At 42.6% G+C, this 106,188-nt stretch overlaps 6 protein-coding genes across 9 annotated transcripts; 2 read left to right on the forward strand and 4 right to left on the reverse strand.

Moving 5' to 3' along the window:
- The first annotated feature begins 348 nt into the window (after nucleotides 1-348).
- Nucleotides 349-53,653, forward strand: CPAMD8 (C3 and PZP like alpha-2-macroglobulin domain containing 8). Of its 3 annotated transcripts, none has more exons than XM_032203722.1 (43): nucleotides 349-546; nucleotides 2,841-2,992; nucleotides 4,248-4,270; nucleotides 5,110-5,275; nucleotides 5,432-5,484; nucleotides 5,940-5,957; nucleotides 6,992-7,046; nucleotides 7,190-7,303; nucleotides 7,932-8,016; nucleotides 8,312-8,420; nucleotides 8,877-9,104; nucleotides 9,273-9,443; nucleotides 9,804-9,932; nucleotides 12,164-12,353; nucleotides 12,916-13,088; nucleotides 13,198-13,347; nucleotides 13,462-13,623; nucleotides 15,780-15,922; nucleotides 16,883-16,948; nucleotides 19,344-19,575; nucleotides 20,160-20,313; nucleotides 20,853-20,995; nucleotides 21,452-21,503; nucleotides 22,196-22,494; nucleotides 22,910-23,135; nucleotides 23,700-23,876; nucleotides 26,870-26,951; nucleotides 28,431-28,587; nucleotides 28,758-28,832; nucleotides 30,698-30,863; nucleotides 31,416-31,502; nucleotides 32,295-32,431; nucleotides 32,793-32,948; nucleotides 33,353-33,415; nucleotides 33,825-34,063; nucleotides 36,622-36,709; nucleotides 42,410-42,484; nucleotides 42,834-42,939; nucleotides 43,030-43,140; nucleotides 43,861-44,073; nucleotides 44,533-44,607; nucleotides 49,411-49,576; nucleotides 49,861-53,653. In XM_032203722.1, coding segments are annotated over exons 1-43 (5,550 nt in total). In that variant the 5' UTR covers nucleotides 349-463; the 3' UTR covers nucleotides 49,862-53,653. The 3 variants fall into 3 exon arrangements, with proteins under 3 accessions (XP_032059613.1, XP_032059616.1, XP_032059615.1); XM_032203725.1 differs by having other exon boundaries at nucleotides 49,414-49,576; XM_032203724.1 differs by having other exon boundaries at nucleotides 16,886-16,948.
- Nucleotides 53,654-54,702: 1,049 nt separating this feature from the next.
- On the reverse strand, nucleotides 54,703-56,401 carry F2RL3 (F2R like thrombin or trypsin receptor 3). The gene is made up of 2 exons (XM_032203895.1): nucleotides 56,311-56,401; nucleotides 54,703-55,778 (listed from the first exon to the last, which is right to left on the reverse strand). Exons 1-2 carry the CDS (start codon nucleotides 56,399-56,401, stop codon nucleotides 54,703-54,705), a joined length of 1,167 nt encoding a protein of 388 aa, XP_032059786.1.
- Nucleotides 56,402-61,082: 4,681 nt separating this feature from the next.
- Nucleotides 61,083-75,467, reverse strand: SIN3B (SIN3 transcription regulator family member B). Its single transcript, XM_032203547.1, has 19 exons — nucleotides 75,403-75,467; nucleotides 74,774-74,880; nucleotides 73,930-74,083; nucleotides 72,661-72,924; nucleotides 72,130-72,273; nucleotides 71,783-71,905; nucleotides 71,183-71,272; nucleotides 70,630-70,748; nucleotides 69,698-69,905; nucleotides 68,883-68,999; nucleotides 68,281-68,519; nucleotides 67,387-67,570; nucleotides 66,570-67,164; nucleotides 65,909-66,078; nucleotides 65,222-65,395; nucleotides 64,850-64,942; nucleotides 64,467-64,561; nucleotides 64,112-64,316; nucleotides 61,083-63,776 (listed from the first exon to the last, which is right to left on the reverse strand). Exons 2-19 carry the CDS (start codon nucleotides 74,794-74,796, stop codon nucleotides 63,546-63,548), a joined length of 3,228 nt encoding a protein of 1,075 aa, XP_032059438.1. The 5' UTR covers nucleotides 74,797-74,880; nucleotides 75,403-75,467; the 3' UTR covers nucleotides 61,083-63,545.
- A 1,086-nt stretch (nucleotides 75,468-76,553) lies between these two features.
- Nucleotides 76,554-87,044, reverse strand: NWD1 (NACHT and WD repeat domain containing 1). The gene is given in 17 exon segments (XM_032203929.1): nucleotides 76,554-76,843; nucleotides 77,493-77,601; nucleotides 78,339-78,895; nucleotides 79,227-79,500; nucleotides 80,188-80,397; nucleotides 80,488-80,541; nucleotides 81,351-81,623; nucleotides 81,753-81,949; nucleotides 82,107-82,229; nucleotides 82,675-82,874; nucleotides 82,959-83,047; nucleotides 83,520-83,603; nucleotides 83,605-83,680; nucleotides 83,873-84,064; nucleotides 84,495-84,577; nucleotides 86,221-86,337; nucleotides 86,961-87,044. Coding segments are annotated over 17 exon segments (3,012 nt in total).
- Nucleotides 87,045-96,745: 9,701 nt separating this feature from the next.
- On the reverse strand, nucleotides 96,746-101,918 carry TMEM38A (transmembrane protein 38A). Of its 2 annotated transcripts, XM_032203708.1 has the most exons (7): nucleotides 101,558-101,615; nucleotides 99,869-99,948; nucleotides 99,329-99,485; nucleotides 98,564-98,748; nucleotides 97,795-97,882; nucleotides 97,562-97,679; nucleotides 96,746-96,966 (listed from the first exon to the last, which is right to left on the reverse strand). In XM_032203708.1, the coding sequence occupies exons 3-7, from the start codon at nucleotides 99,472-99,474 to the stop codon at nucleotides 96,751-96,753; spliced, it is 753 nt and encodes a 250-aa protein (XP_032059599.1). In that variant the 5' UTR covers nucleotides 99,475-99,485; nucleotides 99,869-99,948; nucleotides 101,558-101,615; the 3' UTR covers nucleotides 96,746-96,750. The 2 variants fall into 2 exon arrangements, with proteins under 2 accessions (XP_032059599.1, XP_032059598.1); XM_032203707.1 differs by lacking the exon at nucleotides 99,869-99,948 and having other exon boundaries at nucleotides 101,558-101,918.
- Nucleotides 101,919-101,979: 61 nt separating this feature from the next.
- Nucleotides 101,980-105,800, forward strand: SMIM7 (small integral membrane protein 7). Its single transcript, XM_032203709.1, has 5 exons — nucleotides 101,980-102,058; nucleotides 102,154-102,195; nucleotides 102,346-102,398; nucleotides 103,114-103,204; nucleotides 103,767-105,800. Exons 1-5 carry the CDS (start codon nucleotides 102,033-102,035, stop codon nucleotides 103,780-103,782), a joined length of 228 nt encoding a protein of 75 aa, XP_032059600.1. The 5' UTR covers nucleotides 101,980-102,032; the 3' UTR covers nucleotides 103,783-105,800.
- The last annotated feature ends 388 nt before the right edge of the window (nucleotides 105,801-106,188 follow it).

Genomic DNA, 106,188 nt, shown 5'->3' on the forward strand with positions numbered 1-106,188 from the left:
GAAGAGGAGCTGGGGCAGGTGGCCTTCCTCTCCTCCTCCTCCTCCTCCTTCTCCTGCCTGGGCTCGGCCGCAGGGGGGAGCCGATGCCGCAGCAGCCCCCTGAGGGGAAGAGCGCGGCCGGGGAGGGGGGGAGGCGAGGACCGGGAGCCCACCGGGGCCGGGCCCTGACGCACCTGGGGCCGGGGGCGGGCGGAGGTGCGGGGCCGGCCCCTTCCCCCGGTGCACGCCGCCGGGGAGCCGCAGACAAAGAACCGGGGGCCGGAGCCGGAGCGGGCACCGGGGCCGGGAGGGGGCGGCCCGGGGGCGGGGACGCGGCCGGGGGCGGCGGCCAGAGGCACCGGGGAGCCGAGCCCGGCGGCGGGGCGGCCGGGAGGCGAGGGCTGCGCTCGCCGGGGAACAAAAGGCTCCTGCCCGCCCAGCGGCGCCGTGCCCAGGGGGCTCCCGAGCCCCTTCCCCGAAAGCCATGGCCCGCAAGGAGCCCGGCTGCGCCTGGGGGGTCCTGCTGACCCTCTGCAGCCTGGGCGCAGCCCAGCCCCGGCAGAGGCAGTAAGTACCGTACCGTACCTGCGGGGGTCCCGGCGGCTCTGCAGGTAAAAGGGGCGGTGGGGAGGAAGGAGCGAGCCCCTCTGCTCCTCCCGGGGTTCCTCAGCAGCCGCTAACAAAGCCTCCCGGAGCCCCCCTCCAGGGGTTGGGGTCGGGGAGGCGAGCTGCGGCGCTTCCCCCGGCGGAGCTGCACGTTTGTACTCGCCGGCGCAAAAGCGCATAGCGAGAGAAGGGGAGGGGGGATTAAAAAAAAAAAAAGGCAAGGGCTCCTTAGAAATACCTGTCTCTAGCTCCTCCAGCGCGGGGCTGCGAAGCTTTTATCTGCGAACAATTATTTAAGGAATCCGGGGTGTTGCGCTGAGCCTGGGGTGGCTGAAGGTAACGTTGGTTGTGCCCGAAGAGCACGCGAAACATTCCTGTGGGGAAAAGCAAGCGGGGAGAAAACGTTTCACTTCTGAGAGTTTTCTGCCTTTTAGAAATTGAATCCGCGGTTCGTTCCAGTGTGTTTAGGTTAACTTTGATTAAAGTTTGCTTTGTTCTTTATCCCTAGTGCATTATAGCCCGTCAACATCGTGAATAGCTGCATTAACTGAGTGCCATGGAGAACTTATTTTCACTTGCTTACTAGAAAATATTTCTTGTCCTGCCAAGTTTTGGTGTAACCTGACAGAGCCGTTAGTCAAATATGCTTAAAGGATCTGTCCAGTCACTGTCAAGTTAACTGTTTCGTTGCCAAGTTAAATATTTAATACTCAAATGCTACTTAATAAGTGACTTAAATAACTGTATCAACAAGCTGATACTTCGGGAAAAGTTGCTGCAGTTTAGAACAATGTGAATACATGTGTTTCACATATGGCACTGTAGTGCTGTGCTTATGTGACAGTTTGAATCTAATCATTTCATACCGGAGGCAGATGGTACTCTTTTCTCCCTCTCCAAATAGATCAGCTCTGCTTTTCTTACCAAGAATGCAGATTTAAAGCTAACTTTTTATTGTTATTTATTGGTGTTCTGATGAATTTTCAAACCTGGTGACCATAAGGTTTTGAATCTGTACCCCATGCAATTCAACTCGAATGCCATGAAGATCTGAACTTCCTTTGGGGGTAATGGGATCTCCATGGCAATGAGGCCTGCTGAGAGAGAGACATGGGGTTGGAATTTGATAAAAAATGACTTTGGGGGCTGTAGAATGCCATCATCCTCATCCCCAAGTGGTAATTAATCATGAAGTAAAGCAACCTGGTTTGTGGCACAGTAGAAAGGCATGGGCTGAGAAACTGTGCTTAAACAGTCATGAGGAATTGCCTTGTTTAAAAAAAAAAATCTTTTTGCATAGAAAACAAACAAAACAAAAAACCAAAAAGGTGTGTCAAGTCATGAAGAGAATATAAATACATTGCTTACAGCCCAGCACATCAAAGAGTTCAGAGTTTGTAATGCTTTTAGTTGACAAGTTCGTGGCGTGGTGCCATTCAGCACAGAGGAATGGAATGAATTCCATTCAGAAACACGAAGATTGTATTATATATGGGATGTCTTCTACAGTGGCTTTAAAACTGTCTATGCCTGCTAAAATAATTCCTCTTTGCCAGAGTTTTTAAACTTGCAGTATATAATTATTTGAACAAAAATATGGTAACAGAACTGAGAAATTGAGCCCAGTCTTGTAATTGCTCTTTCTGAGTTGTTCTCTATAAACTGGAGATTTAGGTACACCACATTTATATTTTTACACCACTGACATCTAGAAAGTCCTGAGTATCAGCACTGGGAGTCATTTCTTTGTGCATCAAGTTGGCCTGTGAAAATGGAGGCATGAGAAATAATTGAGGCAAAAATGTTAGAAGCATTTAAATTGTAGATCATGCCTTGTTTTGAAACAACACTTTACTGGAGATTCAGCTGCATCCTTACTCTTTCATGAAATTCAGTCTCTTTATGATTAGCTAATTGTATATTTAGTTTGTTAAAGATGCAATAAACATTTATATCATTATATAAATCAATAATCAGTGTATCAAAATGCTAAGAGTTAAATCCTGTAAGCCATTTAGGCTCTGTTCATTTCTATGTGCATTCTGCATGCATTTTATGGAAATTAGATACAGGCTTACAATGCTGGTGGTCACAGGTCTGAGCCTAAAGGGGTAAATTGTGGGAACCTGTATTACAGAATTGTCTGTTCTTTACTTTGTGTTTGTACATTAAGTGGCTTACAAATAAGCTTTTTGTAAATATCACACTCCTGTTACTATTCTTGATGACCGTCTACTTCCAATCTTGCTCCTTAGGGGCTATTTGATTGCGGCACCTTCTGTTTTCCGATCTGGTGTTGAGGAAGCTATAAGTGTGACCATTTTTAACTCTGTCAAGGAGACAACAGTCCAGATTCAGCTAGTTGTGAAAGGAGAAACTGTGTCAAGAGGCCATGGAACAATTCTGGGTGAGTTCCTGTTATTCTGAACTTGAGAATTAAGTTGAGGTGCTGTGGGAGCACATCAATATCTCCTAAAGAAGTGCTTTGGGTGATAATGAAGGTGGAACTAAACTAATATTTAACTCATTGGTTACTGCTGAATGTTCTCAGTTGTGATTGTGCTAATGTGGTTTTGATGTATGGGATCTCAAGCTTCCACAGATGATAATTTTGGAACAGCAGGATATGCTGTCAGAGACTCTGAGTAAAAATATCACATTGATGTTCAGGAGTATTATGGTGAATGTCTTTCCTTTTGAAAACTGAATGCCTGACACTGGGAAGCTGTATAACAAATAAGAGAAATTGAGTATGAAGAAAAATGCAAAGTCTATAACAACATAGTTTTCTACCCTCGTGTTAAAATGAATGCTGGAAATGCAGTCTCTCCATCATTGGGACTGAGTATTGCTGAGAGAGGTGGCAATATCCGTGTATATCTGATACTGGATATCTTTAAAATATGTGACACATCTGCCTGTCCCATGTAGAGAAACAAAAAGGTTTTTGATTATACCCAGCTTAATTCTGAAGGAATTTACATTGGTGAAATGAAGTCCAGTAGCACTGTTCTACCACTGCTAGTAGTGGTGGCAATTCAGGCAATCCCATTCTTTAACCATAATGTTTAACCCTTCTTTGTGCACAAATTGGGAGTTATATAAAAACCATTTCCGTTCCTGGAACAGATTCTCTGTTTTTATCCTCTCCTTGTTCTCTTTGAAATTGGCTGACAATTGCTAACTAAATCAAGGAGAACGATGCTTACACATGTGGACAACATATGTTATCTTAGGTATGGCCGTATCCAGCAATCGAAATAGATTCTATTAGTGTTTGTTTTGAGCGATTCAAGTTCCAAAAAAACTTGGTCCTTTCTATAGCAAAACAATTCTGTAATTATAGAATGCCCTCTGATGAAACCTCAGCCTTGGTGGACCTCTAACTGTAGAACACCATGTAGTGCACCTTAGGAAAAAAAAAAAGTGAATAAATGTGGACCAAGTTTATGTTGGAGAATTCTGCTAGGTCTGACTTGCTCACCCTGCTGATTGTTTGATGCAATGTGGGAATATTACTGCAGGTTAAATAATAATGAAGGGGTATTTCAGTTAAGAGTTCAGTTTTACAATACTGAGTCTCCTTTCAGCCAACTGCAGTTGTCTAAAACATTATTACCTTAGCTTGAGAAGAATAACTCTCTCTCTCTCTTTCATTTTAGATAAAGGAACAATCAAGTTGAAGGTAAGTGTCTGGTACTTTAAGACCTTTTTGATAAGAATGTGAGGGACTTGCGTTCAATCACAGCAGGCATTGATCTGTGAGCATTTGAGGCACAAGTACAAGTCACGTTCTGCTGCATCCACTAAGGAGGAAGTAGCCTTTGTGAGAGGACAAGCAGAGAGTGAAAAGAATAAAGATTATTTGTCTGTCAAGCTCTTACACCACTGAAGAAAATTACAACCCATGCAGTGATTATTTTTATAGATGTGACAGTACCTTGATGTATAAGTGACATGGAACAGATCACAGAAATTCACGGAAGGGACAGATTACCAAGCAACTGGATTTAGGTCCATTCACCATGACTCTTTGGGCCTGGCCACCCAGCCAGATTTTAATCCAACAAAGCGTACGCTCATCCAAGCCTTGAGCAGCCAGCTTCTTCAGGAAGCCTTACTGAAGTCTAGTAGACCACATCCACAGCCTTCTCCTAGTCCACTGAGTGTGTCACGTTGTCATGACCTAGAGCCGTGTCTTCCATAACATGGTTGATTTTCCCATGTAATGTGCCATATTCAGTGGAAGCTGAACATGTAGATCAGATATCACTATGAGTGATGAAGATAAGGTAGAAGAGAATTTCCTGCCATGTTTTTAGCATGACTTTGCCTCCTTTGAAGTTTTTATGTTGTAAAAGATCTAGCCGTTCTTCATTTTCTTTTTATTACCAACACACAGTCACACTGAAATGCAGCAGGTGGCTGCTCATTGCTCACTTCAGCGACAATTATTCTAGGGTAGTAACTGTACTTTCCCAGGAAGTTCAAAGGCTTTTCTATTTCTGTCTCACTGTTTTCTAGGTGCCTTCAGGACTTCGTGGACAAGGACATCTAAAAGTTTGGGGCAATCGACATATAGCAGAGGAAGGCTACATTTTTCACAACTATACCACAGTAACTATTGATAGCAAAGGATCATCAGTGTTCATCCAGACTGATAAGCCTGTCTATAAACCCAAACAGAAAGGTAAGGTGGCCTTGGAGAACTTGTCAGATGCTAGCTAGGGCTGCTTTCAGGCAAAAAAAAAAAAAAACAAAAAAAAACCAAGGATATATTCTAGGATGGAGCCTTCTGCTCAGTGTCAGCTGATGAACAATTAATTTCCTCTCTTCCTTCTTTTAGTGTTGATAAACCTGTTTATGGTTACTTCTGACTTGAGACCAACCAATGACAAGGTAAGGGAAATTGTTTTATTTCACACTGTAAAGTGTGGTGAGATACTTGGCAACCTGTATTTTACTCTGACATATTTATGCAGAAACACAGTTGATTTCTTCATCTATTTTGGCATCTCACGTGAATGCTTGTTGTTATTTGCAATTTAGTTGTTTTAATTTGATCACACTGGTGTTGAAGGAGAATACAGTCTTGTACTGCTATCAGATAAACATAACTATACCAAAGCAGTTAGAAGAATAATAATTTTTCAGAGCCTTGCACTCCATTCAGGTGTTGCACAGATACATAAAGCATTGCTTTTCCAGTCAGATGCTTGAATGAAACATTTCTTTCTGAGGCTTCTCTTAATGAAGAAGAGATGCTTAAACTTTGCTCCCTTGTGTGCCATAACACGCTCAGCAGTTTGTCAGCTCTTGTTTCATACAATCTTTTTATTATTTTTTTCTTTCAGATTGAAGCCTATGTAGTGGTGAGTATCTGCCAATCATCTAGCATGTATTCTGTAGAGGCACAAGATCCTCATAGCCTTAAGAGGAACAAGTCACAAGTTTGTACCTTTCCAAGTCCATTATGGCTATTCCCAACTGTAACCTATGCCATTGTCTCTACCTCTGTGTCTTTAACAGATTTGTGTCTTGGTTGTGTTGTTTTTTTGTTTGTTTTTTTGTTTGTTGTTTTTTTATCATCAACAAATATACTTGTTTTCTACTTCAGTGTCAGAAATCCATTCCCATTTTTCTACCTGAGAAGAACTGGTAGATTCACTGGGGTTTATAAATGTAATAGTCCCACTCAATTTCTCCCTTCTTTTCAATGCAGACCTACTCCTATCCTTCATCTGGCTGGGCTGATATAGCAGGGCCAATCTCATCTCTGCACCCAAACATTATGATAGTGGAAAATAGAAATTCATGGCAAGGAAAGGGTGCTCCTGTCTTCTTCCTTATGAGGTGAATGAGAGGTTCCTTCCGTGTCTAGTCTTTTTTTTTTTTACTTTTCTTTTTTTAAGCCATATGTTTTCTTTTGCTGTCAGCAAGTAGAAGAATTCACCCTCTTCCTTTGTTTGCATTCTGTCACAGATTTAATGCTGACAAAAACAAGATTAATTTCATCTGGCTTTGTCGTCTAAAATTTGTCTTGTTAGTTGTACTACTCCCTCTGTGAATGGAAAGAAAGCATCTTCAAAGGCCTGTTCATCCCATCCAAAATAGTTACCCTAAGACAGGTGGAAGATCTGCCCCTTGACAGTGCTTACCCGTGTGTGTTGGCTGTAGAAGCAGCATCCTTAAATGAGCACTGAATCTTAGAAAGCAAATACCCTCCAGTAAAGTAACTTCAGAAATTTTGGACAGATGCTAATTACATATGAGCTGTTAGTGAAGTGTGTGTGTGTATGTGCATGTGTGTGTGTATATATAATGTTCTTTGTTGCAAACTGAATTAAACATTATTAGTGATACTCGCTTTCACTGTGATGTCTCTCATTCCTAAAATATTATTCAGGATCCTCGGGGGTCTCGTATGATAGAGTGGAGCAATTTGAAGCCATTTTGTTGTGGTAAGTTCCAGATTGTTTTAGCTCAATGTGTTATTTACCTTTGCTAGCTGCCTCTAGCTTCTGCTTATACTGAATTGTGTTCAATAAGCCTTTACAAGGATTAATAACTGGGAGAGTTCACAGCGTGTTGTTTTCTTCCTCAGGCATTGTAAATATGAGCTTTCCGTTGTCTGATCAGCCAGTGTTTGGAGAATGGCTCATCTTTGCTGAAATGCAGGGGCACACATACAACAAATCCTTTGAAGTTCAGAAATATGGTGAGTTATCCACCTTGTGTTTGACTGTAACCCAAGAGCAAAACATTATGAAATGTTTTTGCTTAAGATGAAACACCTGAGAAATAATGCATTAAAATGTCATCAGGAAAAAATCCTTACAGGTTATGTATTTCAGGGATATAGACACTTGAATTTTAACCAAGCCTTTGTTCATGTCCTCCACACTACAAAAATGACCTGAAATGGAGTGTCATATTGCACAATCCATTCATGTAACAAAGATTTAATGTGGCTTTGGAAAGCTGTAAAGATGCTTTAGTTCTGTCAATGCTTTCCTTTCTTTCCCAGAGCCCTATTTGGAATTCTCAGTTCCTTTTTTGCTAGCCCTTTTTTGGTCTCAAAGTCTCCCTGTATGATGAAGGGTGGGCATTGTTCCACCCAGCACACCATCTATATTTTATGACCTGATCACCCAAGCTTTGTCAGACACTGACTTGCTTTGCCGTTCTTGTTGATCTATTCTCCACTCAATGCTGTCCTGCCCGTGTTGCGTTAGCTACACCGCCCTCATCCGACCATCAGCAGGGATCTTGTCAGAGTTGTGTATGTCTTTGCTATAATCTGGAGAGTAATATCTTGAAAAGACTTGTATTTCCTTCTGTTGTAGTGTTACCCAAGTTTGAGTTGCTGATTGATCCGCCTCGCTACATTCGTGACCTTTCCAAATGTGAAAAAGGAACTGTCCATGCCAGGTAGGAATGTATTCCAAGTAAAGCTCCATTACTATAGCTTGTAGTACACGCACAGCATGGTGCAGTCACTGGAGCTCAGAACTCCTCTGCTGCAGACTTCACAGATGATTTCTGGTTGTCATCAGAAGCTTTCCTATGTAAGAGCCTTCGTAAAACATGTTAAAAATGACAAATTGGAAAACTTTGTGATGTTTTTTCTGTTTTCTAGATGTGCAAGTCACATGGTACTAGCCTTAATATAATCAGGGAAACAGAAAACAGCTGGAAGTTATTCATTATCTTCTTTCCATTTCAGATATACATTTGGAAAACCAGTGACAGGAAAGTTAATTGTCAATATGACTATAAATGGTGTAGGGTATTACAGGCATGAAGTGGGACACCCTGTCCTCAAGACCACCCAGGTGAGGGAGACCATTGAGTCAGCTGCAATAAAATGCCTGATCTGTACTCTTTGAAGTTAATACTATGGCTCTATTTTATGTCACTGATGGGAGACCAGAAAATAAATGCAATAGTTGGGTCCAGCATAGTAAAAATATTACGTGCTTTTACACTATATGTTATTATTTGGGGGAAAGAGAACTTGTTGGTGTAGTATTAATCTTGTTTTAGAGTATATGGGGCTGAGGGAGAACATGACAGAGAAGACTGGGACAGAGGTAGCTCAGATAATGGATGAGGGAGGAAAATAAAAACTTGCTTTTTTTTCTCCTGCCCCCATTAGTTCCCTCCACCTCACATCCTTTAAAAATACTGCTGCAAATTCCTGTCAAGTGTCTACGCTTTAGACTTGGCTTCTAGACCCTGTTTGAATGTATATGCAAACTTATGTTTCCCTTCCCCAACACGCTTGGTAGATTGATGGCTCTGCTGTTTTCGATGTGTGTGTGAAAGACATGATGCCAGCTGACGTTCCGGAACATTTTCGAGGCACAGTCAATATCTGGGCAACAGTGACCAGCTCAGATGGGAGCAAGCAGGTTACATTTGATGACTCGACACCTGTTCAGAAACAGCTGATTGATATCAAGTACTCCAAGGATACTAGAAAACAGTTCAAACCTGGACTGCCTTACAAAGGAAAGGTAAGATTAAAAATAGAGATACTGACATGTAGTTGATGTAAGGTTATACAGACCTGATCTTGGAGTGTTACACCATGTCCTGGTGTGTTTTTTCCACCTGCTGTTTTTATCATTGACCAGAATTGCCAATAATATAAAACATTGTTTTCTACATGAAACACTGTGTAGGTAGAAGTCACTTACCCTGATGGAAGTCCAGCTGACAGAGTCACTATTCGAATTAAAGCCGAACTCACACCAAAGGACAATGTTTATACAAGTGAACTGGTATCAAGAAATGGCCTCGTGGAGTTTGAAATCCCCTCCATTCCGACAGCTGCCCAGTATGTCTGGCTGGAGGTAGGTGAAAGCTCTTTATAGGATTAGTAGGCTTTAATGTAGCTAATCTTGTCAAACCCGCACTTTATAAGTCATTGCTACAAACAGGAAATTGATGCCTTTTACCTTCAACTTATTTATCTAAGTGTGGCAACACTTGCTTCTTTTTTTCTTACTGCTAATTGAACCGATGTTTATAACCATCGTGAAAACCTACTTCTCCATAGTTCAAGCGTCCAATATTTTGAGAGTACTGTTGCCATGTGAAGATGACAATAGAGATGAAGAGAGAAAATATGGGAGGTGGGAATACGGGGTAAGAAGAGAGTAGGAATTGAGCTTGCTATCCATGAATAACATTCAGATATAATTTTTGTTAAGACCAAAGTGACAGCGATTGATGGGAAACCATCTGGAGATCAGTATCTGCCAAACTACTTGTCCATCAGTAGCTGGTACTCACCCAGCAAGTGTCACATCCAGCTCCAAGCACCAGATAAACCTTTCCAGGTATGTTGGCTTCATATTCCTTCATGGCAACAACTGCAATGTTTGGCTTTATGCACTTTGGTCTAATTAAATCTTTCCAGCCTTTTCTGTTTCCTGGGGTCGTGGACTGTTACTGTTTCCACTACGAAAGTGCAGTTGTAGCTGCACTTCCCACACCAAATAATTGCTCAATGTGGGCTGCACATGGTTCCAAGCGAAGTTCTTGTGATGTTTTGTACAGTTTCTCATTTTCTTTCATGTTGTGGGAACAGGGGAGACAGTTTGATATGAGATCAGGCATTTATTTTTTTTTTGTATTTGAATGTACATTATTCTGTTCACCTCCAGTAATGTTCACGTGAATTGTTTGTGCAAATGGCATGCTTTAGTTCAAGTCACCAAATGCTGAAAGTTTGGAAGTGAAATCAGAGGGATTAAGTAGCTTTATTTGTAAAGATCCAAATTAGGCTATGTAGCTTCTCTAGAACTTCCAGTTTAAATCTCTGCTGAATAAGTTTAGCCTTCAGTTCTCAAGCTATGCATAGTTACCTTGTTTTCTTATGTAGTTTTTGTAGGAGCCTCTCTAAAATGTGGTCCTTCTGTATAGAAACTGTCATGATCCTTGTCCAGTGAAAGATCTGATTTAGCCATGATTTCTGTTGCATTCTGTTTTACAAAGAGTTGTTTAGGGTTTGCTCTCTGCCAGGGAAGAGGCATGTCTCTAAGGGACAGCATATTGCTTTGTGAAAAAATTGTGGGTTTTGGCAATACTTGTGCATAGTTTTCTATTATCAGCAGATCTGTCAGGTTGGTTTCAGACTCATGGTATCCAAAAAAGAGCATTTTTTTATCACTGCATTTCATGGTAGTTTAATGGCTAATTAATCTTTTACAAGTTTCCTGAGGTATGGAAAGGAGATTATACACTGCTAATCTGAACACATTGTTCTTATTATAACCTGATTAGAACTAATTCTTCTGTGGGAAAGCTAGGAGTTGGATGACCAGCTGATGTGGGAACTGTTTCCCTGCTTTGCCAGCTCTTACTGGGTGTTCCAATTAGCTACATTCATTTTTTAATGAATTGTTTCATCATTTCCACTGGGGAATTCTTAATACTTCAAATATTTAATGTCACGAGGTACTTGGACTCTGTGACATTCTGACTGTATTTAACCATTGCCAGCTCCTTGTATTCAAGTCCTTGCCAGTTTGGTTTGTACCATATGTATAATCTGGCAAAATAACACTGTTAGTGCTGAAGAAAGAGTTTTCAAAACATGTCATTGGAATTTAACATTTCTGTTTAGTCTTAATAGTCTTAGGTGGCCATTGTTATGCTTTAAATGGCAGGAAGGTCAGGAGTGGAAGTTGATGAAGAAATCCTGTTTAACACAAGTCTTCATAACCCAGAAGTAAGAAGTTTGTGTTTCTAGGAAAGTCGGCTGCTTATTGCTCAGACATTACCCATTCCTTATACCCTGACAGAGCACTGACATCTATTCTGTTGGGATTGCCATTATTTTGGATTTTATCTCCAGGAGATTCAGTACTAAGCACTTCTGGGTATTGGACTTCAGTGCAGAAAAAGGGCAGGATGTTGGTTTGCTGCTCTGAAGCCTTTTGCAAGCATCAAATGTGTTTACCCACAAAAAAGAAGCTTGCTTTCTTGTTTATTTGTATGTTTGACAGCTCCCTGAGTGCCAGACTCAAATTAATATCAAGACTTGTGTAATTTGAAAGCATTTTCCCTCAGATCTATTCCCAGTAATTTTAGGCCACACTGGCTTTGTTTGAATTAGTATTTGCCATGTGAAAGTAATCACCATGTATAATCTCAATTAAACAGCAAAGACTCTCAAACACATCTCTTCCCACCCCCAACACATCTCTTTCTGTTTTGGGCTAGACAACTGAAGGGGTGTCTAAAATTCAACCAATTCTGACAGCTGCTCTGTGCCAAAAGGCTTAACTTTCAGGATTCCAGAGATTCCTTTATTGTTTTCATTAATGCATGCAACCCCCCAGCCCGTTCTCCTGTTAGACTTGTAGGGAGTGAAGAGCTGAACACAGGCCCCTTTTTATTGTGAAGAAAGTCCATGGAAACAGTACTAATGTAATATTCTTTTCAATGCATACATTTCTTAGAAGAGGGGTCACGTCTCTTTTGGACTGGAAACCCAAATAGATTTCCATAAATTGCAAATGAAAAGCATGCCTTGTAACAGACCAGATCTTCTCTCTGACTGCAGGTAGGAGAGGAGGCTTGGATTGCTGTGAAGTCCACATGTCCTTGCAACTTCACTCTACATTATGAAGTGGCATCGCGAGGCAACATTGTCCTTTCAGGGTTGCAGCCCAGCAACGTCACCCAGCAGAGGAGCAAGAGAGACACCTTTCCCTTTGAGAAGAACATTGACGTTGCACATTTCCCAGGAACAGGTAGTTAGCATCAGAAATGCAAACTCTCTTCTATTTTTAGGGAAAAAGCACCTTTTTGCAAACCTAAGTATGATCTTTTTTTTTGAATTTGCTCCTTAAGGGCATAGAGTAACTGTGCAAAAGAAGTAATGATATCCATTGCACAAATAGTCATATAGAAAAGAGAGAAATTTCTCCAAGAGGGAAAACTCTTGTATTTTCTATACTCGTTCTGTAGTCTTTCTCTGTTTTAAACAAAAAAGTACAGGTATTACAGACTTTCTTAATGTGCTCAGCTTGGAATCCACTGAGTGGTAGGGATGTATATGATGGGATTGAGGGAATTTACTAAACTAGTTGAGCTTAATCCAGGAAAAGGGCATTAATATATGTGGATGTATATAATGTGGATTAGGCTAAAGGAGATGATGATGATGATGATGACTGCTGTTAGCAAAATGATACTCCATAAACTGTGTAATCCTTTTTCAAACCCATTTATACTTTCTCTTACCAGTGTTCTGTGTCAATAAAGGCCTTCTTTTATTTATTTTAAATTGATTTATTACAATTTATATTTTAGTACCTACTGGTACCCCTGCAGCAGAGGTTGAAGTCTGCATGACATTCCTCCGTTTCTCAGTAACTCATAACATGGCTCCCTTGGGCCGTCTTCTGGTGTATTACGTCAGGGAGAATGGAGAAGGGGTCACAGACAGTCTGCAGTTCCCTGTGAAGTCCTCCTTTGAAAATCAGGTATTGGTAACATAGCTGACGGAGAGGAAGGGATGGTGTCTTGTTGTTCTTTGTAGTTTTGTCTGTTGAACAGGAATTGAGATGATGGGGTTTATTATTAAATTTCTAGGTTGCAGTGACTCTTTCAGCAAATGAGACCAGACCTGGTGACGTTGTGAACATCAGGGTTAGAGCTGCAAAATCAAGCTGTGTTTGCATTGCCACGGTGGATAAGAGTGTCTACTTGCTGAAGACAGGCTTTCAGCTGACAGCCAGTCAGGTAAAAAGAAGGTTAAGGCATTGACGCTTTCTCTCTTAGTGCTGGTATCTGCACTCTACCTTTAATAAGTAGCCTTTATACCTAAGGACAGCAGACTCTTCCGTTTCTTTACAGGTGTTTCAAGAACTTGCAGAGTATGATGTATCTGATGCTTTTGGAGCTCCAAAGGAGGAAGGGCACTTCTGGTGGCCAGGCATGTCCTCACGTAGACGTCGTAGATCTTCTGTCTTTCCCTGGCACTGGGACATCACCAAGGATGCTCGCTTCGCATTTACAGTAGGAAGAATCAGCCTCACATCTCTCTGGAGTGTCTTATTATTTTCATGTTTGCAGCATAATTTTGCATGATATTTTTTAGCTTCATAGCTAATTTCTTAGTTCTATTCTTTTTTCACATCAGAAGTGGTTTCTCCGAGGGGGTAGTCTTAAAAGTAATTTCCAAGAACAAAGAGTAAATTGTTCCAGAAAAGATATTGGAGAAATGTGCTTTGATTTTTGGCCAATCTTGAGGAGAGGGCCAGATGTCCTGTTTGGTGTAAAAAATCAGTTTTGGGGCTCTGGAAAATGAGACGGGGTCCAGAAAATTTCTCCACTTATAGGTGAACTTACAGGTCTCTTTGCAGTTACTTTGATGGAAGTGAAGGTAGAACATGAGTCTCTCCTTCTAGCCTTTCTCCTTTTAGCCTATCTTTTAAAAATCCTTTTAGCTTCCTTTCTGCCCCAGTTCTGGCAGATGCTGTGGCTGTCTGTGTGAAAGATTAGTTGCATTTTCTTTGTATTCTTGATCAGATTGCTACTCAAAGGGCATATACTTATTTCTGTTAGTTTGGTGTATTTCAACAGTTAAATTTGACCAGATCTTAAAAATCTTATTTCCCTTAATCTGTGCTGTGTATTTGCTTTGACTTGTAAGTTGGGCATTTAAAATGAGTTAATTAGTTCTCCTTTTGTTTAATGTATTCATGCACTAATTCATTGCTTCATTGCTAACAATGCAGTCCTTTAAGCTAAAACCAGTTCAGTCTTCTGAAGGTTTTCAAAGGCATGTTATTATGTTTCCATTAGCGTCTTGCTTTATTTTTTATTAAAATTATCATTAGCTGTGGGTGATCTATTTGAAAAGTTCTGTGTTGGCTTGTCTCCTACCTTCCTGCAGTTGCACAGTAGAGTCCATCTACCCTTTCAGACTCTGCTGATGTCCTGCCTCTTTGCTTTATGTACGCTGCAGCATGTAATCTCTTTTCTCTGACTGCCAGAAACTGTGAGGATGTCATGTGGAAAGCCATGCTGTACTGGCTATTTGTTTTATATTCTCTATATAGGCTTTCCGTAGTGACCATTCTTAAAGACAGACTGGCCTCTAAGAAAAACAGTGTTACAGGTCTCGTGTTTTATGCTCTTTCCATTTTTAATTCATGCAACTTCTAATAATAATGATTTTTGTTTCCTTTGGATCCATTCTTTCCACTCCCTTTGTTCTTTCTGCATTTTTAGCTAAACTGCTTTATTGTGTTGTCTTAAACCCCATAGTCTCCCATGTATTCCCCTAGTGTCTCAATTGCCTAATCATAAACTCTAAATCCTCGTTTAATACCCACTGCTGCAGGAGTTGCTGCTTTTTCTCCTCTCCCTGATCTGTTAGGGGTTTTGTTCTGATGTGTTTTTTTCTTACTGAGTGGCATAAACTCCTGGGAAAAGAGCCATATGTTAATAGCTGCTGTTTATGCATTGCTGTATACCTGATTTGTAAGAGCTGGATGTGTACGTGAAAGATAACAAAGCCCATACTCCCTTTGGTGTCTGGGAGCTGCTGTCTCTTATGAATAAGTGCATTTAGGGAACAGAACTGGCAGACAGCTTTCTTGTGAATTCTGTATTTTTACTGTGAAGCTGTGCAGACAATTTCCATTTTGCTTGGCATTTCTTGTAGAGCAGAATTGGGGATGTCTGACGCGCAGGCTGCCTGCTAGCTACAGCAGAACACACTGGAAACTTTTAAGAAGAGCAAAAAGCTGTAGAGTAATATTCAAGGGGGAAAATGTGTAATAATTTTTTTACCTGTAGTTGTCTGACATTTAGACACATGCCCAGTAATGTTAGATATTGGTGAAATTCATTTTCCAAGCAAATGAGCTTTCTTGCAAAATAAATAAATAAATAAATAATCCTACCTACAAAGTACCTACATGTTTTCTCATTAACAGTAATTTTTATTTTCCATAAGTTTTTTTTTTTTGTTTTTTTTTTGTTTGTTTGTTTGTTTTTTTTTTAAATCCTCATGTTTCAATTGAACATTACCCTGTAGATATCAGATTAGGGTTGGGGGGGATTTCCTTTTCTGAAAAGCTTTTATTGGTACATGCTTAATTCTCTTTCTCTCTCTCTCTTTTTTTTTTTCTTTTTTCTTTGCGGTCTTCATTTTTATTATCTAGGAAACTGGCTTGGTTGTAATGACTGATATAGTCAGCTTAAACCACAGACAGAATGGAGGCATGTATACAGATGAAGCTGTCCCAGCTTTTCAGCCACATACTGGGACACTGGTGGCTACAATGCATTCTAGAGTGGCACCAAGGTAATGTATGTTTATTTGTTTGTTGTAATGCATATTGTCTATGATACCTCTTACCTTTTTTTTTTCCCCCTCCCTATATTCTCAGCCGTTTCATACTCCTATGCCTCCAGAAAATAGCATAGTTTCCTCAAGGTGGTGGTGGGAAGGGGAAACCATCTTCAGTTGTCTTGATAGACCTAACAAAAGCTTTGTTAAATTTAACTTTGCATTTTTCCAGAATTAATTTAAATTTAACAAAGTAATATTCTTTGAAACTCTTTGTGCATCTTCGTTTTCTACGAATCTGTTGCTGCTTTTCTATAAGTTAGCTGCTGCTTGTCACTATTTGCATGCTAGCCCTCATTTCAGAGTTGTGTGCTACTCAGGTGGTGCTCAAAATAAATGAGGGACTGCATGAAGGAAAAGTCATGAGATACTACAGCTAATGCTGCAAACTGAGGATATGCTTTGCCTTTGTATTTTGAACCAACTGGTGGCTTTTCTTAAGTAGCATTTAAAGATCATTTAAGAAACAGATAATGAGGCATCTTGGGTAGAAAAATAGAACAAATTCTGAAAATATTAGAGATCAAAATAATTCCAAGTTAAAGAAATGGAGGGGAATATAAAGCAGTGATTGTAGTAACTGCTATTAGTAAGGCCAGATGATGATGTCATGGGAAGTCACATGCTGTACCTGTTCTCTTTGATTTTGCTTGGTGAAAGAATTTGGATCACAACTTTTAGATTTTTTAGGTTACTTATGGCTTCAGACTGATGTGTGTGTACACAATGAGAGGAATTGGAAAGACCATGTAACTTGTGTTATGAATGATGCACCGCTTCATTATGAAACTATGCTAGCTGGAGTTTTGGTTGGTATGGGAGCTGCACTCAGTTGGTAGCACTGATTCTTCATTTAATGTTAAAACTAACTGTCTTTTTAAGAATTCACTGTCAAAGGCTTATTTATTCTTCTAGCAGAGCAGAGAAGAGGAAAAGAACCTTCTTTCCTGAAACATGGATATGGCACTGTCTTAATGTCAGGTATGGACAGGGAATTCCCTTACTTATATCCTGGGGGTTGTATCCTCTTCAGCTGCAGAAAATGGAGCTCTTTAAAACCTACAGGAGCTACATTGGCAGTTTCTGATCTTTGTTGTTGTTGCTTTTCTTCATTACCGCTTTAATCAATGATCTTTCTTCGTAACATTTCATCTGGTCTTGAAGTGTACTCACTTCAAATTGTAGTCGTGACAGAGGTATATTGTACCCCGTCTATCCAATTCGCCATGATGCCTCCAGTGGAGGAGCATCTTGAGCGAAGAAAAGGAGCAGTAAACTTCACTCTCAGTAAATGATTAGAAATTAAATTTGACAAGAACTTGTAGCAAGTGTATTCAAATCTGTTCAATTGAGCATGAAATATGCTTTGTAGAAATACACAGAGAATTCCAGAAGTGCCTTTTTGGGCCTCAGCAAGCTTGGGCAGTCAATTATAAATGGGAGAGTGTGGAATAAAAAGTTGCAGATTACATTTTCTCCACTTTATTGAAACAACTGAGCTAAGCATTGTTTGATTTCCACTGTCTTGAAAAGATTCGTTTTTTGTTTCTACCATTTATAATTATAATATACAATCCTCAAAATAGAAACAAAAGCCTAATGTCAACTTCCCAAACCAATTCTAAAAATTCCTAGAGCCTGGCTGGAGGGTCTAATGGCTGGAAATCTGTGTGTACTTTGGCCCCCCGCCCAGAAGAGTAAGTGCCCTCATGTGTGAAAATAATGTTAATGCTGGTTATGGGCTGAAATCCCAGTGGAAAGAACATCAGCTGCAACAAATTGTCCAGTTAAACAGACTGGAATGCTGCCAGTTCTGGAGCTAGAACACCCTTCTGCTTTCTCTTCAGGGCTGAAGATTCTTGCAAGTACTGGCTACCTAACTCTGGTTAGGATGAGGACCTAAATATTAAGAAACTGGTGTGCTTAAGAGAAGTTCAAGTAACTTGTTGCTGTCAAGCCACATGCATTTCATAGGCTCTTCCTCTGTAGTAGGGAGCTATGTCCATTGCCAGAGTGTTTGGAGATTGACCAAACCTACTATCTCTGTTCAAAGGCATAGTGATCTCTAGTTTGTTAGTCAAAGTACTTGTTTTTATTAATTTTTTTCTGTTGTAATATGAATACAAAGACCAGTATGTGATATGCTGCCAACTTACTAATAGTTGCAGTAGCTTAGGCCCATTGAAAGTTACAAACAGTTGACTTAGATGATAAAAGTAAAGATACCTCATTGGTGCCTAAAATTTGAATAGCCTTCAGAGTTGAAAAGCAGCAAAAACTACAATTCTTCAGTTTGTTCTGGATGTGAATCAGCAGGTATTGCAGCAATGAGAAGCAGTATGTTATGCTTTAGAGCTTAGTCTGAAGATCTTGCTTTCTTACTTTCCATGCCAACTACAATGCATGTACCTTGCAAAAGATTATGAAGCTAGCAGCATGTGTATCGAGCTCAGGGGAATAAATAAGGACTTGAGAGAAAACAACCTTAGGGTGTACTCATAACTACACCAATCATCCTGCCAGTTGAGGCATGAAATAGCTTTTGTTCTTGCTTTAGATGAAATGTTTTCTGTTCCAAGCAAGGCCAAAGTTTCTTTGCAGGAGAAAAATTGCGAAGTTTGCAGAACTAAGCTGAATTTCTGTATTATGAAGCATGGAATAGTGTACCAGTTTATGGTATCCTGTTGTGGTACACACAGTAGAGCTGAATACTCAAAATAGAAATTTGATTTTTAATAATTAGTTTCAGTCCTCACTAGAAAAAAATTATATTTTTGGAAATTTTCTGAGTCAGACATTCCAAAAACGAACAACTAAGATGTTTCTGAATCAAAATATGCTCCTCTAGACAAGCAGTTGCTGAACTTAGTGCCTACATTTTTTTTTTTACTTGCCTTTATGTTCAAGTACAGGCTGTAATGTGGCAGTGTATACAAAGAGAGTGGGTTCCAACAAAAATTACTTTTATTTCACTAAATGTGAAATAAATCATTACTGAATTGTTTTTATCTAGGATTCTTTCTTTATTTTTTCTTTACTGCAGATATTTACGTGTAAGAAAAGTGACCCTCTGTAATGGGGTGTAAATGCCTGTAAAGCTTTTCATCCAGTAAGAATTTGTTAGACTTTGTTATGCAGAAACCACTAGTTACTATTCTGCTCCTTATAAATGTGCATAGTTCTCAAAAATCCTGATTCTTAGCAAGAAAACTTTGAACCTTTAATAAGCTGTTGTTCGAAGCAGATACTGATGCTATGCTGTAAGTTTGGATCTGGAGGGAAATCCCCAAAATATTTGGCTCTGTGTGCTTTGTCTTTGTTCAAACACATTTCATTAACCTGATCAACCCATGTTATTCCATGTTTTCTTTGGCAGTAATACATCAGGAGAAGCAGAGCTGCGTGTGGAAGTGCCAGACTCTATCACTACATGGATAACTGAAGCTGTGGGTCTGTCTGAAGAGAAGGGGTTGGGCATTGCAAGTCAAACAGAACTGAAGACATTTAAACCTTTCTTCATCGATTTTACGCTGCCGTACCATGTCATCCGGGGAGAACAGACGAAAATCCCATTGACTGTCTATAATTACTTAACTGTCTGCGTAGAGGTAACAGCCCTCTTTGTTCTGGTTGCTAAGATACTAAATTGTAGTTTCTTATCAAGTTTTCCTAAGCGATCTACAAATTACAGTAGAAAAGATACAAGGATAACAGAATGATAAGTTCAGCACAAATGCTTTGAAGATTAATATTGCTTTTCATCGCTAATAAAAGTCATTGCTTTATTTACTTTAGCTTGAAAAATCTGTAGTAGTCTTGCAATGCTTCAGAATTCAGTATATTGATAAATGTAGGGAAGACAATTAGAAAGCTCATGTTGAACCACAGAGTTGCTTCATAGTTGGCTGCTGAAAGCAGTTTGCTTTGAAATAACTTTTTTTCAATAAATGCTCTCTCCCCAGATGGTTTCTTCTCAAACACATTATCTGCTTAGCTCAGGTAGTATCTGAACCACTTGTAGAATTGCTGGGCTGAAAGTAATGCTGCCAGTCAAATATAACACCAGAAGGTTTGAAGAATAATTTGTGCATACCATGTTTTTTATTACAGTTTTCATAGTTTTCAGATTTTTCACACATCTGTTGGTTTTGCAGATGACGTTTGCAATAAACGGCATTCAAATTTTTCACAGGTTCACGTGAAGATTTCAGTTCCGAAAGGCATAAAGTTTGTTGGGCATCCTGGGAAACATCATCTGACGAGAAAGAAGTGCGTTGCCCCCGGGGAAGCTAAACCCACCTCTATTGTTTTGTCCTTCAACGAGCTTGGACTGAGCAACATCACTGGTAGTACACAGATAAAAATAGCTTGCTGCTTGAAGGAGTTTTACAAGTGTTTCTTCTTACTCCTCTTTCAGAAGAGCATTCTTCTTTCCCTAGTACCTGAAAGTGAAATCATTATTTCGCTTACTGCCAACTTAGCTTTTCAACCTCATTTATTTCTTACAAACTAGTTCTGTAACTGTTATGTAGTGAAGGATCTGTATGAGCAAACTTCAGAAGATTCCAAGATCTTCAGAGATCAGTGTAAATTTTTGAATAAAGAATAACAAATCCTGTACATATTTAAAGGAAATAATCCTAAATCGTAAAACTTGTACAGCATGGGAAGCTAGGGAAGAGTTTCTCTGTTGCCTGTGACTGTCCAAGTATTTATGCAATGTTGGATGTGACTGTCCAGATATCTATCAAATAGAGCTGTAATTACAAAACGTTTCATGTGTTGCTAGTCAACTGTATCTAATTAATTTAGATCGATGCTTTGGACTCTTGTAGATCAAGATCATATCCTGAAATCTCTGCTTCTTTTCCTTTCTCTTTCTTAGCAAAAGCTTTTGCTTATGGTGGAACTAATTGCTGTCAAGATGGGATGCAAACTTTAAAGAATGGCAAGCACTCAGAGGACAGTTACGTGGACAAACGGACCCCAGTTGGAGTGGATTATGTTCGCAGTAGCGTTATTATTGAGGTAAGAAAAATAGGAATTTGTAATAACTCTGAAAAAAGTGATAAATGTTTGGGCAAATCATTAAAGTTTTTAGGTATGATATCAAACAAGAGTAGGTTTACAAGAATCGTAAGGTGTATGTTTACATGATTGGAAATAATTTTTGTGGTACAAGTACAAGAAGGGCCCATTTAGTTCTGAGTTCATGCTGGTGAATCTTCAATACTGCTCAGAACAAAAAGGGATAGAAATTGTATTGGGTATGCTTGCTCTTTTAGTCTAAGAAATATGCTGTGATGCAAGATTAAATACTAGTGGTTAGCATATATGCAGCTAACAGCATACAGTGTAATACTTTTTCTCTAAAGGATACAAAATGCTGTACAGCATATTATGTGTTTTGTAAGTAAAACTGAATAGCTGTTGCTGCAAATCCAAGGACTGTATTTTTAAATATGGATTTCTGTCTTTATATAGCCAGAGGGACTGTCCAGAGAGTACACCTATAGTGTGTTCTTCTGCCCAAATGGTAAGTTCATGATTTAAATGAGATAAAATTAAGTTTGTTGAATTTAGTTACATATAGAAACATGTGGCTTCATCCCATGGAAGAAAAAAAAATCTTTGTTGCCATTTGTCTATGATTGATGAATTATGGTGTGTAGGAAGAACTTCTGAATAAAGAGTCTTTCTTACCTGGCTGGCTAATTATGAATTTGCTCTAACTGCCCAAGTGATTTCTGGAAATGGCAATTAAATTCCTTTACTTTATGAAACAGTTTAAGTATTCAGCACTGTGGACAGTAACTGTGGCTGTACTATATTTTCAGTTGATGTTTTAAACTTCAGTTCTGGAATCAGTATGTCCTTTCTGTCGGAAATTTGGATAGCTCAAAGTTGGCTCTGCAAGCTAAACAGAGATGCTTTTGACCACTAGATTAGAACTGAAAAATCACTTGCAAACTTCACAAGAAATCAGCTGAGCAGTTTCGACTGAAGAAGCTTCTATAGTGCAAGTGGATAGAAGTAGAGGATAGGAAGAAAAATCCACATTTATTTTTAATAGTTTAAGAGAAGTGGTGGGGGAAAGAATGAGTACTTAAGATAGGCCTGTTTGTTTAAATTTTAGTAATTAGCTATGGGTTGTTTGTTTGTTTGTTTGTTTTTAAATACGTGAGCTGAACTCTAATTCTTAAAACATTCCATTATTTTTCTGACTAGAGAAAATTCACATTTCTACACCTAACAAATATGAGTACCAGTATATGCAGAAACCTGCCCAGATGACGCACTTTGATATTGCTGTGAAAGCTCACAATGATGCTCACCTGGCCCTGTCCTCTGGTCCACATGACATGGCAGAGATGACGGAGATTGTTATTGGTGGACATCAAAATACTAAAACATGGATTTCCATCAGCAAAATGGGTGAGCCAGTGGTCAGCAGAGACACAGCTGGTATCCTGTCCTGGGATGAATTCCGCAGCTTCTGGATCAGCTGGAAAAATGGAATTGTTCAGGTACTGGATTTATCTATGTCTGGAAGTTTTTTGCTTCCTTAACTAGAGTTGGAGCACACATGGCAGTTTTTCATTAGGTACGTTGTAGAAGGAGAAAGCCTCATTCCTTTTGCTTTTTCTGTATTAAGTCTTGATCAGACTGTTTTAATCAGAACATGTTTGCTTGCCACTTCATGCCCTTGGAACCTCGGTCTTCACTGTTTTCAGTGTTAAGTCTGATGAAAGGTTTGGAGGTTAAGCCTGTGGAGTTATCTCATTAAATTTCTTTGAACTGTTTTGTGAGTGGGAAAGAGAAAGGTAGCAGTCCACTTACAATGTTCTCTAATGCACACATAGGTTACTGGGTCCACAGCAGGCTGACTTTACATGCATGGGTCCTTGGAACTGTATGGATTTTTTTTTTTGTTCCTTTCAGGTTGGCCACGGTACTCGAGTGCTAAATGAATCTATTATTGTGGAGTGGACAGTCCCCAAACAGTTCGAGGTGAAGTACATTGGCTTTTCCACAGGCTGGGGGTCAATGGGAGAGTTTAAAATTTGGAGAAAAGAAGAGACTGATGAAAATCACAATGAAGCATTTACTCTTGGAGTTCCCCACAACATAATTCCAGGATCAGAAAGAGCTACGGCTTCAATAATAGGTATCAATTATGAGGAGGTATCATTAGGTACCAGTTATCAAATACAAAGAGATACTTCCAGCTGTTACTTGCTTCTGACTCAGTATTTGAGTAATATGGGCCAGATAAAGTAGTCTTAGGCAGTTTACAAAGGTATACGCTGCTGAAATCTGAGACAGGGAATTATTTTCCTCAGTCATTTGACTGTTTTCGATGATGTTGACATAAAGTTGATACCATCAAAGGGCTTTGCAGATGTCCTGTCTATTATAATTCATAGTATTCATTTCATAATCATCATAACCACACATTGTACTAACTGCATTCTAATCTAGTCTAAATCATGTAGTCACAGATAATGGTCAAACTCTGAAATGTGAAATTTCTTCTTTATTCCAGCAAGAGGTTGAAGGGATAAGACAAAACATTTGAAGGACTTTCAATTTATGCTACAGTTTGTTTAAACTTTGTGTAGCTGGCAGAAATCAGTGTAGTCAGGTGGTTTTTAATCATAAGGCATCAAAAAGAAGTAAAGCATAATTCATAATTCCTTGATAATGAAACTATCAACTCTTTTTCAAACAGGAGATGTGATGGGTCCTACATTAAACAACTTGGACAATCTTTTGCGATTACCATTTGGATGTGGAGAGCAGAACATGATCCATTTTGCTCCTAATGTTTTTGTCCTGAAATATCTGCAGAAAACCAAGCAACTCAGTCATGAGGTGGAGAGTGAAGCTACTGATTACCTTGTTCAAGGTAACTCATTAAACTTAAGGTTTATAGAAGGAGGAAAAGCTTACAAGTTAGAAGAGAGTTTTGTTACTATCACATTGTTCTTTTTAATGAAGACTATCCCAAGTAATGGCAATTCATCATTTCTTGCAGGACAATCTCACAGATTAACAGATTTTGATGGCAAGATGGTTTTCTTGATATGCAGCCTGTATTTCCTTTCAATAACTCATGGTTTACATGTTTGTTGTGTGTTTTGTTTTTTTTTTTTTTAATTTATACATGCGTATATTTAGGTAACTTTTTTCTGTATTCACAAATTTCAGAAATTAACAGAAAACTAAACTTTTTCAAAATCTAGGAAAAAAGCAAAAAGAACTAAATATATAAATTGTCTTTCTAGTTCTTTAATTACCACAGATTTTATCTAAACTTTCTCCAGTTTATCATATTTTCTCAGTAACAGTATACCCAGAATCAAGAGTTAGTATGCAAAGTAGTTATCGTAGAGGCATACAATGAAGGCTTTTTTCTGTCCTTTCAGTTCCCTGTCCTCTCTCTCTAAGCATCTCAAAGCAATCTATCTTCTTATGCACTGTTTTTCTCAGCATTTGTTTGGGAAGCTCCACTTGCAAAATAATCTGTAAGTAAATATGGTTCTTAAGACAAGTAAGAATTTGGAGATCATTAATGAAAACAAGAATGACCCAAAGGGACATAGCTGTCTTGCAAGTGAGTCAGACAATAGTCATGTCATGAAATCAGAGGTGACAGGGTTAGGCAGTTCTCCTATGAAATTATAAATATAAAATGTAATATGTAATTTATTTTTTGTTTTCAGCAGTAAAAGTCTAGTGCTGCTTCCTTTGCCTGGCTACAATTGTTTTCATTTATTATTTGTTGTGCTCACTGATAGCAAAAGTAATACAAAGGGATTTTTTTAATAGTTTGTGTCAACTTTTCCTTTTAAATATTATTTGGTTTTGTTTCTTTTTATGAGTCTGCAAACCTCACAGGTTTTTGGCTCCAAACTCTGCCCATTAATTAGCCCTGACAGCAGAAATCCTCAAGAGTTTTAAACCTTTCTACGCTTATTGGAGCCCGGCCAAGTATAAGGTTTAGATGGGAGAGTCTTTTTGCTCACTCTAGAAGGCTTTTATAATGTACCAAGACAGAACTTTTTCATCACTTTGTCATCCATCACAGAATGTGCTGATACCCAACGATTCCCACATATCCCCTAATTTTTAACAGCGGCCTGAGCTAAGCTAGTCAGTAATTTTTCCTGCTTTCCCATAATGTGGTTCCACAAAAGCAGGTGAACAGGTGAAAACTAGAAAGGTGAACCTCTCCAGTGAGTCCAAGCATCTAGAGGAGTGTTTAGAAAATAGAAGACTTCAGATGAGCAAGCAAAGTCTGTGCCAGTCAACCTAGCAAGCAAAGAATAATAAATGTAAGAACAATGAAGCATAACTCAACACAAAGTGAACATTAGAATAACAGAACAGAGAAAATCGTATTATAGAATACTAATATTTTATTTGCCCATCTAACATACTGGAAGTGAATGCTTAAGAAAACTTTGAGGAAAAGCTTTATTTCAGTAGTAAATTGTATCTGCAGACTGTGTAGATGAAAAGCAATCTAATTTAATACAACAGCTATTTGGAAAAACAACAAAAAAATGTTAATTGTGCTTTCTGCCCCATGCTTGTATACATTCCCCATCCCCTAGACAAAGAAGTTTTTACTGCCAGAGCATCATTAATATCTAGGGTTTTGTTCCTCCTTTTGCCCATTTTTCAAACCATTCTATCTGTGTTCCCTATGAACATCAAAAGGCTACAGAGCAACAGAAAAAGGCGTAGGAGTCATGAGCAGCCCTTATTCAGAGACTGTGGAACTGCCTGTATCTGGAGAGGTCAACAAAGAAACTTTGTCTCTGGAAATGAAAAAGTAATCCATTCCCATAAAAATGTCATGCAGTGTGAAAGAAAAAGTCTATTCACGTATCAGAGAATTAAACAAGCACTAAATTTCTCTGACCCAGTCTTCTTGCAGGTTTGACATATCTTCTTATCAGAAACACCCATTTTGAAGGGTTTGATTGCATCTGGCTTTGACAAATTGTGTATCGAGTATTCTTCGATATAGAGACTTGCTGTGTTTTATTAGCATACTAATAACAGGTCATGGTTACTAGACAAGTAGGTTTGAGAAGCAAATTATTTTACTGATGGGAAGAGCATTTTGACTATTTTTATTTTCAGTCTTGAAAGACTTTCAGGTAGAATCTTCAGCGTTCAACTGTTTTGCTGAACTTGTCTAAAACAGGCCTTGCAACACAGGCCTAGTAGTGTATGTACACAGTAAGATCATCCATCACATCTCACACATGGTTCAAGAAAGATATGTAAGAGTTCCTATGCCTTCATCTCCTTTGGAGTTTTGGCACTGAGCACTCAGCTGTTGCTGTCATGTTACCTTAAGTTGTCCCAAGCACCAGCTTTGGAGAAAAATCTGAATCAAGTTGTATTGTTAAGGCAAAAAGCTCCTCATTTCCATGGTGCTCTCAGTAAAAAGGAAGGAAGGTGGCTGTATGCTTAAGTAAAAATCATTATTTTAATTTTGCATCTTACAGAGGGGTATCAAATGTTTGACATTTCTGGTGTCTGAAATGTAGGAGTTGATTTTTAATATTGAGTGTTTTAGAAACATTCTTTTTTTAACAGATGTGCGGCTCAGTAAGAGACTAAGAGCTAGAGAAATAACATTCCATTCATTTATCTTCAAGAGGTATATGTAACCTTACAGATGCTAGCCTGAACAGATTTCTGAATAAGCTGCAGTGTACGTACACAGAGCTGGCTCTATCAAACACAGCAAAATAAGAGGTTGCCTCGGGCAGCAGAATCCCTTATGCTAGTGCCAGATGGTCTGAGTCTTCATTCACTTTAAATACTTGTTTTTTTCTGTGTGAGGATTTTGGACTCCCACAATTCTTTTTTGACTTCCAGGCTACCAGCGCCAGCTGACCTACAAGAGACAAGATGGTTCATACAGCGCTTTTGGCGAGAGGGATTCCTCAGGGAGTATGTGGTGAGTTGCTATTTAAAACAGAGTTAGAAAATTCAGTGTTTGCTAAACAGGAAAAATACACAATTGGCAAGGAAAAAAGAGTAGTTTTCCAGCTCCCATCATGGTATTGTACAGGGAAGAATAGAAATAATACTCAATGACTATAGGCTTACTGTTTCAGTGCTGCTGTGTTCATACTACACTAGTAGGTGTACTGTTATTGCTTCAAGACTCATGGGAGGTTAAGATAGTCACATCTACTAATGAGTCTGGGCTTCAGGCTCTGAAGCTATAGTTGTGGATCATGTCTGGTCTACAGGAAATGCAGTAGCACTTAAAGCATCTATTTCCATTAGAGAATGGAGCTTGTCTCGAAGCATGTATGGAGAAACTTGCTAGCTAGAAGTATTGGAGACTTCTACCAGGGTAGAGGGGAGAAGGAAAAAAAAAAAAAAAAAAAAAAAAGAAATCATTCTTTTAAGTGTTTTATATCCCCTCATGGATGAAATGGAATGGTATGGATTTGTGCCCCGAGAATTGGAAGTGCAGGGTCTTTCAGAGAGAAACAATACAAGAACCAGAAATTGTGCAACTGGGAGATCAGCTCATCTCACTAATGTCCCCCTTAGGAAACTATGGCCTTTAAGGTTGTGTGTTTCCACACGTCAGGATGGTTGTTGACTACAGTATCTCAGATCTAGTAGATTTTTGTCTTCATTCATTTGTTTCTCCTGTTATTTGGCTTCTCCATCTGTTCTGTATTTTGCTTCAAACTGATTTTCTTTGTGAACTCATCTGAGGGGAAGTACCAGGTCTGTGATGCTGTTGCCTCACTGTTTTGAAGATAGTAAACTTTTATCTCAGACCTGGCATCTCCTAGTCCCTAGATATAAAATACGGTGACACAGAATTACTTAACACTTGAAAAATCCTCTGCCAGGCAGCATGCCTTCTACCCTCCCATTCCTCAGAGGCTTGTAAAATGAATGATTCAATCTCCCAGAGCTGGCCAGAGTTCGCACTAGTTGCATGTCAGAGGTTTAGAATTCCAAAAACACTTCTATTGCTTTCCTAAGTCTTAATTCTGTATAAAATCTAACACCGCCTCAGACTTTAGCAGTGGGTCTGGATTTCTTTTTTTATTTTATTTTATTTTTCTTAATTAAGACTGTAACAGAGTTGGAAATTTTATTCTTTTCTTTACAAATACTTCCATATTTATAAAGATATCGTCTCTTAACTTTAAAGTTTTAATTAGTAGGCTAGCAGCTGAGCACCTATAAAAAGTAACTGTATTTGAGTGTAACATAACTTTGACAAGCATATCTTCCACTTACACTTTTTAATTTAATTTAATTTTAATTTAATATTTTTTTAAACAATATTTAGTGTTTTCCCTCCCAAGATTTTCAAAATTTGTGCTTTCTAGGAATGTTATTTTCCTGGTAATGTGTTATTCAAAATGTTTTCTTAACAAAAATGGTAAATGTGTATTTACAGGCTAACAGCTTTTGTCCTCAAGTCCTTTGCACAGTCTCGTGGGTTTATTTTCATTGACCCAAAGGAGCTAACAGCTGCCAAAGACTGGATCATCCAGCACCAGAAAGAAGATGGCTCTTTTCCTGCTATGGGCAGGATACTGAATAAGGACATTCAGGTAAAAACTATACAGACACAAAATTATGCAATAGTTGTGTTTTTAGAGATCTTATCAAAGCAGGAAGGGATGAAGTTCCCTTGTATGAATATTGGACTATGAATATCTGTCTTGCTTCAAGAGTCTTTTCTCCAGTTTTCATCTAGTGGTTTTGTCTTTTTGTTCTCCAGGGTGGAATCCATGGTAAGATCTCTCTGACGGCTTATGTGGTTGCATCTCTTTTGGAAACGGGTGTAACTTCTGAGGTAACAGAAACTCAGTTGAAACAGATCTTGTGTTCTATCTCTTTTTTAAAATTTTTTTTTGTTTGTTTTGTTTTGTTTTGTTTTTTTTGTGGCTGTTCACTTTCAGAGGTTCTTTGCTCATTTAGAGTGGTAGCATTCAGGTAACTGAGGCTGTTTGAAAGCCTTGAGATTCTTCCAAAGTAAGGAGCATATTCCAAAGTTGTTTAAGGTGATCTCCTAGCTTTCAGACATCAGCTCAGGGTTTATTCTACCACAGCAAAGCTCTTTCCTACAACACCATGTCCCAACCTGCCTGGAAATGGCTGCAAATACTACTTTCAGCCTTGTAATTTCAAGGTGTGACTGAAGTCTGTGTAGATACTAGTCGCTTAAATAGATATACTGAAGAGAACTTGTAACTAGCTAGCTTTGTGTGCATATGAGCTTAACTAGAGCTGCTGGCTTAGGGGATCCAGAAAACTTTTCCAGTCTGCCTTTGGTGCAGAGGCCAAACTGCTACTGCTATTAGATTACAGGAGTGCAGCTCTCCAAAGATACTGTAATCTGCAGTTTTGGGAGAAATTATGCATTTCTCTGGAGAAAAATGTTTCTCTGTAATCAGGGAGAACAGGAATACTACAGAAAAAATAATTGCTACATAGGAATGTGCAATTACACTGCATAATTTTTGAAATAAGGAGAAAAATCACTTCCAGTACCACTGGCTTTTTACAAATTCTTTCTTAAAACTCCTGGTAAAAACAGTGCTGCTTTCCTCTATTGTATTTCTGCCTGCTTGGAAATTCTATATACTTGGGTATTCTCAGATAATAATTTACTTCAACATTCCTACTGACTATGACTGCAAGAATGTCCTCCTGGAGATCCACTGAACAGGTCATGAATACAGTTGTCCCCTTGCTCTTCAACCTTATTAAAAATTAAAACTAAAAATCCTTAAATGGCCATAGAATAACTTTCTGCCTCCCTGTCAGCAGTGTCCCCCTCTGAGAAGTGATGTGATATTCTCTGTGGGCTGCTGTGCATCAGGACAGCCCTAGCGTTTTTATTTGCTGGAAGTGCAGTTTATGTGGATCTAATAGTTTTCCTAGAGGAGATTTGCAAGTGGTACTAATGATCTTAGCTAGGAAATGAGGAAGGAGAAGGTTAGTGCCACAGGGAAATCAAAGGAAACCAAATTACATCAAGTCCAATTAAATTGTTTCTATAAATTATCAGAGCCACGTTCCTACATGGTGAGGTCATTGAGGGAGTTAATAAAACATGTTTGTTGGCTGCAGGGACCCCTGGGAACCTTGGCCTTTATTATCCTCTGGCGTCTGCTAGACGCTCCGGAGTGTCAGGAACACAATCAAACATACAGTGGAGAGCTTGCTTCTGCTCTGTTCATCTGCTGCCTCACAGAGGCTTGAAATTTTCTCAGCTTTAAGGGGAATAAATTCAGCTCAGTGTTTGTCTTGGTTATTCTTGTTGTGCTACTTGCTTCTAGTTTTAAATTTGTGATGCGTGGCTTTTCTAAGGGACAGTGTTAGTGTCATTCTACACAGAGCAAAATGCTTCTTCCCTAGTTGTTTTTTAATGGACACACAGTCATGAGAAACACAGTGATTCTAACTAATCTGCCTGCCAATGGCAAGTAGTGAATAAATTCCTTATTTTGCTTTGCTTGTGCGTGCAGCTTTTACTTTACCTATTAAGCTGTCTTTTTCTCAACACACAAGTTTTTTCACTTACACCTTTCTGATTCTCTTCCCCATCCCACTGCAGGGGAGTGAGCAAGTGGCTGCGTGGTACTTAGCTGCCTGCCGGGGTTAACAGAACTATAGAGGCTGGTAATATGTCTGGGCTCTTTCCCTTAAATATAGGAAGAAAGAACAGCTGTTGACAAAGCAAAACACTTCTTAGAGTCCAACTTATATTCAGCAGAAGACCCCTACACTACCGCCTTGATTGCATATGCCCTGACACTGCTGCACAGCCCCTCTGCTGCTGTGACACTGCGGAAAATGAACAGCATGGCTATTACACAAGGTACTGTGCACCCGGGGCCAACCTGGCAAGTTCTTAAATTGGCAGCCCTCTTATGGGAATAAACAAATAGCCCTTGCAGCTTGAATGATATATTTGAGTTATTGGAGAGGATAGAGCTTGTGAGACAAGGTCTTTCTCACAGCACAGTTTGACCTTGTAACGCAAGAGTTTTCCAGATTCTCAGGAGAGATGGGCTGAGTACCTTAGTTCTATGCACACAGCTGATGCTGAAGCAAGGCAAGTATGTCAGAAGCTCTGCAGTGGTTTTCCAGTCAATATGTCACAGTTTGTCTAGAAATACATCTCATGCCTCAATGCTCTATTTTAATCTCAGATTCAAGAATCACATTGAGCCATCTTTGCAATTGCAAAGGGAGCAAGAGTCTGCAGCCTCTTGCCCAGAGAACGTTCCTCTTACTGGAGGCGCACTGCAGTTCAGGGCATGAATCAGTTGGGTCAGTGCAATAGCAAAGCTTGATGCTTCCCATACACAGAAGCTGATCTTCAGTTCTGCAGTAATATCATACATGTTCCACTGTCCTATTTTTCTAGATGGTTTTACACACTGGAGTTTGACGGGAAGTCTTGTTACTGATGAAGATACCTTCATGGGATTTAATGATGGTCTCTCCCAATCAGGTACCTGTACTGCAAAAGTGAAAATAAGGGAATGGACTGCAACAGTGGGTCACCGACTGCATTTATTCCAGTGAATTGATTATAAAATATGCTTCAAAACTTTCCATGTTTTTCCTCCCAGTTTTGGTCCCTAAAGAAATCTTGTTTTACCAGGATATTCTGAAAGTGGCAGTCAATCAAGGCCCGGTCCATATGAAGGGCCATTCAAGAATGAGAGCTGATAGAGAAAGGTAGCTTTATTCTGAAAGAGCTGGTTAAGTGCAAATGAGGGACAGAGCTAGATGTGGCTGAGGCAGGGCTGGTTTTTCAGTCCCAGCTATTTCACCATTTTTACTCCAGTTTCATAGACACAGTGAATAATATTGTGAATAACAGAGGAGTGAGAGCTATAGGGGAGCCATCAGGGAGGAATCATTTGAAGCGTAAATCTGAGAGGAGTCAAATACATTTAATTTTAGAGTTGTTTAACTTTGTATTTTCAAACGTCCAGGACAGGCATACAGTAAGGGCAATAGCAAAGTAGATCTGGAGTGGGAGAGAAATTACATGTGGGATAAAATCAGATAAAAAAAGTCATCTATTGTGTAAAGGAAAGAGGTTATGTTGGAATTAGGCATATCTTTAGAAGATGATGATTCTTGGATGCATTATTAAACTTAATTATTATTTCTGTGTTTCCTCTAATTAATTTTTAGTTAATGGCTATTCATAGAACTATCTCTAGACCAGCTTGATTCTCACTTCTAGATGGTAGTTCAATTTATCTTCCCTATCCCTTTGCCTCTCTTTCAGTTGTTTCTGCAGAAGTGGAAATGACATCTTATGCCCTTCTGACATACACGCTCCTAGGAGATGTGGCCTCTGCACTACCAGTGGTAAAATGGCTTTCACAGCAGAGGAACGCACTTGGAGGATTCTCATCTACTCAGGTTGGCTGTCTTAGAAAAAGGTAGCTTCAGTGCATGCATAATCAGTTGTAGAAATCAATTGGTTCAGGAATGGCTAATGCAGAGTTTCTGTCTAGAGTCCAGAAGAAGCTTCCCATTAAGAAGAAAAACTTGCCAGTTTTCTTTACTGTGTCCTTCTGGAATTAATAATTTGACCTTTCAGACTTTGTCCTTACAGATGCCTTTGAAAGCAAAAGTGAACACAACCAGGGATTTCTTTTCTATATGAATTAATAATGATTCTGCTACCAAAAGCCGATGACTGTACAGCATAGTGCTTGTTTCTAAGTTTAGAGTGCTTCTGTGTTCTTCGCTATTCTGATCTCCCTCTTCTTATCCCTAGGACACATGTGTAGCCCTGCAGGCTCTGGCTGAATATGCTATCCTTTCTTATATTGGAGGAGTCAACCTTACAATTTCTTTGGCTTCTACTAATCTAGACTACCAGGAGACATTTGAGCTTAACAAAATGAATAAGAAAGTCCTCCAGACTGCAGTGGTAAGTGGTTTTGTGTTAATTTAGACAGTTTCTTAAAGTGATCCATCTGAACTGAGTTCTGAATGACAACTCAGGTGAGTTCAGCAACGGTAAAAGTATGAGTGAAACACTGTGAGTGAGATCTTGGAACTTTCTGGTGTTTCTTGGCTGGGTTCTGATGTGAAGGAGGCAGCACTCAAAGGTATTTTTCACCATAGCCAGTGACTGATATTTATTTTGAGCTGCTGCTTGTTTCTGCCACTGTTAAATATAGGTGGCTGAAAAGAACAAGCCACATTCGTTTCACTTGTAAAGTATCCTTTAAAACTGGAAAGATCTCTTGCACAGAATAAAGCTAAAATTGTTATTCATTTACATCCTGATAGCCATGTCTTGTCTCTGTCTTAACTTTTGGCTTTCCCCAGATACCCAGTATTCCAACGGGGCTGTTTGTGAGTGCCAAAGGTGAAGGCTGCTGTCTGATGCAGGTAAAGTTGCTATGGAGCTGGAGAAAGTATGTGAGCAAGTGATCTCTAAACTGACAGTCTCTTTGCTAGATTTTTAATCCCAGATTACTGTGAGGAAAGAGTTGTACTTTGAATTTCTCTCAAAGTAATTAAATAACCTGGTGTTGCTTTAAACCATGGAAGGAAATATGATTTGTATCAGGGTGAGTTTGCTTTGGTACAGCTTTACCTGTATATTTACATATATGTTTAATTTAAAAATTGTGTTGTAAATCCTTGGTTGCTTCTGTGCTGGCCATTACCTCTCTCTGAAGAATTCTGGTGTTTATGTGTGTCTTTGGGGAACGTTTGCAGATGCTACAAAATATTGGGGTCTTATAAACTGCCATATTTTGTTTTGTTGCTTTTTTTCTTCCCTTTTCTGCTGCAGATTGATGTCACTTACAATGTGCCTGATCCAATTGCCAAACCAGCTTTCCAGCTGCTGGTTAACCTGAAGGAGCCAAAGTCAGAGCAGCATCTTCAAGCTCCAAATCTCCTGCGATCTGTCTCTCCAGATGAGAATCGCTCTGAAACCTTGCACAGAGAGAGAGCACTGGTGGATGATGATGACCCAGCTTCAGATCGGGATCATCAGGAATACAAAGTTATACTGGAGACGTGCACTAGGTAGGAAATGGCAGTCTGCATCCCAAACTAAAGCTCCAGAAGCATCATTGCTAGATCTCAAAACACTTTGCAAAGACATTAGCAGTTTTACATCTCTTTTTACAGAATAGGAAACAAAAGGTATTAAGAGAAAACAGCTTGTGTATAGACAAAAAGAGAGCAGCAAGAATAGTTTGTCATGTATTCAATCCACTTACACATGTTAAACGTGCCAGTGCTGCTGCAGTTATCAAGAGATGCTGATCTCTTTACAAAATGTTTTAGTTTTGAAGGAGGTTGTTGGAAAGTTTGCCCAAAAGAGGGAAAGCCACAACCAAAGTAAATAGAGAGGGCTTACAGCATCCTACAGTGCCACAGAAGAAACCATTCCCAATGGGATGGTTTCATAATCACTCTGTATATCTGTGACCAGGAGTGTGGCAGGTGGTGGGGCTGCAACATCACTGCATTCAGATGGCAGAACTCAAGCAAGTAGCTTGGATGTAATTCAAAGAAATTGAAAAGTTTTGCTCCCCTATCAGTTTCTGTTTCCTTCCTTCCTACAGATATGAAACCCTACAGAGACTACAGTTCTGAAAACAGTTAGCTGCAGTGGCTCCAGGCAAAGATGTGATCTTATCTCTGTCAACACACTTGTCCCTTCCTCACATGGCTATGTTGCTGGCAGATGCATTGCCTCTGATTGCTACAAGCCTGTGAAATCCTGGGTCAGGCATTTCTTGGGCTGGTTGAATTCTTCCTTCCTTCATTAACAACAGCCAGCGATAAGCAATTCAAACTCATCATCCAAAAGTTTGCTGCAGTCTTTCTCGCTGTATGTAACAGTACCACCTTCTCATCCTCTTCCCCCCTCTGCCTCAGCACCACAGCTGGTATTGGAGAGAGGCTTAGAAAGTCTTGTCAATCCCTTAAAGATGCTTGTAACTAAGGAGGCTGCCCTGCATCAACACAACCTTTCTGTTGTTATTTCTGAAACTTTCTGCCCTGGGAATTGCTGGAGCAAAGACAGAAATTTGAGAGGAAGCCCAGTCCGAGGAGATTGATTGCTTGGAAAGAAAACAAAAGCAAATGAAATCTTCCCTTTCCTCCCCTTCTTCCTGTAATGATGATCTTTTAACTCCTTCATCATCTCATTCAGGCAATGTGAACAGAGGAGTGCATCTAAGGATGATGGTGGAAATATGTTGAGCTAGAGTGCTGCTCATAATGTAATAGTTTTTAAGAGTTGTCACGCTCAATTAAGTCCTTGGGATGTTTTTCTGTAAAGAAGAGTTGGGGAGGGGAGAAGTATGAAAAAGAGAAGGTTGTGATTTTGTGATTGCAGGTGAAGGGATACTGTAGGATATCTTAGGGCGTATGGTGCATGGAGTTAGCTCAGGATCAAAAAGGCTTAAGGTCTCTATGGGGGACTTAGCTCTGAACTGGAGCCAACTGGAGTCCACAAACCATCCAATGCCACTGTGGGCATATGAGCTTGGGTGCAGCATTATATCCAGGCTGGCTCTGTGCACTGCTTCAACAAACTCACAAACCCACCCTAGCTGTGGAGGTATCCAAACAGAGGCATCCAAGTAGCCCTGCAGGAGCCAGATTTGGCAACTTTGGTCCTGGAAGCTGTGTGCTGTATTTCTCACTGCTGCTGGCTGTGAGCTAAATAAGCCCTCTAGGGTCCAAGCTCATTGTCTTTGTGCCTGTGGTGCAACTAATCAGCCAACAGGTAAGCTGCCAAGGGAGGGATAGTTGACAGTGGACTGTATGCGAATACAGAGAAAAAGGGGGCATTGTTCTGGAATTAGCAGGAGCTTTCTTGTTACGATTTTGACTCTTCTGCCATGCTGCAAAAAAATTGAAGTCTTTTCAAATAGACCAAATCAAATTTCTTTCAATGTCCCCCCACCCCCTCGTGTGTTTTTAACACATACTTCAGTAGTAACAACTCCGGATTCCAGTGTTTTGGAGTCCTCACTGATGTTACACAAGATGATATAGGCAGTGAATTCCTTGACACTATTAACTAGAGTGAGGCTGGTGACTCATTAGCAAAGACACTTCGCTGTGTCAATTAGATGCTGGAGGGAAACGGCCATTTACGAAATACCAGGGTGGAATGACTTCCACCTTGTATTGGGAAATATTTTTTTACACCACAATCCATTTGCAGCCCTCCACTTAAGAAGCACAGAAGCTTCTTTTTTTTTCCCAAAAGATTATTCCCTTTTACCAAAGTACATTCTCTCAGGGATTAACTGAAAAATAAGGTAAGTGGCCTCACAGGAGACTACATCTTTCCTTCTGATTTTCTGCCATTCACCTGGACATCTCCTGTAACTGTATCCATAATTTTTGTTGAATAAAAGCAGAAAAGAGGATTTTGTTTAAACTGTGTAGTCTATGGCTTTCAACAAATTCTTCAAAGAAGAGTAGACACTTTGTGTTGTGTGTATTTTTTTCTCTGAAGCTATTTTCAGTTATGCTCCATTCTGAGTTGTCCATGTACCATTTGTTATCTTGGATCCTGAGTTCATTTTTGTTCTCTCTCTTTTTATTCTTATGGGAAGATGGCTGCATTCTGGATCCTCTAACATGGCGGTCTTGGAAGTGCCATTGTTCTCTGGGTTTCGTGCAGACATTGAGAGCCTAGAGCAGGTAAGATGTTGTAATGAGAGTGCAAGACATGGTCTTGGGCTGGAACCGGGCTCTGTAATTGGTAGGGAGCAATAGGAAGTAAATGCTGTTGTCTCTTAGAGCACTGTCTGAAAAGATGCAATTAAAATTGGGGGCAGGAGATTTCACACGTCAAAAAATATTTATCTGAAATGAGTAAACAGATGTTCTGAGCAAGATTAACAAATTTACCGAACACAGTAAAATGAAAGTTTATTACTAAGCACAGAGCACAGTAATTAAATGAGACCCATTTGGAAATGCTGAAGTGAAAATGTGCACTAACAGGAGCTGTTTATGGCTTCTTAGTGGGCTGTGTTATCTCCAACATCTGGATTCCATTTCTTTGGAGGCTCTGTGTCTTGGAATTTTTTGCCTTTTTTTTTTTTCTTCTGGGAGAACATCATGTTTATTGCAAGCCAAACTGAGGTGGACAGAATGTGCCTCTTACCCAGCCAGCCCTCTAGGGGAGATGAACTGTAATCTTTAGCTTTGCTTTATATTTTGTTAAGGCATTACAGCGTATTCACTTGTGTTTTTTCTATGCTGCAAATATTTAAGGACTTAGTTTTTAAGGACTGTGTAACTGAAGAGGTGTAAAAAGGAACTAAACTGCATCCTTGAGAACTGGTAAAAAGCTAAAAAAGTATTTTGTTTTAAAAAGATTTCTTCCTGTAATAACCTTATCTTCATTATACAGGAAGGCAGGGGAGAGAGGGAAATTTAAAGTAGAATCATAGTGAAGACCAGGCACTTTAATTTGACATCCTAGTTCAGTGGAAAAGTGCACATTGCGTTGTCTTCTCTAGGATTTCACTTCATTTGGCTAATTTCTTACAAACACGGTTGCTTTTTCTTGGACAATATGAGATAGATGTTTTCTTCCTTGGGGGTTTATAATCCATATCAAAAGCTTGCTGTCAGTCTCCTAGAGCTATCAGCAAAACCAGAGAAATCTGTCCATTAGTCCCTGAGAAGAGAATTGGGCCCTTTCAGTATTAGGGAGCTGTGGTTGGAATACTTCCGTACAGAGATGTATGTTGATCAGATAGGAAATTATTACTGTCAAAAGAAATATCAAAGTTTAAGTCCATTCACAAGCTGCATATCAAAAATTCTCTGATTTACCTTCAAATGCATACATGTGAAATATATTGATTTTTATTTGCATGTTGATGTTTGAGTCTGATATTCTCTCACATGCAACAAATGGTGCAAGAAATATATATGGCTATTCAGATGAGGCAAGACCACCAGTAAGATTTCCCCCAGTATCCTTGTGGTAAGAGAAAGGAGGAAATTGAGGGGCCTGTAGTGGTTTTGGTTACTATTTTATCTCCTCCTGCTGAAGTGCTAGCATGACAGTTGTTTGTACTGCTTTCAAATAAATTCTCTTTCACAGTAATTTACGTAAATAATGGCAGAGAAAATATGGATGGAAACCTGGCTCAGGACCAGAGATCTCAAAACGGGACAGGAGCAGAATGACAGGATGTCTTCATAGTGTTAAATCCATGGAAAGTTTTATCAGCAGAGTAAAAGGAGGAAACTAGTTGAAGCAAAGAGTGAAAAGGGGTTTTGATTACAGAAGAGAAAAATGGTTAGGTTAAGTAACAATTCCCTATTGCTGAAATGGGCTAAGAAGAAATTCCAGAACTAGGAGTTACCATTGTCCAGGCTGTACTGGGTGAGTGTCTCTTACTGGTTTCAGCAGGGGACAGAGTAAGTCTCTAGGCTGAGAGTCCTGAGAGGGGCCTCGTGTTTTCTCGTGTCACAAGGAACTGCAGAGATTCTGCCATCTCTGTACAGAGAGGGGGATGAGAGGCTGGAGAGCAGCCCTGCAGGAAGGGAGCTGAGGGTTCTGGTCACTGGCTAGTGGAAACTGAGGCAGCAGCAGTGTGCCCTGGCCTCCCCTACGCCCGGTGGCATTGCTGGTTGGATGAGGGAAGGGATTGTCCTGCTCTGCCCTGCCTGGTGTAGCCTCACCTCAACCACTGTGTACAGCTTTGGGCACTGCGATGTAAGAAGGACATAAACTATCAAAGGAGGGCTCCAAAGATGCTCTAGAGGGGAAGATGTGTGAGGAGCTGGCTGAGCTCTTGTGGTTTGTTCAGCCGTGAGCAGAGCAGGCTGAGGGGAGGCCTCATGGCGGCCTGCAGCTCCCTCACAGGGGAGCGGAGGGGCAGGCGCTGAGCTCTGCTCTTTGGGGACAGTGACAGGACTCGAGGGGACAGCATGGAGCTGGGACAGGGGAGGGTCAGGCTGGGTGTTAGGAAAAGGTTCTGCACCCAGAGGTGGTCAAGCACTGGGGCAGGTCCCCAGGGCAGTGGTCACAGCACCGAGCTGCTGGAGTTCAAGAAGCATTTGGACAAAGCTCCGACATATGGTTTGATTTTTAGGTAGTCCTGTGTGGAGCCAGGAGTTGGACTCGATGATCCTTGTGAGTCCCTTCCAACTCAGGATATTCTGTGATTTTACGATTTCAAGTCCTTGAACTTTTTTTTCCTTTATGCCAAGACAGCTGTGCTGTGGCATGAGGCTTGTTTACATTGCTGGTCCTGATAGGTGTTCCAGGTAAAGACTTGTAAATCAAACATCCTTATTTTGTATTTAGTTACCACTAAAAGGCTGCCGCATGCAGCAATTGCTCCTGTGCGGTGTCTGATGATTTACACTAACCTGTGTTCAGGGCAAGCTGTGTGTGCTCTAAGCAGAGGAAGCACTGAAGGCAGCTGGGATTGAGACGAGTATTAGGATATATGCTCTGCAAGGAAACCCTAATTCTGGTTCTTCAGTGTTGCATGCTTCAAAACCCTTCTGTTTGCAATGCCTCTATTCTCCTTTGCCTTCCAGTACGTTGCCATAAGCCTTGGACTCTGTGACACCCCCCTGCCTTTGATGTTTGTTTTTTCCTGGCTTTAAAGATGCTTGCATCACATTCATCATCATCTTCCTGGTGCCTTAGCATTGCTAGCTTCTTGACCAGGTGCTGGTCAGCACTTCCAAATCAGAAACTAACAGTGAGCATAGTGAAACTGGAGCAGGAGACTCACCATACTGCTTGTGTCAGATAACATGTCAGTGTCTGGGAAGCATTGTGTCAGCTTCATGCCCTTTTTATGTCCTGTCATATCCCTCTTCCTGGCCTGGATGGAAGCAGTCAAAGGGTTAATAAATAAATAAGAAAGCTGCAGAAGAGTTGTTTCCTCACAGCTGAATGAACTCTCCAGCACATTAAGCAAGAACAGGCTTTCTCTAGCACTGAGCAGATGAGTTGGTTGTGCTTTCCCTTGTGTCATCTGCCCGCCCCTCTGAATCTCATGTTCTGCATCTGTGAGTAGAGAAGCAGAAGTCCCAGTGTAACCCCATCTGTTAGGGTCTCAGGGCACACAGTAACAGGTGGCTTGGTTCTGCAACTGGGATTCAGTACAGGGCAGTCCATTTCCTTAACCAAAAGTGAATTACTGACTTTAGGCAGAAGAAAATTTTGCTAACTTGGCAGCGATGTTCCCCTTGAAAAGTTGAATTCCATCCTTCTTACCGCAGAAATCCTTTGCATCGAAAATTAGGGACAAAGCTCAAGCATATGGGTTGGGTAGTCAGTGAAGATGCAAATACCTGTATAGTTTGATTTTGGCTATCAAAAATGTATCAAAATCATGCACCCACTGATGATATGTTACTAGTTTTGTATTTTGGCCACCAGCTTCAGCAGAGGTAAGCCCCATCATTCCTGTTGCTGCATTTTCTTGTTACCCTAGCCCTTCCCTCTGTTCTTGGTGAGGAGGGGTGAGGCTGTAAATCAGATTTCCTTGTTTGTTGTTTGCCCTCACAAGAGAGCAGTGTGCACAGAGTGGACCCACGTGCAGCTCCGGGGCAGCGATGGTTAATGAATACTCTGCGCATTGATGGCAGCCCCCCTGGCTGTGCAGCCACAAATCCTTCTAATAATGCTGGGTGTCGACAAGGTCAGGAGGTCACCACAGGCTGGTATATATCAAGCTTCACCAGAAAAATGCAACTTTAGCTGAGCTGAGCATTTCCCGGTGGCGCCAGCCTCTCCAAGCCCTCATAAAAGGACTGTCTGCAGCCATCTACTGCTGAGTAATAACAGCCACCACCAGGCCCCTAAAATTATAAGGACAAATTAAATTGGCCCTTTCCATATTGTGTGTGACTTAAACACATGTTCCTTTGCTTGTTACAGTAATAGCAGGAAGCTGTGTGTAGGGTTTTACAACTGGAAGCACTACCCTGAAAAAATTCACAGTTAAAGCTGTTGGTAGCAGGTTCGGGCAAATTTCAGTAGGAATAGTTTTTGCTTGATGCCGTTCATTCTAATACATGACAATAATTCTTTGTCTTCCTTTCCACAGAGTTTTCATTCTAGGATCTCACAATAGCTTAAGAACATTTATTTATTTATTTATTAAAGAAGGGATTAAAACTCAAGAGTCCTTTTCCACAGGCCATCATCTTCCACAGTTTCTGAATTAAATGTTTCTCACATAATAGATGTATTCTGAATACAATTTATCAAAGCAGAAAGGACTGATCAATCGATCAAGTACATGGAGCATGCTAGCCATTGTAATATCAAGATGTTATTTGTCCAAATGTGGAAAATCACAGAAGTAACTCTTATGGAAACTTAGAGGGGGGAAAAAAAAAGACAAAGCTTCATAGAATTATATCAGATTTATTTATGTTTCACGGGACATTCATTAGCATTCTGTTCCAGGAAGATGGTTACTGCATTCTCTGAGGTGGTGCAGTATTTCCATAAACAAGTGCTCTTGTTTCACTGTGTTCATGATCTGCTGACCTGCAGTTAGCATGAGGAGGTGATCTACAACATGTCTAAAAATGGCTGGGGTAGATTACGGACGATAGCACTCCAGATGTGGGAAGTACTCTTACACCTTGTTCTAATGCACCTTGGATATACGGGTTGTCCCAATAACCAAAATAATAAAATAATAATAAAAAAAAATGGGTAGATGTATTCTGCAAGTATTATGTACAATGTGTATTACAAATCCCTGGGCCTCACAGGGAGGAAAGATAGGTAGTGAAGGCCTGGCCTGACCCCATCCCTCAAAAGGGAGGATGCCAAGGGCTCTTTCAAATGGCTGCTCTTTTCAAATGTAAGGATTAATTTTCCTGGCAGAAGAATGTTTTGGATTTTTCAGCTGGTGGGAGAAGGGGGGTCTTTAATAATCAGTGTGATCCAGCAGTGGTGGTCTGAGAGAGTGTAAATAAGAGACTTTTACTGAGTGTTTTGGTGCCTCTGAGGTCTTGCTTAAGCCTTGGTACTGAAAACAGTCTGGGAGCTATTCAATTAGATTATGGATGACATGTCAGGCATAGTCTGAGGGAGGAAATGTACCCCTCTCCCCAGGGACTAGGAAGAACACCCAGCATGGTGCACCTTGTAAGCGTTCCTCATCAGATCAGAAAAAAAGAACACAGACAATTTTTTCCTCAGTTTTCTGACAGCAACTTCAATCCTCTTTGCATTTCCCCTCTCTTCCTGAAACATCTATCTCCAGCAGAAGAAATCCCTGGGTTTTAGCATCTGACCATGCTTTTTTTTTTTTTTTAAGTAGTCTGAAATCTTTCTTCTTTCAAACTGTTTTCTATAAAATGAGATGAACCTAAACCTGTTCATTTTTTCCCCAGTTATTGATGAACAAGCAAATTGGATTAAAAAGATATGAAGTTGATGGAAGAAAAGTCCTTTTTTATTTTGACGAGGTAATGAATTTTGTTCTTACAATTATGTTGCTTTTCAATGAAAGGCAAATGGCCAATTGGTAGGGCAGAGATGCTGTGTATTGCTGTTGATAGTCCCTTGCAGATGAGGATTATGATGCAGCTTTAACTGGCTGGTTGCCTGAGTATCTTTTCACGTAGGCAAGCATGGTTTTGGTTGGAAATCAAAGCATAAAAGAGGCAGTGTTAGTACCTAGTATTGGAGGTACTTTCGTTTTCACCAAGCGTCCAGCACAGTGTGTTATATTAGGGGCCATGCTGCATTTATTTGTCTCTCTTCACTTACAGTGTAGTTTTTGTTACAATGAGTCTTTTACATCATTTCATGCAGATTCCTAGCCAGTGCATGACCTGTGTAAAGTTTCAAGCTTTCAGAGAGTATATAGTTGGGAAAACCGCTCCGGTTCCTATCAAAGTGTATGATTACTATGAGCCAGGTATGTGCCTGATTTCCTTTTGATTTTTGCCAGCATTAGGGCTCTAACCATAAGACTTAATTGTGATTTCTCATTCTTTCTGGCCTGCAGCTTTTGAAGCAACTCGTTTCTACAATGTGAGTGAAAACAGTCCCTTGGCTCGGGAGCTCTGCGATGGGCCAACGTGCAATGAGGTAGAGAGCTCAGCTAGCCAGTGGGTTGGTAAGTTGCACCAAAGCTTAGATTTTAAAAAAAAAAAAAAAAAAAAAAAAAAAAAAAAAAGGAACCTGCAGACATAATGTCTAGGAATTAGTTAGAGGAGAACTCAAAATGATATTTAGAAAAATGTTCTATTTTGGTATCTGTGTTAATAGGAGGTTTACAGATGTGTGTGTGATAGCAGTATAAAAGTTATGACAATGAAACAGACCAAGGTAGTCTGCTTTCCAGTCACCAGTGACTATTATTACTTGCTTCAGAGGCAAGATATAATGTATAAACCTGGACGTACCTGTGAAAAGTGAGACGTTAATAAATGTAAAAGTAAAAACTTATTTTAAGTGCAATTTGGTTTTCTTTCTGTAAAATATCTTGTGGTAGAGTTTGTCAATTAATTGTAGGAAGATCAAACAATTTCACTTGTCAGAGACAGGAATAACTTTTTCCAGAATCTACAGTTTCCTTCCTATCCTGTATGTCATCCAAACTGTGGGAGAGTTGCATTATCCTGTACCAGCAGTCTGCTGCAGCTTTCTTCCCAGAGCATTTTAGTCTACTAAGTTTGTAATTTCTATGAGAAGTCTTAGGGAATTCAACATGAAAACTTACATGAGAGATAGGGCAGCAGTTTTCTTATTTTTTTTTCCCCCATGCTATGTAAACATATTCCTTTGGATGTTTGACTGAATTTGAATTTATGATATGTTTTCATTTACTTTTCAGGTTTTTTTCACTCTGGACCATGCAATAATATTTTTGGCTGCTTGGAGGATGAGTATTTTGAGCAATGTATGTGTTCACGAGACTGTGGCTATGATGGGGAGCCTGTGTGTGGATCAGATGGGCAGATTTACCAGAACCATTGCCAAATGGAAGTAGCATCATGCAGGAATAATACGAGGATAGAACAGATCCCCATGTCGCAATGTTCTACATGTAGGTTTCATTCAACTCCCTTTTTCTCTTACGACCTAGCTAGGGAATGCTACAAATCTTCATCTGAGCAAACGATAATTACTTGTGTGCGGTAGGGAAAAGAGGAGACTTCAAAACCTCCTTTGTTGTATTTTGCTACCCATACTGCAGGAGACTAACTTCTAAGAGCAGCTACCTACCTGCTTAGCTCAGAACTGGATTTTCTGATATCACAAATACATGCTTTACCAATCTTAATGAACCTGAGAAAATTTGGTAATACTGCTTATCTAGAGTGAATAATCCTAGGTAACAAATACTGTCCTTGAATTTTAACATACTTTGGAGGTTCTACATGGGCTTTCAAGATGTGCTGTTTGGTATACCTGAACTGAGTATATCACCTCCTTAAATGGAGACATTTTCTAAAGAGTCATTAACGAATTTTAGGACCAATACACTTTTCTTTTCTACTTACAGCCAAGAATTTGCCAGAAGAAAGGGAGACACTTTCCCACACGGCTGAGCAACCCAGTGTACAACAAATTCCAGCAGGTAGTATACCTTTGCATTTATCCAAGGCTTTTTTCTTTAAAAAGCTTAAAGCTTATTCTGTCATTATACTAAAGTATACATAACTCCTAAGCACATTTAAATAAAGATACTGAATACCTGTATCTTTTAGAAACAACAGAACATGCAGAAATCAGAAAAAATTAAGCCATCAAGGAAATATAGGGTGATAAGCATTTGGCTGTAGATTGTGTTCCAGTCCTTTCAGAAATTCTTGCATGATACCTGCTGTATTGAGTGCACATGCCCATTTCTATGAACAGTTGCCTAAATCTTGCAAGTGACCATCCTGTTTTCTCAGCCTTGGTATATTTGAGTAATACTTCAATCTTTTATTTAATATCAAGCTAGAAGGATCCCATTTGAAACCAGGCTGATGTAATATGTCTCAACAAACAACTGAGCAGTACATGACAACAGACAAAACCATTGCAAAAACTAGAATCCAGGTGGATCAACTTCTGTTCATAGTTCTGTGTAAAAATTGAGCTGGCAGTCCTGATTCTTTCAGAGCTGCTGTTTGGAATAAAGGCCTTAGTGAGCAAAAATTTTAAGGTCAGTAGATGGAGTAGCCAGGAATTTGGCTGCTCATTTTATTTGGTGCTTATATTCATACATTTTTTTCCAAGACTCATGTCAAACTTGCTCCTGGCTCACAATAAATCTCACCAAGAAGCAGTGGAGGGTCAATAGAATAGTTTGTTTCATGCTGTTTCTAGTAAATAAACTGGACTAGATTTTTCCTGGCTGCTTTCCACTCATTAATTTTCCCCTGGCCTCTAACTCTCCCAACAAATTGGTAAAAACAAGTTAGTTCTTCAAGAGAAGTCTCCATGCCTTCCCATATCCTTCTTGTGCACCAAAGTTCAGGCTTCATGTGTCCAGCATGAGATAGGCTGTCCTGTTCTTTACCCCTCTGCTCTGTGAGAGTTGATAGATGTTATTCTTAAGGTGTAAAAGCATGGTGAATACTCTGTTAGCACTACCTCTGTAGGTCATCCAGTCTTAAAGTGTTTTAATGCCTTTCCTATTTTCTTTCTCTTTGTTTCTGAACTTAATGTGAATATATATCAGATTGCTGTCTGTCAGAGTAACTAAAATGAATGCTTGTTGTCTTTTATTCTGTGCAAATGCAATGTACCCAGCATGGAAACAGTTTGCAATCTGAACCCTATAAAGCAGCATTCCCAAACTGCTCTGTAGGATGTTGTTGGTATGCAAGTTCATAGTAAGTGTTTTGTTGCTGCTCTACAAAATGAGACTGCCATTACATTGTTTTTCAAATACATATTTGATATGAATATGGTTATCTGGGGGAAAAAATGTTGAACTTGACAATAGTCCACAATACAAACATTTTCAGTACAGTGTTTCTGAAATAACCTGTACTGAAACATCGAAGAAAAATAACCGTCTGTTTTCTGTTTTAAACAGACAAAGGTAGTGTTGTCTCAGGCTATCAATAAGATCAAAAATGGCAATTCAGATTGTGTGTGTGTGTGGCATTTGTATGCACATTAGATTAATAACCACATGTATGCCATGAGGATATGTTAAAGTGCTCACAAATGGTATGAGCTTGCTGCATTCTAGGATCTGTGAGTGCTAAAGCAGAGAGTCTCCTGGAAGGCTGATACTCTTCTGAAATGAGCTGTCTGAGCAGCTATGGCAGAGTGAGCATTCAAAAATAAAACAGACTAAATCCTGCATCAGGAAAAGCGCCCAGCATGTGATTTTCATTAATCCTCTGGCCTCCTCTCAGGTCAACCACACGGTACATGAATCAAAGTTTAACAAATGAATGAATCCCTCCTTATACGTGGGTCTCATTTGGGCTCACTGGTTTGTTAGCATTGAAGCATGTGATTGGTTTAAGTCGACTCAGGTGCTCTGGGTTTCTAGTGAAAGTTCTGATGAGCCATGTCTAAATTTGTGATTTCCTTAAAGGATGCAAAACTCCGGGAGCCAAATCAAGATTAGGGCAGGTTGATGGAACTGCCTCAGTGTGCTAATCTTCAGGAAATACCATTTTCGTGCAGAACCTCGTGGTGTTTATATTGTCTGAAATCCTTCTCTATTTGCCATATGACTTGTGCAGGCTCAGCTCGGTTTGATTGATGCATTCATTGTTAGCTCTTGTCTATGTTACCCCAGCAATGGAAACAATGAGAGCCAGCTTCCTTCCAGCAAACAGTGGGGAACTTCACAATGTGTTTGGGCTCACTCTGGCAGACAGACCTGCAGTATAGTTCCATATACCCCAGTGAGTTTGCTAGAATAAACAACAGCTTATAAGTTATGCTATTCAAGGTGAGTAATCATATGTGGCTATCCTGAAAAGTCAGGATGCAGTGCTTCTTGTGGCACCTCGCTGTTGTCAAAGCATTCTGAACTGCCTCTCACAAGGCTGCAGCAGATGTTGCAGCAAGTGAGGAAGAAGGCTGAGGTTTGTCCTTAAAACTATAACCTTTTTTTGTACAGATGTGTAGGTTTTCTTTGCAGCTTCAGAAATATTCTCTTGATTTAGTGAGAACAGCACAGGGTAATGGGACTCAACAGAAGTGAAAGCCAAGGGGAGGCACTCATGACCAAATCCTCTTCCTCAACTGTTCATTCTCACAGGTGAAGTAGTGAGACTCAGAGATGGAGCAGGCTCTTCATGAGTAGCATGGACTCACCTTTGCCTCTAAGCATTGTGGCTCTGCCTGTGTTTTTTCACAGCCTGTTCCAGTCACATTTATTTGGAATGAAAGCTCCTGGAGCAGGAGTTTGGTTGCCAAGTGGACTATGCCTTTCTGTCTGTGTTTTTCCTCAGACTTGTCACACTAGGCTACAAAATTATGGGTGGATTTCAGAGCCTAAGGGATCCTCAGTAGCTCTGATACCACCTCCCTGGTGCAGTGCTCCTTCGATTGCTTCCATAGATCTTTAATGTTCCTCTGAAATTGCCTGTATTTGAAATTGTCAATCAAAAATGCTAAATGTATAGCTGATGGGGCTGGAAGGTATGTTGATATCACAGTAACATTGTGATTCTGCAGGTATTTGATGGAAAAGCGATATCAAAGTGTGGCACAGCAGCACTTAGTGGTGTCAGTAGTGCTGTAGTGTCTCACTCTGCGCTGCTCTGAGCACAGCCCACCCAGCTCCATGCTGTTTGACCCCTCAGCCTTCCCCCTGCAGCTGGAGCCATGTTATTTGTACAGTTTTGCTCCAGCAGTTAGAAGGTCCAGGAGCTGGAAGCCGATTCTTGGTGGTATTATGATTCTTTAATTCGGTGTCATTATTTTAAATAAATAACTAAATAAACTCTCTCCCATCCACCATCACTAGAATGTCAGAGGGAGCTCTGCTTCTAGATGGAGTCATCCTGCAACACTCCCTGGCGGGCACACTGTTCACAGGAGCGCTGTTCTTTCAGGATTGATTGAACTGGCAATGGGCCACTTTTCCTTTCACCCCATCGGTGTTCAGCAAACATTGGCTTAGGCGCAAACATTTGGAGATGGGGGAGTGGTTTGTATGCAGCAGGAAATGTCGGCCTTTCATCTTTGCTTTGACTCCAGTCCTGCATTCCTAGGAAGAGTGAGGTCTGTGATGTTAATTCTGTCCCTGGTGGACAGCAATCATCCATTCGTAGAACAACTTCATGATCTGGCAGGTTCTCACGTGGAGAAGGCCAAGAAGAAGTGAACACAGACTGACTCTGCTTTCAGGCAAGCATTCCCTTGCCTAGGGCTGAGCCTGTTGCTGGGAGGATGTGGGAGGCAACAGGGAAGCCTTCAGATATTTTATTTCTAGAGAACAAATGTTTTCAAAGGCCTTGACAAGTGTTCTCCTTAAATAAAGCAAGCTTTTATGAGGGGGACTTCTCCTCCCTGCAACAACGATGTTTCGGTGATTGCTTTGGTTTGGATTAGAGCAGTGTATATAGAAAGCAAACAGGCAAGATGAACAGCTGAGCTGGCTCAAGGAACAGCTTAGGAAACAGGGACCTATTGATATTCCTAGAAGTTTTGTCTTGCAGTCTTACCCTCCGGACAGCGGGCAGTCACCCACCGAGAGGCACAGCCACTTTGAGAGGGATGCGCACTGTGTGAGCGACCTGCCCGTGTCTTAGTATGGGCTGGAGTGAATGCATGGGGGAGAAGTACCCATTTCTGCCTGTTCCTGTCTTATATGCTGGAAGTTCCTCGGTGGTATGAGACTGTGCTGAGGCAGACACAGTTCGGCTACTACTCAGCTTATGACTTAGTGAAAGATGAAGTATTTTCAGGGTGCAGTGCAAGGTATCTCTGACATCACAGATGAGGTATTTTCAGAGTGCAGTGTAACACACCTGTGACACCTGGTATTCCCAAAGATAGCTGCCTTTTATCTTGACTGTATGTAGATTGTAGGGTGAACTGCTTCTCAACTTAATCATCTCAGTTAACGCCTAAAATTAGATGCTTTAAAATGAGATCTAAAGTTTTTTTCAAATTGCCTGGCGCTGTGATTCCTTTTATTTTTTTTACAGCATCCAGTTTTCAGAATGGGAAATCAAAAATTCCCATTTATAGCAGCTTTTCTACCTATATGTGAATCTAAGCATGCATGCACTGGGCTATTGACATGTGTAGCCTCCTTTTCACTGTAAGACACTGAGTTAGCTCCTGTTTTGCCTCCCTTCTTACTATTCCTTCCCTTTAATGTCATTCCCATTCTCTCTGTGATGCAATATGCAATGATGAAATGCAGTTTCTTTGGATAAAGCACAAGATGAGACTATGGTTTCCTTTCCAGCAGAGGAAGGCCCTCCACCACAGTCAGATCTGTCATATTATTCCTATGAATACGACCCGGACCCCTATGCCTCTGAAGCTGACGTTTTTGAGATTGTGGCAGAGCTGACGACAGCAAGCACGTTAAAAGTGGACAAGATTCAGGAAGTAGTGACCACAGTAGAATGGTGAGCCCTGAATGTGGGGGTTTGTGAGTTATAATTTACTAATTCATGTGTTGGGTCAAATGTACTCGATTCCTCAAAATGGGCATTCTTACAAGCGACTCGCTAGCCTCTTTAGCAAGGAATCACCAGGAAAAAGATCTCACTGGGACAGCATCCAAGTCTTCATGGCCTGGATGTCTCCATTCCTAGCAGCTTTTAAGTTTTTCTCTGCCCTGCCTCAGTGATGTTTCACAAAGATATGTAAGGGGAAAGTGACTTTTTTCGTTATGTTCTCTTTTCAACAGAAATACATAATTTAAATAAAGAGAAGAGGCTCAGAATCAACTCCTGTATGAGTTTGTTCCAACAGACGACCTGCTGCAGAACAGAAACCGAATGATGACTACTTCCTGATGCCCTCAGAACTGTAGGCTTTGCTGCCCCATGGGGGTGGATCTGGAGCGCTAAGGGGGACACTCAGCATTATTCTTCTGTCAATTTTCCTGCCTTTTGTGCATCCTCCTAGGAGTACTTCCAAGGATGGGAGGCCAATATGCTGTGCCCTCTAGGTGAGAAAAATAGGGGCTGGAATTCAAACTTATAGACCTTTTCAGAATGTTTTCTCTATTATCAGGATACTGCAAATGCCATTTCCTAGCTACATTTAGAAGCTAAGTCCAGGCCTCGTGCTTAGCTGAACTGCTGTTTGAGGAAGGATGGCTGAGGAGTTTTCTCGCAAATTATTATAATAAAAATCAGTATGTTTTGCTAATTATGACATAGCAAGAGGCTAATCATCTTCTCTAGCCTATAAGTCTACTGTACCCACAATTATGTCCTAAAAGAAGAAAAACTGTCCTAATGCCTCCATGTTCAGGAAAGATGTTGGGAGGTCTATTTCACAAGAGAAAACTCAAATCCACTGTCAGACAGGGCTGAAAAGCTTCAGGTGGGGAGTTTGCTAGCCATAGCAGTGACCAGGATCTGGTGGGTGAGCCCTCTTCATTTTGCACTATGTGCTGATGAGGTTTGCTTGCAGCCTTCTCAGCTCTGCAGCCCCTTTCCTCCTTGTAACCCTGACATGAACTGACCGGAGGCACAGTCCTTTTAAATGCTCGCCTGACTTCACCAATCACTTTTATCTTGCTCCCACCAGCATTCCTATACAATGATTTTTATTTTTTTTTCTGGATATGGTAATCTATGCATAGGCCCTGGGCCTGCTTGCCAGTATAAATCACTGGTGTCACAGAGACTGGACTCCCTTAGACTGACCTGCCCCAAGCAATGTGGTAAAACTAAAAACAAAAGCTTTATTTCCAAAAGTGCATGAGCCAAGAGTTTTTGGTTTCCCTTCCTGCCTGGAGCAGCATTGTTCTCTTTGGAGGAGTTAGATGCAATTGCCTGTTGCAAAATAGTGTTAATATTTTATCTTCCCACGTCTATTGTTACAAGGACCCGGAGTGGGGTGGAAACTCCTTTTGAGGGTGTTTATTGGTGAATGGAAACAGGAAAAAGCCCAGCTCCATTCATTTTTAGGGCTTGTTTACACAGGAACCCTGACAAGAATATATCCCAGTATAGACATTCCATTCCAGAATAAAAGCAATTTTATTCCAGAAAGCTGTCTACATGGGGACAAAACAGGAGGTATCCCAGAAGTTGGGCATTTGGAGTTTCCAGTCCTTTTTGTCTGGGGCTAGATATTTGCAGAATGTAACTGACACGAGGAAGGTCTGGGTCTTGAAGTTCTCAGAAATTTCAGAACTGCTTTGTTGGAAAGTTACCAAGCCTTCCTTCGTGGCTGCTGTGAGCTCTCCTCACAGCATCTTGACGTGGCTGTTGCCCGTATGCACCCACTGCTTCTCAGCAGAGTTTTTTGCCACGTCTCTTCAGTGTGTATGAACAGACCACGTCCTCACTGTGTCCCCACTGCACAGCAGAAGCACTGGCGGCTGCATTCCTGTCTGGCAGGTAAATAAATGCCTTTAAACTAAATTCCATCTCCTGTAAGCAACTGGCCTGGCAGATGCTTGCTATTGTGTACACACACAGGCCTGAGTCAATATTTATTCCCTGGGTAAATAACAGACCTAGTATGAGCTGCAACAAGAGGTTGTTTTGTTGTTTCTTTTTTTCCCTTTTCTAAATATCAAAGCTGCACAATACAAACCCTGCTGTTTGCTGGTTCCAGCCTCAGCTGTTTAATGCTTCAAGGCTGGAGAATGAGACATTTGGTCACCCTGATAATGTCTGCGTGAGTGGCTTCCCACAGAAGATGGGACCTGTGCTCAGGGTTCTTCAGCCTCCTGTCCTCTGTCCCCTTCTGGCTTTAGTTTCCCTGTCTCATCCATTTAATGCTTTTAGATAGATATTCTAAGTAATTTCATATTGCTTCATCCTCTCACAGATCCTTGGGCAGTCAGACAGTGTCACCACTGGGCACAAGAAGAAGAAGGTAGGGAGATTCAGTTTAGTATTAAAGATGACTTCCTTCATTTTCCTCAGTCTCTGTTACATGTAATCTGCTAATTCAACATGCAAACATTTCCTCATTACTGCCAGCTACATCTCTCCTTGGTGCCAGCCTATCAATCATAGCTTTGGTCTGTGGGCTCGCTGTGTGCCAGAGCACTCACCTGTTTGAGGCAGGGGAGTCTTGCTTCTGTTTTATCCCTAGAAGAACTGACAGAGAGTCCTGGACCCCTAGCAGGCAGAGGCACAGCAGCCTCAGTGTCCTTCAGCAAAGGCAGTTCTAAATGGGATGCTGCACGTGAGGTCGTGTGCCAGGTTTTCTGTATCCTGAAGCTTGGGTTGCTGCTTCACAGCTTTCAGGGAAATTATTAGTCCATTGTCTCTTCTTCCTGTGTTCCTTAAGTACATATTGGCAGCCTCTGCCTCCCCTCACTCCTGCCACCAAACTAGCTCCTTTCTAAAGTTAAAAATCAGTCATTTGATTTAAGGAATCAAATAAAGGAACCTATAAATACACACCTGTTTGCCTTTTCTCCCTTGTTACAGTAGTAATGGAGCAGGTCTCTGTCCTCTCCACCCCAGCTGCTGGTCAACAGCTTTCCCCTGTCCCCAGTTTGTTGTTGCTGTTTCTTGTTATCATCAGTAATTCTTATCCAGGGAAAACAAAGAACTATTTTCCTTCCATTCTTCAAAGTCCTAGATGTAATACGCAAACTTTTTAGGGCTAGATCCAGGAGGACCACTTGACACAACATAGCCGTATCAGACTCAGTATTACTGAAGAAAAGCAGAGCTTCTGCTTCTTTGGGCTTTGAATTGTTTGTGGCTTAGAGATATTTGCCTCCCTCTGTCAGAGAGATGCTTCTCCTTTCCTTTCTCTGATGGTCCCTCACTGCAAAAGGAGAAAAGTGCTGGTGGGTTTGTAAGACACAAATTCCTACATACATCGAGTTATGTTACTGAATAGCTACAGCAGTGCTAGTTATCAGTGATTTTTGCTTGCAATCCTTTCAATGAAATTAATATTTATATATTTGTAACTGTACATTATGCAGAGTAATCATTACCATGGTATTTATTTTAAAGCAATAGTTCCCTTGTCCTTTCCTGTCCAAGTGTTTTGGCCTTGCCTCTTTCCCTCCTTAATCAGCCTCAGTAGGAAACAAATATCAGAAGAATGTTCAGTTTGTTTGAATAGCATCATTGAAACAACAGCACTTGCTTTGCTGACACTGATTATTGATATTTAATGCAGAGTAACCTGGTTTTCATTATTGCGGATAGATGATCTATTTGGAAAACCTCAGCTCAGTTTGTTGGTTGTTTTTTTTGTTGTTGTTTTTGCAGTACTTGCTATTTCTGACTGGGTGACAGTAGTCTTGGCTTGCAGCCTGGCTCCACCACATCTCCTGTGCTCAGTAGCTGGCGTGTTCTCTGTGCGTGCGCTGCTGCACCTGTAGGAGATGGGCTCTAGTTTTTCACCTGCATTTCACCCCTGCACGTACATGTAAACGCAAACAGTTCTATGATCATTTGCATTTTGTTCACACACATCTTAGCAAGTCTGAGTCCAGAAAAGGGTTTGTTTTAGATTATAATAAATATTTTATTAAAAACTGATTTTAAAACAATGCTGTTTGTCTCTCTTTATTCACGTTGTAGGCTGTAAGCTTGTTTGATCATAGATCACAGAAGTCATGCCTTTACCCGTAAAACTGAAGAATTCAGGACCTCTAAGGAAGTTGATCACTCATTTTCTACCTTTGTGCCTCACTGGGTTATTCCCCGAGATGAGCTGGCTCTATTTTGTCAAATTTGCCACATGTTCCAGGATTGAGCAACAAGCTTGGTTCATAAATGCAAGGTCTCAATTGCATGTGTCATTAAGCAAAAGCAGCAATGAGTTTCTGGAGTGAGGGTTTGCTCAATTCCTTCCTGAATATTTCCCTTCAAGAGACATAAACCAGTCTTTGCCTCAGAGCAATCATGAAGGTCGAGCAACTTGAGGATGAATGAACAGGATTTTTTACACTTATTACCAACAATGGGCTGGCATTACTATGGTGGTGTACATTTGTTCACTAGTCAAGCCAAGAATGTAATTGGTAGAAAAGCTAGCACTGTACATTCTCCTGCCAGAGGAGTATTTTATTTCAGGAGAATACCTTCCACAAAAGTACCTCCTTAGTGCTTTTGGAATGTTGAGAAATTTGATTTTGCCAAACACCTGTTCTTTTTCAGTTTTAGGTAAAAGGACTGTGTGTTCAAAGACAGCGAGAAAGCCGATAGCAGAAAAGGAAATAGAAAGCAGATAACAACTAGCTTGCAACGTGTATTAGGAGAAGCAGACTGAGGTGTGTTAGCAAAAGCATCCCTGGCAATAGAAGACCAGGTGAGAAAGTACGTGCAGTGTCCCAGTAACAGATCTATTCCCGTTCAGCACCCCACATCTTATCTGGACTCCACAGTTTTCAAGGAATGCTGTGGCCTTGGTTTATTTGGTCTCAGCTATGCAGACAGAAGAACGTGGCTCTTCCTTACCAGGACTTGCCTACTGGGGTGTACTGCTTGCTGCTCTGGATGAAACCTGTGAAATCTCAGCACTCACTGGCTTTGTCTTATCCCCACTGTATATTGTGAGTGCCTTGGGAGCAGGGAGCTGGGCTGGAGGTTTATACAAGCAAATCCTTGGAACTTTTCTGAGGGAGAGTTTCTTTGGAGGTTTTTAAGGACATGGTGGTTTTTTTGCTGTGGTTGAAGAATCTCCTCCTCACCTTATCCCGGAAATCTTCAGAGACGTAGTAGTAGACAAAGGGGTCGGCACAGCTGTTAAAGGTGCTGATGGCCAGGCTCACCATGTAGCTGATATACAGGTTACCGTACAGCTTGGAATGATAGCTGGAGTAATGAACGAGGAGGAGAACGTTGCTGGGTGTGTAGAATGCCACGAGTGTGAACAGCACGAGAGCTGTGAGCTTCATGGAGTAGGTGTACCGCTTGCCGTTGACCAGGAGGGCTCGTAGTACTGAGCAGTAGCTGAACAGCATCACCACCAGAGGAGCAAGGAAAGCACAGGCAATGAGGCAGATGAAATAGTAGAAATAATACCCATCGTCCTCATGCCTGGGGAGAACGTCGTGGCACAGAGTGTTGTTTGCTCTGTACAGGGGGTACGACTGCTGCTGCAGGGTCAGGGGCAGGGTGAGGACAGCAGCGCAGAGCCAGATGGCAGTGCAGGTACAGGCAGCAAAGGCAGGGGTGCGGAAAGAACGGGAGAAAAAAGGATGCACCACAGCCAGGTACCGGTCGACACTGATGCACGTGAGCAGCAGCACTGAGCAGTACATGTTCCCGTAGAAGAAAGCCGTGGTGACCCGGCACAGGCCTTCCCCAAAGGGCCAGTTGTTCCCCAGGAAATAGTAGAAAATCTTGAAGGGCAGCACCAAGATGAGCAGCAGGTCTGCTGCAGCCAAGTTCATCAGGAAGACAGTGGAGGTCAGCTTCTCGGCCCTGGTAGCCAGGACCCACAGGGCCAGCCCGTTTGAAGGCAGCCCCACGAGGAAGACGAGGGTGTAGAGGCAGGGGATGAGCCGCACGGTGACCACGCTGTTCAGCTGAGAGCGGGTGGCATTGTGTATCAAGAGGTACGTGATGTTGTTTATTGTTATCTTTTCTCCTGGGATGGCTCGGGGACACGGCGTGATCTCTGGTGTCGCTACCTGCTCGTTGGTGACATTCTGAGAGTAATCTGTCAGTGCAAACACAGCCTGTTACTTGCATGCAAATGCTAGCATTTTGCAGGACAGGCAGGATACATGATGCTTACACCAACCCCTAAGGTTTTGCATTTTATGATGGGGTCCCTAGTGGCAAGAGTATTCTGTAAAGTGCTGCTGTGCCATGGGTAGAAAAAACTGGCTGACAGAGTTAGGTGTGCAAGGGTAACCAGCAGCGACCTTACTGAAAACTTACACAGCTGCTGTTTGGTGGTGTCCCACCGCTCACAAACGATTGCTATGGTGTGCAATTATCAACATGCCTGGGGAAACGCAGTGCTTCCTCTGCCCAGCTTTCAAAAGAATCCAATTCACCCTGTTTCTTTCCCTTTCATAAGCATCTTCTATTACCTCCTGCTCTAACACGAGGATGTGTCAATCTCAGTTAGAGCATGCACCCCTGTGGTAACATGACACAAATGAGTTTTCAGGGATCTCATGAAGGCACCTACCAAGTATCCAGTACTTTAAGAAACAATTTTTCACCCAAAGATGTGCACTCACCGTCGTAGTCTGGAAAGGCCAGGCAGAGTCCCCAAAAGGCACAGCAGAGCATGAGCCGGGGTGACAGCCGCCCGTTCCTGGAGGTCCCCATTCTGGTGTGGCAACCAGGGAGCTGCTGGGCTCACAGCTGTGTGGGAAAGGCAGGCGTGCAGTGACTGTGCTTACGCATTTCCTTCTCGCAGTCCTTAACGCACGGAAGCACCAGGCTCATCCTGCGAAGCTGGAGGCCTATGGGGGTTGTCACGACATCCCTGCAGTCCCTAGAGTCCAAGCAGTGATGTAGCTCCAGTGGCAGCCACGGGACCAGGATGGATGCACGTATCCAGGTCCAAGGGGACTGTGTCTCATTGTCAGAGCCCAAGTGACTCATTTTGGGCTTCCCTCCTGCTCCAGAATATTCCTGAAAATAAAAAATGTCACATCTGATGCATTTTGCATTTGGTGTGGCATGTAATCGAAATGCCTCTGAGCTCCTGCAGCCAGTGTCCTTCCACTCCAAGTAGCTGTGCATGTTCCAGGTCTTTTCCCACACTAACCCAACAAGTTGGGAAGACATCGTCCCCTCACATAAACATAAATGAAGTACTGGGGAGCTGCAGATCCAAACAAACCTCCCAAGTTCCTAGGGATTACACAAGGCTCTTACAGCCTCATTTTGTGACAGTTCAGGGCTTTTAGTAGCTGTCTTGCATTCTCCAGATAAGGCTGGGCCTTTCAGAGTTCTTCAATTTCTGTATTTCTGCTCCTGCTTCCAGGGCAGACAGGGAAATGAACTGCACCTTCCTTCTTGAGCTGGCTGTGGAGGTTAATTAAAAGCCCCGTGCATCGGATCTGTTTGCACTTGAAAGCAGCAGCAGTAGCACGCACCAGCCTGGGGTGCCGTAACATCCAAGTGATAAGGGGCAAGATCCCAGGGCTGGACGGAGACGTGAGACGTGCTGCTGCCACTGATAAACCCCCAGGACAATGGAGAGCAGCTCCGTCCAGCAGGAAAGGGGCCTGACAAGGGTCCTCAGGAAGCCTCTGCTGTTGGGCAGATAATGGAGAATTTCACTCACTCTTGCCCAAGAAAAGCTGTGTTTTTTTCTAGAGATGTGCAGCCTCCACCCGCTAAACCCCCAGAAGAGCAGAGCACTCCTTTTTAGCTAGCAGCCTGGAGCAGCAGCGTGCTGCTGCCATGTACCTGCTGCTTGCATGGAAATGGTGACTCTCACAGAGTTGTAAGAAGGACCCTTTGCACTGGCAGGTATTGCCTTAGCCTTTAGGACTGTAACAAGATTTTTTGCTGGTCCCCCATCCTCTAACTTTGAGAGTGTAAGTCCCTTTCATGCTCTGCCTTGCAAACATCACTGTGAAAGTCCCAAATACTCTCCCATCATCTGTGTATGAGCTCCATTAGGGCCACTTCCCAATAATCAGAGGGTGGGCAGGAGGTCGGAGCTTGAGAGGCTGCTGGTTTTTAGGCTGTTGCTCTCCAGTCCCCTGCCTGGCTCTGCAAGGAGGTAAAGACAGAAGCTGGAGCCCGGGCAGTAGGAATTGTAAATTTGGTTTGGCAACCCGAGGAGGAGTTCAGTTCTTTCTCCTCAGCTTATGAATGGCCTCTTCTGTGAAGATTGCAAATCTGAGGCTGGCTGCTGTTTGATGAGATTCCTCTATTCCGAGGAGAAAATGATCCTATTTCCTTTGCTTTCACCATATTCCCACATCCTTGTGCCGAGCGTGTCGAGAGGTGGGGTTCCACTGGCAGGGACAGGGAAGATGCAATGTTAGATGTTTTGCTTTTGTGATTCTCTCAGGATTTATGAACCATTACAGAATGACTCATGTGGCCGCATATTTTCCATGCCTCAACCAGGATCCTTTCCATGCTCTGTATGCAAAAAATTAGACATAATCAGGTTCAGATAGTGTGCAAATCGCAGCCCCGCTTCCTATGGCCAGGTCTCTGGAGTGGAGCAGAGAGAGGTTAGGCCTTGCCGTAGCCTTCATTTTTCAGATGCTGTGTGATCTTTAGTGACTGCTTTAGATGCAGAACAGCTTGCATGAAAATTCTAATGCCAGAGGTTTGTCACGGCTTGTTAACATCTCTTTAAGTCGTGTGATCCCTGCCCTGTGGGGTAACAATTTGGTTTGAAAGCTATTCGTTGTGCAATAGACCATCTCCTGGGAGCAGGCACGCTTTTCTTCCGGGCTCTGAACCCTGAAGATGTAAGGAGAGCAGGTTAGGGATTTTAAAGCTTTGAGGGAGGGTACAAACACGACCTGCCCTGCCCCAAACGTACATCTTTAAGGCCTGGAAGAACAGACTTTGGGAGGGAAATGGCATCTTCATAATGGGGCTTACATTTTGCTCTGTTCCAGGAGCTCCAGGGAGTTCTTCAGCTGCAAGCCAGCAGGTGTGAAGACAAATCTTAGTGCAGCTAATACCTGCCCCAGGCTGAGCTCCGTTTGCTTTGCAGACACGAGGCGCAGCTGACTGTGGAGGCAGCGGCTCTGCCTTAGCGCCAGCAGCACGGAGCATTTCCACCAGTGTCAGCACAATGTCACATTTTCCATGAGTGCAGGACGGGCCCTGCCTTTCCCAGCCGCTGGGTGTGCAAGCATCTGAGACTTCTCAGAACCACCAGGCACAGAAACTTCCACTGACTGTTGAAGTAGAAATGATATTCCTTTTAAGCAGGATCCCCCGCATCCCAAATCTGCCTTTGCAGGCTCTGACACCTACAGGCTGACTTCATGCCCTGGGCCCTTCCTGACTTCTCCAGCTTGCCCTCCTCTCGCTTGGTGGGGTCTCACACCATCACCCTGCAAGCTCCCCAGCTCCAGAGGATCTCTGTGCCCCTCTCCTGCTTGTCCTGCTCTTCTCTTCCACTGGGATCCCACCCATAGCTTTTCCCATCCCTTCTCTTGTTTGTTTTCTCCTCACCACTTTGTAAGCTTTATGCTGGCGCAATATTCTTTGGGAGACTTTTTTTTTTTTTTTTTTTTTTTTTTTTTGAGAATGTCTCTTCTTCTTGCACTTTTCACTCCAGAAGGTAAGAAGCTCACGTGAAGTTACTATTCAGGAAGGGCTGAAGTTTATCAGCATCACTCTAACTCACTAGATGTTCTGCAATAGCTTCTGGACTTTTCGCAGCAAGTTATTGACACTGGGGTGGGGGCTGCCCTGCCTGATACAGACATCATCCCTTTTCAGCACTGGGTTTCGATTCGTCCTTTAACACAGGTATGGCTTAGGATTGCTAGACTTTAATTTAGCCTTAAATTTTGATGAGTGGAAGGTAGAAGGTGCCTCTGCTTTCTTTAGGGTAACTAATCCAGAGGAATGAATAAAAGCATGAATAAAACCTTAACTCATGTTTACACCCCCATACTTGTAGGATACCTGTCACTAGTTCCCAGCCCCCTTTCTCTCTGGGCATCACCGTGATGCAGTAACAAGGAACAAAAAATCCTGAAACATTAAATACCGCATTTGGGTATTCCCTTTAGCAATTCCTAATTTAATTTATAAAATCATTAGTTCTTACTCCATCCTGCAAACCTGACAGATATTTTAAGCTGTCTGCCATTGCCAAATGACTGTCCACTTGCCGAGATCTCCAACTGCTTTTGGGTGATGTCAGCTCTGGCTGTCCCTCCGCAGGGCCTTTCGCCTCCCCTAGAGCACGGGGAGCGCTCTTTGTGAGGAGTCCAAGGTCTTGTAGAGGAGACTCTTGTGTAAAGTGTATTGTGTCCTCCGAGATGCCATTACCATCATTTTCATCAAATTATTTCATACAATTTATGCAGCAGAGGAATGTTATTAGGAGAACAACAGTTTGTTTCCCTGTGAGCGAGTAATTCGCTGCACAGAAAGGAGAGTTGCCTTTTGTTATGGCAACGGAAGTGTTGAGGATGATGTAAAGGAAACTCCTATCAGATCTGGGTCACATCACGACAGCTTAATTTGCAAAATCTACACATGCAGTTGTTGCGCAGAGCTCACAGGGAAAACAGTTAAACATGTTATTACCCAGGAATTTGGGGAGGCTGAGGGAAAGGCGGGGCAGGGGTAATTTTCATGGTTGCAGTTGTATTGTCTTAACCTGGAGCAGATGTGCTTATAGATTTCGGAACTGGAATCAGTCACTTTCTTGAACGTCTCTTGTATTTAGCGTGCAAGTACTTGGAGGCCAGGCCTGGACCATGTTTTTGTGCCACAACTCTCATGGCAAAGGTGCTGCTAGAAATAAACCAATCTGCAGACAGATACGCTTGGCTGGCACTATACAATGTGTTCTTTTGATACCTGTCTCCACATGGAGCAGCTGTGCCACCTCAGGGACCTCTGTGCTCTCATCCAGGTATGGGCCTTTGCTCCAAGAGAGGTCTTGGCAGCACACACCTAAGCACAGAGCCACAGGCACCATCTTCCTGCACAGGATCTCTTATTGCACGCTACTTCCAGGAAACTTGTTTCCCTTTTACGTTAGGTAGTGCTCTAACGTACCACTGGAGTTAAGTTTAAAGATTTGCTGCCTGCTGTCCAGTGGAAGCGAGCTGGCACAACACATCAGAACCATTACATGCTGCAGCCTCCCTGCAACTGCTCGAAGGGAGCTTCATCCAACTTTTCAATTGCATTTTTTCTACTATTTAAAATTCAGTTTCAGGTGCACAGCAATCACTTCTGGGAGCCGTCATAGCATTCAAACTAATTTTAAACAAACTTAAAACAGTGAGACCTGCAGACTTTTAAAATCAATATTTTATTTTACTTGAATGTGCAAATAAATATAAAAAAACTACATTCAAAGAGCTGGCAAAGCAATTACAAGCCCAAAAGCAAAGATCCTTCAAAAAAATGGAAGAACAAACTCTTGAATCAAGGTCGTGCTAGCAGATACACAACAGTTGAGCTTAAACTCTCAGACGTTAGCAAGCCACTCTCAAACCTGCACTGCCCGCTATTCCATCATTTCACATCGTTTGCTACTATCATTTTTAAGACAATAGCACTGTAAAGGGCCACAGTCTGTCTTCACCTGTTCAGATTATAAATTAAGGTTTACAAAATAAGGATGCTTAAAAATACCTGAAGTACACTTAAAAATGGCAAGATGGAACAGGATGGTGCACAGGTGTGTTACCCTTCTACACTAGGGGACACCTGGAATCAAATGCATTTTAAGCCACAAGTTGCAACCTACTGTCTAGTAAACATTTTCTGTATCATAAAACCATAAAATTTGGCACAGTTGTCATCTCCACTGGAAGACAGCAGAGAGGTGAACAGGACTGAGGTGTATTTTGTTGAGCTGTCTGGCAGCGAAAGGGGAGACTGTGCTTTGCACTGGGCTTGTCCCCCCCTCTCCACCCAGCTCTCCCCTAGCTACACCCTCAGTGGCTTTTATCACTTACTGCAACAAGAGCAGGGGAAGAACCTCCAGATCATTTCCGTAACCAAAATTTAACAGACTCGGACAACGAGAACACGAGTTTTTGATGAATAGTGCTCCACTGGCAATGGTTGTGCAACTGGCCACGAATGCCAGAGACTGGTCTCCCTCCTTCCCTCCCACAGATTATTTTGCAAAAAAGACAAAAGAGTCGGTACAGTTTTCTATTAAATGTACCCCAAAGGCCAATTTTTGTACTGTCAAGTGAGACAATTGCAAAACCAAGTGCTGTACAGTGGAAATAACTCAGGAGAAATCCTACAGGCTGCTACTCAGGTCTGGCAGAAATTATAACATAAAAATCAAAGCCACAAAAAATATCCAGGTGGGGCGTTACTCCCCCAAAAGCCAGGAAAAGTTGGAAGCCGAGCTGAAAGGAGGCCAGACCTGCCTCAAGACATGATGTTTGTAATACACTCCATGACAGTGTGCTTGCCTTTGAGAAACAAGAGCAAAGTCACAACAGGATTGCAGGACAGACACGACTGAATTTTCTTGATTTTTTCAATAGATTTAGTCAGATAATTGACGTAGTGTTCTGCACGGTTCAAGGTACTTTTTGTCTTGCTTCTTTTCAAAAAGGCTTCGAAGTACAGATGGTTCAGTGGAAAAGTTCGTCTACAATGATTGTGGCTGGATTTAATCCTCCCCATCACAGATTTCCATGTGTCACTGCAAATACATCATCTGTGCTGACCTAGCAGAAACAGCAGAGTATCTGGGACAAACCTCAGATCCAGCGCACATACAGTGCTGCAAGAGCTCCATCTACCGACGTTATTTAAGTGGTACAACCCAGCAGAACCACGGAGTCCGGGCATGCACAAGAAAAGCGAAGCGCCTGAGAACGCAGTCTCCAGAGGCTGCCAATCAGCATGCAAAATCCCCCCCCAAAAAACCCAACCCCAAAACCAGACCAGACCTCGTAATGGGTATTCCTTCCCACGCACACGCTCCAAGCAGCTCCAGATGTGAAAGGCAAAGCCTGCAGTAGGTCATAGGTTCACGAAGCAATGAAATGGGATGTGGCACAGCACCTGCAGGCAGGTAGGTGACGGGTCTTGGCTGTCCTGTGCCACCAGCTGCTCTTGCCTAGCACTGCAGGTTACAGAGTTTCTTCCCCCTTAGTTCATGCTCCAAAATACACAGTTGATGAGTGAGAGTTAGAGGGTTTAGCACACCCTTGTCTCAGTTTTGGCATTTTCTCACCAGAGCATCGGTGACAAATACTGCAATTGTTGCCTTATCAGTATGCACAGATAACGAAGCACTCTGCAGCAAGGCTGGCAACCTGTGTCAGGTTCTTTCAGCCACACCGGCACTTGGAGGTTACATTGAAGAGTTCTGCAGGCTCCAAGACAGCACAAACTCAGGAAGATAGGGAACATAAAACCTTTCAAAGTGGAAGCAGCTGCCAGCATCTGCTCAAGCACCAGCCAACTCCATCTCTCCAACGAAGCCACTAGTGGTGGTTTGCCAAGAGCCTGACCCCCTCATTCAGCCCTTCTGTGTTGGCTGGTCAGCAGTGGCCTAAAGCTATGAAACTACTAAAAAGTGTGTGGCAATGCCAAGAGCCCTCTTCCCATAAAGCTGTTAAGTCTCTTCATGATGACTGGAGGATTACGCTGCAAGAAGACAAGTCTATGCCATATGGAAAATACATCATAATCCAAAGTAAAATGCTGTTTGGATAAATATCATTAATACATACATTGCATTCCCACCACTATTCTCAGAGTAAATGTGTTTCATCAGCAACGCTCCTACTTGTCTTGGTCCCAGGCACAAGTCTCCTCATGGTGAAGCTGGACGGCGACTGTACTGCACTCTGTATCTGTTCACCGGGACCCCGTGGACATTCACTGTCTCGCAAGTTGTTTTACAGGGCACCATCTCCTCATCTTCATCTCCCATTAGCCAGTCTTGAACTACATCAACTGCTTCCATGGTCACATTCTCTTCTAGCCACCTGTTGTGCCATTCTTCAAACTGCTGGTGGTGCTTTAACAGCACCATTGGCTGTACCTGAAAGCAGGACAGTAAAGATCACCAAGAGGTCAAAGCCTTCACCTCTTTGGATGTCCAAGATGTGCATGCTTTACAACACAACACAAACAGCAAAACAAAAAGCTGCATCCCTGCCTTTAAAGATCTCTATTTCTTTCTGTTTGATACTCGCCCTTAAAATTTGCATGGTAAAGACTACTAAATTAAACCAAAGCACACAGAATCTACTCTCTCTCCTCTGTTTCATCCAACACAGAGAAGTAACTTCTGGATGCAGCTTGCAGGAATTCAGTCACAAGACCTCTTACTGGTATCTGTCTTTTGGCTGGCAGAGAGAGTAATAGGAGATGTACCTGTTTGGCTCGGCAGAGAGCTCCCCGCCTGTACATGTAATCCTCTGAGTTCATGATGAACATCATTTTGTGGGTGTTGAGCTTAAAACGGCAGTCCACATTGCAGGCGCTTTCTACCCCAATCAGTCTCTTCCAGGAGCTCTTCACTTCACTCCGCAGAGCTCTCACTTGCTTACATTGCCATTTGCGAAATTTTTTTAGGTTTCTAAAAATAAAAAAAAAAAATAGAAAAAAATATGAAACGTTCATCACACTTAGTTTTCCATTCTCTTAAGTACATCACCCAAAATCATTGCCACATGTTTAGAGGAAGTAGTATCAGCTGCAGGCGTGACTGAGGAGGGAGAGAACTCACCTTTGCAGAAAGACTGGTTTCAATAAGAAGCCATCATTCTGGTTGTTCGGAGCTCCTTCTACCCCAACGTACTGCTCCATGTAGTTAGCAAGGTGCTACAGAAGAGAAAACAATTTCAAGTCAGATTTCTCTCATCAGGACAAACACTGCTGCAAAGAACTGCTTTACTTCCAAGCTGCTTTTTATGAAGATGCTGGTATCTCACTCAACCCCAAGCTGATTTATGTTGGAACTGTTTTGTTAACGTACACGCTGCTGTCAATGACCACAGCCCCACATGTAATCTTCCCACCTCCTAAGTAAGCTTATCCTTCTGGCAAAGCCTCACGTTTTAGAACAAGAAGTCAGTCATACAGCAGACTCCACGATCACTGTAGTATTACCTGGACCTCCACAGGATCTTCTGTTTGGGTTTCCTCTGTATCCAGAAGCTCAATGGTCATGATCACCTGCCCTTTCCGCTGCAGAAACATTACCTATAATAAAGTGGCAGGTATGAGATATTGGCCACATGGGTCCACAATAGAATGCTGGATAGTCAAAAGTCATTTGAACAATAAATACAAGAACAGGACAGGAGTAAGCAACAAGGCTTTTCAGTGAGCCAGTACACCACTTTGCTATCTGTGGTGGTGTTGGAACCTTCTTCCCATACTGCTTTCTCTCAACACTGTAGCCTTGGAGCTTCCAAACCCACTTCTCTGAGGTGAAGTGCTACAGCCACTTTATGACATTCTCTGGCAGCAAATTCTTACCTTGAAACAGTTCTCATCTGCCATGCAACGTTCAGCCTTCCATTGATAGCTGGTCTCCTTTGCTGCCCGGACACACCGAGAGGATAAGTTACCTCCAGCAGCACCTCGCTTCCTTTCGTTTAAGTAGAGCTCAACAACCTTCAAGCAGATGTCATCGCTCACTAGATGGTGAAGCTTCCATTAAAAAAGGGGGAATTCAGTCAGCAAGTCTGGGCCAAGAGTTTACTCTAGTGTGTTATGAAAGGAGTGCAAAACTCAGCACAGCGTCACACCTCAGACAAAGTACCGAAGTTCTAACTTCAGAGACTTCGCACCCTTCACTCTCCTTTTCATTACTTTGCCATGCAAGGAACAGAGAAGAGCAGGGGCTGATATACCTTAACTGTAACTAAACTACAACTAGAAGACAGATATTGAGTAGAAAGGACTGAGCCTGTCTTTTGCCTTAGATAAACATTGGAAATGGCAGAATTTTGGAAAAAAATGGAACCTAAGGCCAAAATGAATCAATCCCCTGAGGTGATCCCTGTACTGTAGGTGATGCTGAACTATCTCACTGAAAATCTGTCAGGCCCTTTCCACCACAAACATACCTTTTCTATGAATTTGCTCAACATTTTCTGAGTTTATATAGTACAAGGCAATGTGAGAAACCCATTTGTCAATGGACAGCAGCAAACTAGTTACCTGGCGGACAATATTCTGCACTAGTTTGTCCATAGTAAAGCCAATATAGGCATGGATAGTGAACATCTCCCTCAGCGTGTCCTCGTACTGTGTCGGGTCAATATTCCCATCCAGCAGACTCCTCACCATATCCAGGAAGGCAGGATAGTACTCCTCCAGCTCCACCTCACCTGGACAGGGAAAAAGAGCTGTCATTTACTACATGAAAGTAGCAGAGTGAAGTCAGAAGAAGTACAGGACAACACTGCTAAAGAACCAAGACATTCAGTAGTGGGAACATGTTTACACAGAAGTCTCTGGAAGGAGTGCTGGGAGGCTAACAGTTTTTCCTCTTCCATTACTACCTTGTGGTTATCTATTTCATTGTGGAGCCATTCACATTTTAATCAAAGTCACAGATTAATACAAGACACTTCAGAGCATCTGACAACAGTGGGCTTGCAGGAAGTCTCTATGAACTATGTATGTCATTTATCCTTTGAGGGCTTTCAAACTAGCTGTCCTGGTAAATCAGCTGCATCCACAAATTGCAAATACAGTCGAGGTTTGTACCTCTACCTTCCTTACAAACTTGCTTGTTAGTCTCAGTTACCCAGATATAAACATTCAAGTGCTAACAACCAGAACATTAAGAACAGACTATGTCCCAGATTGCTCTTACTTGGTTGCTTCAGTCTTAGTTCCATGGCTGGATCATTGGTCTTTTCTTTTCTCCCCTCACAAAGGAGTTTCTCTCTCTCTTTTTCTGTCCGATATTCTAGAAGCTGCTTCTGAGCTTGACGATAAATCTTTAAGAGCCTCGAGCACAGAGTCTGATGAAGGCGGAGGAAGAAATACCAATTATTATTGACAAAGAACAGACTGTAAACATCATCCAGAGTGTTGTGAGGCTCAGCAGCTGTAACATCACAGAAGGTTGCTTTTGCTTCCAAAGGACTGCTTGGAGGCCCAGGCATATGTTTTTTCCGCAGCTCAGGAGTATCCAGGTTCTGCCCCTGATGGTTTTCTCTGTCTTCATCTGTTGATTCTTCAGAAATATTGTGTTCAGGGGGCTGAGAGAAAAACAGCTCGGGTATGAAGTGGTGCACTATCTGCCGAATGGTTGCTTGATCCTCCTTTTGGATAGTAGGCTGTCGTTTTACGTAATAGCTGATAAGAGATGCTGCATCTTCCAAAATCTGCTTGTCTTCATAGATAAAGATCAGATGAGGCTCGTTTGTGGATGAGCTTCTCCCCTCTGAGTGCTGCTCCTGATGCTGTAATCAAGAGACAAATAGGTAAAGATCCTTCCATTCCATGCTCAAGAGACTTTCCTGCCAGAAGAAATAAGCCCATGTTAATGCTATGCTTGGGACAGTCATTTTTGACTGAGAACTCTTCCAAGCACTACCTTCAAGAAGGTCCCAGGAGTGAGGTAAACCTTTAGATAATATATAAATGAAGGACAAATAGGATGCACTATTTGCTAGCATACATACCTCATCATAGACACTCTCGATTTCATTCAGCAAGCTCTTGGAGCGCAAAGCTTTGGTGTCATTTTGTTTGAAGTTGACAGCCTGGTGGTCAAGAGACTTCAGGTAGGCTTTCTCATACTGCTCCCGCCAAATTTTGTTGAAGCCCTGCTGGGCCTCCCGCCACTCCTCCTCTTTTGCTTTCAACCTGCGTAAACATGCACTCTACTTCAGTTTGAAAAGACAACCACAGAAATGCACACAAAGCAGTTTTAAAGTAGTTAATTGTGATGCACCACAAACTTTTCAGCATTCCTAGGACCCGTAAATAAATAAAAATGCACCATCATTGGAGAAAGGTTATCCTCTCTAACATGACCTACAGAACACAGTTGTTTAAAAAACGCTTAGGAGGAAGTCTAGAAACCCACAATAGTTTCCAATACCTTAACTGTATAACTGGAGATCATCTCACAACACCTTTCAGCATTACAAGGAGACTGTGTTTTGTTGTGTTTGTTTTTGTTTGTTTGTTTGTTTTTTAATAATAATAATAAAAAAAAGGATGGCTGAAGTACTCAGAAATAGAGTAGACAGGACTTACAACTCAAAAATAGTTCACTCCCAAGTCTAACTAAAAAATGTGGTTTTCCTGTAGGCACAGTCTGAGAAGTTTAAATACAGAAAGGAGAATTTTCAATAAGCTAACAAAACATTTTTACAGACTTTTAAGAATCTGCTAGAACATTTGTCACTTCAAACAAAAGCCTACTTTATTTCCTATTTCTGTCCTTTGCTGTAATCTAAAAAAGTGAAAACCAAGTCACTTACTTTTGTAAACAAAACAAAACAAGAAGCTTTACAATCCTGTAATAATTTCTTAAAGATCCCAGGTGAACATGGGAAAATGGCAATTACCTCTTAAGAACAACAGGAACTGCAGTAACTGGGTTTTTCTTAAGGCTTTCAATGATTTCTGGTGCTTTATCACCGTAGATGCGATAGATGGCCCTGCGCTGGATCACTTCTGATGTTCCTCCCAAGCAGTCATCGAGTCGAAATTTTTCTTGATCCTCTTGAGTCAGTCGAGAAAGCTTTTTCTGTACGCTCTCCAGCACACGTATTGTAGCTAAATTGGTCTCCAAGACAACATCCAACTGTTAAGAAAGAGTTCAAAAAAGACAGTGTTAAAAACAGGCATAGCAGGAAAACGGAGACGAGCGGTGCACAGGTCTGTTGCCCGCTGGGTGGAGCTAAGAAGCATCACCAGGGTTTCCCACTGGGAGAAACAGTATACGTATATTTCTTAAAGACAAGAAGCTTTTCAGAACTGGATCCATGCCTAAGAAGAACTATTAGACTCCAAGCAAATGGGAAACACCAAACTAACTCCAATCAATGAATAGTAACTGAACTTCCGTTATTTGGCCCCCAAGTAGTTCAGTCAAAACCCTCATGGCTAAAAGTTTTGCTTTCTGAGGAGAAAGACAAGCAGAAAGGAAGCTGAGTAGCAGAGGTACCTCAAAACGCTCATCTTCACAGCGGTGCAACTGTTCCTCATAAGGAGTCTTCTTGGAACTGACAAAAGTTGAGTCTTCAGACCAGGACGGGAATGAAACCCAGGTGTCATTTAACACCTGCAACAGACATTGAACAGAGCCTTATGAGTCCAGAGCTGTTCTCAGGGGGCTGATACTTTACTGTTTTATTCTTGCAGAGTTCTTCCCTGAGTTTCTACTGGAATTTTCAGCCTAGTTAACACTGTCATGAGTGCTCTTCAGATGATTAGAGGTCCGTGTAGAAATGTGTCAAAGTTCAAAAGCACCTTCACGATCATCTCACAGAGCACAGAGATCACTCTGCATTAATCCACAACTGTAAGTAAAGCAGACGCAGTTGCCAACAACAGGGAAAGGTGGGAGCATCTACCTATACTGCATTATGTCTGTTCTCAGTGACAACAGTGCCTGTGACACTCGCTAATGGTGCTCTTTCAGGAGAAACATTGCTTTTAAAAGTTAGGGTCCACTGCTAGAAAATTAATTTCATCCTATTTAATGTTCTTTACTATACAAATAATTTTGTGTATGCACACAGATTTAAAAGAGATTAAACTGAAAGAAATGCTTTGAGATATGTTTAGACAAAATTAGCAAGCTGAATGTGGATACTCTTATTTCAATAAATTGGATGAATAACTGATGCAAGATTAAAGGCAACTAATCAGTGTTAGAGAGAGGAATCCATGTGTAGAAGCTGTAGCACAAACTATTCTACTTCAGGTTACCTAAGTACAATGTGCGTACAGGGACTGAATAGGTTGATCCCCAAATACCTCCTTGCAAATGGCTGTTCTTCCACTGCACTTTGGCTGCTGATAGGTTTTGGGAAGAGCACGGTAACTTGATCCAATGCGTTTGCAGGAAGCATAATCAATTTCCCGACTCATTCCATCCCCAGATCGGTCACTCAGTGGAGAAGCAAATGAAAGCTCTTTCACACCAAGGAAGGACTTGAACTGTGCAAATAGTTCTGGGAATTTCCTTCAGAAACACAAGTAAGCATAAGCTACGTTATTTCATTCTGACAGTTTTAGGGTGCCTAATGCATGTCATAAAAGTGAGGGTGAAGACCCAAACAGATTTAGTACCGTGGTGAGAAATCCTTCACCAACATTTTACCTCTGTTATCTTTCCCTCTGAAATGCTTTATGTTCTTTTGGACTTAAGGCAGAAAGAGAATTTCTCTTCACAGCTTCGCCAATACTACCCTTAACCGAGGAGTCAGCGTTCCTTGCTGTGTGACTCCCTCTTCTGTTGAAAGCCAAACAGCACAAGAGACTCACAACAAAGGTAGAACTATTTATATTTTTCACAGCTCTATTCCGAGCTTCCATGTTTATACCTGTATTTTACAGTGAGAGATTAGAACAGGGAGTGTGAACAGAAACCACAATCCAGAGTACAAGAGATTCTCTGCCCCCATTAGTATAGCATAGCATCGGGTAGTCTCATAAGGTTTTCAACTGGATGTACAAGCAGTAGAAAATATCCTCCCCAAAATGCACGAGAGCTGTGTAGATATGTTAAGATGCGGATTTTATTATTCCTCTTTATGGATTAGCTTCCAATCTCTGGCATGCTACCTGGAAGTATTTCTGAAGTTGAATCCAAAGCTTCAGTAACAAAGTTCACTGTGCCTACCAAAAATTAACAGAGCAAGGCCTAAAAAAGTACAACACGGCAGAGACTGCAATCAGTAACTTACCCTAGAAATGGTGTAACTAGTTGGAGCAGCTCGGAGCCAGAGACCAACTCCTGGTTGAAGAGAGCAATGCAACGGAGAAAGTTTTCATAGACTTCCTGGCTCTTTAGCACCCTACGCACCTAAAGACAGTTTGGAGAGAAATGATCAGATGGCCTGAATGTCATTTTTATTTAGCGTTCATATTCTGAAGCACTCTGAACTATGGGTATGGTGGCAAACCTCTATCTGCACCATAATACAGAAAGAGAACATGCCCCAAAAGTCCCAGTTTCATATAATAATTTAGTAAATACATTTGATTATTATGAGGAAATATCACTGAAAAGCAGAGAAAAATGTATCTGTCAGAGACAAGCATTCAGGAAAAGGTTAATGATGAGTTTCCACTCCTCTTCCAAAATCATCTTTTTTTTTTTCTTGGTCTGCCTCTGCCACCCGAAGTCAGGCAATTGCTAAGTGCTGACACACAAATTGTATACAAAACGAACCAATTAGTAACCACATAAATGGCTGAAAATTAGTCCACAGATGGGAGAACAGGCCAAATACCGACCTTGTCAAAGAATGAAAACTCTTGCAGTGTTCCATATTTTCCCACTGTTGCTACTGACAGATCTTTGGTACCTCGCAGTTTCATTTTCTTCTGTTAAAAGAACAAACAGTTTTACTTAACACGCTGTCACTCAAATACTATCAAATTCCACTTTATGGACATGCAACAACTCTGAGCAAAGGCTGAAACTCTGTATTTCCCAAAGAGTGATCTAACATTGCTATGTCAAGTCCTCCAGAGCAATCTCTATCAAATGACTCCCTAAGCAAAGAAGAAAACACACACAAAATGGATCACTTCAGGAAGAATTCCAAAGAACAATTCCCTTGTAAGAACAATGAATTGGCCCTTTCCAGAGCCAATACTTTGTACATAAGGTCTTGATATTTAGTATTTAACATGGTACCGCATACATTAGAGCATACTTTAAACAACTTCTTTTGCTGCAGGAGATTAGCATTTTTAAAATAGCTTTGAATATTTTCTCGTACCTAACACCTATGTACCTCAAAGATACCACTCATTACAACTTTATCTAAGGAATTATATAAACACAATGAGTAATACCAGGTTACTCTAAGTTTCACTTGCAAAAGATACCTTTGCTGGGCCAGAAACAGGACGCAATAGCAGTGGTCTGGATCGTTTTTTGCTGTGTTCAAGATTCTTTTCATGCTCAGTTTTCTGGACACTGTTCACTTCACATGGTCCATTTCCTGTGAACTGAAGAAAATAAATAATCATTCTGATGCTCTCTCCTCAGTCCGTGCAAATAAAGAATCTGACTTATCCGAACAGAGAGCATGTAGTTCAGTGACCTGCTTTGTGAAATTCCAGACAGCGAAGAGAAGCAAATTTCATCTACTGGCTGTATGTTTTTCCATAATATATTCCACATACAAACAGGCAGTGTTCAATAATCTGTCTTGTTCCAAGCATACACATACCAAAGACCTCTTAGCCTCCGGAAGAAACTGTCCAAACTCAGAGAGCAGATCCTCCTGTCCCCTGAACAGATTTGCTACTTCAGTAAACACTTCTTCCTCTGACATGCCTCGAAAGGGTCGACCTTTAGTGTTCAGCTGTTCTTTCTGCAAAAGTATGCACAGATGTTAGATGCAAAAACATACAATGCAAGAAAAGCTGACAACTCCACAACAGTCAAAAGCCCTAGGCAACACAAACTTGATTTAAACCGCAGACAGCCCAGGGTTCTTACAGCGCATCCTATTACAGAGGATATCACTACATCAACTGAAGGTTAGCAAAGGCAGATGCAGATACAACCCCTTCACACCTCAGACCCCACAAAGTTCTACAGTTTTCACACTTCTGTCATTTCCTCAAGTAAATATCTATGAGGCAGTCATTGGACAACAGCTTGGGAACCGTTCAACAGGCTGACGTTTCATTCGACAACAACTACTCAACCAGCCACACTGCACACCCACAATATCTTAACGCAGAAGGCTTTTTACCTGGTAAGTATGAAGAATTTCTAAAAAGGATCTGTAAATTTCTGGGTGGTCAAGGAAGCGTGTTTTGATCTTATTCACGTAACTAATAGCATTATTGAACTCTACAGAATCAGACTCCAAAGGAATCTGGGATTTATCTTCTTTGTATGGAAGCTGTTGCCTGAACTCCTCGGAACAGTCACTGTGGTTGTGCGAGTTCTCCTGCGAGTAATGCAACAGCAGCCCACTGCCAGGGACAGCGCTGGGAACAGGCTCTGAGGGCACCTAGTGGTGTAAGACACACAAGACAGTGACTCGTACAGCAACACAGGTGCAAGTTCAACTACAATCTAGCATCAGTATTTTCAATGTTTAACTAGAAAGGATTACGACATGAAGAAATAAGGAAAAAATATTTGATTAGCCAATGAATTTCCTTACCTACGTTATTAACGCCATGAGTTAAAAAAAATCCCATAAGCTGTATCTGGCTTACAAACCATCTGACTCACTGCTGCTTTTTGACTGTCACTGCATTTCCCACTACCCTTGAGAGGGTGTACCAAATCACGCATGCTGCAGTTTCTAGTACCACTGTTCTACTCCAGAGGAACTGTCAGTTTTAAGAAACATTAAAATGTAAAGCTCAAAGATGCTGAATTTATAAGCCACAGAGAGATCTATGGAAACTAAGACCTAAAAGATATTTACTGCTACTAATTAGAGTTAAACCACAAGTTTATCAGTCGAATTCAAATGGTAGCTCCATTTCAGCCTCCACAACCACACAACACGAACGAAAAAAAAGCAGAAGCCAATACATATCCGCCTACGTTACAGCAGAAGCCTTTCATTGCAGGATGGTACCAATTGCATGGCAACACTTGACACACATTTTTTTGCCTACCACCTAAACACATTCCTCAGTTTCTTATTGGAAGTATGAGTCTTCCAGATCTTTTTTTTAAATTCGTCACTACACACCACACATTGAGAGTCTATAAAAACAGCTCAAGCCAATTACAATTTCAGTTTTCAAACCTGCCTGAAGTATTTTAAGTTGCACTGGCACTTTGTGCAGGAATAGCATTCTAGTGCAAGCTAAACTAACGACTGCTTTGAGAAGAAACATTCAAATTTATGTTGTACCCATTACCATACTTTGAAAACCATGTAAAAACTTTAGCAACGTGCAATACTTGCAAATCTACAAAGCCTAAACTGTGTGAGAGATGTATATAGTGATACATATAACAGGATTTGCTTAGAATGATGAGCTCCGTAACCTACCTGACTAGCCAATGGTGACTGTATGCTTAACTTCCCGTTCTTTGGAATTTCTATTCTGTATCCCAGTGGGAGGAAAGCATTGAATCCTACAATGAGGTCAGGATGCTCATGGAACAGCTGTGAAACACGTCGGATTACGCCAGGTGTGTCAATGCTAAAATTGAGAACAGTTTGTTACTTGTGTCTAAATCAGAAATCTGAGTCAAGCCTAGAAAATTACAGAGGTACATCAAGCAGCTGGCTTCTCACAGATGTGGTTTTTAACAAACTTTGGGAACTTTAGACCTGGAAATTAACCCAAACAGAGGGAACAACCACCATCCACTGCAGCCTCTCCCTGGGAGCGTTGTCCACAGAGATAGATGTGAGTGTGCAGGTTACGTAAATCGGGCAAGGCAGCCATCACCTGGAAGGCTGATAGGTCACAGCTCTGTGCTTAGGAGTTTTATTTTCTAGACTTGTGTTTCAGAGTGGGAAGTAAAACCACGTTTTTCTTTTCCTGGGGATTTCTGCTCTGGAAAACAATGAAGCAGAGGACACCGGGGTGGACAGACAGCGTTTTCCGCTGTTGTGGGGCTGTGCTACAGGGGAACAGGGCCAGCAGGGTGGCCTGTGTGTCTGAGGAGATGGTAAAAGTTGGTTGGATGTGGTGCTTAGGGACATGGTTTAGAGGGTGACATGAGTAGCAGGAGGATGGTTGGACCAGATGATCCTGAAGGTCTCTTCCAACCTTAATGATCCTAGGGCTCTAAAATGGTGGGAAGGCTGGGGAACCCTGCAAAGGCCCCCGTAAAGCCCGAGAAGCTCCATGGGGCAGTCCTGGGGTGCGGGGCCTGGCCTTTACCTCTGACTTTTGAATTCTTTCATGATCTCCAGAAAGCCGTTGTAGGTGGCGGGGTCGCTGCCGAAGCGAATCTTCACCTGGTCCAGGTAGGAGAGCGCGTCCTCCACCTGCAGGGACGGAACGAGGCTGAGGCCCTGGGCAAGGGGTGGGGGGGACACCACACAAACCCTGGGGCACCCCAGGGCACCGGGGAGGGGGAAAACAGCCCCGGGAGGACCCCCACAGCCCCAGGGGGACACCCACAGCCCTGAGGGGGGGGCACACGGTACCAGAGGGGATGGCAGCCCCACGGGATGATGGAGGGTGGGCTGCAGGGTACCGGGGAGGGGGGGGGCACGACACAGCCCCGGGTGCAGGGAGAGGGGGGGGGGGGGGGGCACGGTCCCGAGGGAGAATAGGGCTCGGGGGGGGGGGGTGGACGGGGCCACGGTACCGAGGCCGGGAGAAGAGGGGCGGGGGGGGGGGCACGGCACCGGAGGAGGGGGGCAGCGGCTCCTCAAGGCAACGGAGGGGAAGGAGGGGGGGGGGCACCGGAGCCCGGGAGCGGGGCAGGCCCCAGGGACGGGCCGGGCGGAGGTGGTGGGGGGGGGGGGTCGAGGACACCATCCCGGGATCGCCCCCGCACTCACATGCACCGGCAGCTTCTCCTGCGCCACCGCCCGGCCGCCGCCGCCGCCCCACCGCGGGGCGCTGCCCCCTCGGCCACCGCCGCCCCCCGCCGCCATGTTGGGATCGCGGCCGCCGCCGCCGCCGCGCGCCCCCCTCCTCACTCCCCCTCCGTCCCTCCCTCCCGTCAGAGCGCGCCGAGCGCCTGCGTCACCGCGCACGGCCCGGCCCGGCCCGGCCCGCGCCGGAACCTTCGCGGCCGCCGTTGGCGGCGGCGGCGGCGCCGCTGCTCGGGAGCGCGCGCGCGTGCGTGCGCGGGTCGGTGTGCGCGTGCGCGATGCGTCCGCCCGCTCTGAGGGGCTCTGAGGGGCTCTGAGGGGTTGGGGGGGGTGGCGGTGTCCGTTGGCGGCCCCCGCTCGGCTCTTCACGTTAAAAGTGGGGGGAGAGGGGTGACACGGACACGATACGGTTGACACTCAGGGGCTGGCTTGGGCGATTTTTCATTTTTCGTGGAGTCAAAGTTGGAAAAGATCACCAAGAGCGCCCAGTCCAGCCATCGTGGAGTCATAGAACGGCTCGGGTTGGAAGGGGACTCGAAGGTACCCCAGCTCCAAGCCCCCTGCTGTAGGGCAGGGGCGCCACACACCACATCAGGTTGCCCGGGGCCCCGTCCAACCTGGCCTTGAACACCTCCAGGGATGGGGCATCCACAACCGCCCCCCTCCCACCAATATCACCCCCTCTCACCTCTGTCAGCCCCTAAACCATGTCCCTAACACCATTTCCAACCTCTCCCTCAAAACCCCCAGGGACAGTGACCACACCACCTCCCTGGGCAACCCCTTCTAATGCCTGCCTAAAAGATCTCTCAGAAAGGGTGCACGTGTAGTTTTTCATCAGGCAGTTAAACACAAATATCTGTTTTGATTTATTTTCCCTATTTTACAGTGCACAGAAGGAATATCTCTAAGGATTTTTTGCTTATTTACTTTTCATAGGTCGTCATTACGATACTTTTGTGCCAGGGCATTGATGCTCTGAGGTAGTCACAGCAAGGGAGTTTTCAGCGATATTTAATGCTGTAGTTCTGAGACCTAAAGCGAAAGGATACAAAAAGAAAGCCACAGGCTCAGTCCTGGCTGTTTGTGCTGTTTAACCTTGCTTGTCTTTGGTTTTATACCACAGAACAGATCTGAGAGAGCTTGTTGGTATGAGTCTGGATCTCAAAAGAATTTCCTTGATTGTGCTGATGCTTGCTTGAGTTTTTCCCATCTTTCTTTCGGGATTGTACTTTACACATTGAGGTGATGTTGTGGAGTGTGTTACACTGAGGAGAAGTGGTTGTAGGACAGTGAAACCTCTCACGAATAATATAACAGAGCTTTGTTGTCGCAACAAAGCCATCTGCAGTTGGCACAATTCTGGTAGCTGTTGTGTGTATGCACTGTACCGCCAGTAAGGCACCTGCAGAAACTAAATTCAGAATAAAGAACCCTAACCCTATCCTAACCCCTAAGCCTAACCCTAACACTAACCCTAACGCTAACCCTAACCCTAATCCTAACCCTAAAAATTGCCCCCAACGGAAGCCTTTGGGTACAACTGAACTCCCCAGGGGAGCCTTTACATAACCCCACATGCAACCATACTCTGTGTCTTCGCTCTTTCCGAACAACCCTAAACGTAACCATAACCAGAACACTAAGTAGTAGGACTTGATTTAAAATACATCTCCTGCCCCAAACAGTCCCTTGTCACCAGGCAGTTCGCATTCAGTAAAACTGGACCCCTGATGTTACCTGAGGAGAGAGGAAGAGAGTGGGCAAAATAAGCCATGTTTCTCCTTAGAACATTATAGGTGGTTTGCATAACAGAAATGTGCAGAGGCTTTTACTTGCTTTGCCATAAAACTCACTGCTATTTGAGCCCATAATATTTTTCTTTATTGTATGCTGCAGTACTCAAACTGTAACTTTGTTATTGCAGCTTCCATCACAATGCTAACATCCAGCTGCTGGCTTCAGTGTTCCAGCCTCTCATTCTGGAATACATTTCCTATTGTTTTGAGACAAGGGAAGGAAGGCAAACAGGTTCTAATGACTCAGTTACTCACCACTTGCAACATCCCAGGCTGTAATGGTCTGATCCAGTGACCCGGTGTACAAGTACTTGTCATCTTTTGAAAAGCAAGCACAGCAAATGCCTTTCAGGAGAGATGCAGGCTGAAAATGGACAGTGGTTAGGATTAGATTGTTAAACTGGTACATACAGGTTGAGGTGAAGATGCCTTAGAGTGCCCGGTGGTTATTCAGTACCTTCAGAATAGTGGTAAACTGTAACAAAGTAAAGATTTTTATGAGAGTGATCATGGTAGGAGAGTGGGAAATATCATGAAATAAGGTCCTCTGCTTGTGAAGTGCTCTGTAACAGAGCCTGGTGAGGCTGTACAGAAGCCTATTATTTCATCTGGGGAAAGGAGTAGTTTGGGTACATCTGTCATATATTGTCAGGTGAAAGACCGACAGCTTTGATCCAGTCTTCTCCATCACTTTTTTTTTTTTTTTTTTACTGGATTTCCCTGAGCTGACCCAATTTACCCCTTCTGTTGCTATTGTTAACTTGTGATGCCTCATTCTCCTCACTGACTTGTCAGCTAGCTTATGCCAGCTAAATGAGCAATAATGAGCTGTAGATAAATAACTCCTATGACTTATGTTTTAGTTTCGCAGGGGTGTTTACAGCACACTCCTTCAGTCAGACAGGATTGACACCTTGATGGTGTCTCTAGATGCTCAGACCTAAATGCTGAGAATAGCTTGCTGCCTGTCGGTGTGAACGGCTATGTGCAGGATTTGGGTATCCTGTCTGAGAGCTAGGAATCCGGTCGGTTGGATCCCCCTGATAGCTTAGGGCAGTAATTGACTTTTGGCACTGCTTTACCTCCCTGCCGGTGTACTACCTTATAATAGTACATCTCATGTTCCTGCTGACAGGACTCCAAGTCCCAGAGACACTGCAGTGAATCCTCAGCTCCACTGAGTGCCCAGTGCTCTCCATGACTGCTTTCCAAGCAGGAGATCTGGCTTCTGTGACCTTCCAAAGGAAACACCTGGGACTGTGGGCAGTCATAAAGGAATAAATCCCCAGTAGTCATGCCATAGAGGACTCTGTAATCTGCAAGGACAGCCACTCTGGAAACCAGAGCACAAGGGATCTGAATATAAAAGGTGTAGGTGGGCCTGTGGATCACTGGACGTGGATCTGCAGGGATAATATCCAGCACAAGGACTAAATCTTCGTATGCTATGGCAAGCTGCTTTTCATGCTTGTTGATTGCCATATGGTTGACTGGTTTCTGCAACTCTGGAGGTGGGATGCATGCTACATCCTGCCTGGAGTTCAGTGAGAAAACAAGGACTGTTCCAGACATGAGTCCAGTGAAGAGGAGCTGGGTTTGCTCAGCTATTTCCAGGCATCTCACTTGAGCAGAAGTGTCCAGTGTGTCACACACTGCACCTGTAAAAGAGAAGGTAAATGGCAACAATTCTTACTCGAAATGCATGTGAATGTCTTCCCTCAGATAAGATTCAGGATGGCTCCTTTTTCTGTGAAATCACTTGCATATTATTCTTTTTTTTTTTCCTATATCATAATAATAAGGTATTCTAGACAAAAGTTTTGAAGAGATAACAAAGCTTTCCAGTCTGAACCCTATTTTCCTAAAAGCAGAAAGGAGCAGACTGTCCTTGTCATCTGCTCAGAAAGCAAACCACGCATTCACTGCCTCTGTGAGTTGTTTTTCTCTTCTACCCCGTATGCAAACTTAATTGTGTGAGATGCAGTTCACGTTCTGTGGCATCCCAGATGATGACTTTCTGTCTGTCCTCAGGTTGGGTTAAATAGACGTAGTTCCCTCTATGGGACACTGCAGTGCAGCCTGTGTCTGTGACACGTGCCAAGGTTTCCTGCTGCTGCTTGCAAACGAGGTTCCACACTCTGAAGTACATCACGCTGCAGGAATCAGAAACCAAAGTGCAGTCGTACAGGGCTAGGCGTGTTACTGGTGCTCCCATGCCATCCAGCATGTCCATCAGCAACCCTTGCTCTAATAAACTCCACACCTGGGAAAAGTTGGTGGGGGGGAGTAAGTGTCTGAGCCATTTCTTCCTAAATCTTATTAAAGAGGTGAAACAATACAGCTTAGCTAACTTGTACTGAAACAGAGGTGAAGTCAAAGAATAGCATCCAAGCTCTAACACTAGAAGGAAAATGTTGAACAGCTACGAATACAAAATGTTTCTAAAACAAATGTATGAAGCACCAGGAGCCATTCAGACCACTTGCTTTCTTTTGCTCTGAAAGATCTTTAATTAGATCCTGCACATTTTGGACTGTACTGCCTGTTTACCTCTTTCTTTGGCAAGTGATGGTGCTCCACATGTTGTGTATTCCATCTGGCTCCTGCTCACACACGGGTAATGAGGCAGCTTTTAGGAGTTGAAATCTAATGTTTTAGAAATGAAATGCACTGGTTTTAGGCTGGCCCTCGGAACTGGTAAAGTGCTTTTCAGTCAGTTGCAAAAATAAAAGGAGAACAGAAAGGCTTGAAGCAATAAAGATAAGGGTCAATGGTCATCCACTTTTTGGAAGTGTGGCAATACTAGCAGCACCTTCGGAACTGCAAATCCAACCCCCAGGCAGGTTGCTGGATATCAAGACGAGCTCTTTATTGTGTCAGGGGTATATTTTGTGAGATGGATTTGTAAGAAATGCGTCTGATGGGGAAACTGCCCAGCCTGCCTTCCTACCTGGATACATGCAGCCTGAGAACCAGTAACGATGATGCTGTTGCTAGCAGAGATAGCAGCTGTGTGAACCACTCCTTCATGTTCCAAGTCTGCTGTTGGGAACCTGTGGAAGCCCTTTGCATCTGTGAGGTACGCTCTCACGCACTCCTCAAAGCCTAAAACAATAAAATATTAGTACTGATTTATTGAGCTGGGAAAATCTAGAATCTCCTTCAACACCACGTCCATATGTGCATGATTTAATCTCTATATTTCTTGAAAGGTAACCCCTAAGGGTAGCTTAGAAACCCTAAAAAAAGCAAAGCAAACCCTCCCAGGAAGCTTCTCAAGCAGACTGTTTCCATCAGAAGAGATCTGCAGAGAAATAAGGCAAAAGTTAGACATGAAGCTAGGATAGCTGAACTGTTTCTCTCCTGAAGGAAAGAGAATAGATTAGCAGTGAAATTTAATTTGGCCTCATGGTGCTGGGTAGACTGTGCAGCAGGATAGAGAGTGTTACACTTATCCACTTGGGAACCAGGACATGGAAATCTGAAGAGGGTGCTCTATTCTGAATGGAGAAGGAAGGCCTGTTGGTTATCTGACCTGTTGCCTGGCTCAGCATGCTTCTGGAGAGTATATGGGAACTGTATTTCATTTCATTTCATTTCACGGTTGTGTGGTGGCAGTGTTTCTCCAGCACACCCTTCACCCTTCCAAGGGTGTTCTGCAGAACGTTACAGTTATGTTCAGTGCTTTCTGTCCAAGGAGTTCAGTATGATAAATGTGTGTGATGCAGCGATGCATCAGCAGATGCAGAGTGGTCATGCTCTTTTTTTTGAGGAATATAAGCCTTATTAGAAACTGGTTTGCTTTTTCATGAAGCAAATCTGGGCCAGGGTGGGGAGCAGAACCCAAACTGGCAATAGTGGAAATTCACAGTCCTATCGCTGGTGACTGAGAAGTGGACAGAGGGAAGGGCCAGATCACCTTCCTTTGGCAGCCTGGGGATTGAATGAAATGTGAAAATATGTCATCCAGAACAGCTTGTGGTGATAAATCCAGATATCAACACAACAGAGTGAAATTGTGAATCTATCATTCATGGTCTTCCACAGAATTACTATTACTTAGAATTCAGATCCATGAAATGTTGTAAAAAAAACGAACAGATTGACGGGTACCATAGAGAGAGATTCCCTGCTAAATCCCACTATCATCTTCCCTTGCTTCTGAAGCAGAACGCTGGAAATTGGTGTTTCTTCCTGTAGCCCTGAAAGCTGATGTTTGGATCTCAGCTCGCCGGTGTTGCTGTTCCACAGGCTCAGCACTCCTTCTTCAGACACAGTCATAATCACCTGCCTCAGGCTGTGTACTGCAGAACACATCCATGCACCTGACACCTCTGCAGAGATCTGGAAGATGAGTTCTGCTGTCTCCAGGTGCCAAACATTGACCTAGGTGGCAAAAGAGAGAGATGTAGCAAGGACCAAGGTAGATTTTCTGTCTATAACCTTCATGACTGTGTCTGTAACTTCTATAGTTCTTGTTCTTTCAGCAGACTTTAAGCTAAAGAATGGCCCTACCTTTGTGTCTGAGGAAGAATATACAATCCTGTGCCTCTCATCCACATGAAGGTGATGTGAGGGCTGCTCTTCAATAGTAGCTTGGATAACAAACTTTACTCTGCCAGAAATCAAATTCCAGATGCACAGACTGTGATCCATGGCAGCTGAGACAGCACAGGTTCCTTTTCCAAACACTTTCACACACCTCACCTCAGCTATAAAACAAGAGGGGAGGATTAACAAACCAAGGGCTTCCCAGTGCTTTCAGCAATTGGCAGAATGCTGGCAGCTAGGAGGCGATGGCCGAGTTGTCAGAGCTCTTTTTCAGACATGAAAGAAGCTCTCCAACCATAGAAAATGGAGAATGCTCACCAGAGTGCCCAGGGAGGGCGTGCAGCATCTCAATAACTTCCATATTCCAGACAAGCTTTGAGCCATCCTGGGAACCTGCCACCGGCAGCCAGCAATCAGAACTAAGTGCCATCACTGTGATGCCTGCCGAGAGACACAAAGAGGAAAGTCTGCTTCTGAAACCGTAGACAAAAAAGAGACAATTTGAGATTGTTAATATGTTGTGCTTCCCCAACTGGAAACCCCCTATACTGCCTGAACCCCGCAGTCTGTGCCAAGAGGGAGATTAGGTTCCCTCAGACATATCTAGGTCAGTGTGTGCTTTTGTTGTCCTGGCGACAAAATGACCCACTTTCTCTATTCTCATTTGTCGAAGCAATTGCAAGTGGGAATGGTGCGTGACTGAGCACGGAGGCAAACGGACCTTTATCCTGCCTTTGTGTGAGCTCACGGGGAAAACTGTATTTCCATGGAAATATGTTCTTTCCTTGTTGCTCTATTTGTTTATGACATTACTTGGATCCCATTCATAACAGATGGATGATTAGATGTATTCTTGGGCTATAGCCATCCCCAGGACTAATCTTACCTTTGAGGAATCCGGTGAGCGTTGTGTGCAGGGGCCCAGCAGGTGGCTGGAGAAATCCACACGATGGAATGAGAACAGGATGGGGACAGGCACTGAACCAGCTCAGACACTGCTGGCACAGCTTCCCAATTACCTCTGGGTAAGAAGGCACAAAAAAAAAAGAAGCCTGGCCAACACCTCTGTGTGTATTATACTCAATCCTAAGAGGGCAGAGAAGAAAAGTATTTTAAAACAAGACTGTGGTGGGCTTGAGAGCTACCATAGTTGCTTTTTATATGATGTACAGTTCGTTCAGCATTAACTGAAATGGCAATTCGCTCAACTTCCTCAGATTTGGAACAGTACCAGAGAACCAGAGTGGCTGAGGGGCTACCTAGGAGTAACCAGAACGGTGGGTTTCAGACGTGGCTTGTGGATTAACCTCTTTGCTTCTACAACTTGAGTGCTAGGTGCTAAATCATAGTATGCCAGGACTTTCACTGTTTTAAGTTCTCTTGTTAGTAGGAAATGTGTTTCATGAGTCCAAATTTTTCTTGCTACAATCTAAGACAGACTACCTTTCTGCAGTTATGATAACATATTTCTTCCTTCCTTGCTGCAAAGGCCTTTTGCATGCATGAAATGACATGACAATGTTTGCAAAATGACTGCAGGTCTCCTTGGTTCGAGGTAATTTTTTAAAATGTATGTATACATCGATCTTCATTGTAATTGAAAACACTGAATAATTTAATTTACCATTATTTCCACTGTCTTTTGATTTTAGACCCTGTCCTGCATGTCCTGAGACACAGAGCCCTGATCCAGAGCTTACAGGTATGGGAATGCCTGCAGATATCCCTTACCTTCCTGTCAGCATTCAAAGTCCTGCTAAGGTGTGGCAATATAAGGGGCTTCTTCATTCCCCAGCTCCAAGTCCCCTTGAAAAAAATCTGCCAGGAGAAAATGTTGCTTGATTTGGTCATTTTTTGATAGATAACAGTTCTGCACCATTTCAACAAATTGCCTGGGAAGGAAAAAAAAAAAATAACAGAGGTACTGGAACAGGGAGGTAGAGGTCTTTTTTTTTTCTGGGATCTTTAGCACTGATAGAGCTTGATAGCAGTGAGAGGAGTGTAGGAAGGGTTCTCAAAAGCCCACAGTGGGAACATCCCAAAATCAGAGATTTGGCATCTCATTCTTTGCCCTCTAAGAGTACCTGTGTGCAAAGCCAAGCAGGACAAATTCTTCCATTCTGCACTCTCCCAAGTCCCTACACAGCTGTGCCCAGTGGAGAGGGGGAAAGCGCAGGATAGCTTTACTTGAGGGAAGGTGGCAGTGGTGAATCTCTGTGAGAACTTCATCATCAAGGGATAAAACGTCCTTCAGCTCCATGTCTGACAGCCCATTTCTGCAAGTAAAGTGTGATATATGAAAGGAAATTATCTATCCTCCTCACTACTGTCTACACTGGTATCTATAGTGGGAGACTGAGTGCTGAATTCGGGTGAGGGTTTCTCTGGCAGTTCAGAAGAACTGGCTGCCCCAAATCTCACTATCTTACATGGCTGTCTCATCTGAGAGCTTATACCCTGGGTAAGCAACGGAGATTGATTTCCTTTTCCAAGTAATCCCAGAACATCCCCTTCGAGACAATATTTTAGGTAGGCTGCCAGGTATGAGAGGAATGTTATGCTTGCTAAATATATGTATAAACACACTCACAGGCCAGTACTGAGAGCTTTGACTGTTTTGGGCTGTGTTTAGCCAGAGATTACAGATGACCAGTCAGGAAATTTGACTGGTCATCTTAATTCTGCAGCTGGGCAGAGCCCCCTGACAGCTGCAGAATTAAGGCCTCAAACTCCTTCTCCGCGATGAGCCGAGGCACAGTCTGGTGCTCGTAGCAGCCCCCCAGGGGTCCCTGCGATGAGCAGAAAAGGTCCGGTGTTGAGGCAGTGCCTCGGCAGTGACAGCTGGGATGTGGACTGGCTGCTCAGCTGCCTGAGCACCTGGGGTAGCCAGGGAGGGCTGCTCAGGAAACCACAGCACCCTGGGGGCTTCCACAGCCTGCCCCATGGCTGGGGAGAAGGGGTTTTGGGGCAGCTGCTCCTCAGGCCTTTATGATGTGTGAGAGAAAGCAAGGGGGTGAGGTGGTGGTTGCACAGAGCAGAGCTGGTATGGGGACTCCGGCCAGCAGGGCTGTAAGATTGGTTTTGGGGTGAAGGAGAACTAAGGGAACAGGGCTGAGCCTGGGGACTTCTGATTAAAACTGAAGGCTGGGCTGGGGAAGAGGGAGAACCTGAAAAGGGTCAGCATCCAGTATCCATGCAGTCTGCAAACAGCCGGGAAGAGCTCAGAGCTCAGACCCACCGTGTAATCCCTGAGCAGTACCCTTCTGGCTTGTATGGAGGAGAGAGGGCGTAGCTGAACCTTGTGGCTCCCCTGAGTGTGTAGGAACACACTGAGAACTGGTCTGAGGAGGAGTTGGACTCCATAATCCTTGTGGGTCCCTTCCAACTTGGGATATCCTAGGGGGATGCTGCCTGAGTGCCTGCTGGTGCGATGTGCGTGCTCAGCACAGTGCTGCCAGCAGAGGGGTGAGCTGCAGGAGCTCAGAGATGGTGAGCTCAGGGTGCTGTGGCGCTGTGGTGAGGTGCTCCTGGCTCTGCCTCGGAGACTCTCTTGCCAGCCTCTGGTGGAGTGGCTCAGGGGAAAACAGGCACAACTTGCACAAATACTTAATTGCTTATTTATTTACTCGTGGCTTTGATTATGCTCCCTGGGACTGCACATTCTCTGCATTTATTCTCTCTGTTCGACAAACCTTTCTAAAGCCTTTCTCCTCCCTTTCTAAAACCAAAACAACCTGAGGAAGCGATCAAGCACTCCTGCGGGTGTCTCAGCCTCCTGTCCTGCTCTGCAGGGCTTCAAGTTCCGAGTGTGGGCTTGGGGCTGTCACCAAGGTGCTCCAGGGATAGTGCAGTGGGCTGCTGCTGTGTGGAGCTTTTGGTGGGTAGGAGGAGCGATCAGAGGGATGTTAGTTTCTCTCCTTTTGGTGGGGCAGAAGCATGGAGCAGATAGCAGCTTGCAGTGTGACACCCCGCCTCTGTCCTTGCTGGTTGCTATGGCATTTTCATTTCTGGTTCTTTGCCTGGGGAATTTGTGTTCATTCCTTAGTTACTGAGAAAACCCCCTCAATATTGAGCTATTGGGCAGGAAGCAAGCTCAGAGCAAGAACTGGTATTATCCTTCTTGCCTTATGTGTATCTCTATCTTACATCTGCCACACACAATCTGTTATCTTCAGCTCTGAAGAAACCATGTTTTCAGGGCTGGACCACATGTGTGTGCCTGTCTAGGCTTCTCTTATCTTTTGGGATTTACCTTGGTTAATGACATCTCAGCCCCATCAGCTATCTGATTTGTGGAACTCCTCAGGCAAGCCTAATTTTGGGGAAAACCATCTTACCTGCCCACTTTGCAAGTTCTCGATGCAAGCAGCCTGCCCTGTAAGGCTCACTTTAGCCATAGGGATGGAGCATGCGCTGTAGTGCTGGTACTTACAATGAAGGTGGGGCGAGCTGATAGTTTCTGACAGGCTTCAATTTCCTCCAGAGAGAGTTCTGTATTTCTGTAGTCACTGTCTACAAGCTCAGAAATACCCCATCTCAAGTCTATTACCTACACACACACACACACACAAAACAAAACAAAACAAAACAAAACAAAACAAAAAAATATGGAACTCTACAAGAGATGCTGAGACATTCGATATCTCTCAGTGGGGATTTCTCCTGTGAAAGACTTAGGGATCTGGATGATGGATGACCAGTTAAAAAACTTAGTTTTGCAGGACAAGGAACCTCAGGACTGTGGGTTATTTGTTGCAGTATTTGAAGCCTATGTTCTGTCATGGAAGATAACGATCCCCAACATTTCCATAGCTCCTTTTGTACTAGAATTAGTATAATTAGGACTAATTCAGCTATCCCTGAAGTATATCCAGTGGAATTTATACATTCCATTTATTTTTTTTTTCAAAAGGAATCTAGAAACAAAAGGATGATATCAGCCCTCAGGTCCAGGTGATTGAAGATGGTTAGCCACCTAACTTCACTGAAACCCATACAGCTCAAGCATCCAAACATTCTTAAAACAAAAGATTTAAGAAACTGATACAGCAGTATTTGACTCCTAGGAAGTTTCTAAGGGAATGGAAAATCTATTAATATTTCATCTTTTCTCTCCATCCCACATATTTTCGATGGCCTTTGCACAGGACAGATAGGAGAAAAGTGATTTACCTCAAACATGAAGCCATGCTTCTGACAGAAAGCCTGCGCTCCTGGATATGCTTTCTCCAGTAGGGTCTCTCTTTCTGTAGCCATGTCTGCATGCAAGGATTTGTGCAACACAGCAGAAGTTAGGAGTTTGGTTTTTACTTTACTTACTTGTCATGTTAGACCTTACAGCAAAAATGCAGCTTGTGTTGCTATCATCTCATCTGGGTAGAGTTTCATATAGATGACATTCTGGTTAAGTCTCGTAAGACTGCAGTTTCCATGTGTCTGCGGGCTCGTGCCCATGTTACTATGTGAATACTAATATGTGCTTGCTACTCGTATACCATTACAAGTGTATTTTCAAGGTTATATTCAGTCCTACTGACTTGTCACGGTGTTTCTGTTTGCTAATATGAAAACTCTGGAACTGGAAAATTTTGGATTGCATAGTGCAAAACACAATACAGCAGCACTGATTCAGAAAGAACGTATTCCTTGCAACTTATTTCTCCATCCTATTTTAAGACCTCTCAGCCCCACTGTTGGGTCATCTCAGCAGTGACAAATAGCCACAATAAAAGGCAATTCTATCCACAAGGAGTCTTTTCATAGAGCCAGGTCTGTGAAATGTTTATGGCCACTTCCCCTGCTGTGCTTTTTGCAAGAGATTATCTCTTTCTAGAAAAATCTGTGTGACACCTTTAAGTGAGGCATTCAGTGAATTAAATCAAACAACAAACTAGAAAAAAATATAAATTAAGAAGAGAAAGCAAATAGAAGGACAGGTAAGCACATACATGCACACAAACACAAGCACGAGTGCTCACTTCCAGGCTCACGTGCATGCGCCTTCCTCTTTTCACTGTTACACAAGTCTTACATTCAAGGTTAATTTTCACGCCTGCAAAATGAAAAGACAAAGGGAACATAAAGCACATTTTTCTCCTTACATATGTGTTATCATGCAAGATTACAGTTTCCTCAGAACTGGAATATTCTCTCCCTGAAGCTATGTAAACATTCTCGGCACTACGTGATCATGCGATAAAGCAGTACGAGAGGGAATGCTAAAATTAGGATGGGGAATGGCTGTGTCTGCAGCTTTCCTTGGGACTGTTCTAAGTGAAAAGTGATCACTAATGAAGTCTGTGCCAGTGTCAGATGAAGAAGAGGCTCCCTTGGGTTAGGAATTATGTTGTCTGCACTGCTGTCCAACAGGAATCAAGCTCTGTCAGCATAATACCCATAGATTAATTAATTAGCTCTCACCAAGCCTGTATTAATTATGGGAAATCCTTGTGTTGCTTTGCACTCCAGACCCCCTCAATTCCAAACTTTACAGGGAGAGAGTGAGTTTAATTTATGTCCCTGTCTTTTGATGAGACTCCAATCACATGTCACATCTTCATCCCCAAAATTCCTGAAAATCCACTAATTTCAGATTGCCTGCGGTTTTCACACATTCCCTCCAGAAACTACAGCTGTAACCACTTGTGTAAATTCTGACTGTCTGCTCAGGCTGGAAACACCCCGCTGTCCAAGCAGCATATTCATCATGTTACCCTCTACTGGAGAAGATGCTGCAGTATTTTCATTCTTTGGAAGACACTTTTTGTGGAATTGGAAGCTTTTCTAAATCCATGTTTTCTTATTCAAAAAAAACGAAGACAGAGTGAATGGTTTTCAGAAGAGGGGGGAAACTGAATTTTGTAATTCCTGAGAATCTGAATCATTGCTACCCACTGCCAGTTACCACTTTAGGAGCTCAGTCTGGTAACTGTGTCCCAGCAGGCAGAGGAAGTGGGAAATATTTGGATATTGTCCAGGAAGGGAAGTTCTTCATAAATATTTCTTGCTGTTACAGTGGTGGCTGGGAATCACATGTGTGTTAGCCAAGCTTGCAGGAAAGCCTGCAAATGCTGCATTGCTCTAGGTTGAATTTGCCTTCGGTGCAAATGCTGATAGTTCTGAACTAGTGCAGAATTCTGCCATCTCTGACATGTTCTAAGTGCAAATTGGGTGTGACAGAATAAAGCCGTAGATAAAGTGCAGCATCTTCACTTTCAAATGAAGCTACAAGCTTACGGCTTCACTTCTAAGCACAGCAGGGTCACCACGGTGTAACACTTTGCAGACTCACACAAAGAGAGTGCCTGATGCGTTCAGCAGCTTCAGGACTTTTCAGCTTATTTACCTGAAAAATCTGAGCTGATGAAGACTCGGACCAGGCTGGAAGGCTGGACAGGAAGAGGAAACATCTTCCCACGGAGGAGATCCCGGTGTATATCTGGGCTGAAGCTCATGCTGCTCTCTGGACCTCCTCAGCAGAAACTGCTCTTTAAAAAGATGACTAACAGCAGTGAACACCAGCAGTAGTGCCTCTCTCCAGAAAGCTGGCTTGTTCTTTCTTTCAGGAAAGCCTGGAAAAATGTCAGCTACAAACCAGTAATGGTTGAAAATCTGCACTGAGATGCGGGGAAGCTGCATGGCATTCGGAGAGGACAGCATCCCTATAGCAACCAGCGTCTGTCACTTGGGCAGAATCCCCAGGGCCTCTCGCTAAGGCACCAAATGTGCTCCCTACCAGGTGCTGTATACCTGAGGTTCCTTTGTTTGCTGCCCTGGACTATTCTAGAAATACTTGACTCTGTATTTTAGCATCAGGTAAACACACCACTACTAGTCTCAGTTATGGTTTGGGCACTCTCAGCTATTTGGAGGAGGTTTCTTAATACTCATGAGCTTGCCTACTCCCTGTCACTTCTGTCAAATTGTGTGAGAGGGAGTTTACTACCAGGCCTCAGTTTAAATTGTGCACAATAAATATTTGCCACCACATGACTACGTTTGGAGTAGGGTACCATCCCCAGAAGACCAGCACGTGAGAAAAGATAAAAAGCGACATTTAATAATTTATGAAAAACAGCAAGGAGGGTAGAGAAAAGAGAAGAGAGAGAAGAAAAAAAAGACTTCCCAAGGAATACTACAGCTCACGGTAGAAATCCAGCAACAGAAGCTGTTTGGCTGTTGCTCCAAGGTGTGGGTTACGTGCAGAATGCGTTGTGGACACCATCCCTGCCCCACCTGCCAGTCCCCCCCTACCAGCTTGCCCCCCAGGGGTGTGTGTATGCTGCAGTGCTCACCCAGGTGCCGTTGGCGACAGGAAAATGCAGCTGCTGGTGGAGAGCAGGTTGTGGGGTCTCAGAAATGCAAAGTCTTTGTCCCAGTGTCCTTGGAATGCACAGGGAAGGAAGAAGGCAACTGGTAGAAACATCTCAGCATGGCCCTGACAGAATAGGTATCTCTGCCTCATTTTCACAGAGTGCTTTTCAATGCCTTTCTTTCCTGATTGTCTGTTTCTGATACTGATAGTGCATTGCTGTTTCAGTTTGGTTCTATATATGTTTATTTCTTTATTTGTTTAATATAGCTTTTCCCATAAGAAACTCTGCTTTCTCTCTGTGGGAACAGACCAGTCAAGCAGATTCACTTGCTCAGAGCTGCTTTCTGCTTTCCCATTTTCTCACAGGAGACCATAATCTATTGTTTCTGTGGCTTTTTGCCTTTTCCATGAAAATGAACTGAGCATGTCAGAGAAAACCAGTATCAGCCAGAGCAGCTGCTGTCTTCCTCTTTTTTCTCTCACAAAATAAGATTTAGGAGGCTGGTGTCTATCCCCATCTGTATCCTCTCTGTATCCCTCTGGCATACAGAGGAATAATTAAAGAAAAATTAGTAATCTGTATTTATGCAATGGGCTCCTTTTGCACACAATACTTGGCTAGATGACTATGAAGATTAATCAAGTAAGAAGAGATTAACTGACATCCTAATCTATCATAAATCAAACGGGGAGGGAGATGAAGCCTCTTACCCCAAGAAACTGAAATTACAAAGGGCCTACATTGGGGCTTAGCCTACATTAGTTGAATCTAATCTAAGACAACATTAGGGCTCTAACATCGTGCATTTTTTGATTGTTCTTCATGCCACTGTGATCAAAAATGGCAGTGTAACAGAGGAAAGTGTCAGCTCCATTGAGGCTGCTGAAAGTATACCATGCTGGAGAGGAGGAATCGCAGGACAGCAGACACAGTCTGGAGGGTGAGGACAATTAGAGGCATCCAGGCAAACCAAAACATGGAAGATATCGATGAGAAGAGATGTAATAACCCCTTTTGTTCAAAACAGAATGCTTGAGCCTTGGGATGCATCTCAGCAACACTCTGGGATGTGCTGTATGCATCTCACGCTGCAGATACTTGTCACTATTATTGATGACACCAATTCTTGTCACCAACAAATCCACTGATTCAAGCAGTTGGTTACAGTTGGACCTAAAGTCCCCAGCTAGCAGATCTTTTTTTTTTTTGCAAAGTCAAGATCTGCCAGCACTATGGAGAAGGGTTGGGGACTGAGATAATTGGAAAAGAAGCAGCTTGCTTTCTGCAGGAATGCAGCACATTACTTTCTGGTGAGCAGGGTGTTTCTGTAATTAGCAAATCAAAACCAAACAAAGTCAACCAACCAAATCTTTTCCAGGGCCATTCTGGATTTCCTCAGGCTATAAAAATGTTTAAGCCTCTAAACATATCAGACCTGTTTTCCTGCATTCCACATCTACAGCTTACTTGTACCCTAAAGGTAAGATGAAATCACTATCTCATACTGATTCTTCCTAAAAGATTACATTTGCAAGCTCTCTAAAGAAATTCTTCCCTAAATTCTCTTCTGGAGCATAAAGGAAACAGATAAGCATTGGGATAGAAGATAGCATAAATGGTACTTTTTCAGGGAAAATGTGTGAAAAATGCAAATGCAAGTGCAAGTGTAAAAGAGAGGCCAGACTCAAAGATGTTGATGAATGTTGCTCTTCGCACTGTCACAGCGATACACTTCCCTTCTTTGTCACAAATGTCATCACAGAGGTGAAGTGAGGAGCAACTGTGAGTCAGTGGCAGCGTGGGCTCTGCCATGGCAGGGAACTTGTTTTCTCACCGTCTGTCTGTTCTGTGAGCCGTCATCCCCCACAGCTCGCTCAGAGACTGCTGCCTTTACAGACCACATGAGGACAGGATTAAATTCTTAGCTGGGAGGTAATTTTGTGGGTGTTTATCCAGCGAGGACCATGCTATTGGTATCTGATGAAACCCAAGCCCCTTTAATTGGCCTTTCCTTACAGTGGATGGACATACGATGAACCAGGTCTCCTTGCAGCCAGTAGTAAGAGCATCCTAGAGGCAAATATCAACCCTCTGTGTGCAGAGCAATGGTCTCAGCTTTGCTATCCACAGCATAGTTCCCCCGTTGCTAGTAGTTTGCCTTGTCAGTGTCCTGTCCTCCTAGTAGAGATGGGAGGTCATGCTAAATCCAAACCATCTTTGTGAGCTTTCTAGAAAATCTTTTATCTATTTATATTCTGATTTCTTGTTATTTTGGTAAAGAATTAAAATATCTTGATAAGAGAAAAATCCTTGCTGCAGCAAAAAGCTACGTATCTAAGGTCATAGGAAATGCCGTGTTATACCAGCCTGACCTTCCACACAATCCTTTTTCTTTTGTCTTACGATAGCTAAAGTTAGGTCCTTTAAAGCAGTCAGCTATACCTAAGGGCCCAAATAAAGATTTGCTACTGTGAAGTGCATAACGCTGTATTTTTTAAGGCTTCTGTGTGTTATTTGGTCTGATGTTCACAGCACTGATCTAGCGTTTTACAAATTTAAAGCACCATACAGCCATGAACTAGGCTGCAGGAAGAAGCAGCAGGCACTTCGCAGCTCATCACTTGCATGTTAGTAAAACCCTGTGTTAAAAGTGTTAAAAGGCACAGCTTGTCTATGGCTCAGGAGATGGCCAAGGTAACATCCACCTTTATTGTCTGGGCCTCTTCTCCTAGCTGTATTATATAATTTGGTTACTCTTTGAACAAATTATGAACGAGTGTACATACTGTTGATAGTAATAAAAGGAAAAGAGAAGACCAAAACCACAGGTTGCTCGAGCCTGAGGCTCTGTTGGCTTTGCCCTTTCTCACGCAAGCTTGTTATTATAGAAATTCTCTTCTTTTGGTCTCCCATTTTTTTTACTTCAGTTCGCATACTGTGAGGAATAATTTATGTTTTCTGCAAATTTATCCTATATTTTGTTGTTTTTCTACAAGCATAGAGGAATGGTAGAGCTTTCCCTATCCGTAATGCTAATCTGCAACAATGAAAGCTGTAGACACTGGTTCTGGCTCTCTATGTAAGAGGGAAACCTGTCAGTCAACAAGAAATGCTGACAGCAGCAATTGAAACACTTTGCTTTTTCCATCAGGCAACCAGGGCCTCTTTGAGGATTAAGCCTATTGCTAAATTTAGCTACATCTCACTATAGAGTTAGCATCAGGAGTTATCAGATCAGAACTTCTTTGGAAGCAATGACGTCTGTCCCGTGGAAGTCTAAGCCCTGGCATGCGTCTCTCATACCCTGTGCTGCAGCAGTTTGGAGCTGGGAACATTCTGCACAGCCGGCACAGCATGGGACCCCTTAGACGTGGCAGGATTTTTCAAAGCACTTGCAGCACATACACTTATCTGCCTGCTCTTGTTTATTGTTCTGTCTGGGTCCTGAGCGAAATCTGTTCCTGAGAAATGGAAGTCATGGGAGAGAGGAATGGTTAAACCACATGAAAACTTTTAATGCTTTTTTTCCTGGAGGTTTTGTTTGTTTTAAATATGCATACAGTTTGCACTGACCCTTTTTTCTATTGGTTGGGTCAGGCAGAGACTTTAAATCCCACATTCCAATGCAACTTAAGTTCTCAACTGCTCTGATAAGAAGTATTAATAAACTTTTAAAAGAGTTAGATCTGGGGAGAAATAAAAAAAAAAAAGTGGAACCAATCCAAAAAATAAATAGCCTTTTGCTGGTCCTCATTTAGTCAGCCAAGTAGTGAGTTCTCCTCTTCCCTCCAAACTACATGCCAGAGCCTTAAGGAGGAAGCATATGTACAGCTAAATAAGAGATTTAGCTCAGAAGTGTATTCCCTGAAGTGTAGAAGCCCCGCAGAACCCTGTGCCCCTACAGCAGTGGTTAAAATACACTACTTTTGAAATAAATGTCTTTGCTAGCTAGGATGAAGGAGGCTTGTCTGGAATTGTACCAAAGGTCACCAGCGCTGAGCCATGGAAATTCAAGAAAGGTTCCGTATCTCGCTATGAAAGACTTCCCTAAGTGAAAGTTGTGACCTCAAAGTTGTCTTCTTGATAATCACATTCCAGATGAGGAATTTTAAAGGTGTACAGAGCTTTAATTTTAACCTATCTCAGAATACTTCTCCTACCTGTTCTTGGTTAGCAGCTGATTTCACTCAATCCAAAATATTTCGAAGAGCAAGGGCTCTGGCTCTTAGAAAGCAGCAGCTGTTAACAGTACCACGCTAAATGAACACATCCATTCAAAGCATTTTGATTTTTTCATTTGTTTCAAACAGAAATACTGAAACTCATATAGATACACTAGAATTGTGTTTGTGTGGTTGTGCACACGTGTATACATACCTGTCCCAAGTGAATGTCCCCCTTCATCTTTTAGTCACAAAAGAAAAGATGGAATCAATTGGTATAAGCACCAGGGGGACTAAGTTGGAAGTTAGTTTCTTTATATCCCTGCCTGAAATCTCAGAAAATCTGCTTGGACATAACACTACAAACACAACAAAGGCAGTGGATCTTTCACCATATTGTTTCCCTTTATAATATACTCAGACATACTTGTAGGACATACATGAGTCAAGTTAGAATCACTGTCATTGGGCCAAGGAGACTTTAACGCGATCAAGGAATGTGTGGCTTCCAAGACTGGCGACAGTAAAAGAAACACACATTAGTTCCTCATGTGCCATTGGACAGAGTCACTTGATAATTTTTATTTTGTTAAGGGCTTTTATAAAGCAAAATCCCCCTTGATTCAAACACCTCATAAAACATTATTTATAGTCTTTTGCATGCTAGTGATACATCAGGTTTCAGTAGATCAGTAATTGCAAAATTGAACGGTTGTCAGGTAGAAGATGTTTTCTACTGGAGGGAAACCCACAAGTTAAGGCACTTTCTGAACCCAAGCCCACAAATAATTTGACCTCTTTTACTGGCTTTCATCTGGTTTTATACAAGAATCTTTTTTTGTTAATTATCTTTTTTTTTTTTTTTTAAATTAACCATCAGTTTCAATCTGGGAAATAGGGACAAAAAAAAAACAACTTTTCTTAAATCCTCCAATTTATATTCTCAGTTGCAAAATGACAGCAGCAATCCTTACTGCTGGGCATGGTGACACACTGCTTAACTAAAAGCCCGATTCTAAACCCCCAAGCATGCCTTTTCCATTGCAGTGATCCCAGCCATTGGTGATAAAAAACAAAACAAAACAAAACAAACAAACAAACAAAAAACTCAGAATGAGTTACAGTCTTTAGGGCACAATGCTTAAGATGACACTTCTGAAAACAAAATCAGTTACAAGAACAGCTTAAAACTAGCCTAAAAGCCAGTATTCACTAAGCAGAACATGAACAAACTGACAGACTCCTCCCTGAGCCATGCAAGGCATTTCATATTCTTCCTCACTCATTGGGCATGAGCTGCTTTCACAGACGACCAGGCCAAAAGGGACCTATAAAGAATAATCAATTTCTTCAGCTGGTGTAGTTTTAATCAGCTGGTGTGAAATCCACTTCTTCAGCCCTTATATCTTACTTTAAGACTATAAGAAGTGCTCCTTCCTGCATACAGTAAGTGTTCAGGCTGTCCCCTAGCACACCAAAATCACTGCTTCAAGCACAGCTTAGGACCATACTTAGAAGTATCCAATTCTCCTGTATAAAGATGCAAAGCTTTAAAAAAGACAATTTCAGGTCCATTCATTAGGTACCCCGACAATTATAAATAAATAGTAATAAATACCTATTTACACTCACACACCCTTCTTATATCCCACAGCATTACAAAACAAACCAGAACCATGCTTCTTCCCCAGGTAAATACAGTCAGGTTGGAGGTGGGACACACAATTATTAACAGTGCAGCACTACACAACAGTTGAGGATAGTAACAGTACCAATACATAGCACTTAAGAGCATTTTACAGCTTCAAAGGTCTTGCAAAGACTTAGTTAAGACAGTGAAAATGTTACATCCATTGAGAATCGAAGAGAGCTTGGATGAGAAAAAAAATGTAGTTTCACAGCATAGAATTTGGCCAGGACACCAGACTTGATGCCCTTATTGCATATAAAATGTCACATTAATTGGAGATATGGCAGATGTGGGAGCTAGGAAAAATTAGATCAGGCTCATGAGAGACCATTTAATTTCCTTGAGCATGAAATCCAATTTCCACATTGATTGTGTCTAAACAGTTTGTTGTTTTGGTAGACATCAAAGAGGTCAATGAAAACTCACAGGAACGGAAGAGTTGCAGGAACACAAACCATTACCTCCATTCATAAATACACACAGTGAAAGATTTCACATCAATTGAAAATGCTGCATCAATCGCATGACAATTTAGGAACTGACACCCACTTATCATCCTGGCACAAATCTACAAATCCCTGAAAATATGATCAGAATAGAGACAGACAAAGAAGCAAGCAGCAACACAGAGAGCTCAAATGAAATTCAGGGACCTGCCTGGCAGTGTCCTGGCTTCCACCTCTCCTCTGAAGTCTAAGACAACTGGAGGATAAAGGAGGCCACAGGTGGCTTTGAGACACAGCTCTGGAAGAATTTTCTTGGCCTATTTCCTGTTTGGTTGTTGTTGTGTTTTTTTATTCAGCTTTTTTTGCTTTCCGTTTCCTTGTGCCTTCATTTAGCTCCTCTTTTGACTTCACAGGAGGAGGCGGTGGATGGGAAACCTCATGGGAGGCCCCGTGCTGATCATGACTGGTGTGTCCGCTAGAAACTGAGCCAAAGAAAACTGGGCAGATGAAGCCTTCCACTGGAGCAAAAGGTGAGGCATGAGAGTGAGTCGCCGTCATGAAAACCTGCCACACAACAATGGATACCTGGAGTTAAAAACCTCATACAGCAGCTACAAAAGGCTAACTAGTAAGGAGCAATCAACTTATCCCAGATCTTATAAGAGGCCCTATTGATACATAACTCGAGGCTTTATCACAAGGATCTTATAGCACACTACCTATATGATGGAGAATTTAGCTTATAGTTTCCTGAGCAGATCTTTCCTGGTACGTACAGCCAATGCCTTCAATAGTGGCTTAGTAAGGTTGCCAAAGCTAGATGCAAAGAACTAGTCCTAGTATCTCACTAACAGAAACTGGTGAGTGCTTTCTAACTGCACTGGGGAGTACCTCATTTCATCACTAACTTTCCTGAAAATAACTTTCAGTTCTTCACTTCATTATGAAGTTAATCAAGCAAACATTCTGCATGGGCAAGCAAAAGATAGGCACCTACAAGGAAATTCTAGAAAGTTAGGAGCAGAACCCACCAAATAAGACATAAAGCAGCATTCCCAAGTCAATGTTTCAGTTTAAACTGGTGAACACCCCCAGCTTAATTCTGTACCCTTTCTCTGGTTCTGTAGAATTGTTAGTAGCGAATCTACTGTCAACTTACCTTGCAAACTATCATGAACATGGTGAAAAAGAAGATGAGGTTAGCTTCAGAAACAGGGAGCCAGTGAGTTTGTTGCAGAGTGAAAAGGACTGTGCCATACAGACTAGCTTTTGTAGGGCTAGAAGAGAAATAAAGAACTTGTCTAGAAGGTTTGTGTACTTTGCATCTGGTCCTGAAGGGCTCTTTAAATTCCATTTTCAGTCTGACAGAAAACGTACAGGATAGCTACTTACAAGGACATATGAAGAATTTCATTTGTTTCTGGCTTCCAGACCCCACGCAGCAGTTGCTCGAAGTTAGACATCAAGGCAACACCAGAACCTGTGAAACAGTAAAAGCAAACAGCTAGAACTTCCACACATCAGAAGAGAGCTCTGCTGACTCCTCTAGATGTCCCAGGGGAACAAAAGTTTCATGACTTTCTTCCCTAACTTAAAAGAAGGTACCCTAAAACAATGGAGCAGGAGAAGCGTTACTAGCTTAGAGGTTGGAGTAGATGATCTTAGAGATCCTTTCCAACCTGAAAATCACAATTCTATTAAATGCTTTCTGGATTCCATGAATTGTTTCCTGATGGGAAAAGGGCATTTGCCTCTGTTCTGTTTACTGATGCACAAGCAGTTACTACAAATACAAAACTAAAGGAAAACCGACTAGACCGTTTCAACACTGAAAGAATCCCCCTGCAAAGATACAGACAAGGCCAGAGACAGTAGAACACAGGAGAGAGAATAAAGAATTCCTCAGCTCTGCACCCATTAGTGACTCCTAATTCTTCATGCCTCCATTAAAGTTAGATGATGACTCAGTTGACAACCATTCTGCAAGTATGAATAAATGTGTGTTCCATGGAATGTGATTAACTGGAGCCAGCTGACTAACCAGCCTGCTGGTCAGCACTGAGTGATGTGGTGACCTTAAGCTTCACTCTCAGACTCTCCCCATCCCTCCCCACAAGGCTAAAGCAGCACCCCTGCTGCTTTAGAGTATCCCAGGCGTCACCTTTGACCCATCCAGTAGCCATCATAATGAACCATCCGTGGTGGTATTGGTGATGAGCATGGTGGACCCCGGCTGCAATTTTGCGAACTCTGACCACTTCCTTCATCGCCACAAAGATGAGCTTCACAGGCAGAAAGCTAACACACTTGTAGAAGAGGTTCATGGGACAGAAGAATATCAAGTACCTGGAACAAAAAGGCAAGGAGTTTAAGGACCCATTTGTTCATCTTGACCTGCGATGTATGGAGAGGATAACGAATACTGCGGCGTTAACCTGAATTATGTCAGAAAGAAAGAAATGCTGGTTCTGTCATGCAAAAGCACACACAACCCCTACACACTGAGGAAATTAAACTTGGAATAACTGTGGTTAATTTGTGCACACTTCACTAATACAGAGAAGATGACGCCCCCAAATCTTCACTGTGTGCCGCTCTCCTGCTATATGTGGTATCAGAGCAGTGCCTGCTGCTTTTGTGGTTTGGCCACGGTCCAGCTGTGGCAGCTATGAATAGAAGTGTCCAGCAGCGTGATTGGCCCCCACCCGTATTATCATTAGACAGCTGGTCAGAGAAACTGGAAACTAGATCTAGAAATACAAAAGACTCACAGACTACTTCATACCACCTTCACTTTCCCTAGTTCATCCAAACACGATAATACACGTGTCACACAAACAGAATACCTCCCTTCTCATACAAGGTTTTTGTGCACAGCCAGCAGTGTCTTATGCTTGGTAAGGGAGATGAAGCACAGTGGACTCACCAGATTGCTGTGGCCAGGATGACACTGGAGTTATTACTGAAGTAATGAATAGGTGCTTCTCCAAGTAACAGATCAGCAAGTATGTAACTTCCAAAGCAGTGGAGCATAGCACAAAGCCAGGAGGCAAAAGGGCTCTTACGAGACATCTCCACGGCTCCTGTGAAGCAAATTCTAAATGAGAAGATGAATTCAACAAACAGGCAGAAACTTAAAGACCTTCTAAGACACTTGCCTTGCACGTTCTCCAACAACAACAAAAAGTCAAAGAAAAGTGCTTGTAAAACAAAATGAAAAAAAAAAAAAAGCGTATTCTGTGAAGCCTGAGCAGATCTGTACCGGATAGAGTCAAGATATGATACACGTGATCACAGCTTGCAGGCCCCCCATAAGGTTTCATATCAACGGACTCATTAGAAGTTTATGAATTGGCTAAGAGTTTATCTCCTACATTTGCTCCTACTTACTGCAATCAGAAAGAACATTTTTTCCCCTTGAAATCAATGTATTTTTACAGTCTAAAAATAAAATGCATACTAGTACCATTCTCTCCATTGCTTCAACCTAGGTGCCCTCTAGAATTCATGAACAATCTGTTTCAGCTCTTTCATTCATAAGATAACCTGTAAAAATAGAACAGTCATTCTTAATCTTTATTTGAAAGAAGGGGATTTGAGGATTCTTCACTGCTCCTGTGCTACTTCACAAATGCCCTCTAAGTTCAGAAAAGACAACTAGATATTAAAACAGTGTTACTCTTTGGTAATACATTATGGTCTCCTCCCACAACCTCCTGTCGTGGGGTAGGAATTTTTTTGTTTGCCTTTTTTTTTGATTCCCCTAGCCATTTTCATCCACTGCTGTGATTCTTCAAGGAAGTTTCTCAAGAACATGAATTCTGTAAGATTCTTTCATCGCCTTAAACTGATTCCTGAGTCTTTTATGTAGTGTTTCAGATACCTAACTAACAGTGGCCCACCTTACACAGCAGTAAGTGAATCAGCGTATGCTAGAACTATGACTACTCAGACTCTTCCATCCCCAAAGACATCTGAACCAGCTGGAGAGACAGTGGAAGCGAGACAGCTGCAACAGCCATGATATGGAGCTGGTTCTGTAGGAACCCAAAGTTTAGCTTGAGGCTTCAAATTAATGACACTTATTTCTCTTTGGCTCCATTAAGCCATGCTGTTCCCACAGAGGAAACAGGACATTAGTGTCCTAAACCCGCTCTTCAGTACAGGAGCTGTGTGGGATGAGGCAGGGTAGGAATCTAGTGAAAAATACACCTCAGCCATATGCAGTCCAAGTGGATTACCAGGCTCTTAGAGGTATTTTCATGAGAGTTGCCTGTTAACTGTCCCGTTCAGGACTTAATGCTGGAAGACAGCTGTAAGTGATCAGGCCTCGAAAAGCCAGCACTTCTGTTTACATGGAGTTTAAATAGAACAGCATGTCGCTTGTACAGCGTGCAAATCCGACAACGGGAGGACTTAAAAAACTATACCAAAACAGCTTTTTTTTCCTCAGTCATCAGGTGATTACACTTAAACTGTTCACAACAGAGCAGGAGGGGTGCATGCAGTATCTAGAACACAGCAGAGAAGGCAGCATTTGGAAAAAAAACAAGGCGCAGTCAGACCGCAACGGCGGAGAAAGCGAAAGCTGAGATGCAAATCTATCGATCTTTACAAGATAGGCCCAAGGGAACAAACACAGCAAGGTCATTTAGGGTGCTGAGAACAGCTTACGGCTTGGACTAGAAGGTGGAAAAAAACAAGCTTTAACTTACAGCCTTTTTGCGTATAAACAGGAGGGGAGCACAGACACAAAAATAGAGAAGTAACCGGACAGAAATGCAATGCTAAGTCCGGGGACAGCAGCTCAGGGACTGGGTTTAGACCCCTAACGTGGTCGGAACCCAACAGGGACTGGGATTAGACCCTTAATGTGGTCGGAACCCAACAGGGACTGGGTTTAGATCCTTAATTAACATGGTCAGAACCCAACACTGACTGGGTTTAGACCCTTAACGTGGTCGGTCCCCACCTTAACTACACCACGAGATGGCTTTGAGGGAGCCCCCTTCCCTCTGCCCCCACAGCGGTGCCGGGACCCGAGGCTCTGCCTCAGCCCGCAGCCGGGGGCCGCCGCTCACCCCCCCCACCGCTGACAGTGGGGCCGTGACCGGGCAGCCCCCGGCTCCCCCCCGCTTTCCCCGCCCGCACCGACCTGGCTCGTACTTGAGGTAGAGCACGGAGACGATGAAGTAAGCCGCATCGAAGAGCGGAAAAATGGGCAGGGCGGCGAAGGCGGCCGCCAGCTCCCCGAGCTGCAGAGCTCCCGCTAGATCCATGGCAGCAACCACCGCTCTCCGCCACCTCCACCGCCACCGCCGGGCCCGTTCTCCGCCTCCTCCCGGCCGCCCCGCCTCGAGGGCCGGGTCCGGGGCGAGGCTTCGCCTCTAACGGAGCTCGGCGGCGAGAGGAGGAGGCGGCGGCGGAGGCCGGTCTCGAACCCGGGTCCTCAGCGCGGACCCCGCTCCTCAGCGGGCGGCGGGGGCGCGCGCGCGGAGCCTCCGCTCCCGGTGCCTCAGGGGCGGCGGGGAGGGAACGGGGACAGCGGGGAGGGAACGGGGAAGGCGCAGGCGCTGCCTCTCCCTCGCCGTGCCCCTGCCCTTTCCGTTTCCGCCACCGTTTCCGCCGCCATGATCGGGGATCTGCTGCTCTGCGGGTAACGGGGGGCCGGGCCCGGGGTGGCGCCGGGGTAACGGGAGGTGTGAGGGGGGGTCCGGCCGCGCCTGACGCGCTCTCTCCGTCTCTCCTCAGGACGCTGCTGGTGAACGCCGGCGCTGTGCTCAACTTCAGGCTGTGAGTAGAGGGGTCGTGGTGGTGGTGGGGGGAGGCGTCGTTCCCCATTTTTTTGTCGTTTTGGGGGCTGTCGTGGCTCTGCCGGCCCGGCTCCGGGCCTTCCCCGGGTGCGATGAGCGCTCGGTAACGGCCGCCTCGCTTGTCCCGCAGGAGGAAGAGAGACACGGAGGGCTTCGGCGAGGAGTCCCGGGAGCCGACAACCGGTAACGGACGGGACCCGCTGCCGGTGCTGCGCCGGCACCCGCGGGTCGCCTCTGCTCAGAGCCGCGGGCACGGGGCCGGAACGGGCGCTTTCTGTAGCAATTTCTCGATCAAAGAACGTTTTGAGGCACCAGAAGTACAAGTTTAGCCTTACCCATACTTTTGAGTGTCAGTTCTTTTCTGGCTGGAATAAGTGATTTACAGCTAGCTAAAATTTGCAACTGAAAATTTGGCTTTGTGACACCTACGTGAAGGAGTGACAGTTGTCGATTTTGACCTCAAACTGGTGACTTGAGAAGAAATATAAAAACATACTTCTCCTTTTTTCTGTTTTCTTCTTATTTTCCTTTTGAAGTGTAGGTGCCTGTGGTGCAGAGATAACACTGCCTGCAACCTGATTTCCATCTGCATGACACGCACACACCTTGCTCCTTTGTAGCTCTGCTGAAGGAGACAGAAGGCTGCAAACTGTGACAGCAGGCTGTCCTTCCCGTTTTAAAAGTGACCCCTTTTTATCACGTATTGTTTATTTTACTAGCCACTCACAGTAGGGATGTACCAAACGTAGCATGGAACATACCTAAAATTTTAATTTTGGTTATTTTCACCTTTTTGTATTTTTATGTTTCTTCTGTTTTTCAAGTAGTGTTGAAAATGTGACTTGCCAATGTATGAGGTATTTTTCACATCGAAGTTTGTTTTCCTCTTGATTTTTAGGTGATAATATCAGAGAGTTCTTGCTGAGTCTTAGGTATTTTCGAATCTTCATTGCCTTGTGGAATGTCTTCATGATGTTCTGTATGATTGTGTAAGTAGATATGTGCAGCATCTTGCCACTTGTTTATTGGAAGTCAGATACTTCTGTTTTTTTCTTGTGTTTTTTTTTTTTATGATCTGTCTCCAGCTCTCTCCCACTCTCTTGTTCCATAATTACATCTCATTTCCCTCATCTCCTTTGATCTTCAAAAAGGTGTTGGCTGATCTCATATGTTTTTTGCTTATATAGACATCGTTAGTGCATGAAAACCTTCTCTCTGCAGTGTGCAAGTCCTTCAGCCTTAGATATGACATCATTTGATTCAGCATTTCAGTGTTATTGTAGTGATGTTGTTCATTTGGGGGTGAGGTGAAACTACCACATAATAGAATGGAATCAGCCTTGAGAGTAGTCTCTGGAAACTTCAGGTTTTAGTTGTGATAGAAAGGCTAGCAGAATACCTGCTTGCTTTTCATTTGCAAAGCTGTACGCTCTGATGTAGAGCGATACTGATCACCAGACGAGCGCTGGTGTTTCAAGCTGGAATGGCATTGGCATGACTGTTAGGCTGTACCTGGTTCTCATCTACTTCTTTTTCTGTTGCATCCACTAGGTTATTTGGATCTTGAAAGTCATCCACAAATATGGCTGTTAACTTGGAAGAGACTTTTGGCTGGAAACGTAACTTTTCTATAAAGTAAAAGATGATAACGCTTTCAAAATGCAGCCCTGGGACTGTGGCCTGCTCTTCGGTACAAGCTCCTAACACATTCAAGGGACAGGACACGTTCATCCTCCTCAGCCAGTCATGTAATAATGTGGCGTATGCTGGTTCGCTTGCTCCGGGGAGTGAGCCTTTAGGCCCCTGAACCAAAATCTTCAAAGTATTTCAAACTCATTGAAATAAAGAGAACTTTAAAGTGGTTAGCTAGGCTTAGAGTGCGGTGCCTAGTATGCAGGGTAGAATTGAGGCACAACTGAAGACCACAACCGTAAAACTCTGCATTGTTGGTCACTCCCAGCTCTTGATGTGTCTGCTAATGTCACCATTGTCTAGGTCACTTGGAAGTCACACTTCTTGATTGTCGTTTTTGTAAAGTAGAGGGAAGTATTCCTGTAACTTTGAAAAAACTTTTCATTTTTTTCCTCAGTATTCCATTTTTCTTTGGAGAAACAGAAAAGGATTATTTAAAAAAAAAAAAAAAAGGATTCTCACTTTCTCACATTTTTCCTAACAAAACGCTTTTCAAATTAAAATTTCAAAGATTTTTTTTTTTCCTAAGCAATATGGAAGGGATTTTGAATAGATAAATAGCAAAACTAATTCTATAAGCCAATCCTACAGTTTTGGAATCAGTTTGGATTTGGTTGAATAAAGATATTCTATTTAAGAGTAAAAATAAATTTGATGTTGTGTTCATTCTGGTACAGGAAAAATTAATTCGCTATTGGTGTTTTTTTTTTTGTTTTGTTTTGTTTTTGAGAAATTTTAACTAGTCTTGTTAATGCATCTAACTTTTTGTGGTATTTTTTATGTTAAATTAGCCTTCTTCATCCCTAATGGTCCCTCACCAGAATAGAGTGTGGTGCTGGTTATCTTTTAAAAAACAAACTGCAAATTCTTATTGGCATCTACTCAGCCACATTTTTTTTAAGCTGTATGACTTGAGGAGGAGGTAGACCTTGTATAAATGGTTTTAACACCTGGGTTTCAACAAATACCTTGAATTTTATCTGGGTGCAGTCAGGTAGTCAGACACAAGTGTTGTGCACTTAAAGCAATTCACTCCAGGGAGGCTCTTTTGTACGACCTGAAGCCTTTGAGCTTTCTTCTGAGGAGGGGTAGTTTAAGGGAAGATGCCTTGCAGTAATGAATGTAGAAGAATGTATGGATAAAAGGATCCTGCAAGCACGGTTTGAACTGCAGAGATTTAAGATCCTAGGTTAAATTGAACCCTCTTCCAGGTCTTGTGTGTGATTTCAGTGGTTTTCATTTTAACCTTTTTCTATTTTTTTAAAATGAGCAAAAAGAGTAGCATGCTACCTTGCCTTGGCGTTTTATGTAATTTTTGGAAACATTTTCTCCCAAATACTCATTAATCCGAGTCTTCCTCAGTGAAATGCAGACGAGTGGGGGTGCGGGAGGTTTAATTGCTATTGTGCATAAGCCGCTAGAGGGCCCCTGCAGTCAGCAGAGCAGCATCCAGGGCTCATTTTCAGACTGGGTTTTAATTCTTACTCCGAAAAATGGTTGATCCTGTGCAGAGATGACCTGCTTTCCAAGCGACATGTGGTGAATATGGGAAATGGAAGATGACCAAGCTGTACTGGTAAGGAATATGGACAGTTTTATAGCTCTAACTAGGTAATATGGATTAACAGCATGCTGCTGCCTCACAATTTCAATTTTTCTAGAGAATAAAAGTTTTAAAGTTGTCATTCAGCTCCTATGCACGTGCTTTAAAAACAACTAATTGGTTTTAAGCTGCTCTTAATATGCTTTGGGACATCTAAATGCTGGGCTGATTGCTTATTCTGTGTGATAGAGGATGGCTTTCAGGGAAGCTGTTTGTTACAGCTGCTTTTGTACCAAATCCAATTTTGTATTACATGCTTCTGAAAACCTGACTTTTTAATTGCACCTTCTTCGGAATCTACAGAGAGCAAAAGTGGGAAGGTAAATACGTCTTCAGAAAGAAGTATTTGTTCAATTTTTGTAGGGTTAATTCTTCCCAGCTAATACCTGTGCAGATTACAAGGGTTGCCTTGCCCATTTTTATGAATGTAACGAAAACGTGAGGTTCTGTCAGCAAAAACTTTCATTTCTTAGTCTTTTGTGTGTTTGGAATTGGAAATAACTTCTTTAAGGACACATTTGAGATTTCACAACTAAAAAGACTGCATTACCTTCCTCATAACCCCTAATAAGGCCTCAAAACAAACAGATTTTGCACATATGTCTGTATATCCTTTAATATCTAAGCAGTGATCATGCGAAGAGATGGGGAGAGCACACTGGTGAGATGAGGAAAGTT

Source organism: Aythya fuligula, chromosome 26 (genome assembly GCF_009819795.1).
Source record: "Aythya fuligula isolate bAytFul2 chromosome 26, bAytFul2.pri, whole genome shotgun sequence".
Lineage (NCBI taxonomy): Eukaryota > Metazoa > Chordata > Aves > Anseriformes > Anatidae > Aythya > Aythya fuligula.

Bases quoted from the DNA above. Each gene is read 5' to 3' on its own strand.
- CPAMD8 (XM_032203722.1), top strand. From the start codon at position 464: ATGGCCCGCAAGGAGCCCGGCTGCGCCTGGGGGGTCCTGCTGACCCTC. The intron at 9,444-9,803 runs GTAGGTGAAAGC...ATTTTTGTTAAG, and splicing joins CCCAGTATGTCTGGCTGGAG to ACCAAAGTGACAGCGATTGA. The intron at 32,432-32,792 runs GTTGGCTGTCTT...TCTTATCCCTAG, and splicing joins GAGGATTCTCATCTACTCAG to GACACATGTGTAGCCCTGCA.
- F2RL3 (XM_032203895.1), bottom strand. From the start codon at position 56,401: ATGGGGACCTCCAGGAACGGGCGGCTGTCACCCCGGCTCATGCTCTGC. The intron at 55,779-56,310 runs GTGAGTGCACAT...TTGCACTGACAG, and splicing joins GGCCTTTCCAGACTACGACG to ATTACTCTCAGAATGTCACC.
- SMIM7 (XM_032203709.1), top strand. From the start codon at position 102,033: ATGATCGGGGATCTGCTGCTCTGCGG. The intron at 102,059-102,153 runs GTAACGGGGGGC...GTCTCTCCTCAG, and splicing joins GGGGATCTGCTGCTCTGCGG to GACGCTGCTGGTGAACGCCG. The intron at 102,399-103,113 runs GTAACGGACGGG...CTTGATTTTTAG, and splicing joins GTCCCGGGAGCCGACAACCG to GTGATAATATCAGAGAGTTC.
- TMEM38A (XM_032203707.1), bottom strand. From the start codon at position 101,681: ATGGATCTAGCGGGAGCTCTGCAGCTCGGGGAGCTGGCGGCCGCCTTC. The intron at 99,486-101,557 runs GTCGGTGCGGGC...TTTGCTTCACAG, and splicing joins CTACCTCAAGTACGAGCCAG to GAGCCGTGGAGATGTCTCGT. The intron at 97,883-98,563 runs GTGACGCCTGGG...ACTGTTTCACAG, and splicing joins GGCTACTGGATGGGTCAAAG to GTTCTGGTGTTGCCTTGATG.
- SIN3B (XM_032203547.1), bottom strand. From the start codon at position 74,796: ATGAAAGAATTCAAAAGTCAGAG. The intron at 72,925-73,929 runs GTAGGTTACGGA...TTACACCACTAG, and splicing joins AGTCACCATTGGCTAGTCAG to GTGCCCTCAGAGCCTGTTCC. The intron at 64,943-65,221 runs GTAAGAATTTGC...ACTTTATTATAG, and splicing joins CAGATGAGAACTGTTTCAAG to GTAATGTTTCTGCAGCGGAA.